A 107,630-nucleotide genomic window follows, 5' to 3' on the forward strand; every position below is an offset into this window, starting at 1 on the left:
TTGGTATCCAAGTTAACATTCCCTGCGGCAGAAGAGAAATATACTAGTGAAATTTTGAAGATAATGCTCATACTTGATTCCTACTTGACATTCAACTTAACATTCTCTTCCATAGAAGTGAAATATACCAATGAAGATTTACTCTTAAGTGACATTCCTAGGATTTGCTATGCAAGTCACGAAACATCCTTGTGGTTTGTCCATTATTTTGAACTGTTAGGAACCTTTCATTCCATCCAAACTGAAATTGCATAGTGATCATCGAAGCCACCAAATAGTGCAAAGTCAAGTCTCCCAATACCTGTTTCCTTTTTGAAATTTTTGGGACCGGTCGCTGACAATGCAGTAAGAATTTTCACAACAGCACGCTGAAACCACAGTGCAACTGACCCAGCAATACACAGGGAAAGGAAGGCAGGCCAACATTTCAACAACCATCGTCCCAGAGGTCCTACAACTCACCCTCCCAATGAAATGCAATGCACTACAAGTAAATCTCCTTGTAAATTGCAAAGAAACCTCATTCCATAGGCAGTCAGAGATTGCTTGAGTTTATTTCCCTACTCCAATGATACCGCACATCACGTGGCCTCTAAATGACAATTGTGTATTTGGGGAGCAATTCTATTCTATGGAGTTTCCCTTCCATGACAACTATCCAATGACTGGTTTTAACAGCGGTGAAACCGCTTTCTTTTTCATGTTGGATTTGGAAAGGGGCAAAGGACCAGAGAAGTTGGTCATTACACACTCTTTGTATTTGTTAAGGAAACTGCCTGAGAATTGCCATCAAAGAAAGCCTTGGAACTGTATCCTCAACGGGAGGCATTTGCATTGGTCAGGTTGGAGTAGTGCCCACTACCTGTTTCTCCATAAAGGTGCTTTAAGAGTGCCATTCTTGATACTTTTCTGGTAAGAGATCTTTGCTTTATTTATTGGTCATCAAAATTGATTGAATCTTACAGCTTTCTTCACAGAATTTTGCTTTGTACTGACAAATTTCTACTGAGTGGCTCCTCTCACTTTGTATATATGTTGTTCTAAAATATAATATAGCTCTTCCCCATATAGTTTATATGTATGTTGTTCTGAGATATATCATAGGGCTTCTCAAACATGATGGTGTATTTACTTATAACATAAACACTAATAAATATTTCTGTGTGTGGATTGTAGCATTGTTTTCTTCAAATTTAGTTATCTTCTTATATATCATAATGAAGCGTTTATTACCTTCTGAATTTCTATAGCAGTGTTTTTAGTTAGTGCCTGTGCCCTTTGTGGATCTACTTCCTCTTTGTGGCTATTGTTGTTTTTGTGATGCATTTTCATTTGCAAGATTACTGAAAATATATACCCCTTGGTGAGAATTTTGTTCTGCCGTAATATGAATATAACTATCTATTGGGTCTGCTCGCTTGTTATTGCTTTTGTGATTGCTTTTCAATTCCATGGTTACTAAAAATCAAAGTGGCATGTTCTATATTAATTCTGTTCTACCTTAATATGGATATAATTATCTATCTATATATTTTAGGCTGTTGTGCAGTGATATGAATATAATTATCTATATTTTAGGCTGGTTCATAGAATTGGATGATTGCCTGACTGCATTTTCTTTTGCAGGCACAGCCTTATGTTTCAATACTGTTGTAACTTTTGGAAGTCAGTTGGGCTCTGGTCTAGTGATAGGTTGGTAGGAGTTTATTACAACTGCCCTTGATTTAATTCTCATTGAATTTGTGGTTGGGAGCCCCTGAAGCATCATATCCCAAGAGTTTCATTCTTGCTCTGGGGAAAATTTGGGTAGTTCTTTGTAAGAAAATAAAATACTGTTGTAACCTTCTCTCAATTCTAGACCATTTCACTTATTTACAATTAGCAAACTTGGATACTCCTTAGTTTTGTAAATTGTAGTGTATAACCATAGCCAAGAGACCATCAGGTAAATATAGTGGTTGACAGGCAGCATTGGACAGCTGCTCATACAAATACAGATATTCCATCTCAACAGAATTTGCGACGCACTAATGGTGGTTAGTACTTGCTGTTAAGTTTTGGGAATCAACGGCCTTGCTCCCTAGAGAATCTTGGCTTATGGTGGCTTCTTTTCACCTAAAGAACGATGAAAAATAAATATTGATGGAACTGAAATGACCTTCAGAAACTGACCGAAGTTAAGATATTTCGGTAGTGGAGAGGATTTTAGAAATCCTTTTCTGAATGAATGAACTAGTCATATTAGAAGTTTCAAGAATTCTATCGGTGGTAAAATGCCAAACCTATGTTTAGCGAGCAATTACAGAACTTCGAGAAATGTGAACGTAGGCAAAGTAGTCATAATAAGAACAAAAGTTTTCTATCATAACTTGTTAGATACCTCATATTTTAGAAGTAACTGGAGATGAGCAAGCTATTCAGTGCAAGATATTTCTCTGCCTTTAATCCTAGTTTTTCATTTTTTGGTTCGGTAGATGGGACTACTCATGGGGTTTGCACTGGCGACCTTAACATCAAAGAATGATTTAACAGCGCATCCAATCCCCATTTATTCAAAGGTAGATGGGACTACTCATGGGGTTTGCACTGGCGACCTTAACATCACAGAATGATTTAACAGTGCATCCAATCCCCATTTATTCAAAGCCCGCTGGGTGATCCTAGCAACTTGTTATTCCCGCTGTTTCATGTTTTTGAGGCTTGTACTGTTCTCTTCCGAGATGTTTCTATTTTTCCAGGGATGATTCTGCAAAAATTTGGGAATCTTTTTGGGTGGTTTCTAACCATTTTGAAATTGATTTTGTCCATGTTCTGTCATCTTATGCTGTGACAAAGTTGTTTAAAATCTAAGTGCCTGTGGTTTTCTCATATTTTAGGGGGAACTGGGTCATTTCTCGAAAAGACGAAAAGAAACCTATCTCTAAACATTTTATAAGTAAAAATTCGTGTTCGCCATTTGTGCATTGTTGAAGTTTTCATCATCCTCTGAAACATTTGAAAGCTAGTCTTGGAAGCCTGCTGCATGAGAAGAGACTTATAGCATGGATGCATGGGAGGGCAACAACAGAACTGAATTACTTCGTCTAGTTTTTAATTTTTACCAGGACCAATTTATTTTTATTGGACTGTAAGAAAAATGAGTACGCAGGATTGAGACTTCTGAAAAGCTATATCTATTATTCGAATTCCCCGACATATGGCAATTTTATTTATTTCACTGGTGTGGAATATTGTCCCTTGTCCAACTGGCAACTCAGCGTGGATGTTATGGTGAAAGCTGCTATTGAAATGACAAACAAGTTTCTCTGGGTTTGAGGATGAGTGAATTCACTACAGACTAGAGCCAAGGAGTGGCAACTTAGGCAACAACTTAGTCATGCCCAAAAGGAGTGGGAAGAAGATCTGTTTAATCCCTCGAAACAAACTTGTGTTTGGGATATTAATTATCACTTTGTAATTTTGAGGAATGCAAAGCCAATGGGGTTAAGATGACATCATGAATCAATTGCGACAAGGAGGGATACGACATTACAAAAATGTACTTTCACTATTTGAAACGGAAGTAGGCCTTTCAAAGCATTTTCGTACTTAAAGACCCAGATGGGAATTTGAGTGATGCTCAGAGTAAAGTAAATGACACTTTATGCACATTTCAAAGCCATTTTTCTCCTGGTAGTTGTGGAGCTGATTGTCTTACTGGTAAACAGTTCATTAGTGAGACATGGTTAAGGGTAAATCACCAGCTTGGCTGGATTGCCTTGTGAATTTTATCCGGCTATTTGGGCTGTGATTGGCGATGATCTATTCCGAATTTGTCAACAGACTTTGGATACATGCTTTAAGGGGTAGGGAGGGGAGAGGGAATCATTATAGACCTTGTTAAGTTGATTTGTAAAGAGACAGAAACGACACAATCGGTAGTTGGCAGCTTATCACTTTGTTTATTGTGTCTTATGAAGTGCTAGCTAAAGCTCTTGCTATTTGCATAAAAATCATTCTGCCTGAAATATTTGGCATTGGTAAATGTGGTTTATGAAAGGACATTTCATCATAGATAATTTTATTACAGCATGGGAAAGTCTTGAATAGGGGAGGTTGAACCAACCAAAAGGTTTTTTTTTTCTCAAGGTTTTTTTGATAAGGGTAATATAGTAAGAAAGAAAGAAATTATTTTAACATCCACGAGGCTAAAGATAGCCTATGGGACAGATTGCTTCTTCATCTGCTTGATGTATTTGGTGCTTTTTCTGTGAAGCTTCAAAATAAATGCTCCCAACTTCTTGACAAACCCCTCACTGAGTAGATTATCCCAAGAGATAGCTGTCAACATATCTGCATAACTTTCCCTGTTGTCTTTGAAGGCCTCACATTCTAAAATGAAATGTTTTTCCGTTTCTACTTTTCTGGAAGAACAAAAAATGCATACTCTTTGCTCCCACACTTCTTTTGGCCTTTTCCAGCGCCCTGTTTCACAACGGAGTTGATGAGAGTTAGTCCTTAACTGAGCAATAAGAATTTCTCTCGAAGAGATATTGGCCTCTATGTATGCTTTTGGTTGATGACTATGAGTGAGACTAAATACTTCAATATAGTGCTTTTTCTTTCTTCCTAGCTCCTTATCCCAAGTACACTTGTGGAACTTTTCCATAACAAAAGCTTTTATCTCTTCGTTGTTTATGGGACACGTGTTTAAGCAAATACCCCATTTACTAAACTATTTGTTATTTTGCTGCATCCAAGTTTTTTTTCTCTTGCACAATCTGTCATTAAAGACAACCTTAGGGCATCTACCCTCTTCCATTTGCTCATTTTTTTTAAATACCTTATGACTCGCACCATAGTAATTGCTTCAATATGAGTAGTTTTTGTTTCACTTAACAAGATAGCATACGGAACTACGCTTTTAATCTTGAATTTGTTTGTAATCAAACGCCTCTGAATTTTCTCAATTTGTCTCCATTGCATGTCAGAGGTACTGTTGGCCCATATTTCACAACCACAGAGAATCACCAGAAGCCCAAAAAGAGTTTGAGTGGTTTTCCAGTCCCATAACTCCGCCTCTCTACACCTATTTTGAAAAGCATAAAATGCTTTCCCAACCCCCAAAGTTCTTTTCTTTCTACAACCATTCCAATTTAGATTTTTGTTGAAGTCAATTTCGAGGTATTTGTAATCCGCAACTTCTTCCAAAATGTTGCCTTCAAAGTAGAACTTATGCTGGTTACGTTTTCTTTTCTTAGAGAAAACCACTACTTTCGTTTTGCTGATATTGACTTGCATTCCCACACTTCTACAAAAATGTTCAAGGGATAGTAAGTGCTCTTGCAAACCAAGAGCTGATTTAGCAATCAGAATAAGGTCATCTGCATACAAAAGAAGCCTTAACAAACTTGCCCAAATAGATACCATCACCCTCTTGCGAATTTAACCACTCCTCAAGCTTGTCGATATATAAACCAAAAAGGGTAGGAAACAATGGGCAACCTTGGTTGACCCCGATATTGCTTCTAAAACTTTAAAAAATGCCTGCTGAAGTTCTAATTTTGACTTTCACCTCTTCATACAGCCTATGCTTAGCTGCTCTCAAATGTTTAGGAACCCCAAGTTCCTCCATTCTATGCCAAAGCTTACCCTAGGAACCGAGTCAAACACTTTTCTGAAATCAACAAAGCAACAAAAGGCTTCTTCCTTTTTCTCCCAAAATTTTTCAAGGATGTGCCTTAAAGTTATACAATGATCAACTGTGGAATGTTTAGGTCTAAAACCTGCTTGCCCTTTAGCACACTTATCTCTTTCTTCTGCCCACTTGCTAATTTTGTTTTCTAGCATGCTTCCAAATAACTTTGCAAACAAAAGGTTTATCATGATGGTCCTATAATTGGAGGGATTATTGACGTCGCCGCTCTTGAAAAGAGGTATTGCCAGACTAGTTGTCCAATTTGTGGAGAGCCCCTAATGTATGATGTTGTTGAAATGTTTTGTAATGTGAGGTGCAAGAATCTTTGAGCCCCACTTTAGATATTTTGCTTGGAGTTCAGCTAAGTCTTTTGCTTTTCCAACACCCAACTTCTTGATACCCATCTCTATCTTTTGCGCCGTGAAGAGTTCAGTATCAGTGTTGACCAAGGGGGGAGGGTCAACCTTGGGATCCTGCTCATAGAGTTGTCTTGCATAGTCAAACCATTTAGAAGATGTAATACTATTTCCAGTTTGTAACTTTTTTCGGTTGGAGCTCCTTCCAAAATAATTTGGGATTATTTTTCTTAAGGAAGATTAGTTCTTCTCTCCTTAAAACCATGAAATCGACCTTTTTCTTGCTTAATAACTGCTTGTAAGCTTTGAGCTTTATATTATCCTTGTTTAACTCTTTCCACATTCTCCTTGCCTTTTTGCATTCCTCGTCAAACCAAGCATTAATCGGAAAGCAATTTGTTTCAGACTTCCTAATTTTTTCTCTTTCGCACTTTGCAAGTGCACATTGAATTAAATGTGTTAATTCATGACTATGAAGGTTGTGAATTGTGATTTTCTCCTTCTCGAAGAGCCTCTCTAGCGTTGTTTTGAAGGTATTACAATTTTTGGGGGTCAAAAGAATTCTGTCCTATGGAAGATTTTGTTGGACATGCTGAATTTTTTACTCTAATTGTTTCTTCCCAGTGCAAGAGAAACATAAATAAATTGACTTGTGATCTAATTTTAAGTCCCACCGCTGATCTCCAATCAAAACTTCCTCCATTTTCTCACACAAACCATGCGAGCAAATTACATAGTCTACTACACTTGCTCCATTGAAAGTATTGCAAGTGGTCCCTAGGGGACAGCTTAATTGACGACCATCATAATATGGGAAGTGGTCCCTAAGGGACAGCGTAATTGACAACCATCATGATATGAAGTCACAACTTAATTGGCGATCGTCTCGATGAGTTTTTGTGAAGCGTATGGTTTGAAATTCAAATCTCTTTTGAAAGCTTTGTGATTCATATGTGAGGGTGTGTATGGATTCACCTAAAAGTTTAATCATAATGGTTAGAATCGATCCCGTGTCACTGAAGTACGATTCCTCTAGACACAAAACAAAATAAACAATAATATGGAAAAGTGAATGTCATTATTGCATTAGAAAGTTTTTTCTCTCTGTTTTTGCAGGGTTTACTCATTTTATTCCTCCTCTTCTTCATTTTTGTGGTTTCGTTCCAAGTTTGCAGATGATAGGTTTCCTCCTTCAAGTCTTTTTTAATGGAGGAGCGTTATTTAGAAAACCTGCGCATTGTACTTTATTATATATACATAAGACAATATAAAGTGTATAGATTGTACAATTGTAATATACTTGTTTACATGTAATTGTGCAGTTTGGTATATACTTGTGTCTTGTGTTTCCCTACGTTTGTTTTTTTTATTTTGTGTTCATTTCTTTTTATGTATTGAAGTTTTCCATTACACCAAAATTCTCAGCGATTATTAAAGCTGTAGTCTAACGAGACTGTCTTTTTGCCTGAAAATCATGGAAATTTTGATAATATTTTGATAAATTCTGACAGGGATTTTTGTAAATCCAAGTTACAGTGGTTGAACCAAGATTTTGGGTGCCCTAGAGGTTTTTGATGGTGCTAAATCTATTTCCACCATAAAAAACATGATTTAAACATTGCTTCTGTAATATTTGTTGAAATTTGTTTGCCCAAATTCTGGCCACTTCCGTAATATTTGTTGAAATTTGTTTGCCCAAATTCTGACCCCAAAATGAATTCCAAAATAACAGTTAATACACGTTATCAATTACCAATAAAATAAGTGTGAAATTCCAACACCATGTTTCATCTATAAGCACAATTGGTATTGGAAACCAGACTGAACATTACGAACTTTGGATAGTAATTACCTTCCCAGATGCTTAACTTTTTGGAAAGACATTGAATTGAAGTGAGACTCTTTTTTTTCTAAAGAAGATTTCAGTTACTTTCCAAGAATATATAGCATGCCATATTACTTCTATGGATTTGCACATATCTAACAATCTAATTAGAACTTGGGGAAACACGTTTTAGGCCAAAGGCGAACATAGCAGTTCAAAACACACTGACTATATTTATAATCCAGTGGATTTGTTTTGTCGGAAATTAGAGATCCCGTACTTTTCGGAAAGTGCCGCCAACGGAAATACAAAACAATCTGGAGGGAGATACAGCCCGCTGAAGTTGATCCTTCAATTCTGCGATTAAGAATTTCGAGCTCTAAAGTTCTAGCTCTGCCTTGGAATTTCCATCTAGAAGTATCCTTCGACTTCCGTCTTCGAATTCTTTAGGGTTGCAATCTTAATATAAAGTCTTCACATCGAATTTTCAGTTCCCTTGAGTGCGTCAGATCTGTGAAATTTTGGTATTATTTAAGAGAGTTTTATCAACGGTTGCTAAATTCAATTCTGAGAGGGATTCATGGCAGAATCCTACAAAAATCCATATACTATTGTTACCGTTGACCATCTACAGCCAACGGGCTTGTCTAGTTACTGCTATAAGGGATTTGTGACCTGCGACAACTTATTTGCTGTCTCAAGGAGGATATGAGTTCTAGAATAAGTTGACTCAAGAAATCAGCTCTATATTCGATGGCTATCAGTAGCAATAACATATTTGGGAACTCTGACCGCCTTGTCCTCCAAGATTGCTCCTCTGAATCAACCTACTTTTCAGTTAGATACCAAAATGTCTGTTTCTTGTCTAAACGGTTCCCTCAGCAGAGAAAAGTTGAATGCGTGGATTTGGAATTTAGAAGCCTACTTAATGACCCAGAAGAATATTTCATGATTAGAGGCTCATAGTTGCTGAAGTTCATATAGAGGATCAAAACCTTAATCGGCGGCACTCTTAAAATTAGATGTTCGCTGCCTCTAATTAACCAGATATCACATTATGGGTGGAACAATTCGGAAGCGGGTTTATCCTCTTGCCTACAGTCAGGAAATACTAGCACGCTACTTGCACCTTTGACAGATCACCAGGTAGACTGCTCAGCAATTCATTGACAATTTCAACAAACTACCTATCAAGCTTGAGGTCAAAGACGATAATGAATTATGAAACCCTCCATCTTAAGTTTATTGGTGGACTTATTAGTTTTTGTTTTTTTACGATAATGAATTATGAAAACCTCCATCTTAAGTTTATTGGTGGACTTATTAGTTTTTTTTTTTTTTCGGAGAAAACTTGCAGGGATCCTTCCCATCCATTTGGTACTTTGCTAGTTCCAATCATCCCACGAGAGGCATTATCCCACGAGAGGCAAACATGTCACAAGCAAGATATTGGTGGACTTGTTAGTTTTTGTTTTTGTGCGGAGAAAACTTGCAGGGATCTTTCCCATCAATTTGGTGGACTTATTAGTTTTGTTTTTTTCCGGAGAAAACTTCCACGCATCCTTCCCATCAATTTGGTACTTTGCTAGTTCCAATCATCCCACAATCCTTCCCATCAATTTGGTACTTTGCTAGTTCCAATCATCCCACGAGAGGCAAACATGTGGGAGGCAAACATGTCACAAGCAAGATTTGAACTTGAACTTGGGTGGTGGGGATAAGAACTTGTCTCTCAGCCATCCAAGCTAGACCCATTTGATAGGTGGATGTTTTAGTTTTATGGATGTATGGAAGGAGTAAAGTTGCTCAGGATCATTTCAATTAGCCACCTTTCCAATTTGCACTGAAGTTAGAGTCCATGTTAGCAGAAAGCACCTTCTAAGCAGACTCTGTCCTCTCAACAACAATCGCAGAAGAAGGTTTCTAATCCAAAGCTGACTTCTTTTTTATTTCTTCTTCTTAGCCTTCTACCAATGGGGAGGGAAACAATTGGGAAACGAAAGGTTCAACACCTTATCTAGGTAATGGGAGAAGAAGTACCACATATAACATCGGAGGCATGGGCACGCTATTGATGAGTGTTACACATTGAAGGTTGACAAGGATAAAGGTCCATCTTCTGAACCACAAGAAGAAAATGGTGAGGTTGATGCCAATAACCGTAAGCCTGTGAATCCCAATCTGGTTCTTATGACCAAGGATTGTTCCATTAACAATTGTTACATAAAGAACAAAATAGCTAAGATGGCCGTTGACAAGTGGAAGTTAGAAAAATCTGATTTCTTAGCAGCTAGTGGATGAGCTTCAACATCCTAAATTGACACATCCCAATCCATATAATCTTGGATGGTTCAAAGAGGCAGGATAACCTACTTTTGTTACTCGTAAATGTTCTATTACTTTTGTTGTCATGCCAAACAATGGACTGTGATGTGATTACTATTGATTTCCTGACCACCTCCTTGGAAAACCGTACCAATAACAGAGAAGGGCAATTTATGATGGTTTTTTAGAATACCTACAGGATTCACAAAGATGGCATGGTATATAACTTGACTTCCTCTTACCATCTTTAAGTTTATTCTTCTAATTAAAAACTTTTTTGGAAGAACAATGGTTAAGAAGGTAAATTTTGATATGCTTTTGGTGCTTTGTGTGGTCTGACCAGCCAAAAGAGACAATGTGAAGAATTCACCTCTTCTTGCTATGGAAGTTTCTCTCTAGACAAGTCAAAAGAGACCATGTGAAGAACTCACCTCTTCTTGCTATGTAAGTTTTTCTCTCTATTTTTGGAAATGCTACTTATAGTAACTTATAGTGGTTCTTTGGCTAAGCTGCCATACTAGGAGGGGCATTTCTATGCCATCAAAATCACCAAGTCTTGCATTTGGCCTCAGTTGCACTCAGTCCAGGGGGTGGTGTTTGAACCCAATGATTTACAGTAACTCAAGATCAATCACGTCGTTGATTGCTACTAGACCACACACCACATGCATATGCAGATTTTTTGAGGAATCCAGAGGACTTCTTCCCACGTGGGCAATTCAACATTCTATTGAGCTTCTTCTTGGATCTTTTCTACCAAATCAACCTTCTTAGAACTACAGTCATTGAGAGACAAAATTGAAAGACAGATTAAGCAATTCTAACAGGGAGTAAGATCTGCCCCTGATGATTCTGTGTGGTTCTCTGGCACTTATTATGCCCAGAGGGAACAAGGCGAATGGCGTAAATGCAGAAATTACAAGGCATTGAACATGATAAAAATGAAGAATTGTTAGCACCATATTCATAGGAATAGACTGGCATAAATCGAGCTTGGTGGTCTGACCCGACGTAACCTCAAAACCTGATTGGGTTAAAATCTGGTCAGGCCTGGCCCATTCAGAGGTCTGACTGGGTTAACCATTAACCCTTCTTTATAAAAAGCCAAAAGTGATTTGAGCTCGTATTTTGAGCTGATTTTTTGTGAGTTGGAGTTGTTTATGCACATGTTTTGTAACATTGGGAAACGACCTCTGACACGTAGCTAGGACAGGACTACAGCCAACTTACCTTTGCCAGGGAACACCCACTACCGATTTGCAACAACAATAACAATAGCTACCAGGTGGGATTCTGGGAAATCAATTCCAACCACCAAAACTTTAGAGACCAAAATTTTAGAGGCAGCAACAACAATAACAATAGCTATTAAGTGGGACTCTGGCAAATTGATTCCAACCACCAAAACTTTAGAGGTGGGAGTTGGTGATGGTATTTGTTTTCTTATTACTTGTATCTTCTTACATTACAGGCGGGGACTATGGTGATGTCTCTAGAGATTTGAACACGTTTGAGACTCTTGCAAATTGATTCCAAAAACCAAAACTCCAGAGGCCGGAGTGCCGGAGTGAGACAGGAGTTGCTTTCTTATTACTTTATTTTCCTACACTACCAGCTTATGGGTGACGCCTCCGGATATTTGAACACTGGTGGGACCCTTTATGCTTTTTCTGATCTGATTTGAGGGCAGTTATGGCAAAATCTTGTACTAATTTTCAGCCTTATCTTCACCAACTAGCTGCCAGGGAATAACTTTTCAGAGAATCAGGCCTCACGTTCCAGAGCTAGGGTAACTGCCACCAGGGAACACTTTCGAAATGCAGTACTCGTTTCTAAACATTGGTTTTTAACCAGCAAAGACTTTTCAGAGAATCAGGCCTCACGTTCCAGAGCTAGGGTAACTGCCACCAGGGAACACTTTCGAAATGCAGTACTCGTTTCTAAACATTGGTTTTTAAACAGCAAAGACAGCTAGGGCACAGTTTCTAGCGCTCATTTTAGACTCGATTTTTTCAGCGGCAAGAGCAGCTAGGGCACACTTTTCAGAGATGATTTTTTCATGATTAGGGCAGCTGGGGCACAAATTAGAGCTTATATTCAGGGTCAATTTTCCATAGCTGGAGCAACATTTTTTGCCAATTTTCTGAGCTGAAACGATTCATTTTCAAACCTGATCTTTACTCTTTTCTCACATTCTTTTACCCCAAAATGCTTAAGAAAAGTGTTTTGCTTGGAATTACTGCACAAAAAGCGAAAGTGGCTTTGGTAAAATGGGTCTTTTATAGCAAAGAATGTAAATGGGGGATCAGCATGTTCAAATAACATATTGATCATGTCCTCAGAGGTGAAGTAACAAACTGTCAAAAGGTCCTTCAAGATGATAAACACCAGGAATCTCTCGTCTTATAATCCATAAAGGCAGGCAAAAATAGTGTGATAGTGGTATGTCCTGTAACGTGCTAGCACACGGAGTCACATATGATTCGAAAGATGAGCTGAACTAGAAGAAGCACATGGGGTTCCTACAGGAAGGAATCATTTAAGCAGAACAAAAACTAGAAATAAAGTCGAGGGCCAACCCTTTCAGATATTTTTAACATTACCGCGCTCAATTTGCATACCTTCTTTGCGCTACTATCCTCGGTTCCCTACTACCTTGGATGGCACGGGTTGCAGGAAGAACGTGCACGAACAAGCCAAAAAAGCGATTATGAAATTTTGGCGTCGATCAACCACTCCCTTCAATGTCGTACTGGTTAGGATCCCAATTCATAGGTCACGATAGACTCTATTGTCATTGTTGGCTCGGAATTCAAAATCCCTTACTTTGAGGCCTCAAGAGTGTATATATTGGTGGTTGAAGACATGGATGAGGTCCTAAGACCTATATGCAATTCATATAGAGAAATGAGATGGACCAACATGATAAACAAAGGCATGCCCAATTTGTATAATTGGGCACAATGTTCTTCAAATATGTGGATGTATCGTTGTATTGATTTGACAAATTGTTATTGTAAGGGATATGATAAAAACATGTCATAAAGTTGTTACTCGCAATGTGTAACCATGTTGTTGTTATAAGAATGTTATTATGTAACCATGTTGTTGTTATAAGAATGTTGATGAAAAGATACACTATCATATTTAGAATCTTGATCCCATATGTTGGCTACCTTATGGACATCATCTTAGAGGATATTGACAAAAAAATCTTAGTTCCATGAAAATTGAAATATATATAAATATCACAAAATCCTAATATAAGTGAAAGGACTAAAAAATACAATAAGCAGTGATGGCCAAGAATAAAAGGGGGATGCATGAATCAACTCCTAAAAGGATATAAAAAAAGTATATAAATATCAACAAAAGCTTAAAATAGGTGAAAGGATTAAAAAGTACAATAAGTATTAATAGCCAACAGTAAAAAAGGGAAGTGCCGTGAATTATCCCCTAAAAGGAGAAAAAGAAGTATAATATACCAACATGAGATGACATGGAGCATATAAATAGGCTATAGAAGGTGAACCTTGCCAGTTCAAGAAGAGGTAGCAAGTAGACATAACCATGAGAATAAGCTGTCACAAATCCCTATGAGGGGGGGTGACAGTCTGATTTGCCATTTAAATTGCAGATAGTAACACCAAGTGCCTTGCAAGTAATGCCATCTACTAGTTGGTTGGGGCTAGGGCTTTGACGAGTAACCTTGTTCAACATCAAACACCAATGTTGTTGGTGAAGCTAGATATTGAAGAAGAAGAGGGAGCACTCCCAACATCTAGGGTCAAATAACCACTAATAGTAGATATGAATCTAGGAATACATCTCTAAGTAGGGGTCTTGTGATGATGACTCTCGCAAGTAAGTTTGGTCCTCTTATGGAATCCTTGCTATGCACAATTTGGTGCCCAAGTAGTGTAGGCCAAGGAATAGTGTTGGATGTGCTTAATGTTGTCTAACCAAGTGGCATTTGTTGCATGCTTTACCCCACCATTATCCTAGAGCAAGTGAAATAAGAAGGTAATATGTGTATGTTAATTTTAGGTATGTTCTATGCTAGAGAAATTTATTTCAATTTTCACAGTTAGCTCAATATCTTTTCCAGATTAGCAATCACATTAGCATTAAAGTAAACTGCAGATAGAACATAAATTTAATCGCAGAAGACAAGCCAAGACAAGAGGACACAAGATGTGGCGCTAGCCAGGGACAAACCCCAATGTGGGGAAAGCCTTGATCAATTGTTTATATGTTCTTCAATAGTTCAGCAGAGAGAGAGAGAGAGAGAAAGATAATACATTTACAACAGAAGTCAACACTTTGACTTATCTTAAATAAGAGCATAGATCATCTCTAAGTGGATGATACATGAGGTAGCGGAACTCAGTTGAAGACATGTTGCTTCAACTGATTCTCCCAGGTGACCCCATCACCCTTCATAGTGCTGCACCTTGTCATCATGCTGCACCTCATTGTGCTGCATCGTGCTGCACCCATCATCACCATGTTGGACCTCATTACCATGCTACATGCATCATACTGCTGCACCATGATTGCTTGTTGTCCTATGCAAGCACCATGTCCTTGCTGTCCCATCATTTAACATTGTTGTGCCATGTCATAGCTTGTTGTCCCAAGTACCAAGCTCCAACAAGCACATGTCCCCTGTACCACTTACCATGTTGTTATCCCTTGCAACACCATGCTGCTGTCCCACTGTTTAGCATTGCTACAACTGTCCCAATGTGCTTTTGTTGCCACATGTCATCGGTGCTATTATGCTGCCCATGCATCTTGTTGTACTATCACATTAGTATGCATTCAAACTTCATGGGTCACTTTGTTGTTGTTGTTGTCTCGTTATGCCATCATTGCACTATGCCATTGCTGCTATCCCACTTTCATTGCTATTACATGTTTGCCATACTGTTGTCATACTGTTCCATGTATTCTGGGCAGCCTTTATCACCAACAATCGTCACACTTTGGCATGCTGCTCCAACCCTGTTTGTTAGTGCATATTGCAATAACCTTAATGTTCTCCAGTTTGCCCCAAACAAACCTTGAAAGACTGTGGCTTGCTGAAGGTGAACTCCTTCCTTGCTAGGTTGCTGCCATAGGGTATATGACAGCTCTTAATAGCTCAATGCAAGCCCAACTGTGGTGCTATGGCCTAAGGCCTAGCACAACAACAATTGGCTTTTGGTTATGCTCAACACAACAACGTTTAACCCTTAACACTTCAACCTCATAACCATAGTTCAGATATCCTTCAATGAGACCTAGAACGGTCCTTAAACTGCCTTGCTATTAGCTGTGTCTAAGGGCTGCATTATACCTTCTATTCTCTGGGGCTAGGGCATGTTTTACTCCAGCTATGGTTCCTCCAAAAGTTGCGGTTATAACCCTTCTTGTAAGACTTCGTTTAGGGCAGCGTTAGCCCTTCTTTGATTGCGAATAAGTGCATGGCTTGGACAACAGTTTCACCTCCTACTTTAGACTGCGGTTAGGGCACCATACTTATATTTAGGACAACGTATATCCTCTTCTTGATTGCGGCTAGGTTACCCTTGAGACAAGGTGGAGGATTAGGGCATCTCTTCATGACTGCGTCCTCTAGGTTAGGACAACGTATATCTTCTTCTTGACTGTGGCTAGGGCTGTGCTAGGATTGCGGTTAGGGCAGATTGTAACCCTCCTTTCCTCCTGCGTCTTAGGGCTACTTCCTCCTAGATTTCTCTCACACTAAAACCCAAAACAAGTGGAGAGAAATCAAGAGTGAAGTGTGTGAGAAATGACTCTCAAGTCATCTCCTTTTATACTAAAACGTTGAGCACATGTGTGGGTTATTTGGTTGCTGGCCGACCTTGACGAATTGTCCCATAACACTAATAAATTCATATCTCCATGAATACTTATCGGAATCGGATGATCTTTAGATCAATCTTACACCTCTCGATGCGAGGGATCCAAGACAAATACCAACTGCCATTAATAAGATGACCCACATGGAGTTTGGCCCTAGTTGCCAAATTTAACAGTGTAATTGTCGCAAAAGAACTCTAGATTAAACATTACTTAAGAACAATGGCTCTTTAATGTACAAGACAAGGAACCATTGGTTAGGTTATTTGAAGAAGGCCAATAAGATCCGCTAGATTCCCTATAGAGACAATGAAGCCTCCCTTTAATCTCATAATAGACTAGAAAACTAAAGATAAAATTCTCTTTTGGCTCCACTTCATGGAATAAGTAAAGTTTATGGATCCATTCCTCCCTAGGGATGTGGTAAACCATGGGTAATCCACCTCAACCCTCAACAAATGTATGCATATTTGACACTAATTGAGAGTAAATCAATGCCCATGTAATAAGTGAAAGTGAAGGTAGTTTAACTGAAAAATGATACCATTGGAGATAAAGCACAACTTTGGGTTAAAAATTCTAAGCAATGTTGTCTAGAAGACTTAGATAAATCTCCTAAAAATATCTCTCCTGAGACTTAGATAAAGCTCCTAGAAATATCTCTCCTAATCATAGAATTAAGTTATTCCTCTATAACGGGGAGGAGGTGGAAAGGGGTACAAAGGGAGATTGAGTGGGGAGGAAGGTAATCAATTGAAATTCCCACTAATTGCAAGAATGACATGACTTAGAAAACCAACAAGGCTACCACTTATATTGGTCTAAGAATGCAAGTCTCTTAGAAGAAAAAAACATAAAGAAGGGTATTTATCATGCTCCTAGGAGGAGTTTTCCATTTGTTACAGCCTATGAAGGTAGATGATATGCCCAAAAGAAGTTTCAAGATGGAAGAGGCATCAAATTTTTTATGTACAATGCCTGAAGGAATAATCCTTTCGCATCAAATAAGACATTGAAACATGATGGTCTAGACCCCCTTGATCTGAAAATACCATGTATGACCAATGCCAACACCATAAATCTAGAAGCATATAAGACAAAAAGTTTAGTGAGTGGACCAAAGTGCTTAATCTTGGATGGATTATCTTGAAATGAAGTTGGAAGTGTTGTCTCTCAAGCATGGTTAAGGAAGCATATCCTTTGCACATAGGTGGTTTGGATGTAATTTTCATACGAGACTCGTAAATTGCACCCCTAATTAAGTATATGATCATGTTGTGTTGTCAATTGGTTTCCCACAAAAGGAAAACAATACTTTGAGAAGACCTTTTTGTTGTATGGAAGATCATGATGTAATTTTCATACTAAAGACGAGACTCATAAATTGCACCCCTAATTAAGTATATGATCATGTGGTAATGTCAATTGGTTTCCCACAAAAGGAGAAACAATACTTTGAGAAGGCCTTTTTGTTGTATGGAAGATCATGATCTTGGTTTTCCTAAGATTATTTATTAGCTTCTAAAGGTCACAAAACTAACCTAAAACATCAAGTGTGCCTCTATAAACCTATTGGAGTGGAGGCCAACAAAAACACATCCTATACAAATAAAAGGAGTGAAACTATATCTGATGAAGTAGGTAACCATCCTCAACTTGAATAGAACCCTTGAGTTATTATTCAATCTCACCAATGTAGACCCCAAAGAGGGTGGGAAGGTGGGATACCTTTTTTTGGCACCAATAGTACTCTTGATATCCTTGGAAATCCCGTGGATGTGTAGAAAAAACCCACTACTGTCTCATAGAGTTGCTTCATTGTCGGGACAAGAAGGTTAGGTACTCCAAGGGAACAAAGATGCTTAATGAGTAAATGTATAAGAATAGTGTCACAAGCTTTCAATAATCAATGAAGCAACAATAGACCATCTAGGACCTATGTTTAGCCTCCTCAATAATAATAGGTAGAGAGAACATGTGATTCATTGTCTTGTAATCCCTCCTAAACTTGAATTGACTCTAGTTATCCAACCATTCTTCCCAAACTAGTCATATGTGTAATGATTCATAATGTAGATCAAATCCAATTTCCCATAAAGCAGAGCCAATCACAATAGAGAGGACTGAGTGTATGAATGTTTGGATTCTCCAACTAGAGCAAGTGTTTATGATTTGGGAATGTCAAGGATACTTGGTTCTCTTTGGAGTGGTAAAACCAAATTTGGGATTAATGTTAGATATTTCATACAATTCAAAGTTATAGTGGTTGGAATATAATCTAAGCAAGTGTTGTTTCCAGGAAATTGTAGCATTGTTGTTTTACTTATCAATGGTGAATTTATTTAGTTGATTAGGTAACATACTCAACCCCCTAAGTAGCATTGAGGAAGTGGGATATTTTAAAATTTTCCACTTACGCACTAATGTAAGGTTACTGATGAGCTCACAGAGACTTTCTACTCATTAAGAATTGTCCAAAGATTGTATTCTTGCTCAATTTGATTTCTAGCAAAAAGTGATGGCCTCTTAAAGTTCCTAGGTGCCTTCTCTACCCTAGGCCATTATTCCTATGTTGGGCTTAAGTAAACTATTTTTCACATTAGATATAAAATGACTAGATACAAAGTCAACTAGACATATAAACAATAATAGAAGCTCAATTAACATAAACCTTTAAAGATCATAAGAGAACTTAAAAATCAGGAAGTAAATTGTTAGCATGCCATTAAACAATTACACAACACATAGATATTCCCTTAATTGAGAAAACCAACTAACCTTTGAGCTCCACCACTCTTATATTCTTGATCAAATAATACATCTAGTTACAATGAATGTTGACCTTAGTCCACGCCTAAGGCTAATGCATTCATCATCCTTCATCATCTCTCATTAGCCTTACATCATGCTTTATTTAAATGACATAAATCACCCTAATTCAAAGCAACTCAAATCAATATAGGTTGTTGAATATTATTGACTAAGGCCCCAAGAATCTCAAGATTCATAACTGTTTCTTGATTGTAGTTGATTCCCTGTCAATCACCAGTCAACCACTAATATAAGTCAAATATGTGCATGCACCCAATTTTGATCCCTTCGATTATCTCAATCGAGTATCGACTTTCATCGATTTCTCAACTACCCATAAAATTTGACTAAGATAACTGCTCTTTCAAATTGATTGTTGACATTTCAAATCAATTATTGACCCATCGAATTGGATCGACTTGTTATTCCTAATCAATTGTTCCTAACCAAACCATTGATTAGTTAAAATCATAATGTTGACAGATATTACCTGCAAAGACTACAACACCTCAACATTCTCCCACTTGTTGTCTTCTTTTCATGAATTGTTAATACTATGTTTTTAGTGAACCAGGGCTCCTAGGCCCAACTAGTCTCTACACAAAGAGAATTTACCAACACTCATTGACTTTATTAGGAAGTCTGCAACATTCTGCTCCTTATCTACTTTTACCAACAACACCTTCTTACTTTCTGCCATGTCTATAATGAAATGGTATTATAAATCAATACGTTTTTTCTTTGAATGATAAGTCGAGTTCTTTGCCAAGAATATTGCACTCTAATTCTCACAACCTATCCTTATTGTTTGTTGAGAAAACCTAATATCTAAACACAACTTCCAAAATTAGATTTCTTCCTTACCTGCATGAGTGGCTACCATGTATTTAGCCTCTTTCATCAATATTGCAACAACTGAATGTCTCTTACTTATCTAACTAATAGCTTCACCAAACAAGTCAATTTTTTTTGTTTAGATCACCATCCTAGTTGGCATCAACAAATCCTTGTATGGTTGCTTCACTATCAACCTTAGGTTCTTCATGGAAGTATATCACATAATCACTCATGCCATGCAAATACCTAAGTACTCTTTTGATAGTAGACCAATGTTTTTTTTCCAGGTGTTGTCATGTATCTACTCAATACTCCCACTACATAAGCAATATGCAGTCAAGTACAAACTGTTTCATACAATAAACTCCCTACAACACTTCGATTTGAAACAAGGGCCATGTTCTCTATTTCTTCATGTGTCTTTGGAAGTTATTCAGTAGTTAATATTTCCCCAATAAGAATAGGTAGCCTCGACGGTTTACAATCTTGCCTGTTGAAATGATATAGAATTATTTCAACATACTTAATTTGATTTAGCCAAAGTTTCCTAACTGCACCATCTCTCCTAATCTCCATTCCAAGAATGAAATGTATAGCACCGAGATCCTTCAAGTCAAATTTGGAGGATAGTTGCATCTTCACCTCCTTGATTGCACCCATATTGTTTTTTATCAGCAACATCTAATCAATGGACAACTCTATATATATGAAACATTTTCCTTCTAACTTGAGATATGCACAATGATCAACTTGGTTTCTCAAAAATCCCAAATCCCTAGATATATGTTTCAAATTTTTGGTACCTCATCTTGGGTGATTACGTTAGACCATAAAAGGACTTCTTTAGCTTATAGACCAACTTCTATTTTCCCTTTACGATAATTCGTTTAGGTTGTTTCATGTATATCTCTTCTTTGAAATCACCTTGTAGAAATTGTGTCTTTACATCCATTTGATCTATTTCTATATAAAATGTTGCAACTAGAGACATCAATATCTTAATGGAAATTTATTTTGCAACAGGGGAAAATATCTCACCAAAATTGACTCCCTCAACTTGGGAATAAACTTTCGCCACCATTCGAGCCTTTTACCTCTTAACTTGATCTATCGCATTCAATTTTTTCTTGAACATCCACTTGCAACCAACAAGGTTACTTCCATTATGTAATTTGACCAAATCCCATGTCTCATTCTTGTACAAAGAATCATTTCATCCCTCATGGATTTCGACCAAATTTTACCCTCTTTTGAATCGAGTACTTCCTCAATTTTCCTAGGTTTGCCATCGATAGCATAAAATACAAAATTAAAATGGAATTTGGTTGAGGCATATTTTTTAGGTTCCTTCTTTATTCGACCCGACCTCCTCAAAACTAGAGTCTGTCTTTCCACTTCTTCATTTGACTTAATTGACTCATCGAAGTCATTTTCTTCTAACCTCAAGTCGAACACCAACTTTTGTTTTCCTTTCTCATTTTATGGAATCTCTTTAGTCTAGGAAGTACACTTAACTTCCATGAAGATTACATCTCAACTACAAATCACCTTCCTTGTCACTAAATCCCATAATTTATATCCTTTCTTCCATCCTTTTAGCTAATGAGAATACACTTGAATTCCTTGTTATCTATATTTTTCCTCTTCTCCTTTGGGATATGGACATAAGCCTCACAACCAAAGACTTTGAGGTGTGATAATGATGTATTTTTACCAAACCAAACTTCATATGGAGTTTCGTCAACTAACATTGATGATGGAGACTGATTCACTAGGTAACACGTACTGTTGACTAACTCCACCCAAAACTATTGTGCCAATCTTACACTCTTGACCATGCTTCTTGCCTTGTCCATCAATGTCCTATTCATCCCTTTTATAACTCAATTATACCAAGGAGTGTATGGAGTAGTCATATGGCATACTACGCCATGTTGTTTGTAGAACTTCTCAAATTATTTACTACAAAATTCACCTCCATTGCTAGTTATCAACACCTTTATCTTCCTATCTGCCTGGTTCTCCACAAGAGATTTAAAATCCTAAAAATTCTCAAATGCCTTTGACTTATTCTTCATTAAATATAACCATGTCATCCTAGATAAGCCACTACTGAAGGATACATAGTATATGGAGTTACCTGGTGACTACACTTGTAATGGCCCAAATACATCACTATGAATTAGCTCCAAAATTACTTTTTGTAACGCCTCCTTCCATATTTACCCAAATTTTACAAGCACTCCAGGGTAAACATGAGTTGAGTGTCACTAGGATATGACCCGACCTCTAAATTTCATTTATGGAAGTGGGGCCAACTATTCGAACATAACTTGACATCCCTTAGAGACTACATACTACTCAAGAGCTTCACAACCAGCCTAGGTGGCCAACCCTTGAGTTGAGACTCTTTTTCACTGACTTAACATCCCAACCATACCCTTGACATAATGTGCATGTGATTATGAGGCTCCAACCGCATGAACAATCTTTCTTTCCAGCGGTTGTGACTGAAAATCTCATGTTCTGTGCATGCGGTTGCGAGATCTATGCCACTTTTTCAGGCTAGCCTCCAAACCAATGCCCATAACTACTTGTAACTTTCCAGAATCATGACAATAATGATAAAAATGCTAGAACCATTCGAAACTTGAACAAGATCTGAACCAGTACATGCCTAGTACATGATAGATAGATATCTCGTCAACCATATGGTAAACATATAAGTTATAGGTCACGAATGCATATATGATCATAAAGTTCTTAACTTCACCTCAGAATCACCAGGAAGGTATAATTCCATCTCAATTAGCTAAAATAGCACTTGTTAGTCCATGCATTCATAAACCATTCAAATGCTTATCAAATTATGAATAAGATCCATAACTAGAGCACATCATAGAACCATGCATATAACCAACACATAACCTTAATAGAAACCATGAAAAATTAGTCATAAGATCACTTAATAACCAATACATGTTTTCATAAATCATAATGAGGAAAATAAATCATATTAACATATGAAAAATCCAACTAAGTCGAGGACTTCCATGTACTACCTGACCATAGATTGAGCTGAACCAAATCTTTCTTTCATCCAATTGCCCTTGTGCTATATTCCAACCATGAATGTGGGATCTCATGGGATAAACCAAAACATAAACAAAGAGGGAATACAAATGTTAAACCACCTCCACCCTCAAGCTATCGTGATCTCACCTAAACCGGTCCCTGGATCACAAAACCAAAACAAGCTTGGATGCCTCAGAATTCCTTCACCGTACCTAAAGGAATTTTCTTGTCTCCACCCACCTGTTGAGGGCTTCCCAAAGAAAACCCATCTCCACCCCCAACCCTTGGGATTTTCCTGAGACCACTTCACATGGATCCAAAACATTCCAACAATCCAAAGCTCAACTGAGAATGAATCCCATCACACCATGGTTATCCAAGAAATGGCAGGGCAAGGTTGAAACCACTATCAAATCAGGCAAAACCCATGCTAATGAAAACAAATGAACCAAATAAACAAATGCATGTACCATGCATGCACATCCCAGCAAGGAAATCACACATGCAACCTGTTACCTACACAATTTTCTTGTTGAAGCTTTTGATCCAACCTTTCCTTATTTTCCTTCACTTTCGTTTTATTGTCCTTTTCATTCCCTTGCTTTCTTTTTTGCCTTTCTCCAAATTCAAGTGAATGCTAAAGTGCTCCAATAATGCTCTAAGTGTGCAAGAGAGCCAACAACTAAAGTGACAAAAGTTGTGAATTGTTTCTGTGTTGCCCTTTTATCATTAATGTCTCCTTTTTCTTCATTTTCCTTCATTTTCCCTCCAATTTCCCTTGCATGCATATTTGTGTATCTTCGTCTTCCTTTTCTCCCATTTTCCTTTATTTCCATAATTAATTGTTAGTTATTGTCTCTTTGCCTTTGTCAATGCCTTTGCCAATTTACATAGCCATATTAAATCACAAGTAATTCCCACTATAATGTTTCCCTACCTTTCAACTTTGAATGTGTCCCATGACCTTGGTCTTATTTTTCCTATATTATCCTTTATTACAAGAAACTTTAACCTGAGGTTGTTACAAATCCCTCCTCCTTAGGTGAACACATCCTCAATGTTCTATGACACGTATGACCAACAAACCACTGAAAACAAAACATATGGCCTGTAGAGCTTTATAACATAGCTCAATGCAGTATTTACAATGACATCCTGCTAAAAAGAAAAGAAAAAAACATACTGCTTATTGGAGCTTTATAACACAACTCGATGCAATATTTACAACCATATATATACATATACCAAAAACTCATTTGCTTCAACCAACAAATAATGAATGATACAAGCCCCCATTTGATCAGCCATCTCCCATGTAGCTTCATCGGGTCCAAAGTGCTTCTGTTGCACTTTAACTTGCTTTATTGCTCGGTTCTGGAGCATGAGATGTTTCCATTGTAGGATGCATTAAGGCTCTAGCTGGAACTCTACCTCTAGTTCCACCTGCGATACAGACCAATCAATCACATGATTAGCATCCTGCACATATCTCTTAAACAATGAAACAAGGAAATCATCATGGAATTTCATTGTTGGCGGCAATGCAAGTTCGTAGGCCACTGGTCCAATCCTCTCAAGGATATCGAAAGGCCCACAATACTGAGGTGCCAAATTGGCACATGACCCAATCCTCAAGGAGCTCCACTTGGGCTTGATGTGCAAGTGCACATGCTCCACAACTTGAAACTCCTTGAATGCATTATGTTGATCTGCATAGCTCTTCTACCTATCCTATGTTGCCTTTAAATTCTTCTTAATAACCTGCATCTCTTGTTCCATGTCAGTCAACATGTCCAGTCTAATCAACACCCTGTTCATTAGATCACTCCAGTTGATAGGAGTATTACAACTCCACCCATAAAGAACCTCAAATGGAGTTATCCTTAAGGATTCTTGATACCCATTGTTATATGCAAACTCCACCAGTGGAAAATACTCCTCACACCTCCTCTGCTGATGCATAACATACATCCTCAACATATCCTCAAGAATCCTTTTAACCCTCTCTGTCTGTGGATGGGTCGTGCTAAAAGCTAACTCTATCCCCAATCTTGCAAACAACTCCTTCCAAAACTAGGAAGTGAACTTGCCATATTTTTCTGATACGATCTTCTTAGGAACACCATGCAATCTCATTATCTCCCTAATGAAGATATGAACTACCTCACTAGCTGAATTCATAGACTTCACTGCAATGAAGTGAGTTACCTTTCTCAACCTATCAACCACAACCATGATGCTTCAATATCCTCCCATTTCCATTCTGGAATCGTAATAGGTTGTAATAGAACATCTAGTTGATTACACTCAACTTTCACCTGTTGACAATCCAAACATCTAGCAACAAGCTTAGCCACTTCCTTCTTCAAATTCAACGAATAGTAGAACTTCTTGATTGTTGTCAAAGTATTTTGATATCCTGGGTGACCTGAGTATGTCTTGACATGAAATTCTTTTAAGATGAGCTTCTTGAGCTCACTATTGTCTGGAACATAAATCACGTTCCTGAATCTGACCAAGCCATCTTCCATGAGGTGATACTTCTCATATCTATCACCTTCACCCTATTGTTGCAACCTCTGATTCAGTTGTTGGTACCTGTCATCATGCTGCCCTGCCTGCAAGACCCACTCCTGTAAATCTGTCTTGTAAGAGATCATAGTCTAAATATGATTTACCTACACTCTCCTACTAAGAGCATCTGCAACCCTTTTCTCCTTTCCCTTGATGTATTTCTCGCTGAAGGCATCCAAGCATCTAGCTTTCTTGGAATTCAGATTAGGTTGGTCAAACAAGAACCTCATCCCAATATGATCACTCATCAGAATAAACCTCAGGGCAAGAAGATAATGCCTCCACATCTTCAATGATAGTTTCCCACTCAAGATCATGAGTCACATAGTTTTTCTCATGATAGTTTTTCTCATGCTCATTCAACTTCCTTGAGTCATAACATACCACCTGTCCTTCCTGCATTAGGACTCCACCAATTCCTTTCTTGCAAGCATATGTACAAATTACTAACTCCTTATCAGGATCTGCGATCTTCAAAACTGGAGCATGTAGAAATTCTCACTGTAGATTAACTTGATAATGCAATATCCTAAAGCAAAATACTTATTCTACTTCTACAATCAAACTTGCGGAAGCTTAATCGATATGAGAAAGATCAAATAAAACACATATAATAGAGAAGAAGAATCAATACACATGAAACACATAAGAATACTCTGGGGAAAGCCTCAGCTAAACAACCCCGCTATCTGTATTATCCTACAAGTGGAAATATCTCAAGATTACACACAACTTTAGCTCTCATAGCTGTCCAACTCTTAGTACAATCCCTCACTGCAGCTCATAGACAAAATAGATAGCTCATATGCCTTCTCCTCTGCCCTCCAAGCCTCCTATTTCCTAGCGTAGTTTTCCCTGGGTGTTCCTGCTGTAACCTTGTGTGACACTGATCTCACACACTGTAAAACTGCACAAATCTCAAGGAATTAATTCCTTCTGCATGTAAGAGATTTCTTATAGGAAAATTCTTGCAACTGATAGTACACTCTCCCTGCCTTTAATCTCAACTGGGTCTTTGTCTGAATTGACATGCATGAATTATTTAAGAGAGAATATTCAGTTATCTAGAGTACACTAGTTTCATGCATGCATGCATTAACTGACTGAACTCACAATTAGTTCCTCAAACTATTTGGAACTAATTTAACTGGACTTAACTCAGTGAACTAAGCTAACTAATTACAACTCATCCTTATCTCCTTAATTAAGGGATAATCTCCTCAATCAAAAGAATAACTGTTTCATGACTTCACAAAGACTTCTAGCTTGAATTTCTCCAACTAATTAACTCAAGATGAATTGATTAATTATTTTCCAAGCAACTGGTGAGACTAAATTCGAATTTTAATTCAAGGACAAATTAAAATTGGAATATTCTTGTTGCCACATTTCAACACTCCCTCTCAACAAGAAAGGGATTATCTGCCACCCCAATCTTGTCTCTATGGAACTCGAATTTAGACTTTGATAATGCCTTAGTATAAATGTCAGCATCTTGCTCCTCGGTCGAAATATACTACAACAACATGATCCCTGAGATGATGATACCGAATGTCGATATGTTTGGACCTGTCATGAAATACTGGATTCTCAGAGAGTTTGATACAACTCTGATTATCACAATAGATCACAGTTGGATCCATCCTCTGATCAAACAAACCAACTAGAATTTTCCACATCCAAATGGCCTCACATGTTGCCTGACTTGCAACCATGTATTCAGCCTTTGCCGAGTTGAGTGCAACTGACCTTTGTTTCCTGCTGTATCAAGAAACTGTCGCTGACCCAAGGTTGAAAATTCCTCCTGATGTGCTCTTCCGATCTGATGAACTACCTACCCAATATGCATCAGTGAAGCCCTGTAGCTTCACTCCCTATGTCTGTCTGTACCATAATCCATATTGAGATGTGCCTCTGAGGTATCTCAAAACATGCTTTGTCGCCTTCCAAAACAACTTGGTAGGCTGAACCATAGCTTGACTTAGCTGGTTCACTGCATAGCAAAAATATGGTCATGTGTTCACTAAGTACATTAGTGAACCCACACGATGTCTGTACATAGTAACTTCTACTACTTCTCCCGAAGTAGCATCCTCCTTCCTCTAGTTACCTGCTAGAGGAGTCTGCATGGGCTTGCACTTCTCCATGTGGAATCTCCTGAGTATCTCATTGGCATACTTGCCCTAAGACACAAACAACTCCCCATTCTTTTGCCACACTTCCATGCCAAGGGAGTAGTGCATGAGACCCATGTCTTTCATCTCGAATTCTCTTGCAATTTCCTCCTTGCAAGACATGATCAAATGATCATCACCTATCAATATGAGATGATCAACATAAAAAACAATGATCAAATGCTTACCTTTCACCATGATGTGATATAGGTTTGCATCCGCTTCACTCTTTGTGAAGCCCAACCCGGTGAAGTAGTTGTCAATCCTGGTGTACCAAGCACGAGGTGCTTGCTTCAGCCCGTACAAAGCTCTCTTGAGTCGGCACACATGTGACTCACGATCGAAGGTCTCAAAACCTTTCGGCTACTCTATGTACACCTCCTCCTCAATCTTGCCATTGAAGAATGCAGTCTTCACATCCATTTGATGGATCTTCCAACCCATCTGTGCTGATAGTGCCAACATCGATATGATAGATGAGTACCTTGCAACAGGAGCAAAAGTCTCATCATAGTCGATCCCCTCGACCTGTGAGAAACCACAGGCAACAAATCTTGCCTTATGTTTCTCCACACTACCATCAACAGCTTGCTTTACTTTGTAAAGCCAACGGGAACTCACAACTGACTTGTTCTCCGGTCTTGGAACTACATCCCAAACACTGTTCCGAACTATGGAGTCATACTCCTCCACCATAGCATCAACCCAAATCGACTGCTGCACTTCTTCCTCAAAGGAAGATGGCTCACTCTCAATACATTCCCCAACAAGGGCCATGTATCCAATGTACCTATTAGGTGACCTTCTCTGTCTATGTTGAGAAGATGATTCTCTCACATTCTCTCTCGCATCCAACAACAATCTGTAAGCTTCTCTTGTGCTCTTCTGCCCATCTCTGGAAGACTCTGCTTGAGTGGATGTCTCCACTCCTGGAACCTCTGCATGCGGCTTCTCTACATCAGTCTGAGACTCCTCCTCCTTAGGAACCAAAAGTTCCTCCACAGCCTGTAGTTGGAGCTCCCTCTCAAGGGAAACTCGCATGGCCTTCTGCTCATCAAACTTTAGATCTCTCCATACCACTGTCCTCCGACTGGTAGGCAAGTACACCCAATAGTTGTGAGGTGTATCAGTGTACCCCACAAGTATCCCCAACTCTGTTGTTGGCTCAAGTTTCTTTCGGGCATCCTTGGTCACATGGAAAAATACCAATGAGCCAAAGATCCTGAAGTGACTCACATCTGGTCTCTTCCCGGAGAAAGCTTCTTTTGGTGTCTTCATCCCAAGTATGCAATGTGGGCTTCTATTCTGCAAATAGACCGCTGTGTTGCATGCCTCAGCCCACAAATGAAGTGGTAGGCCTTGGTCATGCAGCATCGCCCGAGCTGCCCCCACAATCGTTTTGTTCTTCCTCTTGGCCACCCCATTTTGTTGTGGGTTATGAGGTGTCGTCAATTCCCGTTTAATTCCTTCCGTTGCACAAAAGTCCTTAAACTCTTGAGAGACATACTCTCCACCATTGTCGCTTCTCAAGGCCTTGATCTTCTTCCCTGATTCTTTCTCAACCAAAGCTTTGAACTCACAAAACTTTGAGAAGGTTTGATCCTTCTTCTGCATGAAATAAATCCAGCATTTATGAGAAAAATCATCAATGAAAATCACATAATACCTTTGCTTCGCAGTGGATGTTGTCGAGAATGGTCCACACACATTAGTATGAACTCGCTCTAAGATCGCCTCAACTCGACTGTCTTGATCATGAAAGGAAGACTTGGCGTACTTTCCCAAGGTACAACCTTTGCATGTGTCCACTTGCTCAAGTTTACCTTTGGGAAGTCCAGTAGAGATCTGCTGCATTATCTTCAAGGCCCCATGATGCAAGTGGCCCAACCGTCTATGCCATAACTCGCCAATGTCTTGGATTTGCACCAATTCTGCTTTCGAACTCAATGCAACACAATCATCTACCTCTAGTTTATAGAGATTCTTTACTCGAATCCCAATCCTCTTGGTCTGGCCCGTGGCTATGTGTCTCCAGAACGCCTTTCCTTTACTGAAGACAACATTGTAGCCTTTGTCCTCTAACATCGCGACCGATACCAAGTTCTTCATCGGTCCAAGCACATACTTCACATATGTCAAGGTGAGAGGAGCTCCATGATCCCTCTGAAAAGTAACCGTGCCCACTCCTGAAACACTGTACTTCTCGTCGTCACCCATCTCTATGCGCATCTTGAGGTCTTTCTCCTCCAAGGTACTGAACAAACTTTTATCGCCAGTCATGTGGAATGAGGCTCCATTGTCAAGATACCAAACACAACCCACCATTGATGAAACCATACATACGATGAGGGTAAAATCCAATTCGAACTGAGAGGCTAATGCCTCACATTCTGATCCTTTCGAGGATCCCTTCTTGGATTTCTTCAATGGACAATTAGTTGCATAATGGCCCACCTCATGACAATTAAAGCATCTCACTTTAGATTTGTCAATCTTCTTCCTTCCATGAGAAGAGTTCGATTTGGAATGGGAAGCCTTCCCTTTCCCTTTCCTAGCCTTACTTGCTAAGGCTAGATTTTCTTCATCATCATGCTTAGATGAAGAACCATCTCTGGTGCTCCTCCTGATCTCCTCCTGTATCAGATCTGACCATAGTCGTTCCCAATCTGGAAGTTTATCTCTTCCATTCACAGAGTCCTGGTAGCTATGCCAACTCTCTGGAAGACCGAGGAGAGCAAGACTCGCCATATCATCATCGGTCGTAGTTATTCCCACACTACCAAGCTCATCTCTGCAGGTGGTGAGCTTGTTCAGATATGTAGAAATAATATCGCCTTTTTCCATCTTGATTTTCCGAAGCTTATCCTTGAGCGCCAGTTTCCTCTGGTCGTTGTTGTTCTGATTGAGGTCCTTCAATGTATTCCACATTGAGAACGGAGTCTCCTTCCCATGAAGACTCGAGACAATATGGTCTCGAACTCCCTCCAGAAGAATCTGCCTCGCTTTCGCCACACACTTCTTCCATTCAGCCAATTCTTGTGCATTAGCTGCAGCTGGCTTGGGGATTTCTTGATCAATGAAATCCTTCAAACCATTGTCTTCTAATACCACTTCCATGTGATCCTTCCATGCTATGTAATTCGAGTTGCCATCTAGCGCATACTTGAGTCTCAAGCCATTGAACGCCATTGATGAACTTAGAAGTATGATAAGAATTTGATTTTACTCGTCCAACCAAGAACTTCAAACTTCGAATTTTCCCTTCTTCAGTATACTGTTCACAACTTCGATCACCTTTGCTCTGATACCATGTAGAAATTCTCACTGTATATTAACTTGATAATGCAATATACTAAAGGAAAATACTTAATATACTTCTATAATCAAACTTGCGGAAGCTTAATCGATTTGAGCAAGATCAAACAGAACACATATAACAGAGAAGAAGAATTAATACACATGAAACACATAAGAATACTCTAGGGAAAGCCTCAACTAAACAACCCTGCTATCTGTATTATCATACAAGTGGAAATATCTCAGGATTACACACAACTATCCAACTCTCAGTATAATCCCTCGCTGCTGCTCATAGACAAAATAGACAACTCATATGCCTTTTCCTCTGCCCTCCAAGCCTCCTATTTCCTTGCACAGTTTTCCCTGGGTGTTCCTGCTGTAACCTTGTGTGACACTGATCTCACACACTGCTCCAACACACTATAAAACTGCACAAATCTCAAGGAATGAATTCCTTCTGCATGCAAGAGATTTTCTTATAGGAAAATTCTTGCAACTGATAGTACACTGTCCCTGCCTTTAATCTCAACTGGGTCTTTGTCTGAACTGACATGCATGAGTTATTTATGAGAGAATATTCAGTTATCTGGAGTACACTAGTTTCATGCATGCATGCATTAACTCACTGAACTCACAATTAGTTCCTCAAACTGTTTGGAACTACTTTAACTGGACTTAATTCAGTTAACTGAGCTAACTAATTACAACTCAAATACAACTCATCCTTATCTACTTAATTAAGGGATAATCTCCTCAATCAAAGGAATAACTGTTGCATGACTTCACAAAGACTTCTAGCTTGAATTTCTCCAACTAATTAACTCAAGATGAATTAATTAATTATTTTCCAAGCAGCTGGTGAGACTAAATTCGAATTTTAATTCAAGGACAAATTAAAATTGGAATATTCTTGTTGCCACATTTCAACGGAGCATTTGTAAGCAAATGCTTCAACTACTCAAAACTAGTTGCACACTCCTTAGTCCATTCAAACTTCTTTCCTTTTCTCTGCAAGGATGTGATAGGATAGTCAATCCTTGAGAATTTCTTGATGAACCACTTGTAATAACCTGTTAGTCCCATGAATTATCTGACATAATTTGAATTCTTAGGAGTTGGCCACTCCATGATAGCTCTAATATTTTTTGGGTCCACTACTATACCTTCCTTGGAAACAACATGCCCCAAGTAATGAACCCGAGATTGAAAGAAATTACACTTACTAAGCTTGGCATACAACTTATGCTTTCTCAACAATCTCAACATTGTTACCACGTGCTCTGCATGCTCCTCCTCATTCTTGGAGTATATCAATATATCATCAATAAACATTATGACAAACTTGTCTAGGTAAGGACACAACACATTGTTCATCGAGCACATAAAGGTGGTTGGAGCATTAGCAAGACCAAAAGGAACCACCACAAACTCATAGTGCCTATACCTGGTAAAGAAATGTGGTCTTGTAGATATCTTCTTCTTTGATGTGCACCTAATGATATCCTAATCTCAGAGCACCTAATGATATCCTAATCTCAGACCAATCTTTGAAAACATTGTTGCTCTCTTAAGCTGATCAAACAAGTCATCGATCCACATAAATCGGTACATGTTCTTGATAGTCACATTGTTCAGCTACATGTAATCAATGCACAATCTGAGAGTACCATCCTTCTTCTTTACAAACAATACTGGTGCACCCCAAGGTGACACACTTGGCCTTATGTATCCCTTATCAAGCATTTCCTTAAGCTGCAACTTCAATTCCACCAACTCTAGGGTACTCATCCTATAAGGTGCCTCTGATTTTGGTGTTTCTCCTAGTACCAACTCAATAGAGAAATCCACTTCTCCATGAGGCAATACTTTGATATCTCTGCAAGAAATATATCTTGAAACTGCTGCAAAACAGGATACCGCTCCAGGACTTCATCATCCTCAACATCTTTCCCTTTTCCAGTGGAAACGTGCACTACAAAAAATACACACTCTTTCCCGCAATTGTGCTTAGCTTGCATGGTTGTAAGCATTCTCATTGATGTAGGGTTCTTCTTTCCCTCCAAGATTCACTTATGTCCATTATCATCCACACACTCAATAGCCTTCTCATATTAGTCTACCTTGGTCCTGTGAGTAAACAACCAATACATGCCCAAAAATATACTATATGATTCTAAAGGAGGCACTTTTAGATGTGTTGATGCAGGCATACCATTCAGCTCAAATGCATAAGCTCTCACCCAATGATGAACTCTTTTCTTGGTACCTGTAGCCAACTGCTCCAACCAAGATTATGCATGCACTTCTTTATTCAAGTGACACTTATCCAACAGGTCAAGACTAACATAATTATAACTAGATTCAGGATCAATCAAAATGGAAACAACTCAATCGTAAAGCTTACCTTCCATCTCAATAATGGATGCCTGATGGTATGCTTGTCTGTTATCAAGTGTTGCATAGATCTAAAGAATTCTCCGACCAACTTCCCCAATTGTCTGTGCCTCTTGAGCATTGTAGATTTGCGGTCTGACACCCTGGTACAATGGATAATCCTTCTTGCGATGGTCTTTGCCACAAAACTGACACTGCAACGGTTCTCCACCACTACCTTTATTCTGCTACTCTCCAAGCTGAGGTCCATGTCCCTTCTCAACCGCATTAAAGTTCTTGTAAGGTGCCACATTTTCTTTCTCACCTGCATATTTAGGTCTTCATCGCTTCTCAAGCCATTTTCCCTTAGTATTCTCGTTCCCTTTTCAATGACACTTATGCTCAGAGTTATTCTTCGACTACTCATGACAATGTTTCAATTTCCTGATGGCTTCCTATAATGATCGAGACTCATCATAATCAATCCAATCTTTAAATGCTAAAGACAATCCACTGGTGAACCTTTAGACCTTTGTATTCTCATCCTTAAGGTAGGGCACATACCTCAACAACTCTAGAAACTTGGTTGAGTACTCTTCATCTTTCATGGAACCCATCTTCAACTCATAAAACTCCTTGGCCTTTGCATTATAATATCTCTCAGACAGGTACTTCTTTCTAAATAGTCTTTCAAACTCACTCCAAGTTAGCTTCTCTTCTCTAACACCTCTGGCATTCTTCACATCTTCCCATCAAATATCTGCTTTTCCCTTGAGATCAAGCATGGATGCCATGAAAATCACTAATGGGGCAGCATTTTTCCTTGGAAGATGTTTGGTCTCATGCCATAGCAATAAGAAATCTTGTATCTCTCTCTCCATTATAGAAGTTAAATACATTGTTGTTGTTGTGTGTTGTACTCAAGCAATATGGATGAGGTAAAGTTTGAAAGATCTTCAGACACAAGATGATCAACCTATGGCTATCATGCGTGATAACACCAATGCTATTGATATCTCCAAAATTCCAATTATGAGTAAAGTTTGAAAGATATTCATGCACAAGTTGATCAACCTGTGGCTATTATGTGTTATAACACAAATGCTATTGAAATCTCCAAAATTCTAGTTATGCATTCAAAGAAATGCATATTCCAATTAAATATCACTTCCTAAGAGAACAAGTTGCCAAAAACTTAGTGTGGTTAGAATAAATTCCAACTAAGGAGTAGATTGTGGACATGTTTACCAAGCCACTGCCAAAGGAAAGCTTTGAGTGTCTTCTTCAAAAGATGGGAGTAGTCTCTTCCTCAGTGAAAGAGTTGTCTCATTAGCATTACAAAATGATTACGAAGGGCTTCCTCAAAAAATGAAGAAGAAATTATGAAGAGAGTGCGTGGACTATGTTTTAATGGTGATGTCTTAGATGTAAAAACAATGAAATAAAACGAATGGTCTTAGGGGGAGCACAACAACAATGGAAGCATGGTTTCATGGGGAGAACAAGGACAATCACATGCATAATAGAAGCATGGTATTAGGGGGAGACTATATGTTAGCAAGAAAGGAGCATGATTCATAACATGTCCTCAAGATCATCGAGGAATAGGTACCTATACAGTTTCCTCTACATGACAACTTCCTACAAATATATATATGACCTTTTTCCATTGATGTCAAAGGGGGAGAGATTGCAGACATTGATGTCACTAGGAGAGATTACAACCATTTCACTTATATTTGTAGTAGGGAGAAACTGCAACACTTCATTTGGAGCTCTTGATTTGCTTTGACATCCAATGACCATCAATGTCTAGGAGTGTTGTCATTAATGACAAAGGGGGAGATTGTTGCACATAGTGTTGTCATTGATGACAACAAGATGTCATTAACGTGTGTGGACAACAACAACATGACCATCCTTAATGATCAAAGAAGCATCATACTTTTTAGTGAAGCAGTATCACAACTTGACCTTGTGTAAGGTCTCATTACATGAGGATTTGGGTGTTTGAAGTTATTTGATTTTTTGACAAAATTAAGATGCTCAATAGTGTGGTTGCATAGTGTTCATCGCTACCTTTCCAACGATATATTCTTCTTAGGAAAACTCCTCCCTGATGTGAATTTATGCCCTATTGAAAATCAATATTAGTTGGGGCAAAAATTAAAAAACCAAACCCAAAAATTGAATTCATTAAATGTTATGCAAGTTTGGAGTAGATCCACCTTTGGAAAGAAAGATCAACAATCTTGGGAGCACAAAGATGTGCATTACTTAACCCAATTAAACAACATGCGTGTTCGCGTTTGATCTATGGTGCCTCCAACAGATTAATGGCCAGATGAAGGTGAACATGTGCGAAGGTTAACCATCCAACAAGACGATGACATGTGGCATGATTTCATTAGGTGATGATGTGGATTATGATGATGTCAACACGCTAATGTGGTGCCTCCAAAGGTTGCCATGTGGCAGGAAAATATGGCATTTTGAGTTCAATCCAATAGACACAAAATTGAATGACGGATGGGCCACTCAAGGCATGCCATGTGGCCAATGTGACGTTATGGTGATGTCAGTAGATGGACGCCCACTAACACCTAGGTCTAGGTCACATGGGCTCGGTCATGTGGCAAGGGTGTGTGTCTCTAGGTATTATAGTTTTTGGAAATGTCAAATGGTCATAGGGATACGTCACCTCCAAGTTATATGTAGAGGCCCTTAGTTAGCCCTTGATTCGTGGGACCTTCGCAAACTATTTATATACAAAATTTGTAGATGTGAATGCTATTGAATGAACACAACACATAGTTCTGATTCGAATATAGTCTTGTTTGGAGATCTGGTATATTATTATGGTCATAGTACCATGAAGTAGTTTGGTATCATTCGCACGGTCCTGAAGTAAATATTCTAAGTGCCAAAGTTTGTTCACACAACGTAGTTCTAATTTTGGCTCACATCTATATACATCATGTTTTTTGGTTATGGTTTTGGTTATGATAGTGATGCAAAACCCGATTATGAGATCCGTGGATAAGTTCAAGTTTCGATCGTCGTAACTATATGTTTTTTTGGTGAAGGTAGGCCTTACATGGAAAATGAATTGGCATTATATTTAGCAACGTATATAATCATATCAAATTAGTAGTTGTGTCAATGACTCGGACTCCTAGTGGGGTGGACATGTTGTGTTTCGGTGGTTGATATTTCAACCTGTGACAATACAAGTTGGTAATATTTTTTATTATATTCAAGAATTTTTTCAAATAATTAGTAGGATCCAGTGACCTGTGCTGGAATCTGGTGGCTCTATTGTAGGGCACCTAAAAAGGGATGGTTTATCAAACGCTTAACTCTTTATATGGTTTATTTTGGTCTTTTTGGGTTATTAAAGTAATTATTAATCCAAATTCAAATCCGAAAGAAGCTGAGCAATCAAGATTCAAAGATTGATGTATATAGAGGAGTTTGATATTTTTTTACTCATATTTAATGACTATAATCTATTTTATGTGTTTGGAAAAGATATTACCATGTTGTAAGTTTTTTGTATACATGAAGTAAACAAGTGCAGGGAAAGTGTTTAAGTGACCAGATTGCAGTTACAATTGGAGTAGAGTTTTGGGACAACATTATGATAGCTAGCAGTGGATATTGACATAAATTTTGTGATAGTAATTAAAAATAAAACCATGATTACGTGTTATATGGTAATAGTTGGAGGTTGCATTGCAGTATAGCTATTACAGGTTGTATGGAAAAGATAATGATGGTTGCAATGGTAGAGATAGTGGCAGTATCAGTATGCATTAATTACATATTAGAACATTACTCATGATTTAGTGATATATTATGATCATGGATCCAGTTTGAAAATGTGATGAAATAGAGGTCCTCAAGGAAGCATAGGGGGGAGCTTAAAGCTTCAATCAGGTTGGAGCCTCAAACAAGTTGTAGCCTACAGTGAGCAGTTGCTTGCATCTTTGAGGCCAAGGCATTAATCAAGTTTGAGCCTACCAAAAGTGGTAGCTTGCATAATTTTGGGGGTAGTTGACTCCTGTAGGTTGGGGCCTGCAAATTGATGTAAAAGAATTGAAAACTAAGCAGAAGAACAATTGGTGGTTTTCTCCCATTTGGGTTTCCACCTAAAAAAAATTGTGTCTCCTTGTGATGTGATTATCTCTTATGTTTCTAATGACTTCTTGTTATAATATTGATATCATGATGAATAGATATAACTAATGACATAATGTTTATGGTTCACTGCGATATAGATGAATGACTAAGAAATATTTTTAAATCGTGAAATTGACCTCACACTGATTCACCCCCCCTCTTATTGTGACCTTTGGGTCAATCTGTTTTACAATTTGAAAAGTACCCAAAAATACCAAGTTGACCTATTTCAAACTGATTTTAGAACCCTTCACAAACACTAACTTCTACAAAGTATATATTTGAAAGTATAGTAAACAAAACTTTGAAATTTGAATGAGATGTTCCCCTAGAATTCTCCTCAATATGGTCCAGTTTCACCATCTTAAACCTCCCTCCCCTGCCCCCCCAATTTTTTTTTTTTTACGAAAATGTCGAACTGGCCTAATTGAAACTCATTTTAGGAGAATTTGAGAACTTTGACTTCCTTAGATCATATATCTAAAATTATGGTGAACCAAGATCTAAAATTTGAACAAGGTGTTCAATGATATTTCTCCTCAGTATGGTCCAATTTTCATGGTTTTAAACCTCCCAAAAAAATAATTATAGCGAAAATGTCGAACAAACCCTTTTGAGATTGATTTCATGAGCATTCAAGAACTATAAATTTCCTAGAGCATATCTCCAAAAAAATAAAGAAACAAGATCTAAAGTTTGAACAAGATGTTACCTGAGATTTCTCTTCAATATTCTCAAAGTTTCACTATTTTATACCTCCCAAAAAAATGTTATAGTTAAAATGCCATGATGACCTATTTGAAGTAGCAAAACCCTAGGATCATGAGCTCTGATACGAAATGTTATGAACCTTGTTTTAAAAATGATAAGAAACCAGTAATTATAGTCCTCTTCGATGGGAAAACATATTTTTACAATGAAAACAACGTACAAGACAATACTTGATGATCTTAATATTAGGCCTCCTTAGTATGTATGTGTGTGTGTGTGTATATATATATATATATAGGAGACCAAGGGTATAATTATAATAAATGAGACCATGAAAGGTTATAGCCTACATAGAAATACAACTATAAAAATGTAATAACTCAATATCTAGGGTTAACATGGGGCTTCTATATGGCTTAACAACTTCTTCAATTGAAAAATCAACAGTTCTTCCTTTTTAGTGGATGCTCGATAATCCCATCAATGATCAGCAAAATATTTTTGCTAACAACTACAAAATTTCTCCTTTTTTATTGATGCCAAAAAATATCATTAGTGATTGAAAACTTCTTCGTTAACAATTAACAAAAACCTAAAAATATGGTTGACCCTATGATTAATCTGAGTTGTCCACTGAAAGCTCTAACCTAAGCTTTACGTGGTTTATTTCGACTCGATACTCCGCCATTCAACATTCCATGACCATTACACATGTGATTCCATCCATAAATTATGGATTTCTCTCCAATTTAAACCATCTTCACCCAATTTTGGCACAGATTCAAATCTACAACGATGAACTCAAACAAATTCGCACTAACCTCCACCCATACAGGTCCAGTGTTGAAACCATCGCTCTAATACTACAATGTAATGCACCCATCTCCAAGTTGAGCCAAATTACAATAAAATTTTGTCTCTAATACTAATTGAATGTACCCAAATCGCATGGTACATCAAGAATTTGGGTTCTTAAATAAATCTTGGAATTATGATATAGTTTACATGATTCAAGAACCATGCATTGCAAAATAAATTCATACAAACCATAAAGAAAACATATATGAATTAACCATAAATATATTCATCACTTAGTACAGAAAAATAATACATAACATAACTTAAAAATAAAATAAAGATAGAGTAAACATAGCATGAATATAATTAATAGTGAATACTTATCTTTCTCAACAGATTTCACTAACTAGTTGTATACATCGGATGTTCCACTTGACCATAAACTCTACTACTCCAAATATCTCAATAGTGGGTCACCCCTGAGTTGAGGTTATGAATCGACAAGGATGAGCACTTCGATCAACTCTACCCTCACACATGCAATCAATAATCTCATGCTATAATAACTTACACAGTTACATGCCAATCTCATGATATTGTCACAATTTACTCAACTAGCCACATAGTCGTCTCTCTTTCAAGTTTCATCTTGTACAACCCAAGGAAAGGAATTTCGTTCTCTATAATGCAATTCCTTTGGCTATTCCATTTCTCTCTAGGGATACAATGCTACATGTCAAGAAATTCCAATGTTAGAAGCTCTATAGAATCTCATCCATGGGAAATTTCCTCAAAAATGTCAATGCATACATGCATTTAGAAACCCTCACATGATGGACAAGAACCAATCTTAACACCCAACTAACTAGAAATCACTATCTCTTACAGAACTCTCTCTCCAAGAAGCAAGAGCAATAATGGAAGAGGAATCCCCCTAACCATAAAAATCATGGTTTATATATGGATGTTCACGATGTGCCATGTGGCTTCCCAAACAAGAAGCTCATGTAACTCCTTTTCTCAACTAATTCAAATATGGATTTGATAAACCTTGGTCTAACCTCTTTAACTACCCCCTCTCTCATGTAATCTTAACCCATTTGACTCTAATCCTTGTATGTATATAATCAATGTTGTATTTATTGATAATATCTAAGAACTATTACATTGCTAGTCTTTGTGACCTTTCATCATGTAGAAACATACATTATACATTCAAGGATCAAAACTGGGGTATCACATGTAAGGCCTCTTATTACTCTAATCAGTTTGCATGCTACCTCTTCATTCATTGTCTTTTGCATCTAAAATAGGCTATCGTTTTGCATTGAGTTAAGATTGGATTTTTTCTGGACCTTGGGAATGCAATGGAACTATGGAGTTATACTTGGCCAAAGCATGTGCATTGTTAATGGAGACTTTCACACAACTACTATTCTCTACATTTTTTTACCATTAAAGAAATTTTGAGGTTAAAAACCAAGAAAACATTTTTCCATGTATTTCTAGTTTATCTCATAGTAATTCTATCAAAGCATGTGAAGTGAGTACTCGTTAGATATGGAATTAAATTTCGGCATCCAACTAGTGTCTACACTTGAAATTTGAGTAAACATATAAGGAGATAAGTCAAAAAATGTGATTAAAATTATATTTTTCTTTTAGTTCTGTTTGAAAATTCATAACTCTTATTTGTTGTTTTAATTATTATTTTATCGTTTTCCCTAAGAAATCCATTTTATACCTCAAAGTGTTTACGATAATAGATTGGACTATTCTTTAAGTATGTTGATTTCAACAAACAGTCACTTATTTTTTATCTCTCAAATGTTTCGTTTCGATCCCCTAACGATGGTTGGAGTGTCCACTTGAAATGTTAAGAATGTTTCTGAACTCTAACATGGTCTACATCTAGAAACTCCACTACAAATTGGAAAATGTCAAAAAATTTGACATGCTATCGACATCTCTCTATAGTGTTCAACATTGCTAGCCAACTATGTTTGTCATAACAATCACTGTCAAATGATCTAGTGGACTCCATTCTAATGAAGGCTTAATTTTAATGGGGGATCCTTCATGTGTCTACATATCACCATTATTTTTCTACTTCTAAATATTTTGAATATCCATGGGCCTTTTTGTCCTTTTCTAGTGCATGATTGTCACTCTTTGGTGCAATGATAGTCAAGGGTTGTGATGGTTCAACCTTTCTATACAACAAAGTTTGTCTATGCCACACCTCTATTGCCTCCTCCATCATTATATCCTCTTTTTCCACATGCTCATATTTTTCCTCATCTCTATGTCGATTTATCTTTGTACGTCTAGCATCCTCTGCATTATTAATTTCACCTAGATTATAGGTCTCTCTAAGATCATTTCCCTCCTCATGTTGATCATATTTAAGAGCATGTTCTTGTCCTCCCTAAGTTTGTTGTCTATTTACATTTCCTTATGCTAGAGTTTGTTTCTTCAACTACATCAATCCCATCCCACTACATAATATCCATCTCTTGTTCAATTATAAAAACATTCTTAGGATGGTTGGGATCCTAATCTTCTCTAGATTTTCGAACAATGAATATATTCTTATGGAATTCACCTCTATGAGGTTGTCCTCCTTAGCTGGCTTGATAGCGAGAAGTGTATCCAACTTTTCTTGATTGCTGGGAAGAGTTGGAAGAGCTACATAGTTTCAATATCTACCTTTTAAAGCTCACCCACTATAATTGGTCCACCTTTGTCATGTGCCTTGAGTTGCATATCATTAGGAATGGCGTGAACAAATTCTTGAATAGATTTTGGGTCATGTAAAAATTAGCATGCCCACCTTATGTCTTAGCACTATATAAATGCACATTTAAAAAAGAAGAGGCACTTTACTTGATTTTGGGCTTCTGGCCATCGGATGATGTGACCTCTCACTAGGTGTTACCTTCTTAGATACCGTAGGAACATTTGAGCTCAGTTATTGAACTAACTTTTTCTCTATGTTGGGGATGTTTTTACTAGTTGGGAATGTTCTCACTAGTTAGAAGACTAACTATCTCAACAAAGTTACACTTTACCTCTTTGCTAGTAAAATGGGCACCATATGGAATTGGGTTTTGGAAGATAGAAAGTAGTTTAATTGAAAATTTTGATTTATTAGTTTTCTTGTCAACATCTCATCTTCTTTTTGGTCTCGTTTTCTTGTCCTATGAGATAGCGACATCAAAATGCAATGCCTTTTTCGTGCTAGTCATCATGTTCCTTTTTCTAATTTCTACCTTTTCTTTTTGTTATTATATATTTTCTTTTAAATTATGTATTGATAATTTTAAAACTAAAATATAAAGATAAAGATAACAAATAAAATGAGAAGCAAAGTTGCTTAGTACTTGCTTCCACATAAAAGTTTAAAAATAAAGTCATAGGCTAACTTGTTTTGTATTATATAATTGTTGAAATAAATATAATTATATTGTTTCCAATAATATGGTTGATATATTTAATATAATAATACATATATTAATTAAGATAGATTATTCCATACTATAAAGGATTAATTGGACAATGTTGAAATGATTTATGGGTTAGTGTGTTAGGTATTAGTGGATTAGTAGTGTCAATTAGAGATAACTATATTCAACCATAATATATCATGTTCCTATATAATAAACCATAATCAACCAAAGCAGTTAGGGAGTTAATAGTTAGGGTACATTAGTGGGTTGGTTGGTCAATGGTTAGGAGATTTGTGTGTTAAAGGATCAGTGGTTAGAATGTGTGTTTGTTAGTGGATCACTAGTGAGGGACTTAGTAGATGAATAGGTACAGTTATTTTGACTTAACAATTTAAGGGGTAATATGTTAGGTATTAGGGAATTCATAGTAGTGAGTTGTAGTTGGTGGGTTAGTGGCTCATGTTTATCTTAGATATATGGGCTTAGTGTGTTATAGGCTAGTGCTTTGATGGCTTAATGGTTAAATAGGGTGATTGAATTATGGGTTAGTGATTTAAGGATGAGGTGTTTGTAGGTTAGGGAACTATCTCTTTGGAAAATGAACGTCTTCTATGAAACCCATATGACTTGATCACAAATCTAATAGAATGCCACAATGAACCCAGAGTGTTTCTTTATCATTGAAGAAGTGAAAATATTAAACATAATGGGTGGTAGATTATGATTAAAGTGTATTTTTTTCCTAATTAGCTCATTGGAGATTTGAGATATACCTTGGGTGTAGAAAAGTAATAAACTTTTTATTCACCTATGGCTTCTATGCCAATCAACATTGCTACAATGTACAACTTCCACAATGATGAGGAAAACATTCTATATATTTCAATAGGTTGTAGGCTATGTTATAAGGAAGAGAAAGAGAGAGGGAAATAAGATGAACAGGTAACCAAAAAACTACATGAACAACAAAAAAATGATTATCATAACATCATTTGTGAAGCTTCAAGCATGTAATTATAGGGAACAAAGGGAGATATGTAACCACATAAACTTAAAATTGAAGCATAAAAATGTATTACATATCCACTCCCATCCACTATTTCCTTTCTTCCTTTTATTATTATTTATAGTTTAAGGCATATCTATTAGTGTAATGATTTTAGTTTTCACAAAAATGTCTTATGCTTTCAATTGATTTGGTCTTCATTTTCAAACGTATTAAGTTTAGCAAGTCAAGTTTCACTATAATCATGGTATTCTATCAAACATTTTCCTAAAAATACAATGAAGTGTGTTAATTTAAATTGAAAAATGAAAGAAAATAATTCAAAACAAAACTCAAAATGTGGTTTTCATGAGTAATTTGGTATGTTGTTTAGTAATTTAGTAATTGAGATAGATAAAATAGAGAAAGTGCATACTATATATAAATTTATTAAATCAAATAAAGAAGGAAATAATTAGTCCATCACTTAGGAATAGAGATATCACAAGGTATTCACTCAATGAACCTTTAACAAATCACATGCATTCGTGGGCGATTAAATAATACGTCTAATTTCACTAGATATTGATAAATACTTCCTTAAATCCTTTTGTTGAACCCCCTCTCTATACATTTTTCCAAACAAGAAAAAAACTTTGTTTTTATTAGATATTCCCTATTTTTACCAAATTCCCCTTTTTATACCCCCCAATACCTATAACCCCTCTCCCCCCAACACCGCACCCAAAAAACCTATAACCCCCCTCACCAACCCCCTAATACCTACAATATCTTAACTCTATTTTTCACAATTTTAAAACCCCCTTGAATAAACGTGTTAATATATTGGTCAATAAAACAAAGCCCCTATAAAATATATGCATAATTGCGATGACAGTTTGTTTATTCATAAATAAGCAGACACTCGTTGATTTGTTTAACGGGTATTCAATCCCTCCCATGCATCTTTATTCCCTATCAAAACATTAACACAGATGTTGGTATGCCTTTTTTAATAGGTGTCTAATCCCTCTAATACATTTTTGGTCCCTACAAAAACATTAATGCCCCTTAGAAGTGACAATGACGTGGTCATTAAAGGCCTCTTAGCAACAATGAATGGAAGTGGTGACAACCAATAATGATGGAAGGATGTAAGAGAATTCTAATCAAGGATACCTAGCATCCCTTTAATTATCACATTTTTATGATGTTTGATAATAGTTCGACATAATTATGGTAGGGATTGATTCTTTGCATGAAATTTTTATATTTGTAAATGATGCTTTTCAAAAGTATCGCATTTTTATGATGATTGATAATTGAAATTAAATATATTTTGAAACAAGAATATTTACAAATATACTATATATTTAAAATGATAGGTGTGGTCTATATTAGAATTGACGAGTTTCCATTCTTTAAAATATTGGAAATTATGGATGGCCTTGTTTTACTAATGCATAAATATTATGTGTCTTATACATGATCCAATGGATGAAAATATGGGTTTTTCAAACATTTTCTAGTTTCATATATCCACTAATGTATTAACTATACAAATTCACAATATTTGTTATTTGAATCCACATATTATTACAAATGACAAATTTTTGTGTGTTTCATTCCACTTGGACCTCACCTTTTCAATTTTTGTCCATCCCTTTTGAGCATTCAACCGTTTCATTAATCCATGGGTCACCTGGTTAAATAATTCATTAATTAATTTATAAATATGACTCACGCATTTCGTACTTTTTATAACAAGGTGTTCGTGGAAGGTCGCTATGATGAAACCCATACTGGTGTAGGTTTGGACTTCAGAGAATGGAATGATCACACAAATTCGAGAATATTTCAAGACAATAATCATTGTGATTGAATTTAACCCTTCATTGCTTTGGCTTACATTCCCCTATCTGGAGAGGAGCACTGTGAAATCAAAAGAGAAACCATGAGTTGTCTTGTCCTTGCCATCTAATTATGTACCCATGTAGACGCTTTGTAGGTGCATGTTGGTGTTACTCCTTTTTTTTAAAGAAGTTTTCATGTGATTTTTTTTGATGTGTTTGTGTTGGTATGAGATAAAGCATGTGGCATTGATGTGTTTGTGATGGTCTGAAATAAATCATTTGTATTTCTTTCTTTTTCCATTAATTAATAGCTCGTGCCACTAATTTGGAGTGATGGTGAAATCAGACCCTTCATTCTTGGCAGTTTGTTAAATGTTACATCAAACTATTTAGTTATTTTATTTATTCATTGTTTGAGTGTAATTAAATCAAGATATCTCAGTGTTTGTTCTTTCACCACTAATAGTCACTTCTTGTTCACATTCTAATAGTATAGATCCATGTGCCCTCTAAACGGTAGAGTTCAAAATATCAAAACTATTTTGGTTCGATAATTTTGAACCAATTTTCTTTCACATCCTTTGTTTATTAATTATTTGTTGAATTAATTCAGAATCCAAATTACAAGGAAAATGCTTGCTAATAGAAAATAAAATAGTTACATAATGAAAATTTGTAACAACCATTAGTTGATTTTCCAGGTAAATAAAATAGGACCAAGGTCATGGGACATGTATTCCAAATTGGATGTTGGGAAAAACATTATAGTGGGCATCACTTGTGGATTAATAATGACTATGGAAATTGGCAAATGCATTGGCAAAGGCAAAGAGGAAATACTTGGCATTTAATTATGAAAATAAGGGAAAATAGGAGAAAAGGGAGATGAAGAGACACAATTTTGCATACAAGATAAATTATAGAAAAAATGGAGGAAAATGAAGAAAATAGAGGCCTCAATGATAAAAAGGTTTTAGATAAACAATTGTTAGCTTTTTGACAGTTTTGTGGTGGAGCTCTAATTCATTCTCTCACACTCTGATTCTCTCATACTCTTGCACACTTAGAGCATTTTTGGAGTGTGCTTGGAGCACTCTAGCATTCACTTGGATTGGAGAAAGAAAGCAAGGGAAAGCAAGGGAGCACAAGGGGAAAGTTGGATAAAAAGCTATAGCAAGGATACCTTGCAAGTAACAGGTTGCATGCATGATTTCCTTGCTGATTTCTAGATGCATGGTATATGCATGTGGTTCATTGGCTATATGTTGTCATTGGCATGGAGATTTGTCTAGATTGACAATGGTTTCAACGTTGACTTGCCATTTCCTAGATAGATATGGTGTTGTGGGTTTCCCACTTGTTTTTTTTAATTGGTTCTCAAGCTCCCTATGGTTGTCGGTTGAAACAAAGGCTTTGGAGCCCTCGAACAACTTGGGTTGAGTTACTAGTTCCTAAAGCTTGTAGGTTGGAACAAGCACTTTGGAGCCTTGCGGGTTGAGTTATTAATCCTTGGAGCCGCGGGTTGGAACAAAATATTGGAGACCTGATTTAGTTGTGGGTTGAATTACTAGTTCCTGGAGCCCTGAATAGCTTGGGTAGAGACTGATTTGGTTGATGTTAGTGACCGTATAACTGAGATAACTATGGTTGAGGGTTGAGGTGGTTTGGCCTCTGGAAGCCCTGGTTGGTTTTGTTTTGGTTTAACCCTTATGATCTCACATTCATGATTGGAATATAGCTTGGGGGTGATTGGATGAAAGAGAGAGTTGGTTCAGCCCAATCTATGGTCAAGTGGCACGTGGAAGTACCTGACTTGGTTAGCATTTTCATATGTTAATAAGAGTTATTTTCCTATTGTGATATATGAGCACTTGTACTAGTTATCACGTTGATAATATGGATGAGTTGTTATGGTCTCTATTCTGGTTATATGCTAGTTATATACCTAAGTATATGATGTGCTCTAGCTATGGCTCTTATTCATGATTTGTTAAGTTATTGGATGGTTGATGAATGCATGGACTAACAAGTATTGTTGCAACTAGTTAAAGAGGGATTAGAGCCTTCTTAGTGATTCTCAATTGAATTTCATAAGTTTATGATCAGATATGCATTCATGACCTGTAGCTTTCATGTTTACCATATGTTTGAAAAATTGTTTATTGTGTACTAAGCATGTCTTGGTCAAGATTTTGCTCAAGTTTTGTATGGTTAGCCTTATTATCATGTTATTTATGATTCTAGAAAGTTGCAGGTAGTTATGGGTAGTGGTTTGGAGGCTAGCCTGGAAATGTGCCTCAGATCTCAGGACTGTTGGCACTGAACTGGAAATTTTCAGTCATAACTGCATGGAGGCAGGCTTGTGAGTGAAGTTATAGGCTTCCAACCACACAGATGCAGTTTCAAGCTTGTGTTTATGGAGCTAGGTCGATGAAAAAAGGTTCCAACTCATGGATTGATCACCTGGGGTGGTTTGCAGCCTCCTGAGTGGTATGTGATCCCTGAGGGATGTCAGATTGTTATCGGTTTTTTGGCCCCACTTCCATAACTGGAACTTGGAGTTCAAGTCATATCATAGTGACACTTGTCTCATTCTTACCCTAGCGAGCTTGTAAAGGTGGGTATATGTTGAGGAGGCATTGCAAGGTGGTATCAAAGCGGGTTTCGTTCCCTTTGGGTGATATATGATACCACAGGGTGATATATGACACCAAAGGGTGGTATTAGATCCTCCAAGTTCAAACACTTGGAGTAGATGGGCTAAATGCACATTGTTATGCATGCATTTTATAGGTTATGGTTATCATGTGTATAGTTAGTGTTACAGTTTTGCATCATGATGTTAGGATATTAAGATGTTGATACGTTGATGTCAGAATATATATATATATATAGATATATATATATATTGTGCTAATCTAGACTAAGTGGTGCATATGAGATAGCCTCCCTTGAGATACACTGAGGTATGATTTTGATTATGTCTATATTTGGTTTATCCAACATGACATGTTTACAAGAGATAAGAGGTCAGAGATAACAAGAAGACAGGTGGATTACAATTCATGTGACTCTCCTTACAAGTCAGTTAAGCAATAAGGAGATGAGTATTCTCCTAATATAGCAGATACACTGAGAATTTTATAAGTAGAAATCATAATTTGTAAGGCAGATAATAGCAGGTTGATTGAGGCATAGGAAATGCTTGATAGAGCTCAAGAAAAGTAAGTAGAACTTAATGCATCCATCCTTCAAAGCCTTACAAACTTGCAAAATCAAGAACAACTGAGGATCAGTCAGGGACAGGAAGAAAACGCTAATGAGGCATATGTCAGTAGGTCTCTATCAGAATACAGGCTGGACAAGGATGACACAGTGAGAGGTGGAAGATCTTTGGATACCCCTGATAGGCGAGATAACACTAATGGTTTTTATTCTAGTTTTGGTTCTGAGAGACATCATCATCGTTACCGACAACATCCTTATAAGAGAAGTGAGAATCAGTATTTTCCAGAGGATTCCAAGAAAGTCAAGCCTCCTAATTTTGATGGGATTGTGAAGAAACTAGAAGATGCAGAAGCATGGCTACTTGGGATGAAGAAGTTCTTCGGATTGCATGATTATTAGGAGAATATGAAAGCCCAGATAATTATCTTTAGTCTCAAGGGAAGAGCATATATTTAGTGGGAAGATGTGAAGCATGTCAGAGGCATCATGATAGATAAGCTTAGTTGACATGAGTTTAAAAGACTCTTTAGGAAGAAATACTTGTCAGAGAGATATTATGATGGAAAATCCAAGGAATTCTATGAGTTGAAGATGTGTCCCATGATAAATGAAGAGTACACGACCAAGTTTCTGGAGTCGTTGAGGTATGTTCCCTACCCCAAGGACGAGAAGACGAAGGTCCAAAGATTCATTAGTGGATTTCCTTAAGCATTTAAAGATCAGATTGAGTATGATGAGCCTCGGTCATTAGAGGAAGTCATTGGGAAGTTGAAGCAATGTTATGAGTAGTCTAAGTGAAAGTCTAAGCTTAAGTGATATTGGAAAGGTAATGAGAAGGCGAACGGAAAGTGGGCTAAGAAGCAAGGAAGACCTCAAGATGGAGGTGATAAGTAGAATGTAGCACCTTATAAGAAGTTCAATGCAATTGACATTGGACGTGGATTCCAGCCTAAGGAGCAAAACTAAGGTGATGGCAGGCGCCTTTGCAGTGTTGGACTTATGATGGAGAGAATCACGGAGAGATTGTCCACAACATTAGGGTCGTAGACCTCAAATTTACAATGCTGAGGAGACACAAACAGTTAGAGACGTTGGTCATATTATTCCTCGGATTTATGCAACAGTGGATAGTAGGCAATTTTATCATGATGCATCCATTATCAAGATGGAAGGTAAGCTTCATGATCAAGTTGTTTCTATTTTGATTGATCCTAGATCTAACTATGATTATATTAGTCCTAACCTGGTGGATAAGTATGACTTGAATAAAGAAGTGCATGAATAATGTTGGTTGGTGTAGATGGATACAAGAACCAAGAGAAGAGTTCGTCATTGGGTGAGATATTGTGCATTTGAGTTGAATGGTATGCCTACCTTTGTACATGTAAATGTGCTTCCTTTGGGATCATATAGTATGCTTTTGGGCATGGAGTGGCTATTCATTCACATGACTAAAGTGGATTGTTATGAAAAGGCTATTTAGTGTCTGGATGATGATGGGGAAAGGAGAATCTTGCAGGGAAAGAAGAATCCTACATCAGTGAGAATGGTTACAACTATGCAGGAAAATCACAGTTGCTGGAAAGGTTGTGTATTGTTTGTAGTTCATATTTCCAGTGAAAAATGGAAGGATGTTGAGGATGATGAAGTATCTAGCGTTGCAGCAGTTTTAGGATGTGTTTTCTACAAAGATGCTAGAGTTATTGTCTCATAGAAAAGTGGATTTATCTATTGATTTGATGCCAAGAGAAACACTGGCATCTAAGGCACCATATAGGATGAGCACTCCATAGTTGGTGGAATTGAAGTTGTAGCTTAAGGAAATGCTTTATAAGGGATACATAAGGACAAGTGTATTTCCTTGGGGTGCACTAGTGTTGTTTTTGACGAATAAGGATGTTACTCTCAAATTGTGCATTGATTACAGGAAGTTGAATAAGGTGACTATCAATAACAGGTATCCATTGTCGCGAATTGATTATTTGTTCGATCAGTTGAAGGGAGCAATAGTTTTCTCAAATATTGATATGAGATCAGGATATCATCAGGTGCGCATCAAAGAAGAAGACATTTACAAGATTGCATTTCATACTAGGTATGGGAATTATGAGTTTGTAGTGGTTCATTTTCGTATTACTAATGCTCCAACTACTTTCATGTGTTTGATGAACAATGTGTTGCATCCTTATCTGGACAAGTTTGTGATAATGTTTACTGATGACATATTGATATATTCTAGCAATGAGGAAGAGAATGCAAAGCACCTGGCAGTAGTGTTGATATTGTTGAGGGAGCATCAGTTGTATGCCAAGCTCAGCAAGTGCAGATTCTTTCAGACTGAATTTCATTACTTGGGACGTGTTGTTTCTAAGGAAGGAGTAGCAGTGGACCCAAAAAAGATTAAAGCGATCATAGAGTGGCCAACTCCAAAGAATGTGGATGAGGTCAGATCATTCATGGGACTAACAGGTTACTACAGGAGGTTCATCAGGAACTTCTCAAGGACTGGTCATCCTATTGCATCCTTGTAGAGAAAAGGAAATAAGTTTGAATGGACTGAGGAGTGTGCAGCTAGTTTTGAGCAGTTGAAGCATTTGCTTACAAATGCTCCAGTCTTGAAGATTGCAGATCCTGATAAGGAGTTTGTGGTATGTACAAATGCTTGCAAGGAAGGACTTGGTGGAGTCCTGATGTAGGAATGACACGTGGTATGCTATGATTCAAGGAATTTGAATGAGAACAAGCAGAAATATGTGACTCACAATCTTGAGTTGGCAATTATTTTTCATGCATTGAAGATGTGGAGACATTATATTCTTAGCAGAAGGTTTGTTCTGATGATTGATCACAATGGAATAAGGTACTTGTTTGACCAACCTAATCTGAATGCCATGAAAGCTAGGTAGTTGGCCACCCTCAGTGAGTTTTACTTTGAGATCAAATACCTTAAGGACAAGGAGAATAAGGTTGCAGATGCTCTAAGTAGGAGAGTGCAGGTGAATCGTATTTCAACTATGAGTTCTTATGAGACATATTTACAAGAGTGGATCTTGTAGGAAAGACAACATGATGAGAAGCACTAGCATTAGAAGCAAAGGTTGTAGAAGTAGGGTGAGGGTCATATCACCTCACTGTAGATGGCTTGGTCAGATTTAGGAACAAGATCTACAACAAATTGAAGAAGCGTATCTTGAGGGAATTTCATGTCAATCCATATTCAGGCCACCCAGGTTACCATTAGACTTTGACAACAATAAAAAAGTTTTATAATTGGCTAAACTTGAAGAAAGAGGTGGCTAACTTTGTTGTTAGATGCTTGGGTTGTCAACGGGTGAAGGCGAAGTGTAAGTATCCAACTGGTTTGTTACAAGTGATTTCGGTTCTAGAATGGAAATGGGAGGTCATTTCCATGGACTTCATTGTTGTTTTTCCAAGGACATCGAAGTAGCATGATTCCATCATGGTTGTGGTTGATAGTTTGAGCAAGGTAGCTTACTTCATTGTAGTGAAGTCTACAAATTTAGCTTGTGAGGTAGATTAGATCTTCATCAGGGAGATAGTGAGGTTGCATGGTGTTCCAAAGAAGATCATATCAGATAGAGATGCTAAGTTTACTTACAAGTTTTGGAAGGAGTTGTTTGCAAGCTTGGGGATAGAGTTAACTATCAGTACAACTTATCATCCACAGACAGATGGACAAATAGGGAGGGTCAACAGGATTCTTGAGGACATGTTGAGGATGTATGTCATGCATTAGCAAAGGAAGTGGGAAGAGTATCTTCCACTGGTAAAGTTTGCATATAATAATGGGTATCAAGAATCTTTGAGGATGAGTCCATTTGAGGCTCTTTATGGGCATAGTTGTAATACTCCTATCAGCTGGAGTGATCCAGTGAATAGGGTTCTAATTGGACTAGACATGTTGGCTAAGATGTAGTGGGAGATGCAGGTTATCAAAAGGAATTTAAAGGCAGTGCAAGACAGGAAAAATATTTATGCAGATCAACATAGAGAATTCAAGGAGTTTCATGTTGGGGAACATATGTACTTGGGCATCAAGCCCAAGAGGGCCTCCTTGAGGATTGGGTATGTTTCAAGTTGGCACCTTGATATTGTGGGCCTTTTGAAATCCTTGAGAGGATTGGACCAATGGCCTAATGACTTGCACTACCGCCAATAGTGAAAGTCCATGATGTTTTCCATGTTTCATTGCTTAAGAGATATGTCTAGGATGTTGATCATGTGATTGATTGGTATGTATTACAGTTGGAACTAGAGGGAGAATTCCAGCCAGAGCCACAATGCATTTTGTAATAGAAATATCTCATGCTCTGGAACCGAGTAATAGAGCGAGTTAAAGTGCAGTGGAAGCACTTTGGGTTCGATGAAGCTACATGAGAGATGATTGATCAGATGCGAGCTATGTATCCTTCCTTATTTGTTGGTTGAGTAGTTGAGTTGGTACATGTATTTTGGTATATGAGTTTTTGTTATATGTGTGTGTGTGTACATTTATATATTGTAAATATTGCAATGATTTGTGTTATAAAGCTTCAATGAGCAGTATGGTGTTCATGGTTTCAACAGTTTGGTATGATGTAAATGCTGCATCAAGTTGTGTTATAGAGCTCCATGGGTAGCATGTTTTGTTGGTTATAAGCGTCATTGAACAACGAGGATGGTGTTCCTCCAGAGGGGGGTTTGTAATAGCCCCTGGTTGATTTTCCATGTAAATAAAATAAGACCAAGATCATGGGACATGTATTCTGAGTTGAATGTTGGGAAAAACATTATAGTGGACATCCCTTGTGCATTAATAATGGCTATGGAAATTGGCAAAGGCATTGGCAAAGGAAAAGAGGCAATACTTGGCATTTAATTATGAAAATAAGGGAAAATAGGAGAAAAGGGAGATAAACAGACACAAATTTGCATGCAAGGAAAATTAGAGGAAAAATGGAGGAAAATGACGAAAATAGAAGCCTTAAAAATAAAAGTCTTTAGAGAAACAATTGCTATCTTTTTTACAATTTTGTGGTGGAGCTGTAGTTCATTCTCTCATACTCTTGCACACTTGGATCATTCTTGGAGCACTCTAGAATTCTCTTAGATTGGAGAAAGAAAGAAAATAAAAGCAAGGGAGTGCCAGGGAAAAGTTGGATCAGTAGCTACAACAAGAATACTTTGCAGGTAATAGGTTGCATGTGTGATTTCCTTGTTGATTTTTGGATGCATGGTATATGCATGTAGTTCATTGGTTATGTGATGCCACTGGCATGGATATTTTCCTAGATTGACAGTGGTTTCAACCTTTCCTTGCCATTTCCTAGATAGCCATGGCATTGTGGGTTTCCCACCTTCATTTTTTGTTTTTGTTTTGATATATCTATTTTCCCATTTTTTTTTTATTGGTTCTCATGTTCCCTATGCATGTGGGCTCTGGAGCCCTGGAACAACTTGGGTTGAGTTACTAGTTCATGTAACCTACAGGTTGAGACAAACAATCTGGAACCTTGTGGGTTGAGTTATTAGTCCCTAGGGTGGCGGGTTGGAACAAATTCTCTGGAACCCTAATTTAGATGTGGGTTGAATTACTAGTTCCTAGAGCCCTGATTTAGATGTGGGTTGAGTTACTAGTTCCTGGAGCCCTCGACAACTTGGGTAGAGACTGACCTGGTTGATGTTAGTGATTTCTTGAAAATATAGGTGAGATCACTGTGGTTGAGGGTTGAGGTGATTTGACCTCCGCAAGGCTTGGTTGGTTTTGTTTTGGTTTAACCCTTATGATCCCACATTCATGCTTGGAATATGGCACGAGGGTGATTGGCTGAAAGAGAGATATGGTTCAGCCCAATCTATGGTCGGGTTATACATGGAATTCCCTGACTTGGTTGGCATTTTCACATGTCAATAAGAGTTATTTTCCTATTGTGATCTATAAGCACTTGTACTGGTTATCATGTTGATATTATGGTTGAGTTTTTATGGCCTCTATTATGGTTATAGGTTGGTTATATACCTATTTATATGATGTGCTCTAGCTATGGCTCTTGTTCATGGTTTGTTAAGTTACTGGATGGTTGATGAACGCATGGACTAATAAGTGTTATTGTAGCTAGTTAAAGAGGGCTTGGAGCCTTCTTGATAATTCTCAGATGGATTTTAGAAGTTTACGATCAAATATGCCTTCATGACCTATAGCTTTCATGTTTACCATATGTTTGATGAAATGTTTGTTGTGTACTAGGCATGCCCTGGTAAAAATCTTTCTCAAGTCTTGTATGGTTAGTATTGCTATCATGTTATTTATCATTCTAGAAAGTTATACGCAATTTTAGGCAGTGGTCTAGAGGCTAGACTGGAAAGGTGCCTCAGATCTTGGGACCGCCAACACTAAACTGGATTTTTTTTATCATAACGCATGGAGGCAGGCCTGTGAATGCGGTTATAGACTTCCAACCACGCGGATGCAGTGTCAAGGATGCACTTATGGAGATATGTCAGTGAAAAAAGGTTCCAGCTTAGGGATTGGTCACCTATGGTGGTTTGTAGCCTCTAGAGTGGTTTGTAGTCCCTAAGAGATGTCAAATTGTTGTCGGTTTGTCGACCCCACTTCCATAATTGGAACTTGGAAGTCGTGTCATATCATAGTGACACTCTTCTCATGTTTACCATGGCAAGCTTGTAAAAGACTTGGGTAAATGTGGGAGGAGGCATTACAAAAGCCTTGAAAACCACCAATCTTAAAATGGTCACGAGGGAGATACAAATTCTCTTTAGATATTATTGCATGAATCGTTATGTCATTTTGATTAGTAAATGAGAGAAAGGCCTATTAGGGTTATTAATATTAATTTATTACTATTATTTAGGGTTTATTAAGATTTAATAATGATATTATTAATATTAGGTTTTGATATTATTGATCTTTAACATTTACTATTGATATTATTAATATTAAGTTTTAATTTTGTTAATCCTAATGTAATCAATGGCTAAGAATTTATTAACATGTTTTGAGGTTCATTTACTAATGTGACTATCCATGTGGTTGATGTTATTTCCTTGTTGATTTTTGGATGCATGGTATATGCATGTAGTTCATTAGTTATGTGATGCCATTGGCATGGAGATTTTCCTAGAATGATAGTGGTTTCAAGCTTTCCTTGCCATTTCTTGGATAGCCATGGTGTTGTGGTTTTCCCACTTTTTTTTTTGATATATATATTTTCCCATTTATTTTTTATTTTTTTATTTTTTATTTATTGGTTCTCAGGTTCCCTATGCATGTGGGCTTTGGAGCCCTGGAACAACTTCTCTGGAGCCCTGATTTAGATGTGGGTTGAGTTACTAGTTCCTGGAGCCCTAATTTAGATGTGGGTTGAGTTACTATTTCCTGGAGCCCTGATTTAGATGTGGGTTGAGTTACTAGTTCCTGGAGCCCTAGACAATGTGGGTAGAGACTGACCTGGTTGATGTTAGTGATTTCTTGAAAATATAGGTGAGATCACTGTGGTTGAGGGTTGAGATGATTTGACCTCTGTAAGGCCTGGTTGGTTTTGTTTTCGTTTAACCCTTATGATCCCACATTCATGATTGGAATATGGCACGATGGTGATTGGTTGAAAGAGAGATTTGGTTCAGCCCAATCTATGGTCCGGTTATACATGGAAGTCCCTGACTTGGTTGGCATTTTTAGATGTCAATAAGAGTTATTTTCCTATTGTGATCTATGAGCACTTGTACTGGTTATCATGTTGATATTATGGTCGATTTATTATGGCCTCTATTATGGTTATAGGTTGGTTATATACCTAGTTATATGATGTGCTCTAGCTATGGCTCTTGTTCATGGTTTGTTAAGTTACTGGATGGTTGATGAATGCATGGACTAATAAGTGTTATTGCAGCTAGTTAAAGAGGGCTTGGAGGCTTGGAGCCTTCTTGATAATTCTCAGATGGATTTTAGAAGTTTATGATCAAATATGCCTTCATGACCTATAGCTTTCATGTTTACCATATGTTTGACGAAATGTTTGTTGTGTACTATGCATTCCCTGGTCAAAATCTTTCTCAAGTTTTGTATGGTTAGTATTGTTATCATGTTATTTATCATGCTAGAAAGTTACACGCAGTTTCGGGCAGTGGTCTAGAGGCTAGACTGGAAAGATGACTCAGATCTTGGGACCGCTAGCACTAAACTGGAATTTTTTTATCATAACGCATGGAGGCAGGCCTGTGAATACTGTTATAGACTTCCAACCACATGGATTTAGTGTCAAGGATGCACTTATGGAGGTAGGTCAGTGAAAAAAGGTTCCAGCTTAGAGATTGATCACATATGGTGGTTTGTAGTCCCTAAGAGATGTCAAATTATTGTTGGTTTGTCGGCCCCACTTCCATAACTGGAACTTGGAAGTCGTGTCATATTATAGTGACACTCGTCTCATGTTTACCATGGCGAGCTTGTAAAAGTGGGTAAATGTGGGAGGAGGCATTACAAAAGCCTTGAAAACCACCAATCTTAAAATGGTCACAAGGGAGATACAAATTCTCTACAGATATTATTGCATGAATAGTTATGTCATTTTGATTAGTAAATGAGAGAAAGACCTATTAGGGTTATTATTAACATTAATTTATTACTATTATTTAGGGTTTATTAAGATTTAATAATGATATTATTAATATTAGGTTTTGATATTATTGATCTTTAACATTTACTATTGATATTATTACTATTAAGATTTAATTTTGTCAATCCTAATGTAACCAATGACTAAGAATTGATTAACATGTTTTGAGGTTTATTTACTAATGTGACTATCCATGTGGTTGATGTTTATAAGAGAATTTTTCTAAAAGACTAATATTTTTTCATCTTATTTTAATATTTTATTAAAGATTAATTTTTTTAGATCAAATTATATAAAAATAAAAATAAAAATAAAATAATAAAATTAATAATTATAATTATTCACTAAAACATTTTGATCTGGTAAAATTACATCAAAATAAATTAATAATTATAACTATTAATTAAAACATTTCGATTTGGTAAAATTACATAAAAATAAAAGGGTATAATTATATTTATAATTATAATTAATAATTAAATCAGCGTAGATCCATGTTAACTTTGGATCTACCAAGCTTAAGAGGGATCAAATTTAAGGTTAGAATGAAAAGAGATTTGATCCTTTTGGACGCTTAGTAACTCACGAGGTAAGATGGATATAGGTTGGTTTATTTATTAATTACAATTATAAATATAATTATACCTTTTTATTTTTATTTTTATGTAATTTCATGGAGTCAAAATGTTTCAATTAATAATTATAATTATTAATTTTATTTTATTTTATTTTGGTTTTAGGATTAATATAATATTAAAAATATATATAAACAACATTAAATGCAATTTATCATATGGGAAATTAGAGTTTTGTAAGTTAATTAGTATGCAAAAAAATAAAAAAAACAATAATCTTTATTGTGTCAGTAGGGAAGAGTTGTTGTCAATATTCTTTATTGTGTCAGTAGGGAAGAGTTGTTGTCATGTTATATAAACATTTTGACTTGGTCAAATTAATAAAAATAAAAATAAAAAAATAAAATTAATAATTAAAATAAAATTGAGGTAAAATAGTCAGTTTACTTTTGGTTTTTGACTACCCATGGTTTTTCCCATGGTATTTTTATGTAAGAAGAAATAAGAAAAAATATAAAGAGAATTGATCTCTGTCCTCTTGGTAGACCGAGTTAAGATGGATCTCGGATGGTAACTTGTCATATAGGAAATTAAGACTACCAAAGTAACAACATATTATTATTATTTCCATTAAGCTAAAATTTATAATATCTTTAATATTAACTTAAATTGGAGTAATTATAGAAAATAAATAAATAATATGGGGCACCAAAGTAACAACATATTATTATTTTCATTAAGCAAAAATCTATGATATCTTTATTACTAACTTAAAGTGGAATATAGAAAATAATTAAATAAACAAATGACATAATTATCTCTTTATTCCAAGTAAACAAAAATATTTCTATTGTAATGTCCTATCCCTGATGTAAGTATTTTGACCGGGTCAAATTACATAAAATTAAAATTAAATTAAATTAAATTAAAAAATAAAGTTAATAATTAAAACGAATTGAGGAAAAATAGTAAATTTTTCTTTCGTGCTTTGGGTTTTGACAACCCATAGTTTTTCCCATGGTATTCTTCTATGATGTAGCTTATTTAAAGGCATAAAATTGCAATGAATTTTCATTTTTTCCAAATAGAAAGATTTGGTTGGGGCTTTGAGTGTTATTCACTAATCCATAGACCAAAAAAAACTAGGCAATTGAAGGAGGCCTATTATCTTGAAAGTTTCAAATTCTCGATTTGTAATTTTAATTTACAAGTGTCTTCTTTAGAAGATTATCTTCGGGAAATTCTCAATGATAAACCTACCTAAAAACTCTTCCCACCATTGTTTTCCAAATTTACCACCCGTATCTTGTTTTCCAAATTTACTACCCACAATAGAAATAGAGCAAAAACCACACCAAGAACCTGTGCTAAGGAAGAGCTCGCAACAAGAAGAGGGGCCCAAGGTTTTGAGAAAAGGGGAATGGTTTTGCCGTATGCCTCTATCCACCTCACGAATCCCTTTCATGATTGACCTTGCTCCCAGGAAAAGAAGGTAACCACCTCAAACAGAGAATTCCCAAGACTCGAGAAAGGCTAAAGACTTACGCAGCCGAAGGATAGGGTGAATCCAGGGACCATGGTAAGAACCAACTCAACAGTTAGAGCTCTACATCGTGAGAGAAGTTGATGAGATGGGATTCAGGATAGGGAGGCCATAGTGTTTTCTGACCAGAAACCAACGTCGTCACCCAACAAACTGAAAAGATTATTTATTGAACCAACCCTTAGCATATTGACAGAGTAAAAACCAAAATGAAACCTGACTATAAGAACATGAATAAAATCGAACCCAATTTCACCGAATCTAGAGCACGTTGAGGCTATATCCAATGTCGCTTGGTTTTCCTGTCCACAGCAGTGTAAACTAAAAAAGACCTTTTTCGATAATGTATTCCATAATTGAAAGCTCAATTATTATTTCACGTCGTCACCCAACAAACTGAAAAGATTATTTATTGAACCAACCCTTAGCATATTGACAGAGTAAAAACCAAAATGAAACCTGACTATAAGAACATGAATAAAATCGAACCCAATTTCACCGAATCTAGAGCACGTTGAGGCTATATCCAATGTCGCTTGGTTTTCCTGTCCACAGCAGTGTAAACTAAAAAAGACCTTTTTCGATAATGTATTCCATAATTGAAAGCTCAATTATTATTTCATTTTTATCATTTACACAATTATTGTAATTATTACTTTTACTTTTCATTATCTATTCTATTATCATTATATTAGGATAGATCTATCGGATCTAACATGAGTTTAAAGAGATTTAATTTTTTCTTTTAACGAGTTGACATTATTTAAATGTTTTGTATAAGTATTTAATTTTTTTAATTTTTATCTGTTTTTTTTAATTTTTATTTTGGCGAACAGATCAAAATTTCAACTTTGATAAAGGCCAACCAAAATTACACGTCATAAAAAGCTGTAAAATTAACTTCTCGATTCAAAAACCTTATGTGACAAAACAGTACATTTTACTTCAACATCTAAAAGACTACTTAACATCTAAAAGACTTAAGAGACTAGAAGGTGTTGTTTATCAGGGCCTGTCTCAGTCATGTAGAAGAGGTACTCTCTCCTGCGCTTGACACCCAATCTGGGAAGTTGTTATCATGCTTATTTATCCTTAGGCAATCTGGCTTCCATGGATACCCAAGGCAACAACAGAACTCAACCCCTTCATTTGCTAACCGATCTGCTAGATCATTAGCTTTTTTATTGACATGCAGTGGGGTGATGGCAGAGATGGAATCTAGAAGAGCTGAGACTTGCGGGAATCTTGTGGGGAGGCATCGGTGTTTCAAAACTTTATCCTGACTAGTATCACACATCGTTTTGGAAAGAAAGAGCGAAGACTTGCGAGAATCTTGTGGAGAGGCACTGGTGTTCCGAAACTTTATCTCCACTAGTGTCACACATGATTCTGGAAAGAGCCTGGATGAATATTGCAGAGTCCCTTTCACAACAAGGTCTTGTAATCCCAAATGGTTTGGGAAAGTTAAAACCATCGAGCTCTACAACATTGTATGTCTTTTTGCTTAAATAATGGCAAATACTAAGAGGATGGTGTCACTGTACTCATAGTGATTGTTTTTATATTTTTCTTCTTTTTTGTCTTGAGTAAATATTAAAAACTATGTAACTATGATGGTTTATTGGTTTTACAATTTATCCATTTAATATTACTTTATTTTTATTTAATCGGCCAGATGTAAAGACAATCAGTCAATCAATCCATTTAATATTACTTTATTTTTATTTAATCGACAAGATGTAAAAACAATCAGCCAATCAAACCTTTTGTATCCTGGGCAAATATTCAACACCCTGCAATAAATTAGTGATTAGTTCATTATCTTTATATCTTATTCATTGAATATTACTTTATCTGAGTGACAAAATGTAAAAACAGTAATCCAATCATTAGTGCTTAATATTTACAGTATCATACACTATACACTATACCATAATATACCAGGTTACCTTTAGCAGTGACATCAAAATTCAACCTGAGAGGGGTCTATCCCACAATTCTGGAGAAGGATACTTCCCATTGTGATTCACCATAGAAGAGAGAGGGCTTTTGTCAAAGTGCCATTATTGCAAAATAAGTTTCTCGGAATTTCGGAGGTTGTTAGCATCCTCCGGCCAAGAAGAAGAGCTCATAGATTCTCGAATATTTGTTTGAATGTTCAGCCATGTATTTTCGATGCTCCTGTTTGAAAAAAAATTTGATAGCATTCTTTTCCAAATTGTCCATAGGAAGAATTCCGGAAAGATGCACCAGGCTTTATTTAGAATCTGATTTTAATAAGGGGTCTATCTCCAACTTTACAGAGTGTAGCGAATGCTATCTCTGTCCCGGCCGAACTGCCTGAAGAGAAGGGCTCCTTTATCTGAATCTTCTCGATTTATGAATTCTGTATATGAGAAATTTAGATGTTTAAATGAACATACATGTCGGCGGTCCCATATTTATGGAAGAACAAACAAGTAGGTAATGTAAAATATAATAACCAAGCAAATAAATTGAATCCATGCCACTGAATAATCCACTACCGGGGTGAATTTACATCCCCTTGAGCATTTTATTCACTGTAAAACCAAATTTACAATTGTATGGGGGTTTATTCAATGCCTGGGTTAATCTTTTTCAAGAAGAAAAACTGAAACGTTTTCATATATGAATGAAATGTTTTACATATTCATGGTTCCAGTACACTTTAAATATTGGCAAATATGATAGACATATATCTTTTGGCAGGCCAAGGAAAAGAATCAGGAAGGACGCCTTATTCACATCTGACAAAAAACAGAACAGTAATGTTCTCCAGCACTTTATAAAGAAACAGTACAATGCTCAGCAAACATGACTTAGAGGAACCTGTAAGAAATGTAGAAGGAGAAACAAAACTAAGGTAGAAAACATGAAACCCCCATGTAAGGCAATGAAGGTTGCAGACAAAAAAAACAGTGAATCAGACACAATCAAAAGAGCCCTCACTACAAATAGATCCATCCACAATTTGTTCAAAAAATATATACCCAGGCAAAAGTGAAAGAGCATGCTTGGAGAGGGCATCAACATCAACATTCTGCTCTCTGTAGATATGTTGAAAGGAAACCTCTGAGAAGAGAGCCTTGAGATCTAAGATATGCTACATCCAGTTGAAGAGAACTGGGCCTGTAAAACAAAGCGGTCTTGTATCCAACGTATCGTGGAAAGGGAGTCCCCAACAAACAAAATATTGTCAATGCTGAGCCAGAGCGCCACCTGCAAAGCTCCCCACAATGCCAACATCTCAGCCCTGCAGTTGTTGCCAATACCCCCAAACCATCTAAAGTGAAAAGATAGATGAGAGTCAATTTGGAGAGAGACTCCACACCCGCATCACCCATTAGCAAAGGCCCCATCGAAGAAACAAATAGGAAAGATGTTAGCCAGATCAACTAAAATAGCTGACCGGGAAGAAACCTTAGGGGCCATGGCCCCACCTCCATGAAATAGGCCACAGGAACCTTCAAAGATGTATGCATTTCGATCACGCCAAATACTCCAAAAAAACATAGAGAGGAAACGCTCTATAAGCTTGATTTTGTCGTTCCCAAGAACTAATGCAAACAGACACAGAAGAATCATCTATCTGTAATCCCAAGAGTGAAATCACCTGTTTCCAAATATCCTGGGCAAACATAGAGAGGAAACGCTCTATAAGCTTGATTTTGTCGTTCCCAAGAACTAATGCAAACAGACACAGAAGAATCATCTATCTGTAATCCCAAGAGTGAAATCACCTGTTTCCAAATATCCTGGGCAAAAGGGCAGAGGCAAAATAGATGTAAGCAATCCTCCGCCGCAAACTTACAAAGTGTACATCTGCCAAGACCAATAAAACGCTTCTTCAAAAGTGAGTCCCCAATGAGAATATGTTTATGAAGGGTTAACCATGTGAAACATACGAGCTTAAGTGAAACCCAGCTCCACATAGGAGCTGTTTGATCCACAAAAAAAGAGAAAGTGAACCAGAAATAATGTAATCATATGCTTCTGCAACGGCAATACCACCATCAAATGTTTTTCCTCCCCGTCCAGCAATCTGGACAAAGAAATACCAGAGTGACACAGATTACCTCTATTCACTCAGTTGGCCGACTTTTCATGGTTGGTCCATTCCCTTTGACTATTGGGTTGACTTTTGTATGGTGGTGTCGTGGATGGGTTCATAGCTAGTTAGCTGGCAGAATTTATTTTAATAATTAAAAGAAGTCCGTAAAAAAAAGAGGTTATGGAAATTGTTGAACAGATAAGTAATATATACAAATAAATAAGAAATCAAATATAAATCTATTTTGAAAAAGAAAAAGAAATGTTTTATATAATAAACACCATAGCCCTACCAGTAACTATGTCTATTTATGATTTCCCTAACATTTCGGATCTGTTTAGGATGGTATATTTGCATCATTAATTTTAATTATTAAATTGGGAGAAGTTGCAGGCCATATCCATTCTCAAATGAAAATTCCGATTTATAATAGGGATTCAATTTGATAGGTATTTATTGGAATTTTTTTTATTTAACTATTAAATATTGATTTTTTTTTTTTAATTTAAATTTATTTAATTATATAGATTTTTTTAAAAATTTATAAATTAGGGTGTAAAATTATTTAATTTTTTAAAATTTTAATTTAATGAATAACATATATAAGCAATTTTCAATAAAATTATAGAAAATAAAAGAAGTTAGTGATTATGTTGGTAGAGACTCCAAGATAAATATCATATTATGTAACACTCACAATACTAAGACTTTGAGATGAGACTTCAAAATAAGCATAGACTCATCCACATTGGATTTTGGACTTATTAAGAAATTCTAGTCTCTATCTTTAGCCATATCATGTGATCCTACATTGTACACACTTAAGAATAAAGCATGAATATTGAAGCCTAAAGTTTAAACATTAAGACTCATATTACATGTCTAGACCCAAGGGCCATTAGTATTCTATATAAAACAATAACTAACTTTTTTTTTGTTAAAAGTAGGTGAAATAGTTGTTTTTCATTTGATTTTGAGAGTTTTATGTAGTTTCTTTAGTGTTGGCATACTGGTGATAGATCTATTTTGTGGTTGGATATAGAAATCTCAAATGTGTGGTTACCAAGGCTATAATGTTTCCGAGACATTCACACTGGAGTCTAAATACAGCTAAATTTGTCTTTTAAATGTCAACATCTCTTCCATACTAAACTAAATAGCATGTCTCAACACAACAATACATTGTTAATTACATTTGAATTCTTTGGAAAAATTATTTCTAATTTTCACTATCTTTCCCATCCAGGTCTTTTTAAGATTTTTGACAATCTTTCCCCTGTAGTTCTATATAAGATTGTTGTTGGTACATAGTAAATGGGGAATCCTTCAGCAGATGATGCCATTTGAATTCTGTGAAAGCATTATTTCTAATTTTGACCATCTTTCCAATCCAGGTCTATATAAGATTTTTGACTATCTTTCCACTGCAGGTCTATATAAGATTTTTGTTGGTACATAGATGGGGAGTCCTTCAGCAGATGATGCCATGCAATTGTCACAAGAAGAGAGTGGACAGTTGCCTGTAATTTCAAAGAGACCAAAAGACTCGAAGAATAAGGAACATTGGGATACTCAATCAACCATTACTCTCCTAAATAAGTATGAGGAAATATATGTGAAATTAGATCGTGGCCATCTTCGACTGAAGGACTGGAAACTGCTTGCTGTAATGCTAAATGCAGAACTGGGAGCACATCGAGCTACTTACCAATGCAAAAATAAAATTGAATATATGAGAAAGCAGTTCAGGAGGGAAAGATTGAAACTGAACTCATCTGGTTCCTCTGCAAGTAGCTGGCCATACTTTGATAGAATGGCCCAAATATTAGGAAGTATTTCCAAGACTGCAAATGGGACAGAAGCTACTGCTGATGGAATCTGTCCTACAACTGGACCTAATGCCCACAATTCTCCAGAACCTCATGTTCAAGTAACAGACACCACAGATGAAAATGAGACAGTTTCCTTACCTCGTGCTCGCATAAGATCTACTCCTGAGGTTTGTGGAAAACCTCCTGTAAAGAAAAAGCGCTTTGAATCTCTAACCCTAGCCAGAGAACTGAAAGAAGGCTTGGGATTGTTTGCTTCTGTTATTGAACGCATTGAAAAGATAAGGATGGACATGACAATGGCACTGGAGAGAGAACGCATGGAAAGGGAAGAGCGTCGTATCCAACTAATGCTGAGACAAGAAGAACATAGCACAAAAATGCTGTTACAAACTCAATTGCAAATAGCAACTCTTTTTTCTCAATTAAAGGCACAGACAGATGATCAAAACCCCAAAAAAACAGAGCAAAATAAAGAGGATGAAATTGGTCCAGTGTCTGGATCCATGGATGAAAGGCCAGAACATCAAGTGCAGCAAAACACAGATTGTGAAATTGGGTCTAACCATTCATAATAATGGACCATACTTATCTCCTCTTATTTATTCACTTCACCTGTATTCTTTCAGATGGTGATCAAGGCTTTGTCAATCCCTTGCTTGTATTACATCACTGCTATTTGTTCCTAACTTCCCTCTAGTCATATGGCCAGCCTGGCAGATTGTTTATTACTTAATCACTAAGTTAACCTGCACTCCTTGAAGAGGATATGGGATCAGATCTGAAATTAGAGAAGCTGCAGCAAAGACAGTGCTTTTGTCCTCACAAGGATTGATGCTAATGTTAAGATCAGTCTCAAGTTTGAAATATTGGTGTAAGCCTTTCTATGTCAAACGTTTTCTGGCTACAGAGTACTGGTATGAAATACATGAGGTTTTGTTTTCACTTGATGGGAGGAGATGATGATTTTAACTTGGCTGGTTCATGTTAGTCTTGAATATGCCCATTGTTTTCAATGAATATTCAGTGTTTTAATAAATATAAATATTTTTAGTGAATAGCTAAATTAATGACTGATATGATATGAGTATAGCTAACAACAGTGCAAACTTCTCATAACTCATACAAAAGGATTCAAATACTGAAAGGAGAAATACTATATAGCTTCATAATATATTATATTTATAGAAGTTCAAGTAAATGAGTGATCATCTTTTATCATTTTTTAATGGTTATAATTAGGTTGAGTTTTATTATTCTGGTTTAAAGTAGAGTATAGTGTAATTAGTGGTTTGTTTTTTAATAAATTTTTAAAAATTATTTATGGAGTTTATTAAAATTTTGGTAAATTAAATATTGAATTTATTTTTTAAATTGAAAATTAATTTTTAAAATTTTAAAATTTGATTTTGATTTTGATTTTTTATTAGTATTAATGGATGACTAATTTTATTGTGGTTTAAAATTAATTTGTCAGACTTAAAAATTATTTAAAACAAAAAACAAAAAATTTATCTAAAAATAATTAAATGTATAGATTTTTCCATAATTAATATTTTCTTTCTATTCATTATCATACTTATTTTTTAACAATAAATATGTATTAATTTATGATCATTCCTTGTTTGTTTTCTATTAATTGTTGTATTATTTTTAATAACAATTTAATTGTCAAGTGTCCTTATAAATTAATTATCCAAAAAAATTAAATATATGGATTCTTCCATAATCAATATTTTATTTCTATTCATTATCATGTTAATTTTTAACAACAAATATTTATTAACCTATAATCATTCATTACTTGCTTTCTGTTAATTGTTGTATTCTTTCTAATAAAAATGTTTTTTTTCCTAATAACAATGTTTTTTCACCTTTTTCGATTAATATATTTTATTAATCATAACATTTTTTGGTAGTTTAATTATTTAATTGTTCCCGACCATTTTTTCATAAATCTATGTTATCGTGTTTTTTTCATAAATATAGATATATAAACAAGGAATTTCATAAGTGTGCATGAAATAAAACAATGGACTTATACATATGAGAGAATTAGAAAACCAGAGATAAAAATAAAACTATGACATTATAGAAGATTGAGAGAAAGTTGACTAGTAAAGGGTTATTTATTGCCTCAAATATTTTAGGTACACGAAGGTAAATCAGAATCAGTTTAAATGGACTAGCGGATAAAAATAATATCGTATCCTGCAAGACTATCACTCATTAATAGGCAAGCCTATCCCACTTGAGCAAAACGTGATAGGCAAGCCTTTTGTCATCCTCAATTACTTGGAGTATATAATAACCATTGAAGCATCTATATGTGCTTTGATGAAAGTCGAACCATTCCAGAAAAAGAAATATTAGTGTGCACCATCCGCAGATTAAAGTGGAGGTCCAAACAATGTCATATATCTTTCAATCAAAAATACTCTTCGTGCCATAAGTCCCATCTATTTGTAAAAATATTTTAGTTGAAAACTCTACGTATCATATCCATAGTGGTCGAGTGTGATGTATCATTCATATGCCTTTGTTGCCCTTCATTTTATACTATAATGAAAGGTTTTAGTTAGTGGTCTCGATGTTTGAGTGGAATTGTAACCATTTCTCCCACATTTGTCCACATTAATTGGTCTATCAGGGTAAGCATGAGTTGAGGGCTATTATGACATGACCTGACTTCCTAGATTCATTAAGGAAGTGGAGCTGACAAACTGAAACTTTATTGACCTCCCTCAAGAGCTACAGGACCCCCAAGAGCTAAACAACAACTCCAGGTGCCCAAACCCTGAGTTAACTTGCCTTTTTAGTGATCTGGACCCCTAGACACATGCATGAAAAGGTCTCCATGCAACTGTAGGCCTATAGCCGCATGCATAAGCGTGGAAGGTAGCGATTGCAACCCAAAATTGTTAGTTCTAAGCATGCGACCTCGAAATCAGTGCCACCTTTTCAGGGCCTGACTTCAAACCACTGCCCAAAAATTAATGAGACTTTACATAATGATATATAACATCAAGGCATAGCCATTCATACAAAAGTTAGTCAAAAATTTGACCTAACCAGGCATAACCATGACAGTTGTTTCATTAAACATGTGGTGAACATGAAATCTACAGGTCATGAATGCATATTTGAACATAGCAGCCTGAAACTTATTTGAGATTCACAAAGAAGGTCTAATGCCCTCTATTAATAATTGCAGCAACATGTGTTAGATCATGCATTCATCAACCAATCAAATACATATCAATTCATGAACAAGCCATAGCTAGAGTATATAACAGGTCCATGCTTATAACCAGCAAATAATCATCATAATAACCATGAAATAACAGTCATCAAATCATCATATTAATCAATGAAAATGTTTCATAGATTTCCATAGAGAAATAGCTCTCCTTAAATGATGCAAAGTCAACCAAGTCAGGGACTTCCATGTACCACCTGACCATAGATTGGGTTGAACCAAATATTTCTTTCAACCAATCACCCCCATGCCATATTCCAAGCATGAACGTGAGATCTCATGGGTTAAACAAAGACATAAATAACCAAGAGAATCTAGAGGTTAAACCAACTCCAGCCGCACGCTACCATGATCTCACCTAAACAGGTCCCAAAATCACAAAACCAAACCAAGCTTGGATCCTCAAAATTCCTTCACCATCCCTTCAGGAATTTTCCTGTCTCCACCCACTTGTTGGGAGTTTCCTCGATAAAACCATATCCACCCCCAACCCTTGGGATTTTCTTGAGACCACCTCACATGGATCCAAAATCTTTCGGCAATCTAAAGCTCAACTAAGAATGAATCCCATCACACCATGGCTATCCAAGAATTGGCAAGGCAAGGTTGAAACCACTGTCAAACCAAGCAAAACCCATGCCAATAATAGAAAATGAACCAAATACACAAATGCATGCACCATGCATTCAAACTTTAGCTAGGAAATCATGCATGCAACCTGTTAGCTACTGAAGTTGCTTGATTCAATCATTTCTTGCTTGTCCTTTACTTTCCTTGTCCTTCCTTTGCTTTTCCTTACTTGCTTTATGCTCTTGGTGCTCTTCTCCTCTCTCCAACTAACTCAAAGGTCAACCTGACAAAAGGTTAACCAACAAAAGCTCAACTGAGAAAAAACTACAAACTGGTCCTCAGAATGCTTTTTATTATTGATGCCTCTAATTTCTTCATTTTTCCTCTATTTTCCTTCAATTTCCTCCTCATGCAAACCTGTGACCTTTCATCTCCCTTTTCTCCTATTTTCCTTTATTTTCATAAATCAATGTCAATAATTGCCACTTTGTCTTTCCAAATCCTTTGCCAATTTCCTTGGCCATAATAAAAAACAAGTGATGTCCACTAGGATGTTTCCCCAACATTCAGTTTGGAATAAGTGTCCCATGACTTTGGTCTTGTTTTTCCTTTATTAACTTTATTACATGAACTTTTGACTCAAGGTTGTTACATACCACTCCCCCTTAGGGGAACACTGTCCTTAGTGTTGTATGACACGTATGACCAACAAGACCGCTAAAACCTAAACATACTGCCCATGGAGCTTTATAATTTAGCTCAATGCAATATTTACAATGAACAACCTTCTCAAAAGCAAAACCATCATGACAAACATCACAACATGACAACCATACCACTTATTGGAGCTTTATAACACTACTCATTACAGTGTTTACAATAACAACCATACATAAATATGTACATATACCAAAAACTCATTTGCCTCCACCGACGAATAATGAAGGATACATAGCCTGCATCTGATCAACCATCTCCCATGTAGCTTCATCAGGACCAAAGTGCTTTCATTACACTTTAACTTGCTTGATTGCTCAGTTACGGAGCATGAGTTGTTTTTGCTGCAATATGCACTGAGGTTCCAGCTGGAATTCTCCTTCTGACCCCACTTTCAATACAAACCATTCAATCACATGATCAACATCCTTCAAATATCTTTTAAGCAATGAAACATGGAAAACATCATGGAATTTCATTGTTGGAGGTAGTGTGAGTTTGTAGGTCGTTGATCCAATCCTCTCAAGGATCTTGAAAGGCCCACAATATCAAGGTGCCAACTTGACACATGATCCAATCCCCAAGGAGCTCTTTTTGGGCTTGATGCGTAAGTACACATGCTCCCCAACCTGAAACTCCTTAAATTCCCTGTGTTGATCAACATAATTTTCTTTTTTATCCTATGCTTCCTTTAGATTCTGCTTGATAACTTGTCTTTCATGTTCCATCTTTGCCAACATATCTGGTCCGATCAATACCCTTTTCACTAGATCAGTCTAGCTTATGGGAGTATTACAACTCCGCCCATAGAGTGCCTCAAATAGACTCATCCTCAGTGACTCCTGATAACCATTGTTATAAGAAAAATCCACCAGTGGAAGATACTCCTCCTACCTCCTCTATTGATGCATGACATACATCCTCAACATATCCTCCTGTATCGTGTTGACCCTCTTTGTTTTTCCATCTATCTACAGATGATAAGTTGTATTGAAAGCCAACTTTGTACCCAAACCTTCAAAAAGCTCCTTCCAAAACCTGCAAGTGAACTTGGCATCTCTATATGATATGATCTTTTTAGGAATACCATGCAATCTCACTATCTCACTAATGAAGATCTGAGCTACCTCGCTAGTTGAATTAGTAGTCTTCACTAGAATGAAGTGAGACACCTTGCTCAACCTATCAACCACAACCATGATGGAATCATGTTGCTTCAATGTCCTCGAAAAACCTGTGATGAAATCCATGGACAAACCAGTTGGGTGCTTACACTCCGCTTTTACCTACTGACAGTCAAGACATTTAGCAGCAAACTCTGCCACTTTCTTCTTCAAATTCATCCAATAGTAGAACTTATTCACAGTTTTCAATGTCTTCTGATATCTCAGGTGACCTAAGTATGGCTTGACATGAAACTCCCTCAAGATAAGCTTCTTGAACTTACTGTCATCTGGCACATAGATAATGTCCCTAAATCTCACCAAGCCATCTATCATGAGATGATAATCCATATCATGTCCCCATGTACCCTGTTGTAACTTGTGCTTAAGTTGTTGATACATGTCATCATGTTTTCCTACTTGCAAGACCCGCTTCTATAAATCTATCCCATAAGAGCTCACAGTTGCAACATGGTTTACTTGCACTCTCCTACTGAGAGCATTTGCAACCTTGTTCTCCTTTCATTTAATGTATCTTATCTCAAAGTCAAACTCACTAATGGTAGCCAACCATCTACCTTGCCTTGCATTCATATTAGATTGGTCAAATAGATACCTAAGTCTACTATGGTCACTCATCAAAATAAACCTCCTGCCAAGAACATAATTCCTCCACATCTTCAAGGCATGAATAATAGTTGTCAACTCAAGATCATGAGTCACATAGTTTTGTTCGTGCTCATTTAGTTTCATTGACTCATAGTACACCACTTGTCCCTCTTGCATCAAGACTCCACCAAGTACTCTCTTGCAAGCATTTGTACACACCACAAACTCTTTACCTATATTTTCAATCTTTAGAAGTGGAGCATTTGTAAGAAATTATTTCAACTGCTCAAAACTAGCTACATATTCCTCTATCCACTAAAATTTCTTTCCTTTCCTTTGCAATGATGTAATAGGATAGGAAATCCATGAGAAGTTCCTGATGAACTGCTTGTACTAACCTACTAGCCCAATGAATGATCTGAACTCATCCACATTCCTAGGAGCGTCACATTCATGATAGCCCTAATCTTTTCCAAGTCCATTTCTATATCTTTCTTGGAAACAACTTGTCCGAAGTAATGTACCTCTATCATAAAGAAACTGCACTTACTAAGCTTGGCATACGACTACTACTCTCTCAATAATTTTAACAGTATTGCTAGGTGTTCTGCATGTTCTTCCTCATTCTTAGAATATATCATCAATGAATACTATCATAAACTTGTCTAAGTAAGGATGAAACACGTTGTTCATCAAGCACATGAAAGTAGTTGGAGCATTAGTCAAACGGAAAGGAACCACAACAAATTCATAATGCTCATACCTCATCTGGAAAGCAGTCTTGTAGATATCCTCTTCTTTGATGTGCACCTGATGGTATCTTGATCTCAAATGAATATTCGAGAACATTGTTTCTCCCTTCAACTAATCAAACAATTCATTGATCCTTGGCAATGGATACAATGTTTTTGATCATCACCTTGTTCAGTTGCCTATAATAAATGCACAATCTGAAAGTACCATCCTTCTTCTTCACGAAAAATATTGGTGTACCCTAAGGTGATACACTTGGTCTAATGTATCCCTTGTCAAGAATTTCTTTCAACTAAAACTTCAATTCCACTAACTCTGGAGTGCTCATCATGTAAGGTTCCTTTGATGTTGGTGTTTCTCCTAGTCCCAACTCAATAGAAAAGTGCACTTCCGTGTGGGGAGGCAGCTTTGAAATATCCACTGGAAATACATCCTGAAATTGTTGCAAGATATGGTACCTCTTGAAAACTTATGCATCCTCAACATCCTTATCCTTTTCACTAGAAATATGAACCACAAACAGTACACACCCCTTCCTCCAACTACGCTTAGCTTGCATAATTGTAACCATCATCATCTATGTAGGATTCTTCTTTCCCTACAAGATTCTCTTTTCTCCATTGTCATCCAAGCACTCTATAGCCTTCTCATAACAACCCACCTTAGTCATGTGGAGGTACAACCAATCCATACACAAAATCATACTATATGATCCTAATGGAAGAACATTTATATGTGTTGATGTAGGTATACCATTCAGCTCAAATGCACAAGCTCTTACCCAATGATGAACTCTCATCTTAGTACCTATAGCCAACTGCACCAACCAAGACTCTGCATGCACTTATTTTCTCAATCCACACTTATCCACCGGGTCAGGATTAACATAAATATAATTAGATCCAAGGTCAATCAAAATAGAAACTCGATCAAAGAGCTTACCTTCCATCTCAATAATGGATGACTGGTGATCTACCAACTTGTTTTCCAAAATTGCATAAATATGAGGAATGATATGGCCAACATCCCCAACTATCTACACCTCCTAAGCACTGTAGATTTTAGGCTTGCCACCCTGGTACAATGGAAATTCCTTCTTACGATGATCTTTCCCACAAATCTAGCACTACAAGGGTCTCCTACCATCACCTATAATCTGCGGCTCTCCAGACTGAGGCTCATGCCCCTTCTCAGTTGCATTATGCTTGTTGTAAGGAGCAACATTTTCTTTCTCACCTGTATCCTGAGGTCTTCTCCACTTCGATGGCCACTTCCCTTTAGATTTCTCATTCCCCTTCAATTCACGCTTAGGCTCAACTTTATTCTTTGATTTATCATAACAATGCTTCAGTTTCTTGATGGCTTCCTCCAGCGAATGAGGCTCATCAAAATCAATCTAGTCTCTATATGCTTCTGGCAACCCACTAATGAACCTTTGAATTTTTTCTTTCTCATCCTTGAGGTAAGGCACATACCTTAACAACTTTAGGAACCTACTAGTATACTCATCATCTGTCCTAAAACACATCTATATATCATAAAATGCCTTAGTTGTATCATTGTAATAGCTTCCATATAGGTATTTCTTCTTGAGATTATCTCGAACTCATCCCAAATCAACTCTTTTTCCTAAATTCCTCTAACATTCTTCACATCTTCCCACCATATATATGTTTTCCCTTTAAGACTGAAGGTAGCTATTTTGGCTTTCATGTTCTCTGAATAGTTATGCAATCTAAAGAATTTCTTCATCCCAAGCAATCATGCCTCTACATCTTCTTACTTCTTCATCTCTCCATCAAATGTAGGAGTCTTGACCTTCTTGAACTCCTCTAGCAAGTACTCACTCCTCCTATAACGATGATGGTGGTGATGATGGTGATGATGTCTCATGGATGAGGAACTAGAATGAACCCTATACATACCAGTCCTCATGTCAAATGTATCCAATGATCTATCACTCTGACTGTGTCCCCTCTATCTAGCATGTATCATGAGCAAGACCTGTTATCATATGCCCCATTAGTCTTCTCTTTCTGTTCTTGACCAATCCTCAGTTATCCTTATCTCTACAAGTCTTACAAACTCTGAAGAATCATTGCATTGACCTATACCTATTTTTCTTGAGCCCTTGCAAGTATTTCTTGAACCTCAACGAGCCTATCATTGTCTACCTTGCAACTTCTTATCTTTGCCCTCAAACCCCTCAATGTATCTGCTATATCAGGAGAATAATCATATCCTTGTTGCTCAACTGATCTATAGGGAGGGTCACGTGAATTGTAGTCCACCATTTTTCTCACCATCTATGATCCTCTTCTTCCTACAAACATGCCATGTTGGATAAACCAAATAGATACCATAGTCAAAACCATACCTCAATGAAATTTAGGGGAGGTTATCTCATCTACAAAATCAGTCCAAATTAGCACAATACATGTATATACATAGTCATATCAATATATCGGCATCATGCACAAGAACGCTAGCTGCATACAATGACCTCATGCATGATAACCAAAACCATGACAATGCATACATAACAACATGCATCTAGCCCAACCGGTCCAAGTGTTTGAACCATGCTCTGATACTGGTCGTGGGTATCAGATATTACCCAAAGATATTGGAACTCACTTTGATACCAATTTGTAACCACCCCTTCCACATTTACCCAGATTAACTGGCTTGTCAATGTAAACATGAGTTGAGGGCTACTATGACATGATTTGACCTCCTAGCTTCATTAAGGAAGTGGAGTCGTCAAACTGAAAATTTACTGACCTCCCTCAGGAGCTACAACGCCCTTAAGAGCTAAAAAACCACTCCATGTGCTTAATACCTGATCTAACCTGCCTTTTTAGTGATCTAGGCCCTGAGACACATGTAGTAAAAGGTGTCCATGCAACTGTCGGCCTCCAATTGCATGCATAAGCCTCGAAGGTAGTGACTACAACCCATAATTTCCAGTTTTGAGCATGCGACCCCGGAATCAGTGCCACCTTTTCAGGGCCTGACTCCCAACCACTACCCAGAACTTAATGAGACTTTATAGAATGATATATAACATCAAGACAAAGCCATTTATACAAAACTTAGTTAAGAACTTGACCTAACCATGACCGTCATTTCGTAAAACATATGGTGAACATGAAATCTACAGGTCATGAATGCATATTTGAACATAGGGGCCTGAAACTTATCTTAGATTCACCAAGAAGGTATAATGTCCTCTCTTAATAGCTACAACAACATTTCTTACCTCATGAATTCATCAACCAACTGAATACATATCAATTCATGAACAATCCATAGCTAGATTATAGCAGGTCCATGTTTATAACCAACAAATAATCATCATAGTAACCATGACATAACATCGATAAAATCATCATATTAACCAGTACAAATGCTTCATATATTTCCATATAGAAATAACTCTCACTAAATGATGCAAAGCCAACCAAGTCAGGGACTTCCACGTACCAACCGACCATAGATTGGGTTGAACCAAATCTTTCTTTTATCCAATCACCCCCATGCCATATTACAAGCATGAATGTGGGATCTCATGGGATAAAGCAAGACATAAATAACCAAGGGAACCCAGAGGTTAAGCCACCTCCACCCTCACACTACCGTGATCTCACCTAAAACGGTCCTGAGATCACAAAACCAAACCAAGCATGGATGCCACAGAATTCCTTGACCATCCCGTAAGGAGTTTTCTTGTCTCTACCGTGCCTACACCTTAGACACTATACTTCTCATCATTACCCATCGCTATGAGTATCTAGAGATCTTTCTCCTCCAAAGTACTGAACAAACTCTTGTCGTCGGTCATGTGGAAAGAAGCTCCACTATCAAGAAACCAACCACTTCCCACCATGGATGAAACCATGCATGCGAAGAGTGTGAAATCCAACTCAAACTGTGAAGCAAGTGCCTCACCTTCAGATCCTTCCCCGGATCCCTTCTTGGATTTCCTCCGTGGACAATTTGCAGCATAATGGCCCACCTCATGACAACGAAAGCATCACACTTTCGATTTGTCAACCTTCTTCCCATCATTGGAAGAACTGGATTCGGAAAGAGAAACCTTCTCCTTCCCCTTCTTCGCCTTACTCGCTAAGGCACAGTTCTCCTCATCATGCATGGATGAAGAACTGTCTCTAGTGCTTCGTCTAATCTCCTCCTGCATCAAATCTGACCATAGTCATTCCCAATCTAGCAGTTTCTCCCTTCCATTCACCAAGTCCTAGTAGCTATGCCAGCTCTTAGGAAGGCCAAGGAGTGCTAGACTCACCATATCCTCATCCGATGTCATGACCCCTACACTTGCAAGCTCATCCCTGCATGTGATGAGCTTGGTCAGATACATAGAGATCGTCTCATCCATTTCACACTTGATCTTTTGAAGTTTGTACTTCAGTGCCAGCTTCCTCTGATCACTGCTATTCTAATACAAATCTTTCAATGTTTTCCACATTGCATGTGGAGTCTCCTTCCCATGGAGGCTCGAGACAATGTGATCTCGCACTCCCTCCAAGAGAATTCTCCTAGCTCTAGCCACACACTTCCTCCATTCCACCTGCTCAGTCTTGTCAGTAGGATTAGGGATTTCTTGATCAATTAAATCCTTGAGGCCATTATCTTCCAAAACTGCCTCCATGCAATCCTTCCAAGCTATATAGTTTGAGCTGCCATCAAGGGCATACTCAGGCCTCAAACCATAGAATGCCATCGATGAAATAGATGTGATAAGAACTTGAGATCTATATCCTGAATAATAAACTTCGAATTTCTCCTGCTAGTATATTGTTCTTGCTTGATCACCTGTGATACCATGTAGAATTTTCTCTACAAATTAGCTAGCTCTGATACCATGTAGAAATTTAACATGTAGAACAAACCAATATATGCAATGTCCTAAAGCATAATACTTGTTCTACTTCTACAAAACATTAAGCGGAAGCATAATCGAATTCATGAGCAACATCAAGTAGAAACATGCATAACTGATCAAGAGGAATTATCACACATAACACAGGATATATCCAGGGGAAAGCACCAACATAAAACCCCAACCATGTATTATCAATCAAATGGAATCCTCTTCACAATACAAAAAGAACTAGCTCTCAAGCTATTCAGTTCTCAATGAACTATGAAGATATGAAGATATGTCTCATGAACCAACCAAACCCTGTTTAAATAGGCTTTACCTATGGTCCTTGCATAGTTTGCTTAGGAAATAATAGCAAAAGCATATGCTATTAATTCCAACATACCAAAATTAACCAATGGTCCAACTACGCAATCCTTGAGGATACTAGTTCCTCAACCATGCAAAAACTACTTACTAGAAATAGTCAAGCATCTGATAGTACACTATCCCACATCTGATCTCAACTGGGTCTCTGACAGAACTGACATGCAACAATTATCCATGAGTGAATCCTCAGTTATCTAAAATAATAGTTGTCACATGCATGCAAGCATTAACAAACTATATTTTATTATTTTAACAACTTGTTAAAATAATCTAACTGGACTTGACTAGTTAGAACTAAGTCAACTGATTCTCTCATTATAGAACTCATACTTATTCCCTCAATCAGTGGAGGAAACTCATGTGCATGCTCACAAAGACTTCAAATTCGAATTTCCTTAACTAATTAACTCAACTGAATTAATTAATTAATATTTCCAACTGTTGTTAAGACCAAAATTAATTTTACTTCCTATAGATAGACTAGGGATTGCTATAAATAGGAAGGGACCCATAAATGCTATTTTTTTAGTAGTTTCACCTCGCACCCAATGTGGCCAATGACCTCACTGGCCAAACTACTATTTTTAGACATGCTATTTTTAGCACATTCTAAATTTAACATTTCTTGTTGCACATTTTTCAACACTCCCTCTCAACAAGAAAGGCTTCCTCTCGAACTCGATCTTGTAACTTTGGAATGTTCTGCATGCAACACATCTGGTCCACTTGCTTCAACAACACTTGGAACAAAAACACTCCCAACTGACCACTCTGTTGGGCTAGGAACATACTCTGATGCTGAAGCTCTACCTGCTGCTGACAAGTGCTCCCTCTCTGACATCTGCACTACTGCAACATCTCCATGCATCTCGCACCATTGCACACCTCTCTGTGCCACCTAGCACTGCACAAAACACTTGTGCCTCTCGCATTGCTACAGCCTGCTAGCTATGCGTTGTCCTCGGATTCCCTGCACTGTCGCTCTCTCTGTTGCTCCATCCGCATCTGTCTTTACCCAATAAGTCAGTTCCTGCTACTCCGCATCGGGGCTCCTGTAGAAAGGTCTCATCCAAGAGGTTGGGTACATCAAGGATCCTGCCCCTCCTCCTTAGGACGATCACTCTATATCGCCCCACCTCCAACCTAGAGGTATGGTTGCATGTGATCCCTCAGCCCACCTGGCTCGAAGTTTCCTCCTACTGGAGGTCTCTGCATGAGTAGATGTCTCTACTCGATCTCCACTAAGCTTCCCCTGTTGTGGCTGCTCCACAACCTCCTAAAGCTGCTACACCAATCGTGGCTCCTCCACAATCGTCTTAGAATTCTTCTGGCTCTGCATGTTGAGAGGTAATATACCCTCCCTCTCAACCACCAAGTCTCCATCAGTTGCCTTGTTGCTCAAGGCTTTGCATGCATCTTAAACCTCAAGAGCATACAGGTTCTTGACCCGTGAACCAATCTGCTTCACCTGTCTAGTGATGATGTGTCTAAGGAAAACCTTTCCCTTACTAAAGACTACATCATAGCCTCTGTCTTCTAGCATCATGATCAACACCAAGTTTCTCTTCAATCCTGGTACATACTTGACATCGGTCAAGGTAAGGCGAGCTCCATGCTCCCTTTGAAAAATAACTGTGCCTACACCTGAGACACTATACTTATCATCATTACCCATCGCTATGAGTATCTGGAGATCTTTCTCCTCCAAAGTACTGAACAAACTCTTGTCGCCGGTCATGTGGAAAGAAGCTCCATTGTCAAGAAACCAACCACTTCCCACCATGGATTAAACCATGCATGCGAAGAGTGTGAAATCCAACTCAAACTGTGAAGTAAGTGCCTCACCTTTAGATCCTTCCCCAGATCCCTTCTTGGATTTCCTCCGTGGACAATTTGCAGCATAATGGCCCACCTCATGACAACGAAAGCATCACACTTTCGATCTATCAACCTTCTTCCCATCATTGGAAGAACTGGATTCAGAAAGAGAAACCTTCTCCTTCCCCTTCTTCGCCTTACTCGCTAAGGCACAGTTCTCCTCATCATGCATGGATGAATAACTGCCTCTAGTGCTCCATCTGATCTCCTCCTGCATCAAATTCGACCATATTCGTTCCCAATCTAGCAGTTTCTCCCTTCCATTCACCAAGTCCTGGTAGCTATGCCAGCTCTTAGGAAGGCCAAGGAGTGCTAGACTCACCATATCCTCATTCGATGTCACGACCCCTACACTTGCAAGCTCATCCCCGCATGTGATGACCTTGGTCAGATACATAGAGATCGTCTCATCCATTTCACACTTGATCTTTCAAAGTTTGTTCTTCAGTGCCAGCTTCCTCTGATCACTGCTATTTTGATATAAATCTTTCAATGTTTTCCACATTGCATGTGGAGTCTCCTTCCCATGGAGGCTCAAGACAATGTGATCTCGCACTCCCTCCAAGAAAATTCTCCTAGCTCTAGCCACACACTTCCTCCATTCCACCTGCTCATTCTTGTCAGTAGGCTTAGGGATTTCTTGATCAATGAAATCCTTAAGGTCATTATCTTCCAAAACTGCCTCCATGCAATCCTTCCAAGCTATATAGTTTGAGCTGCCATCAAGGGCATACTCAAGCCTCAAACCATAAAATGCCATCAACGAAATAGATGTGATAAGAACTTGAGATCTATATCCCGAATAATAAACTTCGAATTTCTCTTGCTAGTATATTGTTCTTGCTTGATCACCTGTGCTTTGATACCATGTAGAATTTTCTCTACAAATTAGCTAGCTCTAATACCATGTAGAAATTTCACCTGTAGAACAAACCGATATAGGCAATGTCCTAAAGCATAATACTTGTTCTACTTCTACAAAACATTAACTGGAAGCATAATCGAATTCATGAGCAACATCAAGTAGAAACATGCATAGCTGATCAAGAGAAATAATCACACATAACACAAGATATATCCAGGGGAAAGCACCAGCATAAAACCCCAACCATGTATTATCAATCAAGTGGAATCCTTTTCACAATACAAAAAGAATTAGCTCTCAAGCTATTCAGTTCTCAATGAACTATGAAGATATGAAGATATGTCTCATGAACCAACCAAGCCCTGTTTATATAGGCTTTACCTATGGTCCTTGCATAGTTTGTTTAGGAAATAATAGCAAAATCATATGCTATTAATTCCAACATACCAAAATTAACCAATGGTCCAACTACACAATCCTTGAGGAGACTAGTTCCTCAACCATGCAAAAACTACTTACTAGAAATAGTCAAGCATCTGATAGTACACTGTCCCACATCTAATCTCAAATGGGTCTCTGACAGAACTGACATGCAATAGTTATCCATTAGTGAATCCTCAGTTATCTAAAATAATAGTTGTCACATGCATGCAAGCATTAACAAACAATATTTATTATTTTAACAATTTGTTAAAATAATCTAACTGGACTTGACTAGTTAGAACTAAGTCAACTGATTCTCTCATTATAGAACTCATACTTATTCCTTCAATCAGTGGAGGAACCAGCTCACAAAAAGATAGAAAAGAGAGATCCACGCCTTAGAATTCAGCCTCTTCGAGGGGGCAACCTCCTTTACATTACATAAATGAACAATTCTTGGATGATACAAATGAAAATACCTCCTTTCTATATATAGGAGTCTATGTGGTCCCAATACAATCAAAGCCTACATAACAATAATATTGTAGGGCACAACAATAACAATAGTGGGCTTCTATGTGGCACAATAGTAACAATATGGGCACTACATGGGTACATCAATATAATAAGTGGGTTGTACTAATAACAATAAGGGGTTACACTAGTAGTATAGGGGCCTAACATGCCCCTCTCCTTCAAAAAGCGTTGTCCTCAACGCTTGAGTAGTTCTTGATGCTTCTATATAAAATTCTTGTCCTCCCATGTGGAATATTCAGCGGGTAAGTTCTTCCACTTGATGAGATACTCTGAAATTGATCGATTTCGTAGCTGTCGGGTTCTTGTTTCTATGACTGCTCCAGGTTCCAATATGATTTTTCCTTCCTCTTCAATTTCTGGCAATATTGCTTGAATTGGGATCTTTTGCAACTTTTGAATAAGTCGCCATACTTCTTCGTTCTTCTTCCATTCATCCGTTGCTTTGTTTATCCAATTTGGTTGGATAATATAAATAGCACAAAACAATGCTTCCACATCCTCATCCTTGAAGCGTCTTCCCATTCGGTAAGGTCGCCATTTTTTAAGTGCATGTAGTATTGCCAACATTTCCTTCTCATAAATAGCTTGCTTGAGATGTAGCAGTAAAAATACCCAATCACTCACATCAAAACATTTTTCACTACGATGTTGATCTACCTGTTGTTTCATTTGATTTTGCACCGAAGTGGCGTTATCCTTTAAAAGTTGGAGAACTTGCTGTTGATGCTCGATATGATCTTTCTCTACTTGAACCTTTTTCTTCTTGATATGTCCTTCTATCTTTTGAGGAGTGGTAATTTCTTCCAGTCCTTTACAAGATATGGTCGGATTCATTTCTTGATGCTCGATGTGATCTTTCACTTCTTGAACATTTTTCTTCTTGATGTGTCCTTCTATCTTGATAGTTTGAGGAGTGGTAATTTCATCCATTGAATTACAAGATATGGTTGGATTCATTTCTTCTTTCTCGATGTGATCTTTCACTTCTTGCACCTTTTTCTTCTTGATATGTCCTTCTATCTTGAGAGTTTGAGGAGTGGTAATTCTTGCCAAGGCTTTACAAGATATGGTCTGATTCATTTCTTCTTTCTCTGGGGTGGTGTCCTGACGTATATCCTCTTCTTTTGATGTTTCTTGATCCTTTTCTTCCTCCTCTTCATATTCTATGTAAAATAATTTCTTCTCAGCACACCTATGACCTTTAGTGCATTTGCTATCACAATTGTAACAAAGCCCTTTTTCTCTTTTTTCTTCCAATTGTTGTGGTGTAACCCTTGTAGGTTGTGGAAGGCTGGGAGAAACAACACTTCCATCTTTATAGTTGTGAGGGGTATGCTTCCTGGTTTCCATAATTTTGCTTTCCATTATGTCACAAAGCCCTTTTACTCTTTCCAATTGTTGTGTTGTTGCTCTAAAGAAGGTGTTGCTCTTTATATCCTCATAATGTGCTATCATTTCCTCCGTGAAAATTGACCACGTAACAAGTTTTTTACGAGAACAAAGCCCTTTGTACCATAAAAATTGATCTGGTTCTAAATATGAAGATGCAATACATACCTTTTGTAACAGTTGTACACCATGTATATCAAAATATTGCTCCATCTGAAGTATCCAATTTACCGGATCCTTGTCATCAAACTTCCTCATCTTGCTTTTTCTTGATTTTAGGAGCTCTACCTTGAAACGACTGTAACTCTGTAATTTCAGATCTTTAAGTTCTAAACTTGTGATCTGTAGTAGCCTTCTATGTCCTCTTTCCAATGCCACAAGTCTGATCCAAATTGGATTCTCCAAGAAAAAGTTATGCACAATCTCCCGCAGTGACCTGATTATAGACTGGTTCAGTAGAGCGAACTTGTATGAAGTGCCACGTGTCACTGTTTCAACCTTTGACTCTGAAAAATATATAAACAGAAACTATAGTCCGTTCTATTTTTGTACCTTCTTACGAAATTTCAATCCGATGCTCAGAAAGAAAGTTATGATGATTTTCCCCAGGTCACCTGTTTTGAGTGTAATTCAGGAGTCTGCAAAAAGACCAACTTCCGCAGATAATATCTCCGAAAATATCATGCGAAAAGATCTGAAATTCGGACCCAAGGTTCAGCGCCAATTCTTCTCAAATGGGTTTTTTTTGCGACTTCTGAAACATCACAAAAAAAAAGTTATAGCGAAAATTCCACGATGACCTGTTTGGAGCAGCGAAACCCTAGATCCAAAGCTCTGATACCAAATGTTATGAAACCAGCTCACAAAAAGATAGAAAAGAGAGATCCACGCCTTAGAATTCAGCCTCTTCGAGGGGGCAACCTCCTTTACATTACATAAATGAACAATTCTTGGATGATACAAATGAAAATACCTCCTTTCTATATATAGGAGTCTATGTGGTCCCAATACAATCAAAGCCTACATAACAATAATATTGTAGGGCACAACAATAACAATAGTGGGCTTCTATGTGGCACAATAGTAACAATATGGGCACTACATGGGTACATCAATATAATAAGTGGGTTGTACTAATAACAATAAGGGGTTACACTAGTAGTATAGGGGCCTAACACAATGTTAGGATTAGCATCACTAATACCAAAAACATATGCTCAAAAATGGAATGAACAACCTATATAAATTGTGTGTTGGTAGTGGAGGCGGGGGGTTATTGTTGGGAAGCAAGATTTTCTTATTATACCAATGTAGTGTACAATAGTTTTGCTCCTTATGGTCTTTTTCCCTAGCTCCTCCTCTCACCTAAGCTCACAGTTAGGCTCAATGTTATTGTAGGCTTATCACAAGGGAGAACTAGGTTCTCAATTTGACAATGTCCCTGAATATGGGTGAAGTGTTCACTAGAAATGTTGGGTAGATAAATGAAAACACATAGTACACCGAAAGGTTTGATCTACAACATTCACCTATATGTAATTCTCTCTCTTTGCTCCATGGAGATACTTTTTTTATAGATGAGTTTACAAGAGTGATCAGATGAATCTAGATATTATTTTGAGTTTTACCATTGAATTATGATCATGTTTTACCCTTTCAACCCTTATCAATGCGCTCTAGAAACCCTAGCCACTTCATTGCTTGGTTGTTGAGGTGTCAAATCATTCAACTCTCCTTGCCAATACATTTATGGTGTTGTAATTTTATTTATTGGTGTACAGGGGGTGTTGAAGAATCAAAACTAAGCTTTTTGTAATGTTTCCATGGAGTTTTCCTTGAATTCTAGGATTCATTTTGAGCTACTTCCCTAGTAGACCTTAAGAGGTATCATTTTTAGCTATAGGAGATGCTTCCTGATGTATGAGGTTAGAAGAGAAATTGATCATTGAAATACATTGTAATACTCTTAGTGAGCTTGGGAGCCAAGGATGCAAAGCCTATAAGGAGCCACACATTTCATAGCCATATACATATGTTATACATCCCCAAGGTAGGAATACCCATACTTAGTACCAAAGGAATAGAGCATGGATGTACACAAAATATATTGTGGACACATTTCATCAAGGAATGATCATAATACAATGTGGATCTGTCATTGTAGATATTAGTAAGATTGTGGAAACTAATGAAAGTAACTTAATTTGGTCCTCAATGTACATAATATATTATCCATTGTAGCTTGGAGGAAGCAATATGCTTCAGTGAGGTAGCCCCAAGATCCAAGGTCTTTGGCTTTTCTCAATGGTATGACCCTACTACATGTGAACGAATGAAATGATATTGAGCATGCAGGGGACCATTTGATTACCAAGCATGGGGATCATGTTAACATATGTGAGGGATACTAGCAACAATGAAAATGGTTCCCAAGGTACCTAGCACAATCTAGCATGTTTGAATGAATGAGCTAATGTCGAGAACTCATATAATGAATCAACATAGGCCAATGAGAAAAACCAATTATCAACCTTGATGAAGCCTGTCATTAAGGATTGCAATCTATGAGGTACTAGATTGTTTCTAAATCAACATCCCAAATAAGGTGTTGATGTCGATGACAAGAGATTCATCGATGAAGGGCCTTGATGTATCCCCTGTTATTCAACGTGAAACTAACATCAATATCAACTCATTGATAATAGAAAATGAAGAACCATTACACAATTAAAATAGAAATGGTTGACACAAGAGGTAAAATGACATTGCAACTTCACGAATTTGTCTAGAAATTCCGTTGAGCATATAATTGCATGACATAAATGTGAACTTGGTGTATTGGACTAAATAATGACATTCAAAAATAGAGGCGACACAACAGGCATCACGACATCCTAGTGAACTAGAAGGATAACCAATCAAGTGAGATAATGACTTGATAACTTGATTCATGGTAATGGTTTGGCTCCAAAGTTGGGAAAATACCAATTGCAAGAGGATAAATCATCATGTTCAAGGGTGACCTATGGTTACCTTTGTTATCACTCAGAAATTACCCTAATTGTGGAGGGAAATAACTAAGGTAACCTCAAACCACTTTAGGATTGAACGTTGGCCCTTCAATATAGAGATGGATCTCTCATCAACTCTGCTACTCTAGGTCACAAGAGTAACAGGTCTTTAATATGCTCGATGGCTAGATTTAATGTGTAAGAATGATAGATTTGGTTGGGGATCAAGGAAAATACCATTGGGTATGAATTCCTATTAGAAATTGACTCAAGACCTTTCAGAGCTTGGTGAAAAAGAGTAATTGCCTTCAAAGGCCTACAATCAACAATTGGTATACATCAATTCCTTCATAGCATGGAAAGATGAAGAGGAGTACATTCAGAGTTTAAAATAGAGAAAAAAATATCAGGAATTATGTATAAACTCATCAGTTGAAAGATGAATATATAAATATGAGATATAGAGCACTATCACATGAATTTTACATCCACTTTGCAATTTAGATAAGAAGATACACATATAATGATAAATAAAGAAGGGAATACAACACTGAGATACAAACCACAACTGCTAAAGAGGAATCCCTGAAACAAAACCCTTGTTCTTCTAGTCCAATATATATTTCATCAATTTCCAATGAACACGGTTACAATAGAGTTTTTTCTCTCAAAGTCCAACCCTGATCTATTACAATTCCTCTAATTTATACAAAAATTACATAAGTTTTGAGATCCACAATTTCTGGAAAGTTTTAATACAAAATACTAAAAATATACACATATCCTCCCAAGATCCAAAATAAATGGATCTGAAAACCTCCTCATCCATATTTATTTTTTGGTCAAGTCGAATTGATGAGGTGGTTGTCCAACTGGGGAGACTTGATTGGGCTTTTTTCTAAAATTAGAAAAAAATAAATTTGGCTAATTTTCGAAAAATAGGCTTCAAAAATCAATTTGAATCTCTCAAACCAAGATATATGTGTAAAATATCATGTTCTTAACAATAATGTATTTTGGTTCTTTGAAATTCATCACCACCTTCTCGAAAATCGTGCCCAAAGTTAATGACTAAAACAAAAAATCATTAAACATTTAAATATGAAACAAATGGGCTAAAAATATTCCTTCGTATATTCCAAACCATGAGACCTATGTAAAAACTAAGAGAGGTTTTTTTAAATGAGTCTATTTTCAACAAAAATATCTTTTTGTTTTTAAAAATTCATTTCCAGATGTTCGGAAACGGCATCTAAAGTATATGACTAAAACAGGAAAAAACAGAGTAAAACATGGTGTTGCCATTTGATTTGTTAGTGCCACCATTTTAAATTTTTTGAACCAGCGCTGAAAAATTACCTGTCAGCGTGCCTGAATTTTCGATGAAATATTTTAAACGAATGCTCCAAGCCATTACCCCTTAATTCTTTATCCTGAAACTAAACTATGATAACAACCTTGATAAAAATGAAGACAATAAAACTTTTCGCCCTTTTCCCTTTTTGTATATATTATCTCTTTCATTATTTAATGAGCACAAAAGAGAAGACAAGCGAGCTCGATAATGTATTTTTCATTTAGTTTTGACGAGCCTAAAAAAGAGTTAAAAGTATATTAGGATCTATGTATTTTTTGTGAGCTTTTAACCAGTATGCTCATGTCCTTCACATGGTTTAACGAGCATGAGGATGGAAAAGAGAATTCTTATTGACTTTAATGTTAACTAAAGAATATGAAAGAACAAAAAGAACTCATCATTTTTAAATATTTTAGAAAAAATGAAAATCTTATCAAAAGAATCTTGGGATTTTCATTGTCGAATGAGCATTAAAAGATGGCCAAAAGGAAGCTCATTCCAGAGTGTTCTATTTAATTGGGTCTATTACTCTTCACATCATATGTCAAGATTCATGTCCTTGAATATGGGTGAAGTGTTCACCCAAAACGTCGGGCACGTCAATGAACACAACACACAGTTTACCAGAAGTTATTAACATCAATTTATGGACTGTGAAAATGTCCATGCCAAAAAGTAAAAAGTATATAGTTCCAAGGCCAATGAAACCAACCTAAGTAAAGAAAGAAGATAGAAAAGTGTTTGGAAATGGAAATCCACTCATTACATTGGTCCTTTAGAAAGTGTGAGATGAATTTCATTATATAGGAAATACTTGTGTGAAAGAAAGAGGTCAAGCGTGACTACAAAGGTGGTGAGCGAGATGAAGACAAATAACAGCAGTGTGGTGAGACATTGATAATCATAGGCATTGGTTACTAAAAAGAAACAATAAAAAGTATGGGAACATTGCTAAAAAGGATAGCATGTGGCGAGACATTGATAACTGTAGGCATTGGTTACTATGGGTTGTGTGTGGTTGGAAATAATATAAAAGGAGATTAATGAAGCTCAATTTCAAAGTCATGTTGGGATCTAAAGAGGGTTCCTAGGCATACAAAAGAACACAGCATGGGCAACACAATGGAAATCAGGTTCTATTCTAGGGAACCCATTAAGGGTAGGATCTACCACAAAGGTTACAACATGCAAAAAGCTATGGTTAATGCCATAACCTAATGGGGTGGGACCTAAGGCATAGTGAAATGGTTCGAGGAAGGTCAATAATGTAGTGGAAAATTTGATGTGAATCCTAAGCCTATATGCTAGTTTTAAAAATATATATCAAGTCGTTAATGTATGTCCTGAACTTTCGTTATCTTTGTCCAACATGGATCAAAACTTCCTTATAGAGGCATTAGGAGCATGAAAATATTATTAAAAAAATGATAATAATATCCTTGAAAATGAATTGTCTTGCAAGAATATGCATCGCCAATGTGAAAAGAACATTTTTGAACTAATTTTCTCCATATAAAAGGATAAATCTATGACCATTGTCTCCATCGTTTACCCAAAAGGAGAAAAATTGTGGAGAAAACTCCTCTTGCCAAAATTTGATTAGCAGATCTCAGGAATTTCAAGCCACCAATTACAATTCTATCACCACCATCTAGTCCCTCTCTTTCATTACATTCATTTTTTATTGCATTTCCCTGAATAAAGAGCACAAGGGAGGGAGGGGGATGGGGGGCGAGCGCTTCCTCAAGTCAACCTATGTTTGATGCTGTGTCCTAGGCCATATGGAGAGTTGAAAGGGTGTTCAACATGCCCCTGTGTGGCATATAGAACATTGAAACTCTAAGAACTCAAATTTAGTCTTCTTAACATAGGTTTTGGCTCGTGAAAGTTGGTATATGTCTAGTCTCTAATATTTCTTATTTTTTTGCATGGATTTCATCATGATTAAGTGGGGAGAGTGAGAACATGAGGCTAATGAGCGCAACTATTTCCTTCTCAAGTTTTTCAAAACTTGTATCATGAAGGCTCAAGTTTTACTATTGGAGGGGATAATACAATGGTGGGACCGTGTGGAGTAGTTTTTTGAAGTACAAAAACTAGTGGTGAATATAGTCCTTTTGAGGTGAGGAGCACTAGTAGTGGTGTACAAAGGAAGGTTGATGGATGAGAGATTGGTAGATGACTTCATTGTCAAGTACTACATTCCCACTATGTGGAAAGTGGGTGGGAAGATACTTGTTATGGATATCCTTAATCTCCTCTTCACATTATCCTATTCATTATGCCCTAGGTGGCACGTTCCACTAGTCTACACTTCACTTCCAAAATCCAAGTTGATTTTGTTTTATGATGTATCGCTCCTACTATGTTTAATTGGTGTGAGGGTCTCCTGGAAAACCGAAAGGATTAGCTAACCAAATACAGGATGAGGAAGCACAAATAGTTTGACTATGACATCATTATAGTATCATTTTTTTTTGAGTGAGTGTTGATGTTACACCATGTTCAAGAAGGTTTGAGCCCCAAATGAGTCGGTGGACAGACTTGATGGCTAGGTTGGGAGGAGGGGCATAGACACGAGCATATGATCTAAACTACTTCGACTTGTTTGATGAGAAATTGATAGTGATTGACTATTATGCATATGCAAGGGATGATTTATGTCATGATCCCGATTTAGTCCCACCTCTAGCAAGCAATGGGGTGCACTAGATGAGCACATGTATTTATATGTTTTTATGTTTTATAATTTTTATTTATTTTTTAAATTTTAATTTTTTTGGGTGGTACAATTCACTAATCATAAACTTGTTTATCTCCACAAATTCCATGCCTAAGAGACCTAAGGGGGAGTCTCCCTACGTACATTAGTGAGAAGCAAGAGAAATTAAGCCAGTGGTAGAGCATGAGGATCCAGAGTTGAATGAAGATGATGACCACAGTGAGTTGAGGAAAGTCCAATGGAACATTGAGGACCTTACCATAGTTGTGTTGTTCACTTGATTAGAGGAGATTTTGTGACACACAAAGCACCATACTGTGGGTGTGTTTAGAGATATGGGTTACCTTCTCCTCCATGTGGCCAAGATGGCCATTTGTTACTAAGCTCATCGAGAATCAAATGAGAATTAGCCATATTATATCTCTACTACTTGATGTACTCTCTTCAAGGAACTTTGTGGACATTAATGTTTAGTTACAAGCTTATAATATTGTACACGCGTGCCCAATTTTGTCATTATACAAATTTCATATTTTTATGATGATATATGCAGACAATTTTCTATATATGTACACATGTGTTTGAACTTGTTACTTATGGTTTTCTATAATGATGATGCAAATGTGCTAATTTTTTAGTTACATGCATGCTTAGGTTACTTGATTTTATAAATGTTATAAATGTAATTCTAACACATAGTTAGCTAACAAATTAGCCAATGTATTAGAACTCCTAAGGACATGTTGAAATAGAATGTATTCAAATGAATGTTAAATCCATAGATAACAATGAAATAGAATGTATTAGAACTCCTAAGGACATGTTGAAATAGAATGTATTAAAATGAATGTTAAATCCATAGATAACAATGAAATCACAAAGGATGCTTGACATGGTATATGTGTTTCAAGTGAGATACCACGAGTTAGGATTTATATTTACCACCAACTAACAAACACCTAGATTCATGGCCTTGCTTAAGAGTTCAATGTCTACATTGTATTCTGCAACGTTGTTGGTAGTAGGGTCTTAAAAGATGCCCCCTAAACTCATGAGTTTGTTAGTGGGTGAAGAGATAACCCAAGTAGTGAAAGCAATGTTTCAGGAACTATAGTTGGCACCATTGGCATATCCTACCTAGATCAAGGAGGGTATAGACGTCTGCAAACCAAGTACCAATTATGATAAGCAACGAACCAAAAAATATCACACATGTAGAAAATGAAGCAACATCATACACTAAACACATATGTACAAAGCACCACACGTAATTTCCTGGGCATAGTGCCTCTTCATAGAGAGTTTGTTGCAGGCTCGAAGAGGGTATTACCATCATATTCAACTAACATATATGCCCCCTTATTCAACACATGTTTAACAATGTAGGTATTATACCAAAGGGGTTCTAATTTATTGGTACCTAACTTATCATGATCCCAATCATAGACCAAGACCAAGTCACCTTAAGAAAACATGCAAGGTCAAATAGATTTTCCAAATTAAGGTTTGACTTGTCTCTTATGGGCGTCATTGACTAGCGTAGCATCACAATGTTGCTCAGTTGTTTAGGCCAAATAAAGGAGGTTTTCTTCTTAATCATGAGTATTAGGGAGAATTTCAATGTCTAGCTTCAATGATTATATCTCACATTCAATCGGAAACTTTGTTTCCACACCATAAACTATTTGGAAAGGAGTGAATCATGTGGAGGTCTTTTCCAAATTTCCATAAGCCCAAAGTGTCAAAAAGAGTGTTAGGTTTTGAATTATGCTTATGGCTCCCTATCATGTGTTGGACAATTCCTTTTAAGATGTGATTGATGACCTTGATCTAATGGTTAGCCTAAGGGTAATAGGGAGTGTAGTTCTCATGGGGAAACCCAACTTGGCTACCAATTTAATAATCATTTTGTTATGAAAGACAAACACATGGCCTCGCTTGGGAACACCAAACCTAGTGGTGATGTGGTTAAATATAAAAAATTTCATGGTGGCACCATTGTTATAGAAGGTAGGTATAGCCTCATCCCACTTGGTGAATTAATGAATGACCATAATGATGTAGTTATGATTTTTTGTTGAGGTAGGCTTACATAGCATGAAATCAATACCCCATTTAGTGAAGGAGCTGACAATAACCACAAGATGAAGGGGATCAAGATGAGTGTGCATTTTGAAGTTGAAGACATGGCATAGATGACACTTTTGAACCATGGTCATACAATCTTTGAATATCAAAGGCCAAAAATACCTATCCCTTAAATTTTTTTAAGCAGTCGCTAACCCAAAAAGATGACCGCCACAAGCTCCCACCTGAAAATAATTTAAGACGCGTTTGGCTTATTCACTAGTTAGACATTAATGTAACAACATATCAACCCTGCAAAAATAAAGCGTATCTTTGAGGATAATATATTGTTTGGATTAGTGGCATATGCACTGATGGTCATCATGAGACAACTCAGGCTGAGATTGCTGATCTAGAGATAGAGCAAGATATCCCCATACCATGATCAGTAGAGATAATGAGAAACAAGGACTCATAAGGGAATAAATTGTTGGCATTTTGGCACAGGTGTGGTGCTTTGATACAGGTGTTGTCCTTGATGGCAACTCTCTTTGATGACAGATCTCCGTTCAGACTACAGAATAAAGAGAAATCTAATATACGCCGGTTAATCAAGTCCAAGTTGCGTATACACGCTGGTGATATGCATACTAAGTCGCGTATACGCAGGAGAGCTATATACGAAGGCGCGTATACACGCAGATGCATGAACAGAAAAGGGCGTATATGTCGGGAAGTTTCCTTTGGTCCATGGTAGTTAGTCCTCGGTACTTGTGCCCATGTCTTTGGACCAAAGTACCTCGACAGACGTGTAGATCTCTAGTTTTGAAGTTGATGGTTTTGGATTTCTATGGTTTTGGCTCTTGGTATTGAGCTAGGCCTAAGGCTATATAAGGAGGAGAAGATCATTAGGCAAATCATCTGGTAAAGGCTTGAATATCTGAAGAAGAAAGAGATCTGGTATGCAGGTTCTGGGTTGCTTGATCTAAGCTAAGGAGAGATCACTTCGGTTGATGAAAAACTAGATCTAAAGGATAGATCGGGATCTAATGATTTGAAATGCACTATTATGATATGGTTGATTATGCGTATTTCTAGATCTGCATACTGACGCAATGTTATGTTCTGGGTCTAACTGATGTCTGGTACAGCTGCAAGTTGATAGAATTTAATTTTAGATCTGTACACAGGTTGGCTTCGGTAAAAGCGCGTGTATACGCGGGTTTCTCTCATTGAAGTAGCGTATATATTTTTGGAGCTTGATTTTTTGAGTTACAGTTGGGTCTGACTGTTATTGCAGAGTTCTGTAGTCTGCTCTGTGTTTTGGTAACTGGTGATTGACAGGGTTCAGTGGTTCAGTGATTCAAAGTTTGATGATGCTAGTATTGGTTGTTTTATGCTTCAATGATCTGTCTGTGGTCTACAGATTGTAATGTTGTGCTTCAGGAATATCCAGTCTGAAAATGTATGAAAGGTGGTACCTGAAAGAAAGAAGATTGTAGGTCAGCACCTACGTACTAGTATCTTAGCTAGTACTAGAGCAAAGGGGGTTGGAGCTCCCTTCCAAGGAAGTTTGGAGAACGAGAGAAGGTTGTAGCCTTCTGCAGGTTGTAGCCTGCGTACTGGTATAAGGCTGCACCAGTACAAAAAGATTGTAAACTGAAGTTTCATATTAAAGAAAGATAGAGACGACTTGCAGCAGGTGGTTTTCACCCACATTGGGTTTCCACCTTATATCTTGGTGTTCATATGTGTGGTTTCTGTGTGATCTGTTCTACTGCATCTGTTTATTCCTAATATGGTGAATAATGTCCTCATGCACTTAACTAAAGATAAACTGACTGAATTATAAGATTTCTAGTTATACGTTGTTTTCTTTATTCACAGTTGCGTGTACACGCTGGTTCACTTAACGAAAGTAGCGTATATGTTTCTGAGCATTGAAAAAGTTTTATAGTTCTGATAATACTGATTCACCCCCCCTCTCAGTATTATTTCCAACAATTGGTATCAGAGCAGGTCCTTCAGAGAAGCTTGATCGCTTGAAGGTAGATCGTTCATCATGAGCAACTACGAGAGAGAAGCATCAATCAGGCCACCGATTTTTGATGGGACAAACTTCAATTATTGGAAGGTAAGAGTTACTGCATATCTTCAATCTCTTGGTACAGAAGTTTGGGACATTGTAGAAACAGGCTATGCTTTTCCTTCAGCTACTCCTACAGATCCAGCTGAGAAAAAGAAGTATGAAACAAATGCAAAAGCAGTCAGTACTCTATTAGGAAGTATATCCCAAACAGAATTCATGAAGTTAATGCACTTCAAATCAGCAAAAGAGATATGGGACAAAATGGTCACGAGCTATGAAGGAGATGAACAGGTAAAACAAGCTAAACTTCTAACTCTCAGGATTCAATATGAGACTCTCAAGATGTATAATGATGAAAGTGTTGCTAATTATTTTCTTCGGGTAGATGAGATTGTTAATTGTATGAAAAATTTGGGTGAAGAAATAAAAGAGGCTATAGTAGTTCAAAAGATTCTAAGATCATTATCCCCCAAGTTTGAATCTAAAGTATCTGCAATAGAAGAAAAGGAAAATCTCCGTGTTCTCACTATGTCTCAGCTACATGGAATTCTAACTGCTTATGAAATGAGAAAGGGAGGTCCATCAGACAGAAGGGAAGCTGCTTTTAAGGCATCAGGCAAAGAAGATTACTATGAAGCAAGCCATGTTCCAGAAGAAGAGGAAGAAGAATCAAATTTTGTCAGAAATCTTCAAAGGGGTTCTGGAAGGTTCAGAGGTAAGCTACCTTTCAAATGCTTTGCTTGTGGAAGAGTAGGTCATTATGCTGCAAAATGTCCTTATAAGGATAAAGGAAAGGAACCTGCTAGATGGAACAAGAAACAAAGTGCAAATAAGAAAAGCTACTACACCCATGAAGATAGTGATGGTTTATCAAACAGTGATGAAGATGAACAAGGTAATAAATATAAGTTGTTAATGGCATTTGAAGATGATGATTATGAGGATGATGTAGATGTGAATAACCTCTATGATGAAATTACTAGACTCAAGAGATGTATAGAAGAAAAGAATGTGATCATTGATACTCTACAATTTCAAATTGATGAAAAATAAAACCATCTTGAAAAACTAGAAGGTGAAATTGTTGGTCTCAGAAAAGAAATTGAGAAAACAAAAGATATTAATCTTAAGTTTGTCAAAGGATCTGAAACTTTGGATGAGATTATCAATGTGCAGCGGTCTCCTCTAAACAAGACAGGTTTGGGTTACAATGGAGAAACCTCTCAAGCATCCACCTCAAAAAGTTATCTTGATGCGGCAAGAAGAAATGAGCAGAAGAACAATGAAGATAATCAGGTAAAGCAGGGACAAAATACAAACAGAAACTATCAAGGGCAATCCATCTTAAGGGTGAACAAAAGCTACAACCGGCCACAGGTAAAATCTTCTCAGTTTGGTTCAAGAATAGATGGAAATAGAAATTACAATCAGTTGGCAGGTAGATTCAATAACCGCAGAAGCTTCTTCAATGGACAATGCTTTTCTTGCCATAATTTTGGTCACAAAGCAGCTCAATGTGTTGCATATAAAACAATCATGACTAGGGAAGCTCAAAAACAAAGAAGTATGACAGGGATGACAAAAAGGACCTATAACAACTTTTCGGTTCTTGAAAATGAAGTCGAATGTTCTATTTGCAATAACTTTGGTCATGAAGAATCTGAATGCAGGAGCAGGTTTCAGTAGAAAAAGGAGCAAACCTCAAGCACCAAAACATGGAGAATAAAGGAACCTCAAACAGAAAGATGTGGAATAGCATTTTATGCAGAGGGACAGGAAAATCTATGGTACATTGACAGTGGATGTTCGAAGCATATGACAGGTGATAAAGAAAAACTTGAATCTTATTCTATTCTAGAAAAAGGAAAGAAAGTCTCTTTTGGAAACGATACTCCTGCAACTATAAAAGGAAAAGGCATTGCTCAGTTAAAAGGAAAGGTCAAAGCTGGAAATGTTTTGTATGTTGATGGATTGAAGCATAATCTTCTAAGTGTCAGCCAGATGTGTGATCAAAGAACCGAGGTTATTTTCAGATCAAATGGATGTATTGTTCGTGATATTGATACAGGTAAAACAGTACTCAAAGGCAAAAGAACTCCAAATAATCTGTACATATTTGAAGAAGGACAACAACAATGCTATCTAAGCAAGGATGAAGAGCACTGGTTATGGCATCGAAGGTTGGGACATCTAAGCTTTTCACAAATAAGGAAAGCATGCAAATATCAGGCAGTTCGTGGTCTTCCAGATATCAAAATTCCAGACAATACCATATGCAAATCTTGTCAATTTGGAAAGCAAACCAAAACTAACTTTCCAGAGAAGGAAGGATCAGCTAGCATGCCTCTCGGGCTAGTCCATACAGATGTATGTGGTCCATTTAGGAAGAGGACACCTCGAGGAGAAGAATATCTGATATTATTCATTGATGATTTCTCCAGATTTGTTTGGTTAGGGCTCATGAAGCACAAAGATGAAGCATTCGAAAAATTCAAATCTTTCAAAGCCTTGGTTGAAAATGAATCAGGACACAAAATTAAGTGCCTCAGATCTGACAGAGGTGGGGAATTTACCTCAAACGAATTTTTCGATTTCTGTGAAGAACATGGGATAAGAAGAGAATTCTCTACAGCTAGAACTCCTCAGCAAAATGGGGTTGTGGAAAGAATGAACAGAACAATCCAACAAATGGCTCGTGCTATGCTTGATGAATCAGGTACTCCCGCAACCTTCTGGGGTGAAGCTGCACATGCTGCGGTTATTATTCTTAACAAAACAAATGTCCGAGTAAACAGCACTCAAACACCTCATGAGATCTGGAGTGGTGAGACTCCTTCGGTGAAGCACTTCAAAATCTTTGGGAGCAAATGTTATATTAAAAATACTGATGAGCAACTTGGCAAACTTGAACCAAGAGCAGATGAGGGCATTCTTCTTGGTTATTCTCCACATAGCAAAGCATACAAGTGCTACAATAAAAGACTTTGCAAAATTGTTGACAGCATTGATGTAGTGTTTGATGAGAAGGGATATATTCCTAGGCAAGTTCACCATGAAGACATTGAAGAAGATGAAGGCTACCCTCAAAGACGGAATGATGAAGAAGAAGAACCTCAAGAAGAAGAAGAACCTCAAGAAGAACCAGAGGAGCAGACAAGAATAGAAGAGAAGACTCCATCCAGATATGTTCAAAAGAATCATCCGGAATCTCAGATTGTGGGGCAGAAAGAAGCAGGAGTACAAACAAGGAGGACACTTGCAGAAGCTTCAAGCTATTTGGCATTACTCTCCTCCACTGAACCACAAAATGTGAAAGAGGCATGCAAGGATGAATGTTGGGTCAAAGCAATGGATGAAGAACTTGAGCAGATCGAAAAGAACAACACTTGGGAATTAGTTCCTAGACCAAAAGATAAAAATGTAATAGGAACAAAATGGGTCTTCAAGAATAAATTGAATGAAAATGGAGAAGTAATTAGGAACAAGGCCAGACTCGTTTGTAAAGGGTATGCACAGCAAGAAGGAATAGATTTTGAAGAGACCTTTGCTCCTGTGGCAAGACTTGAGGCTATCCGAATGTTCCTTGCTCTCTCAAGCTTTCAAAACTTCAAGGTATTTCAAATGGATGTGAAATCAGCCTTTCTGAATGGAGACTTAGAAGAAGAAGTATATATTGAGCAGCCAGATGGTTTCATTCTTGGGAATGATCCAAACCTTGTATGCAGATTGAAAAAGGCTCTCTATGGACTCAAACAGGCCCCAAGGGCTTGGTACTATCGGTTGGACAAATATCTTCACCAACAAGGCTTTTCAAAAGGATCAGCAGATAGCAATCTCTATATAAAAGTTGAAAATAACAAATTGCTAATTCTTGTTGTTTATGTAGATGATATTATCTTTGGTAGCAATGAAGAGACTATGAGTCAAAACTTTGCCTCGGTTATGCAGAAAGAATTCGAAATGTCACTACTTGGAGAATTGACATATTTTCTTGGATTGCAAATTCAACAAAATGAAGGAGGTATCTTCTTGTCTCAAACCAAATACCTCAAGCAGATCTTGAAGAAGTATGGCATGGAAGAATCAAAGCCAGTATGTACACCCATGGTTACAGGATGCAGCCTCAGTGCAAATGATGAATCAGCAGCAGTTCACCAACCCACTTATAGATCCATGATTGGGAGTTTACTCTATTTGACAGGTACCCGACCAGATATTACACATGCAGTAGGAATTGTTGGAAGATTTCAAGCCAACCCAAAGGAAACTCATCTTCAGGCAGTCAAAAGAATCTTCAAGTATCTTCAAGGGACCCAAAACTATGGCTTATGGTATCCTAGAAATACAGATCTCACTCTTCATGCTTACACAGATGCAGATTGGGCTGGAAGTGTGGATGATAGGAAAAGCACAAGTGGTGGTGCTTTCTTCATGGGTTCCAGATTAGTATCTTGGTTCAGCAAGAAACAGAGTTCGATTGCCTTATCTACAGCTGAAGCAGAATATGTGGCTGCGGCATCTTGTTGCACACAACTTCTTTGGATGATGCAGACCTTGCAGGACTTTCAAATCACTTGCACTCCACCAGTTTCTATCTTATGTGATAATACTAGTGCAATTAGCATTTCAAAGAATCCAGTCATGCACTCAAAGACCAAGCACATACCAATCAAGTATCATTTTCTCCGGGAACAAGTGCTTGAGCAGAAGGTCAAGTTGGAGTATGTTCCTTCTAAGGAACAAGTTGCTGATATTCTCACAAAACCACTGCCCAGGGAAACTTTTGAATATCTCAGACAAAAGCTGGGAGTAGTTGATGCTTCATCCTGCTGTTGAAGCTTGTCTGTTCTACAGAAAAGTTGGTATACGCAAGTTACGAAAGGTATATACGCGTATACACGCGGATTTATGCTGGGAAAGTCGTGTGTATGGTGTACACTTGTTGCAGAAAGTATATCCGCGTCCATACGCTGTTTTGTGCAGGATAAATCGCGTATATGGAGTTCTGAGCAGCAAGGGCAAACTCTGGTTTGAAAAGGTCTGAGATGGGTATGTCAGAATCCTTCAGACACAGTTTCAGGAGGTGCAGCAGGCACAGGTTCAGGGGAAGCAGCTTAAAAAGTCTCATAAAGCATTGTTGGCATTTAGATGTTTTGGTTATTGGTTTCAGGAGAAGGAGCTCAGAAAGAAATCCTGGTTGCTGATCTAAAAGATGTTTATCAGATGCTGCTAGTGACTTTCATAAGTCTTGGTCTAGATCTGTTGTCTCTATGTCATGTATCTCTTTTGTGATATCTCTTTTATGATGTCAAGGTCATGTAACGGCCTAGGTTGGTTTCCCCACTATGCCTGGGATGATTGATGTAATATAATTGGTTGTTTCTGATGTGTCCCCTCTTGGTAGGGAGTATGGATGTATGTATTGAGTCTTTTGGTGATAGGAAGGTTCCTTATGGTGTAGAAGTCTTGGTTCTTGTTGAAGAACATCTTTTACAGATCTGGCCTACAGTCAGGGGGAGCATGATTCAGCACAGCCAAGCAGAGGTATCAGCATGTACTCAGGGGGAGCATAGCCCTTTGCCCTTGATGACAAAGGGGGAGAATGATTCTAAGGATCTTGAGGTTGCCATCAAGTCCAAAGGGGGAGATTGTTGGCATTTTGGCATAGGTGTGGCGCTTTGATACAGGTGTTGTCCTTGATGGCAACTCTCTTTGATGAAAGATCTCCGTTCAGACTACAGAATAAAGAGAAATCTAATATACGCCGGTTAATCAAGTCCAAGTTGCGTATACACGCTGGTGATATGCATACTAAGTCGCGTATACGCAGGAGAGCTATATACGAAGGCGCGTATACACACAGATGCATGAACAGAAAAGGGCGTATATGTCGGGAAGTTTCCTTTGGTCCATGGTAGTTAGTCCTCGGTACTTGTGCCCATGTCTTTGGACCAAAGTACCTCGACAGACGTGTAGATCTCTAGTTTTGAAGTTGATGGTTTTGGATTTCTATGGTTTTGGCTCTTGGTATTGAGCTAGGCCTAAGGCTATATAAGGAGGAGAAGATCATTAGGCAAATCATCTGGTAAAGGCTTGAATATCTGAAGAAGAAAGAGATCTGGTATGCAGGTTCTGGGTTGCTTGATCTAAGCTAAGGAGAGATCACTTCGGTTGATGAAAGACTAGATCTAAAGGATAGATCGGGATCTAATGATTTGAAATGCACTATTATGATATGGTTGATTATGCGTATTTCTAGATCTGCATACTGACGCAATGTTATGTTCTGGGTCTAACTGATGTCTGGTACAGCTGCAAGTTGATAGAATTTAATTTTAGATCTGTACACAGGTTGGCTTCGGTAAAAGCGCGTGTATACGCGGGTTTCTCTCATTGAAGTAGCGTATATATTTTTGGAGCTTGATTTTTTGAGTTACAGTTGGGTCTGACTGTTATTGCAGAGTTCTGTAGTCTGCTCTATGTTCTGGTAACTGGTGATTGACAGGGTTCAGTGGTTCAGTGATTCAAAGTTTGATGATGCTAGTATTGGTTGTTTTATGCTTCAATGATCTGTCTGTGGTCTACAGATTGTAATGTTGTGCTTCAGGAATATCCAGTCTGAAAATGTATGAAAGGTGGTACCTGAAAGAAAGAAGATTGTAGGTCAGCACCTACGTACTAGTATCTTAGCTAGTACTAGAGCAAAGGGGGTTGGAGCTCCCTTCCACGGAAGTTTGGAGAACGAGAGAAGGTTGTAGCCTTCTGCAGGTTGTAGCCTGCGTACTGGTATAAGGCTGCACCAGTACAAAAAGATTGTAAACTGAAGTTTCATATTAAAGAAAGATAGAGACGACTTGCAGCAGGTGGTTTTCACCCACATTGGGTTTCCACCTTATATCTTGGTGTTCATATGTGTGGTTTCTGTGTGATCTGTTCTACTGCATCTGTTTATTCCTAATATGGTGAATAATGTCCTCATGCACTTAACTGAAGATAAACTGACTGAATTATAAGATTTCTAGTTATACGTTGTTTTCTTTATTCACAGTTGCGTGTACACGCTGGTTCACTTAACGAAAGTAGCGTATATGTTTCTGAGCATTGAAAAAGTTTTATAGTTCTGATAATACTGATTCACCCCCCCTCTCAGTATTATTTCCAACATAAATCAATAACCATTATTCCATCACTAACTCAAGGAAGGTTAGATAACATCTCTGTGAAAACCAAACACTTCATAAAATCCACAGCTATTAACAAATAAAATTCTTGCAAGATTACTATCCACTTAGAATACTTAACCCCAACAATATGTTGATTGAGAAAATGTTTCATGGGCTTGGAGTCAGCAACCATGATGGCCTTATGCAAGATTTTTTAATGTCGTAACCATTAAGTCGCAAAGATAGCAACTAAAGCCAACTTTTCAATGTAAGAATAATGAAGTTCTACCCCCACCAATAATGTAGTAGATGGCATGCTTGTGTTTTCCTTCATATTATAGGACAAGGATGATTCCTTTTATCAAATCACAGGCTATGATATATAAGATGAAATATTTCCTATAGTTAGGAGGGATTAATAGTGGGGCCGACATCAAGGCTATTTTCAATGCATCAAAAGATCATTGTGCTAGGTCATCCCATACAAATGGTCTAGCTTTCTTAAGAAGATGCATGAAGCCCTTCGTGAGTTCAACATGGTTATTAATGAAATCGAGTAAGAAGTTTCCCTTCCCTTGTAAACTCTAAACTTGACTAATAGTGCATGAATGATGTAGATTGGTGATTTTCTCAACCTTTAGAGGATCAACCAGGATCCCATACTTAGATACGATGAAGCCTAGTAATGGCTTGGAAATAACAATAAAAATGCAGTTGTGGGGATTATACCAACTATTATAGTAGTGAAGACACGTAAACATGGCTTTTATATGCACTAGTTGATCAACCCATCATTGGGAATGTCAGCAAGGTCATCTAGGCATGCCTCAATAGTTCATTTGATGTAATGAAAAACATAACACATTGCTCGTTGGAAAGTGGCACAAGTGTCTTTAAGACCAAACAAAAATTTCCTATATGCAAAAGTAACTCAAGGAAAACTGAAATTTTTGTTGTGTTGGTCTTCTAATTTTATCTAAATTTGATTATAGTTGGAAAATCAATCCATAAATGGGAATATTTCACTTCCACAACTTCCATCGATAATATAATCAATGAACGGGTCAAGTAGTTGTTTGTTGGACATGTCTTATTCAACTATAATCAATGCATGCATTGAATAGGACCAGGTTTCTTGGTGACGGGGACAACGATATAAACTCTTGCATGGGCCCATGAACGCACGCCTTTAGCTAATTTAGTTCAATGGAGAGACAAGCCAGTAGCCCTTTCCATTGTTCAAGCACGATTAGTTTGAGCATCTCACTTTTCCGTAGGTTATATATTCACTTATGCAGCTTTTTTAATTGCCTCTACATCAGGTAAATTTGGTTAATTCTTCTTCATCAATTTCTCTATGGGGTATTGTCATTGATACAATGACAATACCCCACAAAGAAAAAGTAATCAACATAATATTACTCCATCTAAAATCTGATCTATATTTTGATTCCTGGTAGGTAATAGTACCGACTGAACTATTATGGCGAGAAAGAGTCTCATTCAGAGAGAGAAGAAGAGACAAGCACTAGAATGGAAATATCATTTAATTCGTCAATCTTTGGAGGAAAAAAGAAAAGTGTCATCATTGGATGAAAAATGGGAAATTCATAGAAAATTGCAATCTTCACCACGTAATAGTGCACCTACACATCTCCATCGACGTTGTTCTTCGACTGGAAAACCTAGAGCCAACTATCGAGACTTTGGATTGTGCGGGCACATACTCCGTGAGATGGCCCACGCATTTTTATTGCCCGGGATAACAAAATCGAGTTGGTAGGAAAAGAAAAAAAGTAATTGAAGTTTCTTGTGATAATGGGATATAGTACCCCTATCCCTATATAGGGATAGGGGTACTATATCCCATTATTGTTTTGTGTACCCATTCTGATTATGATATAAATCAATGGTGCGGAGTAGAGTAGTCTGGTAGCTCACAAGGCTCATAACCTTGAGGTCATGGGTTCAAATCCTGTCTCCTTGGCAAAGAGAAATTTTACCATTCAACCATACCCGCATTTCAATTATATGAATATCTATATATTCATATAATTGAAATGGAAAATTCATATATGTTCAATCCCATTTGTAAGTAGATACCATTTTTGAATGGTCCAATTATTAATTCAATTACGGATATGGAAAACCCCTCCTCCTTGGGCCTGAAGTAAAAGGCCCTTCAGAAAAGATATAAAGCCCTCCGGGAGGAGGGGGAGGGAGTGTGAACCTAAAACATCTAGAACATATCTAAGATATGAAAGAATTGAGGATACCTACAAAAAGGACTGATCCAATCCATAATGATACACCCGAAAATACAACATTTTTGCTACTTGACCAATCATCGGGAGAGGCAAGTGCAACAGGTACACCAATCACTAGTAAAAATGAAATAGCAATTAATGCAAACACAACTGATTAGAAAGCAATAGTCATGGTTGTGATCTTACAAGCTCCCAATAGATTTAATAGACTATACCATCTGATCCCCAATTTTCAATTCTGATCAAATGCACTATGGAAAGGATTTGACCATAAATTGATCGAGCTTTCAAACTTTTTCAATTTGATATTTGAGTGTGAGAGGAGAGGGAAATTCGTTTCTTTTTTTTCCATTCCAGATGATGAAAAATCATCATATGTCACAGGTATAGTTGGTATCGACCCAACTTTATGCTTATAGTTAGGGATTATACGAAGGCGTAGAATAGAAGTTGTCCCCGTGAGAGATGGCCAAGTGGTTAATGGCTCCGGTCTTGAAAACCGGTATAGATAAAAAAACTATCGAGGGTTCGAATCCCTCTCTCTCCTTTTGTTTTTCAACAATTGCATTTACCGGTCCAATAAAAAAAAAAGAGAATAGCTCGGCTGTATATAGCCGAGCTACAAGGATCCAGTTGGAAAAAGAGTATTTGAAAAGACTCATATCCCGCCGATATGGGAGATAGATGTAATAAAATTGAATCAATTTTTCTTCCATTTGATTTGATCTATTGTTTCAGTTAAGAGGAGTCATGGAAAGGACAAGTTCGAAATCACGATCAATCCCTTTCTCAAATCCTGCTGCAGCTACACGAGCCCTTCCCGCATGCCACAAATGACCTACGAAGAAGAAAAATCCTAGAACGAAATGGGAGGTGGATAACCAACTTCAGGGAGAGACATAATTCACCGCATTGATTTCGATAGCTACACCACCCACAGAATTTAAAGAACCTAAAGGAGCATGAGTCATATATTCTGCTGAACATTGTTCCTGCCAAGGCTGTATGTCTTTTCTCAACTTGCTCATATCCAAACCATTAGGGCCCCTTAGGGGTTCCAACCAAGGAGCACGGAGATCCCAAAAATGCATCGTTTCCCCTCCAAAGATAATTTCTCCAGTCAGAGAACGCATAAGGTATTTACCTAAACCAGTAGATCCTTGGGCAGACCCCACACTAGCTCCAAGACATTGGTCTCTAACTAAAAAAGTAAACGCTTGAGCTTGAGAGGCTTCTGGGCTGGTGGGCCCATAAAATTCACTGGGATAAACGGTATTGTTGAACCAAACAAAACAACAAGCAATAAAACCAAAGAGGGATAGAGCCGCTAAACTATAGGACAAATAAGCTTCTCCGGACCATATGAATGCACGGCGAGCCCATGCAAAAGGTTTGGTTAAGATATGCCAGATACCACCGAAGATACAAATGGAACCTAACCATACATGTCCTCCAATTACATCTTCTAGATTGTCCACGCTAACGATCCATCCTTCTCCTCCGAAAGGAGATTTTAGTAAATAACCAAATATAGCACTTGGGTTAAGTGTCGAGTTCGTAATTTTTCTTACATCTCCACCGCTGGGAGCCCAAGTATCGTATAAACCAAAATACAAAGCTTTTAGCACTGGAACAAAAGCACCAACACCTAGAAAGATTAGGTGAATACCCAAAATTGTGGTCATTTTGTTTCTATCTTTCCATACATAGCCAAAGAATGGAAAAGATTCTTCTAAAGTTTCGGGTCGTATGAGTGCATGATAAATACCACCAAAATCTAAAACCGCAAAAGAAATTAAGTGAAGTACCTAGATATTGTATATGGAAAAGTGTCCACGATTTCCCCACCAGGACCGACTCCCCATCCTAGAGTAGCTAGATGGGGAAGCAGAATCAATCCTTGTTCATACATAGGTTTTTCCGATACGAAATGAGCCACTTCGAATAGGTTCATTGCTCCGGCCCAGAATACAATTAATTCGGCATGAGCCACGTGAGCCCCAAGCAATTTACCCGACAAATTGATAAGTCAGGCATTACCGGCCCACCAAGCGAAACCAGTGGTTTCTTGATCACGACCAGCTAAAGCTATAGTTCCATTAAAGAGTGTTTCCACGGGGTAGGACCTCCTCAGGGAATATAAGGTTTTCATGAGGCTGATCTTGAGCCACCATCCAAGCACGAATACCTTTGTTCAGGAGAATATTTTTTGTGTAGAAATTCTCAGATTCAGGATCTTCTGCTGCACGGATCTCCTGGGAAACAAAATCATAGGCACGTAAGTTTAGAGCTAGACCAACTACTCCAATGGCACTCATCCATAAACCGGTCACTGGCACAAATAACATGAAGAAATTTAACCAACGTTTATTGGAAAAAGCAAGCCCAAAAATCAGGGACCAGAAGCGGTTAGCAGTGACCATGGAATAAGTCTCTTTGGCTTGAGTCGGGTTAAAAGCACAGAACGTATTTGCACCATCACCATCTTCAAATAAAGTAGTTTCCACGGTAGCACCATGAATAGCGCATAGAAGAGCAGCACCCAATACTCCGGCAATTCCCATCATATGAAATGGATTCAAGGTCCAATTATGAAAACCTTGAAAGAAGAGGATAAAACGGAAAATAGCTGCTACACCAAAACTAGGTGCAAAAAACCAACCAGACTGTCCCAATGGATAGATCAAAAATACAGAAACAAAGACAGAAATTGGAGCAGAGAATGAAATTGCATTATAAGGTCGCAATTGTACAGATCGAGCAAGTTCAAATTGACGTAACATGAAACCTATTAGACCGAAAGCACCGTGAAGAGCAACGAAGGTCCATAGACCACCTAATTGACACCAACGAGTCCAATCTCCTTGTGCTTCGGGACCCCATAATAGCAGCAAAGAATGTGCTAAACTATTAGCAGGAGTAGAAACTGAGGCAGTTAGGAAATTACAACCTTCCAGATAGGAACTAGCCAATCCGTGAGTATAACATGAAATCACAAAGGTTGTACCCGTGAACCATCCACCTAAGGCAAAATAGGCACAAGGAAAGAGCAATAGACCAGACCAACCCACAAAAACGAAACGGTCTCTACGTAGCCAGTCATCCATAGTATCAAATAAAGTTTTTTCTTCTTTAGAAGACTTTCCAAGGGCTATAGTCATAGCGATCCTCCTATTTCACTATTTCGACCATTTCTGAGCACCCTATATGATCAAAAGGTATACGATGAATTGGGGACAATTTTTCATCCATCATCCTTACAAAAAAAATAGGGTTCCGAAGATTCGTTGTTGGAACAAATATTTGAAACTGGACCGAACCGATTCAATATAGGTAAATGCATGATCGCTCGATCCCGAGTTTTCAGAGTTCCTATCTGATCCTCGAATCACCTATTGAATAACATCGATGGAACAATTTAAGGGGAGGGAAGTGCGCTTTCTGCCTTCCATTGACCAGATTCTATTCACAATATATATTCCATTCAATATTTTTTATTCATTCTCGTCTTGAACCTTCTGCAATGCAACAAAACGAAAAGGAGTATTTCTATTCTCTCTCATCCATCTCTATGTATACTACATTGTGGTCCGAGACGAATGAGTCTACGGGCAGGAACGAGTCGATTTTTTCATAACTCATAGAGCTAAATGAAATGACTCCAAAGTTCTTCTCCTTCTATAGCAAGAAGTTATATATTGAACCATTGTGATCCAAAAGTGAAACCCTTTTTTTCCCTTTTGTTTTCTCTTTTCACATCTTAATTTTGATTCGTTTCTCACCGGTGTAATCACCATACGGTACATTCATATGAAAATATTTAGTACATCGTAACAGAATCACATATTTTATTTGTGTATCAATTTCGTCTAAACAGAGAAAATACGTTGTCCGTAATTCGGCTCGGAATGGACTTACTTCAGGATCTATATCTCTTTCTGTCCAGGGAAGGGAGAAGAGATCATAAAAATCGATCCGACGAAACATTCAATCAACAACCAAATAGGGAGTTCGATCAACTAAATAAGATCGATTAATTTCGGATAGGAAAGGTCCACTTTCCAAATCTCCATCAAATTTCAATACCAGAGTAGCTTATATATTCATAAGCCAATGGGTCAGGTTCACTTACTTCTCCTCCATTTTTTCCACTTCTTTTTAAGACTGGTAATTTGAAATTACCAGGTATCCATAATACCTCTGATATGTTAAAAATTGACAAAGATCGAGTAAACTATATACTGAACCTATAGTAGCAGGATGAAGAAGATTATTATTGATAAAAATATAGTGGTCCTCCCCCCATATTAGTTGTGAGACTCCGTCATAACAAATGTTTTGCCTGAAACCTATCATGACAGATAATTTTCGTCCCTGAAAAAGGGTTTTCATCTTGAAAAGATGTGGATCATACGATGAGAAATGGACACCCGAGCCTTCTTTCTTCGTGGGAAACATGA

At 37.3% G+C, this 107,630-nt stretch overlaps 1 protein-coding gene across 1 annotated transcript; it reads left to right on the forward strand.

Annotated features, from left to right (window-relative positions):
* Positions 1-207: 207 nt before the first annotated feature.
* LOC149140698 (trihelix transcription factor ENAP2-like) lies at positions 208-65,981 on the forward strand. Its single transcript, XM_089449589.1, has 2 exons — positions 208-912; positions 64,658-65,981. The coding sequence occupies exon 2, from the start codon at positions 64,687-64,689 to the stop codon at positions 65,629-65,631; it is 945 nt and encodes a 314-aa protein (XP_089305715.1). The 5' UTR covers positions 208-912; positions 64,658-64,686; the 3' UTR covers positions 65,632-65,981.
* The last annotated feature ends 41,649 nt before the right edge of the window (positions 65,982-107,630 follow it).

Source organism: Pinus tabuliformis, chromosome X, assembly GCF_031772625.1.
Source record: "Pinus tabuliformis cultivar Carrire ecotype Pingquan chromosome X, CPIR1, whole genome shotgun sequence".
Lineage (NCBI taxonomy): Eukaryota > Viridiplantae > Streptophyta > Pinopsida > Pinales > Pinaceae > Pinus > Pinus tabuliformis.

Bases quoted from the DNA above. Each gene is read 5' to 3' on its own strand.
- LOC149140698 (XM_089449589.1), top strand. From the start codon at position 64,687: ATGGGGAGTCCTTCAGCAGATGATGCCATGCAATTGTCACAAGAAGAG.